At 40.0% G+C, this 144,179-nt stretch overlaps 1 protein-coding gene across 2 annotated transcripts; it reads left to right on the forward strand.

The window, feature by feature from the left end:
• Nucleotides 1-19,013: 19,013 nt before the first annotated feature.
• On the forward strand, nucleotides 19,014-106,619 carry LOC149233378 (uncharacterized). 2 transcript variants are annotated; one of them, XM_089379736.1, is made up of 3 exons: nucleotides 19,014-19,249; nucleotides 44,516-44,736; nucleotides 106,278-106,619. In XM_089379736.1, exon 3 carries the CDS (start codon nucleotides 106,279-106,281, stop codon nucleotides 106,510-106,512), a length of 234 nt encoding a protein of 77 aa, XP_089235862.1. In that variant the 5' UTR covers nucleotides 19,014-19,249; nucleotides 44,516-44,736; nucleotide 106,278; the 3' UTR covers nucleotides 106,513-106,619. The 2 variants fall into 2 exon arrangements, with proteins under 2 accessions (XP_089235862.1, XP_089235861.1); XM_089379735.1 differs by lacking the exon at nucleotides 44,516-44,736 and having other exon boundaries at nucleotides 19,029-19,249.
• The last annotated feature ends 37,560 nt before the right edge of the window (nucleotides 106,620-144,179 follow it).

Below are 144,179 nucleotides of genomic sequence, written 5' to 3' on the forward strand. Positions count from 1 at the left end.
CTTTGGTCACAAAGCAGCTCAATGTGTTGCATATAAAACAATCATGACTAGGGAAGCTCAAAAACAAAGAAGTATGACAGGGATTACAAAGAGGACCTATAACAACTTTTCGGTTCTTGAAAATGAAGTTGAATGTTCTATTTGCAATAATTTTGGTCATAAAGAATCTGAATGCAGGAGCAGGTTTCAGGAGAAAAAGGAACAAGCCACGAGCACCAAAAAATGGAGAATAAAAGAACCTCAGACAGAAAGATGTGGGATAGCGTTTTATGCAGAAGGACAGGAAAATCTATGGTACATTGACAGTGGATGTTCGAAACATATGACAGGTGATAAAGAAAAACTTGAATCTTATTCTACTTTAGAAAAGGGAAAGAAAGTTTCTTTTGGAAATGATACTCCTGCAACTATAAAAGGAAAAGGTATTGCTCCTTTGAAAGAAAAGGTCAAAGCTGGAAATGTTTTGTATGTTGATGGATTGAAGCATAATCTTCTTAGTGTCAGTCAGATGTGTGATCAAAAAACCGAGGTTATTTTCAGATCGAATGGATGTCTTGTTCGTGATCTTGATACAGGTAAAACAGTTCTCAAAGGCAAAAGAACTCCAAATAATCTGTACATATTTGAAGAAGGACAACAACAATGCTATCTTAGCAAGGATGAAGAGCACTGGTTATGGCATCGAAGGTTGGGACATCTAAGCTTCTCACAAATAAGAAAAGCATGCAAATATCAGGCAGTTCGCGATCTTCCAGATATCAAAATTCCAGACAACACTATATGCAAATCTTGTCAGTTTGGAAAGCAAACCAGAACTAACTTTCCAGAAAAGGAAGGATCAGCTAGCTTGCCTCTTGAGCTAGTCCATACAGATGTATGTGGTCCATTTAGGAAAAGGACACCTCGAGGAGAAGAATATCTGATATTATTCATTGATGATTTCTCAAGGTTTGTTTGGTTAGGGCTTATGAAGCACAAAGATGAAGCATTCGAAAAATTCAAATCCTTCAAAGCATTGGCTGAAAATGAATCAGGACACAAAATTAAGTGCCTCAGATCTGACAGAGGTGGGGAGTTCACATCAAATGAATTTTTCGATTTCTGCGATGAACATGGGATAAGAAGAGAATTCTCTACAGCTAGAACTCCTCAGCAAAATGGGGTTGTGGAAAGAATGAACAGAACTATCCAACAAATGGCTCGTGCTATGCTCGATGAATCAGGTACTCCTGCAACCTTCTGGGGTGAAGCTGCACATGCTGCTGTTATCATTCTTAACAAAACAAATGTCCGAGTAAACAGCACTCAAACACCTCATGAGCTTTGGAGTGGTAAAACTCCTTCCGTGAAGCATTTCAAAATCTTTGGGAGCAAATGTTATATTAAGAATACTGATGAGCAACTTGGCAAACTTGAACCTAGAGCAGATGAGGGCATTCTTCTTGGTTATTCTCCACATAGCAAAGCATACAAGTGCTACAATAAAAGACTTGGCAGAATTGTTGACAGTATTGATATAGTGGTTGATGAGAAAGGATATATTCCTAGGCAAGTTCATCATGAAGACATTGAAGAAGATGAAGGTTACTCTCAAAGGCGAAATGATGAAGAAGAAGAACCTCAAGAAGAAGAAGAATCTCAAGAAGAACCAGAGGAGCAGACAAGAATAGAAGAGAAGACTCCATCCAGATATGTCCAAAAGAATCATCCAGAAACTCAGATTGTGGGGCAGAAAGAAGCAGGAGTACAAACAAGAAGGACACTTGCAGAAGCTTCAAGCTACTTGGCTCTACTCTCCTCCATTGAACCACAAAATGTGAAAGAAGCATGCAAAGATGAATGTTGGGTCAAAGCAATGGATGAAGAACTTGAGCAAATCGAAAGGAACAACACTTGGGAATTAGTTCCTAGACCAAAAGATAAGAATGTAATAGGAACAAAATGGGTCTTCAAGAATAAGTTAAATGAAAATGGAGAAGTAATTAGAAACAAGGCCAGACTTGTTTGTAAAGGGTATGCACAGCAAGAAGGAATAGATTTTGAAGAGACCTTTGCTCCTGTGGCAAGACTAGAGGCCATCCGAATGTTCCTTGCTCTCTCAAGCTTTCAAAACTTCAAGGTATTTCAAATGGACGTGAAATCAGCCTTCCTGAATGGAGACTTAGAAGAAGAAGTATATATTGAGCAGCCAGATGGGTTCATTCTTGGTAATGATCCAAACCTTGTATGCAGATTGAAAAAGGCACTCTATGGGCTCAAACAAGCTCCAAGGGCTTGGTACTATCGGTTGGACAAATATCTTCACCAACAAGGCTTTTCAAAAGGATCAGCAGATAGCAATCTCTATATAAAAGTTGAAAATAACAAATTGCTAATTCTTGTTGTTTATGTAGATGATATTATTTTTGGCAGCAATGAAGAGACTATGAGTCAAAATTTTGCCTTGGTTATGCAGAAAGAATTCGAAATGTCACTTCTTGGAGAATTGACATATTTTCTTGGATTGCAAATCCAACAAAATGAAGGAGGTATCTTCTTGTCTCAAACCAAATACCTCAAGCAGATCTTGAAGAAGTATGGCATGGAAGAGTCAAAGCCAGTATGTACACCCATGGTTACAGGATGCAGCCTCAGTGCAAATGATGAATCAGCAGCAGTCCACCAACCCACTTATAGATCCATGATTGGGAGTTTACTTTATTTGACAGGTACTCGACCAGATATTACACATGCAGTAGGAATGGTTGGAAGATTTCAAGCCAACCCAAAGGAAACTCATCTTCAGGCAGTCAAAAGAATCTTCAAATATCTTCAAGGGACCCAAAACTATGGCTTATGGTATCCTAGAAATACAGATCTCACTCTTCATGCTTACACAGATGCAGATTGGGCTGGAAGTGTGGATGATAGGAAAAGCACAAGTGGAGGTGCTTTCTTCATGGGTTCCAGATTAGTATCTTGGTTCAGCAAGAAACAAAGTTCGATTGCCTTATCTACAGCTGAAGCAGAATATGTGGCTGCAGCATCTTGTTGCACACAACTTCTTTGGATGATGCAGACCTTGCAAGACTTTCAAATCACTTGCACTCCACCTGTCTCTATCTTATGTGATAATACAAGTGCAATCAGCATTTCAAAGAATCCAGTCATGCACTCAAAGACCAAGCACATACCAATCAAGTACCATTTTCTTCGGGAACAAGTGCTTGAGCAGAAGGTCAAGATGGAGTATGTTCCTTCTAAGGAGCAAGTTGCCGATATTCTCACAAAGCCACTGCCCAGGGAAACTTTTGAATATCTCAGACAAAAGCTGGGAGTAGTTGATGCTTCATCCTGTTGTTGAAGTTTGTTTGTTCTACAAAAAGTTGGTATACGCAGGTTACGGAAGGGATATACGCGTATATACGCGGATTCATGATGGGAAAGTCGCGTGTATGCTGGACGCTTGTTGCAGAAAGAATATCCGCGTACATACGCTGTTTTATACAGGATAAACCGCGTATATGAAGTTCTGAACAGCAAGGGAAAACTCTGAAGTTCTGAACAGCAATGGGAATGTCAGAATTCTTCAGGCACAGTTTCAGGGAGTGCAACAGGCACAGGTTCAGGGGGAGCAGCTTAAAAGTCTCATAAAGCATTGTTGGCATTCAGATGTTTTGGTTGTTGGTTTCAGGAGAAGGAGCTCAGAAAGAAATTCTGGTTGCTGATCTAACAAGATGTTTATCAGATGCTGCTGGTGCCTTTCCTAAGTCTTGGTCTAGATCTGTTGTTCTCTTTTATGGTATCAAGGTCATGTAACGGCCTTTGTTGGTTTCCCCACTATGCCTGGGATGAATGCTGTAATATAATTGGTTGTTTCTGTTATGTCCCCTCTTGGTAGGGAGTACGGATGTATGTATTGAGTCTTTTGGTGATAGGAAGGTCCCTTATGGTGTATAAGTCTTGGTTCTTGTTGAAGAACATCTTTTGCAGATCTGGCCTTCGGTCAGGGGGAGCACAAGTCAGCACAGCCAAACAGAGATATCAGCATGTCCTCAGGGGGAGCACAGCCCTTTGCCCTTGATGTCAAAGGGGGAGAGTGACTTGGTGTGATGGTTGCCATCAAGTCCAAAGGGGGAGATTGTTGGCATTATGATTCAAGTGTTGTCCTTGATGGCAACTCACTCAGAGGATGGTACAGGTGCTCAGAGGTTGGTACAGGTGATGGCAACTTAATCAGAAGACAGATCTTAGTACAGCATGCCAAGGAAGTTCATATACGCATGTTCGTTAAGCCCAAGTCGCGTGTACACGCAAGTTGGTTTCAGAAAAAGCGCGTGTATGTGGAAAAGTATCTTTGGTCCATGGTGGTTAGTCCTTGGAAGTTGTGCCTATGATTTCGGACCATTGTGTCTCGACGGGCGTGTCGATCCCTAGTTTTGAAGTTGATGGTATTGTGTTACTATGGTTTTGGCTCTTGGTATTGAACTAGGCCTAAGACTATATAAGGAGAAGAAGATCATTAGGCAAGATCATCTTTCGACAAGGCTTGAATATCTAAGAGAGAAAGAGATCTGATATGCAGGTTCTGGGTTGCTTGATCTAAGCCAAGGAGAGATCACATCGGTTGATGGAAGACTAGATCTAAGGATAGATCGGGATCTAATGGTTTGAAATGCACTATCATGATATGGTTGATTATGCGTATTTCTAGATCTGCATATCGTCGCAATGTTACGTTTTGGATCTAACTAATGTCTGGTACAGCTGCAAATTGAGAAAGTTTATTTTTAGATCTGTACGCAGGTTGGCTTCGGTAAAAGCGCGTGTATACGCGGGTTTTGCTCATTAAAGTAGCGTATATCTTTTGAAGCTTGATTTTGGGTTTACAGTGGGGTCTGACTGTTATTGCAGAGTTCTGTAGTCTGCTCTGTGTTCTGGTAACTAGTGATTGACAGGGTTCAGTGGTTCAGTGATTCAAAGTTTGGTTGTTTTATGCTTCAATGATCTGTTGTGGAAATTGAATGATTTGTGGTCTTCAGATTGTAATGTTGTGCTTCAGGAATATCCAAGTCTGAAAATGTATGAAAAGTGATATCTGAAAGAAGGAAGATTGTAGGTCAGCACCTACGTACTAGTATCTTGGCTAGTACAAGAGCAAAGGGGGTTGGAGCTCCCTTCCAAGGAAGTTTGGAGAACGAGAGAAGGTTGTAGCCTTCTGCAGGTTGTAGCCTGCGTACTGGTATAAGGCTGCACCAGTACAAAAGATTGTAAACTGAAGTTTCATATTAAAGAAAGATAGAGACAACTTGCAGCAGGTGGTTTTCACCCACATTGGGTTTCCACCTTATATCTTGGTGTTCATGTGTGTGGCTTTTTATCTGTTCTGTTATACTGCACATGTTTACTGTTAATGTGGTGAATAATGTCCTGATGCACTTAATTGAAGAATAAGCTAACTAAATTGTGAGTTTTCTTCTTATACGCTGTTTTACTTCGTCACAGTAGCGTGTACACGCTGGTTCACTTAACTGAAGTAGCGTATATGTTTCTGAGCATTTAAAAAGGTTGATTAATCTGATAATACTGATTCACCCCCCCTCTCAGTATTATTTCCAACATTTTCTGTGTTTCATGTGCATTGATTCTTCTTCTTATGGTTATATGTGTTCAACTTTGATTCAGCTCGATCTTTAAGCTTCCGCAAGTTTGATAGTAGAATTAGATTATAGTATTTTGCTTTAGTATATTGCATGATTGAGTTAATCTACAGTCATATTTTCTACATAGATCTCAGAGGTAGATTTGTAGAGAATTTGTAGGAATTTCTACAAGGTCCAACTACAGAGAAATTGGTTGAGGAAGTTCGTCAGGCCGCTGCGTATGGAACGACAGATCTTCAAACATTGAAGACAAAGTTCAACGGTCTGCAGGAAAAGATCGAGGCAACACCAGCAGAGTGACTCGAGACGAGTCATGACTTTGTGTTGGGGGCCTGTTGGGACAGGGTCCCCTGGGGTCAATTTTGTAAAAGTTTTGTTATTATTGTAAAGTCTCCACATTTTGAGGAGCGGAGCGCGCAAGTCGATAGGAGTCAAAGGGGCTTTAGGAAGGTCAAAGCCCCTTAGTTTGTTAGGAGATAAGTTGTTTTGTGACCCGCCCATGGTTCGCGGACCATGGTATTGTAATAAAAGAAGATATAAAATGAGTCATAGAGGGTCATAGAAAAGTCAGTCTAGATAGAGAAGAACATAGATAGGAAAGTTTTGGGTCTGTATTGCCTATTATGTACGTGGGCGAAGGGGAAGGCTCCTGTAGTTGTGTGCACATATACCTTGGTAAGTCTGCAACTGAGTGCGCAAGCCCCTGCAGGTGTGTGCACAGGGTAGAAAGAGTCTGTAATTGAAGATCTGAGCATAATAAAGGTTGTTTTGGAGCATTGTCTATGTATCTATGTGTTCTTGTTAACTTCTGAATTTATTGTATATTCGATTTGTTTACTGCAATTTAACATGAAAACTGCCTAATAGATGCGTGAAAAGGGTAGATCTATTTTTTTACATGTCGTTATGAATGTTTAGAACAATCGGCGAAGAGTTTGAATCTGTTATCTGTTAGATACTGTAAATTCTGGATTTTAAGGGTTAGGGATCACGAAGGTCGGAATAAGGCCCTATAAGTAATAGAAACACATCACATAGTCCTTTGGATTCAAAAACCTGGTTCTAGCATCCCCCAATATTGCCATGGGTGAGACTGCAGCCTACACTATGCGGGTTGTTGCCGAAAGGGCCGGTAATGTAGGGTTTTGTTGGCTAGCGCAATTAACTCTGAACCTAGGTCCAAGCCCCCTCAAGCCAACAATTTGGTTGACACTTAGAAGATTATGCTTGATTCCTTCAACATATAATGTATTTTGTGCTTTTTCCCTTACTATTAATGAGACTCACTCTGCCTTTACCAACAATTTTAGCAGATCCATTGTCTCCAAAGGTCACGTTTTCATCCTTTTCCTTAATTATTGAGATTAAATTTTTATGGGCACTAGTGATGTACCTAGAACACCCATTGTCTACAAACCATTGATTTTCCTTTTTTTGGGCACATAAAGCTAGATTGCAATTCTCAGAGGTAGATACTTCATCTTTCTTTCTCCAGGTTTTCTCTCTTTTCTCTATAGGACAATTTTGTGCTATGTGGTCTAGATTATTGCATTTGTAACATTCTTGATTATACTTTGAAAGAGGAGCAAAATAGTTATAATTCTCGATTTGGCCTTGTCTCTTTGGTTGAACAACCTTATTTTGATGATTAACCCCATAAGGCTTGTAATGTTTTGCCTGATGGCCAATTTTTTTTGAAAAGATATAGTGACCAAGGAAAATAGTTTGATACATGTTAGGATAAGCTTTCCTTGATGAGATATTCCTTTTAGGAAGGGTATGCTTCTCATTCCTTGGATGACTTCATGCAAGATTAGATTGATAAGATCCTTTAAGGACATCAACACAACTTCTAGGCTTTTCTTCATGATGAACATTGGTTTCTTCCTTTAAATTAAAAGATTTGCCTATATAGCCAAGTCCAAATTTGTCATGTAATGGCCTTTGAGAGCTAAGAATGGCATCCAAGGTATTGGAACTCTTAAAATTCTTATTGGATTTGTCCAACTCTCTTTTTAGAGGTACAACTATCCTTCCAAATTTTATTTTTTTAGAGGATTAAAGTTGGTTATATATATATATATATATATATATATATATATGTCCTTCAAAAGAAAATTGTACTTTCATTCATATTTGAAAAGAAAATACATTTTGTATATACGCACCAAACATGTGCATTCATCAAGAATTTTCCCAAGTCCATGTGTGGCAAGAAACTACAAAAAAGATGCTAGGTGATTTGTACATACATATATGTGCTACAGATAAAAAACAATGAAAAAATTGAAGTTAAGTGTTATAAAAATCACTTAAATCCTTTTTGCCTTTCTATTTTTGGACCTTTTTTCAACCGCTCAGATTGGGGTCCACATGAACCAAAGCTAATTCTATGGTTGATGTCACTGAAGGAACTTCTTTATCTAAATCTAAACTCTCAGTTTCATGAGCCCTCTTTGCACCCACCACGCCATTTTCTATCAAAGCCTCATTTTCTTGTCGATCTGTTCCCTGAATCTCTTGAATTTTTGTGTCTTCTTGTTTATGGAGCACATCCCCACACTAGGCATGAGCATCCCCTTCTACTTGTCCTAGAGGATCCTCCGTAATTTCCTCCTCCTCTTCTTCTGAAAGGATGGGATTTGAGGTACTCTACAAGTGACCTATTTGAAAACATGTTTGACATCTAAATGTCATATTGTCATAGTCTAGTACTTGTTCCATTGGAAATTTTTGTGCTTCATTTATATGTGGTTAGGAAGACATTTGTTGAGGTCAATCTCTACATAGATTCTAGAAAAAGAAAATAGACCTTTCTCTGATCTCTCAAGGTCCATTTTTTTGTATTTTCCTAGTGTGTTTCCTATTTCCTCTAGAACTTTATGGTGCCAAAATGGGAGAGGTAGATTTGGAAGCCTCACCCAAACCAACATTTTTGAAACCACCATGCTTGTGGCATCAAACTCTATTAACGATAGGGTGATGAAAAGCCCCACATTACCCCAGAACTAGGGTCCATCATTCATAGCAGTCTCCAAATCTTTTTAGTGTACAAATTGAATAATAAAATATCCTTAAGAGCATAAATAAATGTCAAAATTTGGGGTCAAGAGGATAAGGCCCAATGATAAAGAACATCAAATTTAGGCTAAATACCACTGAAACAACAAATAATGGCCTTGGGTTGAAGAACAACAAAGAACGAGTTTACCTTTGGGTTATTCAACTCTAAGGCCAATACTTGTTTCATTTGTTATACTATGTGTGGGCTTGGACCAAAGTGCTGCTAATTTGTTGAATTTGTTGACATCCCTTGCACTACATCCTTGAAATATATAGATCCAATGGGGTTTCTATTGACTGGTGCTCCACTATGTAATCTCAGGGATAAAGAAATGGTAGATTTCCTCATGATGTGATAAACCTTCAGCTGACAAGGGTCCTGTAACACGTTTCCTTCAAATGATAGACATTGGGATTTAGAATGGATCCTCAGTCTAAGTTTAATAAGATGCTTCAGTGAAGCCACCACATTAGAGCCACCAATCCAAAAGAGAATGGATTTCCCATTAATATTTTTAAGAAAAAAATGGAATGCCATTTGAGCTGGCTCTGTATGAAAATGGTCCAAGTCTGAGATTTTAGAGAAAGGAGCAGCTCTTACAGAGGGCATAGCAGAATGAGAACCCATTTGCGACACCATCGTAGGCCTTGAAACTACTAAGACCCAAAACATTGAGCATTTTCGGATATATAAACAACAAAGAAAAAAGTAATTGTTGACAGACATTCCCTCCATTCCCATGCCGAAAATGAAGGAACGTCATTAACACAGTCAACGCTACTCTTTGTGGTATCATTTTAACAAGGATCTGACATGGGGTAAGACCGAATAGAGGAAATTGTCACAAGTTTGTGTCCCCCACTACCTTTTAGCTCCATAAACACATTGTTTTGAGAATGTAAGCACATCATTGCAAGAAAGAACCATAAGCCTCAATGACCATCGCTAGTAACATAGCATAACTCGAGGTCCCCTTTCCCATAAACGTCGAGAGCACCATGATGGAATCCAAATTTGACAACGATTTGATGTTCCTCATTGCAAAACGATAAAACCCTAACACTCCTCTCCATGTTTTTGAGAGCTCCCACTCAACCGATGTTTCAATAATAGTTCAACCTCTTCAATTTCACATATGTATATATACAATTATTCTCTTTTTTATTTTATTAAAACTTTGATTTAATCTCTATGGAATATTCACATAACATTTTTAGTAGTAGTGAGGATAGAGGGTTTCTATATATCTCAAAAGTAATTATAACCTTTTTACATTTAAATGTGCTTAAATTTAATTTAATTAAAATATATATAAAATATTTTGATTGTGAAATGAGTTATGGTTTTTGGGCGCGTGCTATTGATAAGCCATGATATTGACCCATGGTATTGTAACAAAACCTATTTACAAGTTAATAATAACCATGATAAATTAGGAGTGAATATCAATAGTTAAGAATATTTTATATTGTAAATATTAAGTTTTTGTGTCTTTATTAATTAAATTTAAATACCATTACCAAAACATTATTTTAATTTGTATGGTAAAATAAATCTTAATTTATAAGTACTATTTATATGTTATATATTTTAATGTGATATGTATATTATGATTTTCTTTTATCTAAAAAATTGTTCATAATTTTATTACAATATAACAAATTGAATTTCTTTATTTTATTTATTTTAACTTCTTGTTATTAATTGAGCCAAGATTTAAATATTTACATTCATTTATTGACACTACAACATCTCCCACATCTTCTTGTTATTATCTTTTTAATTGATCCTGCATGTAAATGTTTATAAACATTTACACCATTACAACATAACTCCCAAACTCGGCTATAGAGCACCATGTAATTACATTTTACACACACACATATATATTTTTAATTTGAATATTACTTAAAGCATATCACTATTTTTTTTTGGTGTGTGTTTGTGTGAATAAGATAATTTATATTACTGTATGAAAACTATAATTACAAAAGTTTACAAAAGTTGGATTGTGCGAGAAAACCTCTCCAGCACACGAGCCAATGACACAGGCCATGCTCGCTACCAAGAGAACTGATTTACATTGAAGCAAAAAGGAGTTATTAAATGTTTATAAACATTTACACCATTACAAAATAACTCCCAAACTCGGCTATAGAGCACCATGTAATTACATTTTACATTTATATATATTTTAATTTGAATATTAATTAAAGCATATCACTGTTTTTTTTTTGGTATGTGTGTGTGAATAAGATAGATTATATTACTGTATGAAAACTATAATTACAAAAGTTTACAAAAGTTGGATTGTGTGAGAAAACCTCTCCAACACACAAGCCAATGACACAGGCCATGTTGGCTACCAAAAGAACTAATTTACATTGAAGCTTTACAAAAAGGAGTTATGTGTTTTCTAAGAAAAATACAAGAAGCAGTAAGGTGACTGACTCCCTTGAGAATGAAGGGAGGGGTGATGGTGAACAGATAGTGTTTGTTCCAAAAACTTTATTTCCTTTGTCGTGCCTGCCGATACAAGCTCTGCGACGACCGCGAGCCTGAGAGAGTGAAAATTCAAAAAAGGAGTCTACCACAGACTTTATGGATTTGCTTCTTCAAGGTCATCATCTAAGTTGATAGGCAGCTCTTGGGTGTTGCCTTCTTGGGTAGCAGTTGCCATTAGACGACTGGAGGAGGCACCAACAACTTCCTTTTTAATGTTGGGGGAACCTTCGCCCGGCGAGCGATCCCCATGGTAGCTCATTTCTTCAGCATAGTATAATGTGGAGAATCTCTAGTGACGAAGTGACAATGGTGGACCGATTCCACATACACGACAAACTTGTCTGTGAGCTTGCTTATTTTCTCTTCCACCGCCTTGGATAGTTCAGTTTGCTCCTGCATTGCCAAACTGGGGAGCGTTTCCATCTGCCACTAGAGGTCAATAACGTGCATGTATAGGTTTTCCCTGGACCTGGAGAGAGATGGGTCAGGTATCCACACAAATTCCTCTGTTACTCCTTCCGAGGACACCCCTCATCTGAGACCTCTTTCTTAGGCTTCCAAGTTCACAATTCTATCCTGCGTCTTAAGGTTTACAGCTACAGAATAATTCATTGCAACTCTCCTAGCAGAGGACTCGACTCTAGTGATGGGCAGATAGCCCAGGTTGTTCCAATGGGAGGAGTCATGACCGTGACCACGACCTCAACTGGGAGCTAAGCTTGAGCTGGGCTTAGGCGCCATGAAAGGGGGAGGGTAGGTCAACATGCTGACAACAGAAGAGAACCAGGAGAAACGGGGGGCAAGAGAAGGCAAGGTGATGGGGAGGGACGAGTTAGTGGGGGTATATACAGGGGCGGGAGGGTCTCAAGGGGTGGGGAATGAAAGCAAATCATGTGAGGTACCAAAGGTGGGTGAGGGGGCGGTACCGAGCGATGTTGATGGGAATGATGGACGACGGCCCAGAGGGGGTAAAAAGTAGTTAATGGATCCTTTGGCATGGCTATCATTGGGATTGCAGCACGATGTAGGTTTCCCTTAGTACTACTCCTATCCGAACGTCTAATTTCATCATCGATGAGACTGGAGATCTCAAAACTGTTAATGTCTGTTATTCTGGTTGTCCTTTTCATTTATGGCTTCACATTGCTGATGCAACCTGCCGTGCTCTAGGTCATTCCAGTCCCTCGAACGCAGACAGTAGTTGCCCTCCGTGCCTTCATTTGCCACCCTGTCAGTCATACCATTCCCATCACTTCTGACAACTTGGAAGTGAAGCCCAGTCATCCTCTCAATATTGCTTTTTATTCTTTGGAGGATTTTGTTTAGACGTCAGTTGTCTGACACCTTGGAAACTACCAAGCCTTATAGTAATTTTCGGCTAGCCTGAGTTTCCAGGGTCGAATCCCCTTCGATAATCCGGGGTCCCCAATTATGGAGTTTAGCAATGGCCAACCCGTGTTCCAGAGCGTGTGGTTTTGCTGCGTTGTTGGTAGAGTTTCCAAGATTGACCTCATAGATCCAAAGTATTTCCCCATGTGAGTTCTTGAAGACCCCCCCGAAGCTAGCTCTACCCGGATTACCCTTTGTTGCCCCGTCATAGTTGAGTTTGATAGTGCCTGTCTCTGGGGGAGACCAATGGATTGCAATTTCCCGATTTCTCGAAATGTTTGAGGCATTGGAGAAGTAGGTGAGATGAAGATCTAGGAGCGCGAGAATGCATAGTTCTGAATTTCTTGGAGGGTCGTTGGGGCATTGAAGAGTGGAAGAAGCCACCGTTCCAAGATTGTTTGCTTGATAATGGAAAGAATGACTTCTTCCTGATGGTAGATTCCTTTGAAAATTCTAACATTCCTTTCCTTCCACAATGCCCAACAGATGATACCCAGCGTAAGGTTCCAAGCTCCATTCACCAGAGGATTGGGGGAAAGGGAGGGTCTCCAATTTTGAATGGTGATGAGGATTGAGGAGATGTCCCGATCTGAAGCCTTGAAAACTAAATACACCCAATTCCACAACTTGTTCGCGAAGGGGCACTCATTCATCAAATGGTTTGTTGTTTCTTCCTTTTGCTCACAAAGATTGCATTTAGAGGGGCCAATGAATCCTTTTTTCCTTAAATTGTCCCATGTAAGAATTTTTTGTGCATGATGAGCTATAAGAAAAGGGTGATTTTTGGCCATTGTTTCCTTTCCCATAGGGTTTTCCATTTTTTCTCTGTTTGATGTTGGTCATGGAGCACAATGTAGCTATATGCTTCCTTTAAATTAAAGTGCCATGCCAGATTCTTCCCCCATCTGATCTTGTCCTCAGTTGTTTCGAATTGAATTTGTCTTTTATGGAGTTCGCTCAAGAGCCCCTGCCACTCCATAGGGTTATTTGGGGTTCCCAATCTTTTTCATTTAACCATTCCCTCCACTTTTCACTACCATTGTTAGGTTTCCATTATTGATTGACCCTGATTCTGCCCTTGTTCTGCATGCCATTCCTGATCTGTCTGAATTGATCCTCTACAAGTTCCGGCCTTTATTTCTAGGCATATTCCCATAAGAGAGCTTTGTCCCCATTTCCCACCTCCCAAAAACTATGATTATGGATGGCTGCTTTGTTGTCTCAAGCCTGATTCCATATGGCAAAGCCCTTAATGGTCCCATTCAGCCTGATGAGATGTTCATGCAAGTGGGTAGGAAAATATTTTACTTTCCAGAGGATGCCTCAGTAGGAGCTTGGGTTTATAATCTAACGCCACAACGTTTTGGCCCCCAGGGATTTTCCTAAGATCTCAGGGTCCCTTAGACCAAGACCGCCTACTTTTTTTCTGTTTACACAATTTGTCCCAGACCACCAACGCCCACTTCTGCTTCTTTTTCGAGCCTCTCCACATGCAATTTCTCTTGAGATTTATGAGAGTGTTGGAGATGGATTTGGGGGCTGTCAAGGCCAAGTACAAATAATGGGGTATTGCCTGTAACACAGATTTGACTAAAACCAGTCGACCAGCCAGATTTAGAGACCTGAATGTCTAGTTGGCAAGTCTTTTTTCCAATTTGGTGATAAGAACTTCTCATGTAGAGCGAGCCAGGGGCTTGTCAATGAGAGGGACACCAAGGTAATTTGAGGGGAGGTTTCATCTTTGAAATTCCATGATTTTGGCTATATTCCTTTGGATAGTCAGAGGGGTGTTAAAGAAGAACAATTAGGACTTTTCGTGGTTTATTGAGGTGCTAGAGGCAGCATAGAAACACGAGAGAATGGCTTTGAAGGATAAGGTTTCTTTGAGTGTGTAGAGGCCCATTAATAAGGTATCATCCACGAATTGTTGATGAGTGGAGGGAGGAGTAGAGGTATAAAGCTTGAGGCCATAAAGGGCATTGGTGGAAGAGACAATTGTGATGGATATGTTGAGGCCCTCTGCCATTATGACAAAGAGAAAGGGAGAAATATGACCCCCCTAACGGGTGCCTCTAGGTGGGATGAAGGGTTGAGACGGGGATCCATTTAGGAGAATCGAAAAGAAAGCCCCTGAGACCATCGCCATAATCCATTTTATGCAATCTTTGTGAAACCCAAAAGCTGCAAGGACCTCTTTCTTGTACTCCCAACTAATTTTATCGAAAGCTTTAGACATGTCCAATTGCATCATCATTCCAGGCTTCCTTTCAACTTCAAGAGAGTGGATTAATTCATGGGAAAGGATGATGTTATCCATAATTTTCCTCCCTTCCACATAACCAATTTGGTGTTGGGAGATCAAGAGAGGCAGGATGGTTTTTATTCTGTTAGCCAAAACTTTTGAGATGATCTTGTAAATGACGTTGCAGAGGGCTATAGGACGAAACTTGTTCGGGGAGTCAACGCAATCACCCTTGGGGATTAAGGTGAGAAAGGTGGCATTAAGAGCTTTTAGGATTGACTTTTGAATTCTGGACTCCTCCACTAGGGCATGGACCTCATTTTTTAACAAAGGCCAACATGCTGTGTAAAAGTCTATGGTGAACCCATTCAGACTAGGTGCTTTACCAGTGGGCATGGTCATGACAACTTCCTCTACCTATTACATTGAGACTTTTCTCAAAAGCATTTTATTGTGGTCCTCAATGAGGATCTTTGGGATGTTGTTAGTTATATCTTGAATGTCCCTTGCTTGATCTGTCCTAGGCTTTGAGAGGAGAGTGTTGAAGTATTGATTTAGTTCATTTGCCATGTCCTCATGAGATTGGATAAGGTTTCCTTCACTATTTTTTAGGGTCAATACTCTGTTGTGTCTTCTGTGTTGTATCATCGATCTATGGAAGAAAGATGAGTTCCTTTCCCTGCACTTTAGCTAGTTAATTTAGGATTTTTGATGCCAAAGTTTCTCTTCTTGAGAGACCCTTTCCTCCCATCTTTTTTGAAGATTGAGCTCTTCATGTTTCCTTTGTTCTGTGATGCCCTCATTAATGATATGTTGATGGAGGAATTCCATTTTAAGTTCTAGATTCATTTTGTCAGTGAAGATGTTGCCGAAAGTTTCCTTGTTCCATTGCTTGATCTCACTTTTTATGGATTTCAATTTCTGCTGGAATTTATGCATCTTATTTATGGCTTGTGGCATTGGTTTACTCCACCATTCATTCATTTTTTCAGTGAAATCCAGGTGCTCCAGCCAAAAGGATTCGAATATGAATGGTCTATTCTTCGGGCCTGGAGAGATGTGAATATTCAGGGATATCGACCAATGGTTGGATTGTGATTGTGGGAGAATTTTTGCCTCTATTTCCCAAGAGGTGAGATAGATCTCTTATGAGAGGAGGAATCGGTCAAGCCTAGAAGCTATTTGTCTATGTCCCCCTCGTCTGTTATTCCAAGTGAAAGTGCCATTATTCGTAGGGATGTTAATTAGATTGAGGCCTTCGATGGTGGACTGAAAGGCTTCAGAGCCCTTGTTAAGTTTTATTATGCCTCCCTTCTTTTCCCCGAGATTTATCAGCATGTTGAAGTCCCCTGCAACAATTTTAAAAGGCAAGTGGATGTAATCCATGAGTTTAGATGTGCTCTACAACATCTTGATTCGTTCCACCGCTTGGTGGGAAGCATAGATATTGGTAACACAAATGCTTTCGTTGGTACCAATGATTTTCAAAACAATGGTTATGGAGTGTTTTATGGCAGCAGAGGAGGTGAGATCAAACTAAGAGCTTTTCCACATGGTCATTATTCCCCCTGTTGATCCACTGGTTGAGTTTGCTATGTAACTGTATTGCTCGAAACAATTTTTTTGCAGGAAAGTGAGGTGAGCCATATCAAGTTTGGTTTCTTGAATTAAAAGGATATCCGATTTATCAACTAGGAGTTTGTTTTTCAGGATTCTTTTCTTTCCTGGACCATTAAGTCCTCTAATATTCCAAGAGATGCAATTCATTGGTAAAGAATGGGGGTTAGGGCTAGGACCTTTACCTTTCCTTTGTTGATGAGTCTGGCACCAAGTTCATAAAGAAGCTCACTGGTTGTTTTCCTCCCTCTTTTTAGACTTGGGCCTTTTGGGCTGTATTTTCCAGTTGATATATTTACCAAAATGCCTTTGATTGCGCTGTTTTCAGGTGGTGATTGACCTGAGCTTTGCTTCAGTTCTTTTTGAAGGAGGTAGGCTCCTTCGATTTTTTGGATTTTGTATTCTGGAATTGCAGACAATCCATTTTTTTCCATTCCTCTGCTATTGATAAGAGTTTAACTCCTTCCAGTGCCTCTTTTATTGCATTTTCCTCCAGGGTTGAGTCCACCGGTACTTGTTCCATTTCTATATCTTCCTGTGAATTCTCATCTTCCTTGTTATTGTGATCCAAATAGTGATCCTCTTGTCTTTGGTTTGCTGCGATTTGCTTGTCCTCTTTGGCCTCCTCTTTAATTGAGTTATTCGAGAGTGGTTGTCCTTGCAAATTATTCAGAGCTTCAAATTGGTTTACGCTAGCTGCCTGGTCTTTCTTTGTATTAGGTTTCCTGTTGTTTTTGTTCCTTGTGTTTACTCTGGTAAAATCCTGTTCATCCTTTTTCTTGTTGACCTACTCACTGGTTTGAGGCATTTTATTTTGAGGACAATCCCTAAAGAGGTGTCCATGGTCATGGCATTTTCTACACCGGAATGGGATGTGTTCATAGTCAATGCTTTGGAGCGAGACTTCATCCTTGAATATCAATTTTATGGCTTTTGGAAGGGCTCCAAAGACATCAATGTAAATGCATATTCTGGCATAAGAGACATAGTGTCCGCTTCGTGTGCCCTCGAACATTTTTATGTATTCAACTAATTGGTCTCTGATGCCTTTGAGGATAGAAGGGGCCCAATAATCAGTTAGCAGGGAATAGAGGCGAACCCAAACCGAGACTCTAGTGAAGTCCTCTTTCTCAAGAGTGAAGTTTTCTTTCCAGAATCTCATATACAGACCTGCAGAGTTGAAGAAGTAGGGTCCTCCCTCAAATATCCTATCTCTGTCTTCTAAGAGATCGAAAATGACTATAAAGAACCCCTTTGAACCTAGTTGGAGTCTGATTTCTCCCTTTGGTTTCCATTTGGCTTGTATCCACCAGTTTAGTGCTTTCTCTGTGGGCCAGATGCCCATGAATTTGCAGATTACTACATGTTCTTGCATATAGTCTCTATAAATAGCTACCCCCGGGTCTTGGATTTCCAACTCCGAGATTTTTTTGGCTTTTGGGTTGCAGTTGCTTCTTGGTTTTGTTCTTACCTTTTGTAACAGACCTTCTGTGGTGTCTGCTTCCATAGCTGAAGTATTTGCAGAGGTGGTGCCTTTGGCAGTTTGAACTTGAACGTTTTTCCCTCTCTCTTGCCGTTTGGCCCTAGCTTCAGGGCTCGTTCTAGAGGAGTGAAAAGCTGTGCATGAAGCTAGCTTGGTGAATAAAGACTTCTGCTCCATCGGTCAACCTGTGACCATATCGCGAATGGAGAGTGCCACAAGGCCATCACCCGACTCCTCCATGGGCAAAGGAGAGGTGAGGGAGAGCTCGACGGCCGAACACCCCGACTATCCAAGGGCAGCCACAGGGAGAACACCGTGAAGGAGACCTAGGGCTTCAGAGATGTAGTGGCCGAGTTTCGTTATTTAAAATCAAGGTTCAACATATCACTAATGTCATTTATTTATTTTTTAATTTAGTTTTATATTTATGTTAAATATTTACAAATACTTACATCATACAATATCGTCTCCATACTGGGTTATAAAAAGTCTCTTTGTGCAAACCTTAAATACAAACTCTTGGAAAAACAATCCTCTTAAAAAATATGACATGTGAATAAAATTCAAGCCTATTGGGTGTAGCTCATTTGGCCATGACCTTCTTATGAAACAACATGTAAAACATGATATTGAATGTTCAAATTCCTTTAAATTAAACCAAGAAAACAAAAACAAACATAATAAAAATCAAATTAAATGGAATATGAAAAATGATTTTAAAAAACAAAACTTTTTTTTTGACATTTTTTAATAAAAAAAAATTAATAATTAAATGAGTTTAATATTTGTAGGATAGCAGCCAGAGATGGCTGTCCTCACTGTTGGTTTGACAAACTGAGTTTGATAGGTTTTTCCACCTTTTTGAAAAAAAAAAAAAAAAAAACCTAAAATCAAGTTCAACCACTATTACTATAATCTCTACTTTACTCGCAACACAATGTCCATAATTAAGCCAATCACTTATTTATTTGGACAAAGTTAAAATTAAAGAAATTAGCCAATCAATTCTTGGACAAGGTTATATTAAAGAAAGCGGAGCTTTTATTAGAGTAATCCGAAGAAAAGGTTGATTGTAGTAGAAGGTAAATTATTTTGATTCTGGCCACTATATATATATGTATGTAGAGTGACCATAATAGCAGTGTAAAAGAAGAACCAGCGTAAAAGGCCGAGGTGGAGATTAGCTGGAGGCCCTAAGCTTCGAAAGTCACAGAGAAATCAACGGAGACAACATTTCCACCGTTTGGAAGCAGGTAGACAACTGGTGGATCTGTTTCCCATCTGAAAATCCCGTTGATTAAGCTAAGGTACAAACAATTTCACGCCTGTTTATTACTTCATTTTTCTTTTTTCAGGAAAATCTCTGTGAATGTTGCCATCCTGGATGAAGTCGCCAAACGGTGATGCTCTAAATTATAACATAATTCCGTTTCCTGTTCAATTTGCTAAAAAACCCAATCAAAGCTTAACTCAACTTAACTATCAACTTTCTCAGGCAAGCGAAGGGTTTGGAGTCTGTATACTCCCTATTTTCCTCCAGAGATCCTGAAAATATATAGGAAAATAGCTGCCTGTTCTTTTACTTTCTTCGTCTTTTTATTTTTAAATTTCTGGTGAAACGTCCTCCGTTCAGATGGAAAGACATTGAAATTCACTTTAACGTGTACAACGGGAATTAAACAACCTCGTAAACGTAGGTCCTCTGCGCTGCTTTATCGCAGTCCCTTGGGCGAGGCAGGCTTGTCGAGATTTGAACCCAGGTCATGGTTGCCGTAAACGCCCAACTTACCGCCAGAGAACAGCCCGACTGACTAAAAGCTGTTTTTTTGCAAATGCAAATGTAATTTGAACTTATCAAGATCATATTGTCAATCTGTTGCTTCTGGAATTAACTGTAGATGCTTTTGGAATAAACTGTAGAGTGTGGAAATGGACGTCCGATGTTTTGACCCTACCCCATCATCGGGGCAAACACAGCTTTTTTGATAAGACCTTACTGCTGTGTACATCCTTTGCCCCATGAAACGATCGTTTGGCCCACAGAATGCAATGTTAAAGATATTATTACCAGGTACACAAAAAAGCAAAGGAAATAGTTTAAATTGTGTATCTCAATCATTATTGGCTGCTTTGGTCCATTCATCCATCTTGGAATTTCACATCACTTTTCGATCAGTTTCATGCTTGTGTCAAACTTTCTCCCAACGGGGTCTCGGGAGATGTTTTATGCACTCCCTTTATAGCTGTTTTATTCTGGATTCTCATTGACCTATTTTGTTCATTTGTGGTCAGTAACTATATCATTTTCTTAACTTGCACTGAAGTTTTTTCTAATATTTATTTTTCATTTTCTCACAGAAAGCTAAAGGATGCTTACACACATTTGTGTATGGCATCTTTAGTAAACTGTTTGTTAGAAACTAGATCACTACTGAGAGGGGGTGAATCAGTAGTGGAGACACTTAATTTTTTTTCATTAATTAAACCTTTGAACCATGCATAAACTGAAGCACATAAAGAGAGATCAGAGCATCAACCATAGACAAGAAACCATAAAACATTCAACACAAGAGACACAAAGATACTGGTGGGAAACCCCCTCCAGGTCAAAAACTACCCTTGCTGCTACTGTGTTGCTCAATTTTTTTTATTATGTTAAATAAATTCATTACATAGAGATTCAAATAGCTACTATCAGTAGGAAGTCTCTTTCTCCCATGACTTTACAGACACCCATCCATTGGAAGCCACTACGACCAACGAGCCTCGCTCAATTACCACTGAACTATCCAACCACCATTGTATGGAGATATCTGCTCCCTATACTGATTTTGCCCGAGTCACCCAACCCTGCTCCTCTATGTGGTTCATGTTTCAGAATGTTTCAAATTGGAACCGCAGAACTGCTCAACACAAACACCCCAACAACAATCTCTTCAAAGCACACAATCAAAAATTCCAATACAATACCACAAATTGCAACACAACCTCAATTAATACATAAATCACTGCAAATAATAATTTGATAAAAACTTCAGCAAAAACCCTCTCTGCAGTAGATAAATCTGCATACAAACAATTGCTGCACACAACCATTAAACTGGAGAATACCCAAGTTGCTACCAGTCACCAAAAGACCTGCAATGAATCTCTACATCATCTCCTCGCTCTCTGTACGAAATGCTGGTTGAAACACACTCGTGCTATCTGTTGCAACACCTGCAAATTGCTTCAGAAATTCTGCATTACAACCCTCACAACTTGCAAACTATTCTTCTCTCTCACATTCCACTCAACACATAACATATCCAGACATACTGTCATTGAGCTCTCTCCAATATATAGATGAACTGAGATGATTAACTCAATAATTACCAAGCACTACTGAGCTCAACAAAATTCTGTTCATACACTTGATTTGATCCAGATTCAGCTCCTTCACTTTATCTTCCCATTAATTAACTTCATGAAGGATATTTTCAATGTTAATCACATTCTAGAAGTTTTCTAACCTTTACATGGAAGGTTACGAACAAAAAACCATCGGAAAAACACATTAAAACACTTGAGAAGTGCGAGGAATCCAGAGAAAATCACCCAAAAAGGGTAACACAACCTTTACTCTGCAAACCTGAGTTATAACGCTCTTCTCTGAGCCACAACCTGAGTTACCTACGCAGGTTTTCTTCAGGAGACTTGAGTTACCCTGTTTTCAGCTCCATTCTTGCATCTGATCAACTCTAAACTTCTAGGGCTTGTTTATATACTTCTTTAAGCACCTCCTAACCCTGTAGAACCTCTGAAAACCCATGACAAGCTTCTGATAACCATGAAAAAAGCCTCCAAACATGTGCAAGTATCAAGTCACCTCCATCTAGTAAGTCAGCTCTTCCAGAGCATGTTTAACATCTCCAACATCTGTAGGGCCTCCTGCAAGGCTGCACCATCTCCAAAACCTGTCAAATTTCCTCCAACACCTATAGATTCTTTTCCAACTCCTATGCATCATCAAGAACACACAAGACACCTCTGCATCAGGTCATCAACATGAAGACCTAGTCTGCCAAACTCCTCAATAGGATCAACATCTCTAGCACCTGTAACAACATTATCAAACTGTCCAAACACTTCCAGAACCTATAGCAACATCATCGACACATCATCAACATCTGCAACTAACTCTAGGACATCTCTACTCAACCTCTAGTTCCTGCACTAGGTCATAATCATGTTGACATCAATGCCAACCAACTAGCAAGCAGATCACATCACTGCAACAACCAATGAACACTATACCTCTGCACCATGCCAACAACACTCATCACAAACATAGGAAGGACTACCACCATCAGGTTGACCTAAAGCATATGATGTACAATGCTAATACCCTATTGACATCAATGCCAACACCACAATGCCAACAAGCTCCCCCTTTGGCATTGATGTGAACCTCAACTTGATCTCCAATCTTTGAGGCTGATCTCCATACACTCTCCAACTTTGAAGCCGCAACTCTGAAGTTGATCTCCAAATTCTCTCCCCCTTTGACATCAATGGCAAAGGGCCATACCAACATTGAAGAACAATGCCAATAATGTGTTGGATGAGATAAGTACTTCCTGCAAGGTAAGCATGTAAAACAAAGAACCCAACTGCCAACATGTCTCTAGCCAATGCCATGCAATCTCTGAAAACTGAACATGCTTCACCTAAGCATGTAATGGAGTTGCAATCGCACTCTCTTTGTGCTATAGCAACACATCCATTGCGCCACTCTGATATATAGTGATATACAATGAAGTGCCATACAATACCATGCTTCATGGAGCAAATACATGGCTGTGACAAGTACATAAGACTGACATATAATTGCACTATAAACATGCCTATCACCAACCAATGACTCTATGGAACCAAGATTACATCATTCATCCAATGTACTAAGGCTACATCAGTGGTGTACAAAATTAGACATGACTTGGACACCCATTGGCCCATACATAGCTAATGACAATACATGCTAGACACCCCATGAGCAATACATTAGCAAGATAAAACAATAAGGAACGTGGTTTTTACATCTGCACAAAAAGTGTTCTCCTCTATGCATGCCCAAAATAACAATGAGCAAGAATATATGCTCCATATAGTAGCAGTGATGAGAATACAATACATGACATGTGCATTAGATACAAGGCCTTCATGTGCGCGCACACACACACACATATGTATGTCTGTGTGTGTAGAAACAACAATAGGAGTACCATCCAAAGCAAAGGCTAGTGAATGGCCATTCCACACCTTGACCATCAACAACCCAACAATGAACATCTTGCAACAAAACCACTAGCAACCATCATGCTCCACATACACATCTCCAACATAACCATCTGATAGCAACAACATGGCAATATGACATAGAAGCACCAACATGGCAATATGACATAAAAGCAACAACACACACACATATATGATCATCATAATGAACAAATCATTAATGAGGATCATCAATAAGCAACATATTACAATAGCACCAATTCTAGCTTCAGGAAACAAATCAACAAGCAACAAATGTATCACTGGTAGTAGATGAGACAAAATAGCAACAATCTCTCCAACATCATCAATGTAGGGATATGCAATGTATCCAAGAAGCGCTATGCAACAAAAACAACAATATAAAGATTTGATAATAGAACACCATTAGCAGCACAAACTCATCATCTTTTGAGCCTCATGCCATAAAAAACAGATGCTCTCTTCTCATGACTGGAAACCAAGCAGCAAGAGTACATCAATAACTCAATCCATATGAATACACAATATCTCATCAACAACGTGCATCATACCAAAACATCATAAGCAACAACATACTTGTTAAAATTGGCAACTAGGGTCAAACTCCATTTGGGTCATCTTATTTATGGCAGTTGATATTTTTCTTGGATCTCTTTCATCGAGAAGTGTAGGATTGATCTAAAGATTAACCGATTCCGATAAGTATTCATGGAGATATGAATTTATTTGTGTTATAAGACAATTCGTCAAGGTCGGCCAGCAACCAAATAAACCCCACAAGTGCTCAACGTTTTAGTATAAAAGGAGATGACTTGAGAGTCATTTCTCACACACACTTCTATCTTGATTTCTCTCCACTTGTTTTGGGTTTTAGCGGAAGGGAAATCTTGGAGTGGAAGCCCTAGACGTTGGAGGAAAGAAGACTAAGGGAGCTGCCCTAGCCCTAGACGTTGTCAAAGTAGTCAAAAACGCTGTCAAGGAAGCATGCCCTAGCCGTAGTCTTGGAGGAATCTTATCACAGCTAAGAGAGGCCCTAACGTTGTCCAAAAGGCAGCCCTAGACGCAGTCTAAGAGAGGCCCTAACACTGTCCAAAAGGCAGCCCTAGACGCAGTCTAAGGGCAGCCCTAAACGTTGTCCAAAAGGCAGCCCTAGAAGCAGTTTAAGAGCAGCCTTAAATGCAGTCTAAAGGGCAGCCCTAAACGTTGTCTAAAGGCAGCCCTAACACAGTCTGAAGGGAGCCATAATGCTAACCTACGGTGCCTTAGATGCAGGCCTAATACGGTTGAAAAGGTGGGCTATAGGTGACCCTCAAAACAGGGACAACATGAGAATTTGAGGACTCAAACATGCCGAGGACAACAATGCTAATAATTGGGACAACAGCAAGACATGGTGTTGCAATAGCAATTGGGACAGCAACAAGACATGCTGCTGCAATAGCAATTGGGACAACAATGACAGTGATGGGACATCAACATACTATGATAGGACAACAATGCTAACAATTGGGACAACAACAAGACATGTTGTTGCAATAGCAATTGGAACAACAATGACATTGATGGGACAACAACATACTATGATGGGACAACAATGACATTGATGGGACAACAACATAGTATGATGGGACAACAATGACATTGATGGGACAACAACAAAAACAATGGGACAGCAATGACATTGATGGGACAGCAACAAAAACAATGGGACAACAAGCTAACATGGAATGGCTATGTCACTAATAGTGGGACAGCAATATGCCACATAGGACAGTAGTGGCTAGCATGGTGCAGTAATGACACATAATGCAGTACAGTGATGGGAACAATCATGATTAATGAAGCATGATGAGATGCAGCATAGTGATGATGGGTGCAGCATGGTGGAACATGGTGAGGTGTAGCACGATAACGAAATGCAACACAATGATAGGTGAAGGAGTCACCTTGGAGAATCAGTTGAAGCAGCATGTCTTCAATTGATCTCATGTATCATCTTCTTAGAGATGATCTATGCTCTCATCTAGATAAGTCAAAGTTTTGATTTCTGTTGTAAACGTACTATCTCTCTCTCTCTGCTGAACTATTGAAGAACATATAAGAAGAATTGATCAAGGGTTTCCCCACATTGGGGTTTGTCCTTGGCTAGCGCCACATCTTGTGTCCTCTTGTCTTGGCTTGTCTTCTGCGATTTATGTTTATGTTCTATCTGCAGTTTACTTTAACGCTGATGTGATTGCTAATCTGGAAAAGCTATTGAGTTAACTGTGAAAATTGAAATACATAGAACATACCTAAAATTTAACATGGTATCGGAGCTGAGGTGAAGACAAAGCCCAAGCAAGAGTGGAAGAGCAATCACTGAAGATAGTTGGAAAATGACAAAAGGATCAGTGGATTCCTTATCCCTCTTCAAATTCACCTAGGGTGAAATCAAAGCAGAGAATATTATCAGAATAGCGCAACAGAAGCTTCTGATGGCCTACCTAAAGATCACTCCATTGGGAAGTCTGGATCTAAGGGTGGAAGGAAAGGCAGATTCCCTGGTTGCAATAAGTTTGGCCATTATGCGAAGGATTGTCCGAATGGCAGGGACACATCACTTGATGATGATAACAATCATTCGAGGGACATCTTCAATGATCAGAGGAATGACAGGTAGTGCAGGTCATCAAGGAAACGACAGACTCTTCAGAGAAAACAAGGAACCCCAGGTGTGAAGAATCAAATGTTGTTTTTGATAAGATAAAGAAGCGTTATCTTGTATTGGCCCACTCCTTTAGATTCTTTGGGAATCTGGGTTATTGATTGTAGTGCTTCAAGGCACCTCATCGGATAGAAGGGTGCTCTCTCGAATTTCGTAGAGATGGAAACAACCATGGGATTATACTTGGAGTCGATGCCACTTATCCCAGAAAGGGTGTAGGAAATGTTACCACTCAATTGAATGAGGGTAACCTGATTCATTTACAAAATCTCTACCTGATCGCAAGAAGAACATGGTGTCCATTTCAACAATGGAAGTCAAAGGCTACAGAGTGGCATTCATCAATGGAAAGGTATGTGTTTGAAAATGAAATTTTCAAAGATACTTTTTCTCATGGGTTCAGGGTTGGCAATTTGTATCAAGTTGCAGGATGGTCCATTAGGGATCATGTCAATTGACATATCTCATCTATAGCACCGGAGGTCTACTTATTATGGGACCTTACGCGATGTGAGTCAAATGGTGATAGGGATGCTTGAATTCAAGAAGAGCATGAAGGTACATGTCCGAGATGTGCCGAATGAAAATTTTACAAGGGGATCATTCCCCTCATGTAGTAGGTCCATAGATTTGGAACAACCTGAGGGGTTTGAGATTCATGATCAGGAATCTCATGTATGCAGGTGGAAGAAAGCCCTCTATGGCTTGAAGCAAAACACCCTGGGCGTAATATGAGAGGATTGATAGTTGTTTGATGAAGTTGAGATTCACTAGGAGTGAAGTCGATCCAAGCCATTGCTTGAAGGTTGTGGATGATAGACCTCTCATATTGGCACCTTATGAGGACGACCTTTTTCTGACAGACGCAGACCCTCTCATTTGCAGAAGTAAGAGGGAGTTGGATTCCGGATGTGGAATGGTAAACTGCAAACCTGTGACTACCTCGAGGATCTTAACTTTCAGAAGTTATATGGTGATGATGCCGGACCAAATTTGAGAAATGCCTCTGAGTTTCATAAACGCATTTGCATTGATGTTCTTGGTGAACTTTCGTCTGGACATATGTTTTGCAGTTAGCATGGTGAGCTCATATTTGGTTGAGTCTCACTGGATTGGTGCCAAGAATCTTTTGAGATATCTTTGGGGCACAATCTCTCATGGATTGAGATACACTGCCGGAAATATGAAGCTGCATGATTATTCAAATGCTGACTGGGCAGGCAGTGTGGAGGATCATTAGAGCACTTCTCAGTGCTGGTTCTCTTTGGATTTTGCTTCGATATCGTGGATGAGTAGGAAGCAGAAGTTGGTTGCCATAAGCACCGCCGAGACCGAATACATAGCTATGAGTATGATCTCGTATGAAGTTGCCTGGTTGTGGAAGCTCTTTAGTGAGTTGTTTGTACATATGATGAATACCACCGTGATCCTCTGTGACAACCAGGGGGGATTCGATTGTTGAGGAATCCCGTATTCGATGATTGCTCAAGGAGATAGACATTAGATACTACCTTATCTGGAATATGGTAAGTCAATGAGCGAGGAGGCTCCATCGCATTGGGACTGATGTACAGGTCGCAGACACTTTGTCAAAGCCCCGGGGAAAGGTCAAATCTGTGATTTCCCGAACGACTTGGAGTTGTTGAGAGACCTTCGTATAAGGGGCCTACATGTTGCATGCACTAAGCTCTGGAAGCTCGGGGGGCTTGGGGTACTTACTGGAGCGACATATGACCACAGGGCGACTCATATTCCCCTGGTGGTGCGCTATGTACATGGTGACAGGTTCAACCTTTCCCTATGATACCTCGTGGCGACTATGGAATATGATGATTAGTTCTCTTGTGGGTCGGGATGATTAGTTCTCCCGTGGAAACTATGGAACAGGATGATTAGTTCTCCTGTGGGCCAGGCTGATTAGTTCTCCTGTGGCGACCAATGGACAGGATGATTCATTCTCTTGTGGATAGGATGATTAGTTCTCCTGTCGAGGCATCCTACCCATGCAGTTTGGGACTCATGGGAAGTACCTCTCATTTGATCAATGAGCAGGGAAATGGGGTTAGGGACCATAGTAGTACTATCGATGGACGCATCGTTGTATCTACTGTACTCCCTATGCTAGGATGACCTCCATTGATCTGGGATCAATGAAACTGATTTGGGATCAGTATGAGTGGTTTGAGACACTCTCTTGTGATATTGATCTAGGATCAATAAAATTGACTTCGGGTCAGTAAGAGTGGTATGACACACTCTCCTCATATGAAACTGACTTTGGGTCAGTAGAGAATGGTATGAGACATTCTCGATCAATTCTTCTTCTTCATGGTTCAGCAGAGCAGAGCAGTGCAAGGCACTGATGGTAGAGATAGTACAGTCGAACATATGGATCAGCAGATGGAGTTCTCCCTAGTTGAGAGGGAGTGTTAAAATTGGCAACTAGGGCCAAACTCCATGTGGGTCATCTTATTTATGGCAACTGATATTTTTCTTGGATCCCTCTCATCGAGAGGTGTAGGATTGATCTAAAGATCATCCGATTTCGATAAGTATTCATGGAGATATGAATTTATTTGTGTTATAAGACAATTCGTTAAGGTCGGCCAGCAACCAAATAAACCCCACAAGTGCCTAACGTTTTAGTATAAAAGGAGATGACTTGAGAGTCATTTCTCACACACACTTCTATCTTGATTTCTCTCCACTTGTCTTGGGTTTTAGTGGAAGGGAAATCTAGGAGTGGAAGCCCTAGACGTTGGAGGAAAGAAGACTAAGGGAGCTGCCCTAGAGGAGATGCCCTAGCCCTAGACGCTGTCAAAGAAGAAGTCAAAAATGCTGTCAAGGAAGCATGCCCTAGCCGCAGTCTTGGAGGAATCTTATCACAACTAAGAGAGGCCCTAACGCTGTCCAAAAGGCAGCCCTAGATGCAGTCTAAGAGAGGCCCTAATGCTGTCCAAAAGGTAGCCCTAGACGCAATCTAAGAGCAGCCCTAAACGTTGTCCAAAAGGCAGCCCTAGAAGCAGTTTAAGAGCAGCCCTAAATGTAGTCTAAAGGGCAGCCCTAAACACAGTCTAAAGGGAGCCCTAACGCAGTCTAAAGGGAGCCCTAACGCAAACCTACGATGCCCTAGATGCAGGCCTAATACGGCTGAAATGGTGGGCTGTAGGTGACCCTCAAAACGGGGACATCATGAGAGTTTGAGGACTCAAACATGCCCAGGACAACAATGCTAATAACTGGGACAACAACAAGACATGATGTTGCAATAGCAACTGGGACAACAACAAGACATGCTGCTGCAATAGCAATTGGGACAACAATGATAGTGATGGGACAACAACATACTATGATAGGGCAGCAATGCTAATAATTGGGACAGCAGCAAGACATGGTGCTGCAATAACAATTGGGACAACAACATACTATGATGGGACAACAATAACATTGATGGGACAATAACATACTATGATGGGACAACAACATACTATGATGGGACAACAATGACATTGATGGGACAGCAACAAAAACAATGGGACAACAAGCTAACATGGAATGGCTATGTCACTAATAGTGGGACAACAGTATGCCACATAGGATAGCGGTGGCTAGCATGGTGCAACAATGGCACATAATGCAGTACAGTGATGGGTATAGTCCTGATTAATGAAGCATGATGAGATGCAGCATAGTGATGATGGGTGCAGCATGATGACGAAATGCAGCACAACGATATGTGTAGGAGTCACCTTGGAGAATCAGTTGAAGCAACATGTCTTCAACTGATCTCATGTATCATCTTCTTAGAGATGATCTATGCTCTTATCTAGATAAGTCAAAGTGTTGACTTTTGTTGTAAACGTCCTATCTCTCTCTCTGCTGAACTATTGAAGAACATATAAGAAGAATTGATCAAGGGTTTCCCCACATTGGGGTTTGTTCCTAGCTAGCGCCACATCTTGTGTCCTCTTGTCTTGGCTTGTCTTCTGCGATTTATGTTTATGTTCTATTTGCAGTGTACTTTAATGCTGATGTGATTGCTAATCTGGAAAAGATATTGAGCTAATTGTGAAAATTGAAATAAATTGCTCCAAGCATAGAACATACCTAAAATTTAACAAGATGAGACAAAATGGCAACAATCTCTCCAACATCATCAATGTAGGGCCATATATGCAATGTATCCAAGAAGCACTATGCGACAAAAACAACAATATAAAGATTTGATAATAGAACACCATTAGCAGCACAAACTCATCATCTTCTCAGCCTCATGCCATAAAAAACACATGCTCTCTTCTCATGACTGGAAACCAAGCAACAAAAGTACATCAATAACTCAATCCATATGAATACACAATATCTCATCAACAACGTGCATCATACCAAAACATCATAAACAACAACATACTCTCTCTCCATACAATAACATTATCATGACTCAACTATCCAAATACATATTAGCAACAACATATATCATACATCTAGAAATATAAAACATGAGCAATAGAATGCATATTCTAGATGTACTAACTCCAAGACATCATCATCTGATCTCCATGGTAGCTACACATGCATGGAAATACATGACATAAATATGATGAGCACAATCAATATACGATGTCATGCAAGCATATCACCTCATTCTATTAGCAATCTATATGGCAACAACAATAAACCCTAGCTCAACATCTTTCCTGCAACAAACTCATGTCAAGTAAGCACAACAAGCTCTTCCATAGTGAGCACAATGCCAACCATTTGCAAGACCAATAGGAAGCAAAAACGCACCCCCTGAATGTGTGATCCTCTTATCACACCTTGACCATCTGCATAAGACAACCATGTAACTGTCGTATCTTCAAAAACATCAATAGGAACCAAACATGCAACTGCTCCAAAGCTAACAACAAAACATATGTAGCTGATCTGAATGATGACAAGCTGAAAATGAAACTAAATTAGAAATAAAATTAACACTTCAAACTTCATGCACTCCCCTTGAATGCATGCATCTCTTTCATATGTAGATTTGTCATCATGCACTCTTTTCGATATGACTGCGCCTCCAAAGATTTCCATGCGACACAAGATGTGGCCATATGCTTCCCCTGAGACCATGTAGGCCTCAGTTTTTGGTGGGAGTCCCTTGCTACTCCTTTCTCCTCCAAACTTTCATATGCAAATCTTCCTTCTTTTTGTGCGGTTGGCCTTGCATGTTCTTTTCTTGTTGACGGGACCTCTTGTAACACATGGGCAGCTTGCAATCCTTGGCCTTATGGCCAATATTGTCACACTCAAAACATCTTATGTGACCAAAGAATTGAGGAATAGATTGATATCTTCTGCTAAATTGATTACTATTCCTTGCATGTGGCTTGCAATCAATAGCCCTATAGCCAAAATCATTGCATGAGAAATAGTAACCATAAAAAGGACTATTATACCCGACTGATGGTAATCTTTGTGAAAATGAAAATCTTCTTTGCGTGCATGCTTAAGGTTGCTTCTCCTTTGGCTGCTCCTTTTGATGAAAGAATATGATCTCTCCAATATTGGAAATCACTGCTATATGTCCACGTTTTCCACAGTTATAACATTTGGCAATTCTATTTTTCTTTGACTTTCTTCGCTTGTTCTTTTGTTTCTTGCACCACTGATGATTTTGCTGATGATTCTCCTTTTTCATTCTACTACTAGTTGCTCCAACATTTTCTTATTTGCTTGTGGTTGCTTGAGCGCTAGATCTGAACCTCGCTAGTTCCTCTCTTGCAAAAATTACGTCAACTTTCAGTCTTTGACATTCATCTTTTGTTAAATTGGCAACTAGGGCCAAACTCCATGTGGGTCAGCTTATTTATGGTAGCTAATATTTTTATTGGATCCCTCTCGTCGAGAGGTGTAGGATTGATCCAAAGATCATCCGATTCCGATAAATATTTATGGAGATATGAATTTATTTTGTTTATGTAATTATTATCAAGCCGACCAGCACTTATGTAGGCCCTAGAAGCCCAACCGACGTCTCTATTCAACCCCTACAAGTTAGTATAAATAAAAGAGGATTTGATGTCATTTGAGACATACATTATTGTGGTGATCTTTTCCTCTCCACGTCTTGGGTTTTTGGAGCAGGAGAGAGACACCATGAAAATGTACGCTGGCCTATGATGCCCTAGCCACAGTAAATCTATCAGCGGCATTTAAGGGTGCCCTAGCCATAGCATTTGAGGGTACTCTTGACAGCAATAAAGATAATCTAATGCAGCAAAGGGAGGCACTTATTCGCAGTCTAGAAGAGACTTAATTCCACTAAGAAAGGAGTTTCTAAACGCAACCATAAGATGCACTAAGTCACAGCAAAGGGAGGCTCTATATGCAGTCCATGAAGGCACAATAATTAGATTCTTATACGCTGTTCTATATGCAGCAAGAAGAGGGACTTCGCTGTCCCTATAGACACAGTCCTAGGAGACCCTTTAACGCAGGTAAGAAGATGCCCTAGGTACAGTTCAGTGGGTGCTCAATCCGCAGTCATAATGTGCCCTAGCCGCAGGCTTATGAAGAATCATATATGCAATTCTGTTCACGCAAAGGATACATGCAGTCCTGTACACTTGTTATATGCAGTCAAATGGATTAGAAGTATCCTCGGGAGGGTCTAAGGTACAGTATCCTTGAAGCAGACAGCAGTATAACTTGGCATAGGAATATATTACAATGAGAAGACCAGATCTATTATTCTCAGCATTCTTGTAACTTGATGATCTCATAACAGTATACCTCAGCGTCCTTCATTCTTGCTTCAACCACACATATTTGTGATCACTGTCTCAGTCCGGATACTCTCGTGGAAAGATACAGCAGTGAATGATCTTGGTGATACAGCGGTGAAGTTGTAACGACGATGGTTTCAGTATCAAGTAAGATCTTGTTAAAGGCTGTTAGTATTTTTGTGCCCTTACTATCCTCACTGTCTGGGTCTAATGAAGATCATAGTAATGCTGTATCAGTCTCAGCATTGATGTGATCATGTTGGAGAGTATTTAAGTGATGACTGTGTCCACTACGCTCTAAGCATAATCTACAGTGATAGAATGGCATACCTGTAATGAATAGCAGTGATAGAATGTCATCTGTTAAGGCAACAACATGATGTAGATCATGGACAGCATGATGTATGGGCAACATGATGAAGATCATGGGCAGTACAGTGATATATGAGAGCATGAGCAGCATGATGATCATGGGCAGCATGATGGTGCTACACAGTGAGGTGCAGCAAATGGACGAGATGCAGCACGATGATAGGTGAAGGAGTCACCTTGAGAATCAGTTGAAGCAGAAAGTCTTCAACTGATCTCATCATGATATGAAATGATCTATGCTAGATCTAGACAAGTCAAAGTGTTGACTTCTGTTGTAATTGTACTCTCTCTCTCTCTCTTTCTCTGCTGAACTTTGAAGATAAAAGAAGATTTGATCAAAGGGTTTCCCCACACATTGTGGGGTTTGTCCCTGGCTTGCGCCACATCCTGTGTCCTCTTGTCTTGGCTTGTCTTCTGCGTTTTATATCTATGTTCTATCTGCAGTTTATCATAATGCTGATGTGATTGCTAACTGTGAAAATTTAAATAAATTGCTCTAGCATAGAACATACCTAATCTTACCATCTTCTATCTTCTTGTACTGCTTCTTCATTCCTTCTTCGATTTTCCTTCCTTATTCCAGCTGAGTTTTCAGATCTGAAATTTCTTCTTTGTAGGCCCACTTATTTTCATTAAAAAATTGCAATAGCATTCGCTGATCTTTATTCTCAGCTACTCATTTTCATAAAAAATTTGCAATAGCATTCGCTGATCTTTATTCTTAGCTGTGAGCTTTTTAATTTCTGCTTCTAGTACCATTATCTTGGATGCTTTTCATATTTGCTGTTGATCTCTTCTTGTTCTCCTTCTAAATCAATGCTTGAGTCATCATTGCTATCACTGGTGCTTTCATCCTCTTCTTGTTGGAGATTGGTGCTTCCATCTTCTTGCAAGGAGACTTGATTTGCTACTACAATAAGAGTAGAATCCCTTGTATCATTCTCCATCTTTGAAATCTGCAATTTTCTTCCACAATACATATTCTGCAACTTGTCCAACATCTCTTTTATAGTCTCACAATGTTTCACATAAAGTTTATCAGATCTAGAAATCCCATGCAAAATAATATCTTTGGCCATAACATTAAATTCATCCGTTACACCATAATCCATTGATAGCAAAATATTTTCATCAAGAGACAACAAATACATTTCTAATTCAACCTTCCATGTTGTAAATTTACCTCTGTGAAGAATTGGAACTCTTTGTTGATCCATTTTGAAAAAGTTTGCAAAATTTTTGCCAAAAACTCCATAGATCTACTCTCTAGCGAGCAAGCTGCAATCGAATCCCTGCTTTGATACCAAATGTTAGAAACTAGATCACTACTGGGGGGGGTGTCATTTCCCCATTTTTATTTTCCTCTATAGTATAGTTAGGGTGGATTTCCAGGGCCCAAGATGGCCAGGTCATGGGAGCATATTTATGTTTTTTTTTTTCGTAGAAAAAGACGTAATTTTATTCATATGAAAAAATTACATATTGTAGATGCTTAACGCATATGCAGATAGATGTCCATGTAAAGGGGACAAAGTTACAATAAAAAAGAAAAATAAATTCCAGCAGGCCTATGCTTTTTGCCCTTCTTCTTCTCCACCCTTCTCCAACCTTCCGGGTTGGGAGTGGGTGCAATTAAGGCTAGCTGGTTTTCCAGTGTGTTCATTGGAAGTTCTTTGTCAGATTCTGATCCTTCAGATCCATGAGTTCTTTTGATGCCACTTACTTCTAGCTGAGGTTCTTGTTGTTGTTGCATATTGTCTGGCCCCAAATGAGTCTTTGGGGTATTTTCTTCCTGAGTATATTTCTGTCCCATTTGTATGTCAGGTACTGATTGGTTCTTTGTAGGTTCTGTTTGTATATCCTCTTCTTCCATCAGGTCGGTATGCTGCCACCCTTTGGGCTTTTTTTGTTGTTTCTTATTTCCTTTGGTGTCCTTTCTGGCCAATGGGCAGGTGTATTGGAGGTGCCCTGTTTGCATGCAGCTGCGACATTTGAATGCTGTGTTCTCATAGTCAAGCGGTTGAGTCCTCAAAGTATTGTTGTATTCCAATGTAATGTGATCAGGTAGCCCCTGACTCAAGTCCACTTCTACGCATATTCTGGCAAATGTGAAGATTCCCTTGCTAACTCTGTCTTCATCTATTTTTAGGAATTTCCCCAAGGAATTCCCAATGGCTGTTAAAAATTTGTGATGCCAAAAGTGTAGGGGGAGGTTATGTAGCCTCACCCAAACAGGCATTGTTGAGATTTTCATAGTATTTGCATCAAAATCAGCAAACCAGGGGGTGGTGAAAAGGCCAGCATTTCCCAAAAACCAAGGCCCCTGATTGATAATACTGTCTCGTTCTTGTTCTGTGCTGAAACTAACTATGAAAAATCCTTTTGAGCATAGGTGTATTTCACAGTTAGGTGTCCATGTGGAGAAAATCCATTGATGCAGAGCATTGGTTTTTGGCCAGAACCCATTAAATCTACAAATGACAACATTTTTGGATAGTTCAGTGTGTAGATTAGTTACCTCTGACAGAGTTACTTGGAGCATTGGGGATTCCAGTTTTTGTTCCACAATATAGGGGCCTGGTAGCTCTGGTGCTGGTGCTGATTTGTGCTGCATTTTTTCTTTTCCCTTGACTGCGTCTCGAAAGGAGCCTGTATTTTTTGAGCTGGCTCCATTGCATCCGCCATGCAGTCTCAGATTAAGAATGATGGTTGAATCATTGATGATACCATATTCCTGAAGTGTATGGAGATCCTGTAGACTACGTCCTATGTATATTAGGTTTTGGTATTTGGTGGGGGTTCCAAGTTGGATCTGGATTTCCTTCTTTAGCTCTTGAATATTCAGCCCCTTTCTGAGCCGCATGCAATGATGTCTGCCCCCTATCAGTTTGATGAAGATTTGTATCAGATCTTCACCCATGCAGTTTGAAACAATCTTTTTGGGGCCACGATCCGTTGGTTTGGGCATTTTCTCTGTAAACCCCAATATATCATTGATTTTTGTATTTTGTCCACTCCATGGTTCCTCCATATTTGGTTTGTATGGGTCATTTTTTAAGTAACCTGTCAATGCATCCAGATTTATTGGGTCCGTTGTAGTCAGCCTCCATACATTTGTTCGGGACCTCCCCTATTCAGTTGTAATCCTGGACGCAACATGCTCCTCGTCCCTTATCCACACCGGCTTATGGGCGGCGGATCTCTTGCCAGGGTATATCTCTGGCCGGTTTGGTTGTTGTGATGCATCGCTTGGCGTGCCAGGAACCCCAGGCATCTCCTCACTGTCCTGTAGCTGCAAGAGGGACTGTAGCTCACGCCCGAGAAAGGCAGACTGGTCGACATTGCCCCGTCGGAGCAGTCCTGGAGATTGCAGGTGAGGTTGAGACAAGTGAGACCCTTTTTTCCAAAGTATAAACTGCAAGGGAACCCTTTCCGGACGTGATTCCTTCTCCGGGTGAGAGGGGACGCCTGCCGACCTGCGAAAGCCTTCAACTGAACTGTTGCGAGCTTGGGGGAAGTCCCTGCAAGATGAAAAAGAGGGGCCGCCATTGATAGTTGCAGAGCTCTGTTCCCACTCAATCATGGGAGCAGGTTTATGTTATCAGGGGTTCTGGGGGAGTTTTGAGGAAGTTCATGGGAGTAGGTTTATGTCATCAGGGGTTTTGGGGGAGTTTTGAGGAGTTTTTATGGTATTTAATGGCATTCGCTTGGCATATTCCATCATCCACACAATTTGCCTTTCGTTCTGTTGCATTCCGACAACTTTCATAAAACAAGGTTATTATTGGGCATAACTTAATTAATTACACTCAAGGTGGCATTCTGAGAGGAATATTTGACTACCTTAGTGTAATAGCTCGTTGGAACAAGAACATGAAGATCTACAAGATGGGATGTTGAGAAGTGATTTCCAGTGGCTGAAGAGAGTATGGTGGGCAATTTACCATTTTCCTAGCTTAAGAATGACATTAACTAGTCATTTAATTAAAAAGGGGAAAAATAATTAATTGTAGGCAAAAGGCCAAAAATGACTTAAGTGAAATAAAATAAAATTAAAATGTCACTTAAGATAAAGTCAAGAGAGGAGCTTCTAGAATAATAATAAAATAATAAAATAAGATGCTTCTAGAGGCTTGGGGATCTATCTATCAGATTTATAAAAGAGGAGGAAGAGATCATTTGGAGACATTTTCGATTTGAGCATTGTCTTGTGTGAGAGGTTTGAGAACTTGGTTCTCTATTTCAGTAGTCTCAGGATGGAAACCCTCGGGTGATTGAGCCGAGAGGCTCATTCTACAACCCAGTATGAGGGGATGTGTAAGTTTGTCCGTCTATCAGTGCCCCTTTAAAATAAAAATAAAATTAAAAAATATGTTCTAAATAGAAAAATAATGTCGACTATAATTAAAAAAAATGAATATGCTGTAAAGTAATTAGAAGTAAAAAAAATGTGTGAATCAGATATTTAAATCTTATACTTTTCAAAAATATTTCAACAAGAGATTTAAATAAACTATTTGAAGATCTATGTTAACTAATTTGTGTGGATATCAACTTCATATATATCTATATATAGAGAAAAAAATAAGTTTTTTATGGTAATTTTTTCTTTATTTCTTTTGGTCATATATATACTCTATTTAGTATTCAAAAATACAATTTAAACAATGAAAAATAACACTTTGTATTTTGCACTTTAAAAAAGTTTACACGTGAAGAAATTTGATCCCTCTCGGCTCATGTTAGATCCGTACTTAAGATGGATCTATGTTGGTTTTAGTGAGAGTGGGCAAATACCCATTTTTCTCCTTTGTGGATCCATTTAGGATTCACAGGTTGTACTCTTTAGTTGCAGTGATTGTGGGAGGCTGACATCAGTTTGTAGCAGAATATTTGGAGGTCTTCTAAGCTATTGTCTCAGCTATTGAGTTAGCATGTAACTCTGCTCTTATATTATGATAAATAAAGCTGAGATTTGTTGCATGTGTTTATTGCCTATTTTGAGATTGCAGTTTATATATTTACAGTTTGTCGTCCATTTTGTGGATTAATTTGTGAAATCTGCTTATGAAATTTGCAGCATTAATTTTTGAAGCAACATGCTGCTAAATTTATAGTTGGAACATTACAGGGGGTGAATCAGTAGGGGCCCTTATAAATTTTTCTTCAATTAATTAAACCTTTAAACCATGCATAAACTGAAGCACATAAAGAGAGACCAGAGCATCAACCATAGACAAGAAACCATAAAACATTCAACACAAGAGACACAAATATATCTGGTGGAAAACCCACTCTGATTTCAAAACCACCCTTGTTGCTGCTGCATTGCTCAAAATATTTATTATGTTAAGAAAATTCATTACATAGAGATTCAACTGGCTACTATCAATAGGAAGTATTTTTCTCCCATGACTCTATGAACACCCATCCGCTAGAAGCCACCATGACCAATGAGCTTTGCCCAGTTATCACTGAACTATCCAACCACCATTGGATGGAGATATCTGCTCCCAATACTGATTTTGCTGGAGTCACCCAACCCTGCTCCTCTATGTCGTTCATGTTTTAAAATGTTTCAAACTGGAACCGTAGAACTGCTCAACACTAACACCACAACAATAATCTCTTCAAAGCACGCAATCAAAAACTCCAATGCAATACCATAAACTGCAACACAACTTGAATCAATACATCAATCGCTGCAAATAATAATCTAATAAAAACTTCAGCAAAAACCCTCTTTGGAATAGAAAAATCTGCTCACAAACAAAAGCTGCACACAACAAATAAACTGGAGAATACCCAAGCTGCTACTAATCACCAAAAGACCTGCAATGAATCTCTACATCATCTCCTCGCCCTCTGCACAAAATGTTGGCTGAAACACATTCCTGCTACCTGCTGCAAGTTGCAACGCTTGCAAACTGCCTCATAAATTCTGCATTACAACGCTCACAGCTTGCACACTATTCTTCTCTCTCACATTCACTCCACACAACATATCCAACCATACTATCATTGAGCTCTCTTAGTATACATGTGAACTGAGATGATTAACTCAATAATTACCAAGAACTATTGAATTCAACAAAACTCTGTTCAGACACTTGATTTGATCCAGATTCAACTCCTTGACTTGATCTTCCCACTGACTGCACTTCATGAAGGATATTTCCAATGTTAATCACATTCTAGAAGTTCCCTGACCTTTTTCGACCTTTACATGGAAGGTTCCGAACAAAAAACCATCAGTAAAACACATTAAAACACTTGAGATGCACGAGGAATCCGAAGAAAATCAACCAGAAAGGCTAACACTTCCTTTACTCTACAAACCTAAGTTATAACGCTATTCTCTAAGCCACAAGCCGAGTTACCCTTGTAGGTTGTCTTTAGGAGATCGAGTTACCCTGTTTTCTTTTGAAAATTGCAGCATCAGAAGTCATTCTCCAACGAGAGGCCCTAAATGGCCAACCTGAGGCTAGCCAGGGAAGATTTGGAGAATCCATAAATCATGTGAGTCACTGCAAAAGTCAAGGCGAAGGTAGAAGCCTTGTGAGCTTTGACAAGAGCCAGGATGAAGGAGCTACTAGTGGATGCCTGGTGAGTCATGCAAAATCCAAGGCAATGTCTTGTGAGCTCTTTGAGCAACAGTCAAGACTCAGTCTAGCAAGAGTCCAGACGAATGAAGAAGTCCTGTGAGCTAGTACTGGCATGTGTGATGGACTCCTTGGCTTGTTGTGATGTGACTACCTAGGACCTAGCCCCTCCTAGGTTTACTCCAACAAGTGTCCAAGTTGTAGTACTAAATGATCGCATGGAAAAGACCTTCTTGTGTCTAGGGAGAACAACTTAAGTTGTTGGCCCCTCTCTCATGGAGTCTTTTAGAAGAATCATGAAGCTTATCCAATGTCAATCTAAGATTAGATCTGGGTGCTCCATTCTAGCCAAGAGAAATGATAAAAGGACCAAGAGAACAATTTGCTACACAAGTCATTTTTTGCAGTTTTTCATTGGCACATAGGTTTTCTGGGGGCAAGTTAGAAGAGTGAGCATAACTTGAGCTACAGAGGTCTAATCAAGGTGATTCCAGTTGGATTTGGAAGCTAAGACAAGGGTGTTCCTAGATCCATAGAACACAGTTGGATTCAGGCTTTAAGGCAAACATCTACACTGCTAAAGTGACACAACCTGATTCTGTCAAATTTTTGCAGTGCGCTTAAGTAATCTCCAGATCTACTTCAGACAAGCTCAGATCTAGTCCAGGTTGCTTCAGATCCAACAGTGAGAATTTAAAGTACTCACATTCATATCCAACAGTCAGATCTAGCAAATCTGAGTGATAAGCAGACAAATCTAGCAGATGTAAGTGAACAACAACCAGATCTAGTGCAAATCTGAGTTTCTATAAGGCTGAAAACCGCAGTTTTGAAGTGTCCTTATAAGTTTTGATCATTTACAATAAGCTGATTTAAAGAACAGAATTTTATGTGTACTTGAAAAGTTTGTTTGTTTCTGTTGTTTATATTTTCCAGCTATATATGTGACTGCTACAAGTTCAGAATTTTAATTCTGTTATTGAAGTAATTCAAGATTTTGTGTTATTTGATTAAGAAACATAGGACAATAATCATCTTGAGTTAAGAAAATTTTAACATTTTTAGCCCCATTCTTGCATCTGATCAGCTCCAAACTTCCAAGACTTGTTTATCTACTTGTTGAAGCACCTCCTATCCCTATCCCTGTAAAACCTTTGAAAACCCATGACAAGCCTCCAATAACCATGACAAAAGCCTCCAAACATGTGCAAGTATCAGGTCACCTCCATCTAGTAGGTTAGCTCTTACAGAGCTTGTCCGGCATCTTCAACACCTGTAGGGCCTCTTGCACCATCTTCAGAACCTGTCAAATTTCCTCCAACACCTATAGATTCTTTTCCAGCTCCTATGCATCATCAAGAAGTAACACACATGACAATTCCGCATCATGTCATTAACATGAAGACCTAGTCTGCCAAACTCCTCAACATGATCAACATCTTTAACACCTATAGCAGCATTATCAAACTGTCCAAACACTTCCAACACCTATAGCAGCATCATCAACACGTCATCAACATCTGCTACTAACTTTAGGATATCTCTACTCAAACGCAATTGTGATGCTTCTTGGCTGAGAACTTTAGGATATCTCTACTAACTTTAGTACACAAACGCATCGCCAGAGTTAACAGATCCATGAGAGGCAGTTAAGCACTTGCCGCGAAACACACGGGGATCGCTGGTTTATCCAATGTCCAACAGTAACATACGCATTAAAGAATGCATAAGAGGAATCTTTTTATGACATGCTTTTATTAAGTGTAAGAGAGTGTAAGAGAATCTTTTATGACGTGCTTTAATGGGTGTAAGAGAGAGTAAGAACATTAATGGGAGTCTAAGAGGAATATGCCATGCCAATAATGTTAGTGTAGCAGAACATTATTGAGAGCCATGATTGAGTGACTTGAATATCTTTTTAATAATAATGTAATAGTATCATAAGAATAATAATAATATTGATGATTAATTCGAAATAGAACTATTAGGATTGATTGATGATCACAAGGGATTTTCCATCAACAATACTTGATTGTATCATAAGAATAATAATAATATTGATGATTAATTCGAAATAGAACTATTAGGATTGATTGATGATCACAAGGGATTTTCCATAAAAAATACTTGATTACCAATTGACGCAAGCTGATTTACTATCTTGAGGCTTTCTAATTTCAGACTTTTTATTTTTAGAAATTCATACCTGAACTGTCAAATTTTCAACAATAACAACCATTGAACACCTTGTTATTAGCCCCTTCCTTTGCCTAACAAAGTTCCCCTTTAGACCACTGTTGGTTATCCCACTTTAGTAGCCTTCTGTCAACCTTAAATTTGTTCAACCATGGCCTAACATAGGCCTCAGCCTGCGGCCCCTCACACTAGCCCCCGGCTGAGCTTGATCTGCTGTTATATGCCTTCGGCCAACTCTTTCCACACTGCAGCCCTATTCCTAGGGCTAATACACCCTGCGACTGCCCTTATAACCGTATACAGACCTGTAGTTGGTGTTTCTCGGCCTTAAACCAGCCTCAGCCTATCGGAACACGTCAGCCCTGTTCTCCCAGCCTTGGACTATCCTCTAATGCTTGCTGCCAGACTTTCGCTCCTCCTTTAACATAGAATGGTTACCAACAGACCTCCAAACTAGTCACATAAATCTACCTCCACTAGGATAGTCAGTGCGGCCTCTACCAAACAGAGAGGCTGCGACTCTCTAGGGCAGATCTCTTGCTCATTAGGCGCACAGTTTTGGAGCAAGAGCATCTCCCAAAATCCATGCTTGTCGCAGCATTGTTGGGAGCACACCTCTTGAGCAATCAGTTGGGAGCGCAATTGTGGAGCCGGAGTGCTCCCAAAACCCACGTTTGTGGTATCCTTGGTCCAATCCCTATACTAAACATTGTTGGCTTGTCACTTGTAATATTCTATCATGTCCTTGTGATATTGAATATTTTAAATTTTTGCAGGGCTTGAGAAGGGAAAGGGACTACCCCATAAATGTGTAGGTCAGGACTTTGGTATGAGAGGTTGTCAAGAACCTGCTACTGCATCCAAATCCAAAATTTGCCAATTTTTAGAAACTTTGAAGGGGATGTTCAATGTATTCTTGGCAAAGAATTATAATTGGCATGTGGTCTAACTTCAAGCATACTGGTGTTATCTTCATGAGTACAATGGCTCAATATATATTATATGCCTACCTTTGATTATTACAACGATGACCTATCTTGGTATGCACCATTCACGCTTCCTCATAATGATTCATTGGACTTAATCCAAAGCCTCTCTATAGGCCTTCAGAAGTGTTGGTATGCACCATTCACGCTTCCTCAGAATGATTCATTGGACTTAATCCAAAGCCTCTCTATAGGCCTTCAGAAGTGTCATATGTTCTATTCCCATACATCACTATTTCAAGTTTCTTCCTGTTCATTAGAAAATTGAAGAAGCTGGTGTGAGTGTGACTAGATTGCCAATGATCCCAAAACCACTCTATCAGAAAGGGGAGTTAGTTTAGCTCATTGATATGACGCTAGGCAAGAATATGAGCTTGTAGTCACGACACATGCAGGTTGCATGAGGAGGAAATGAGATTTTCAACAAAATATGGTAGGAAACCTAATTTTTTGTTTGTGATGTATATATGTGACTTAATGTTTAAATGGTTTTCTTATCATTTGTATGCAGATTCGTATCATTATAGAGTGGGGGATGTGCCTGACTGACTTTCACAAAGTGATACCTAAATTTCATTTTGTATGTAGATAGATTATTGTCTTGAGTATCCACTCAGGAAAGAGAAACCTGCCCAGCATCTCGAGACTTTAGACACAAACTAATGGGCTATACAAGCTATGCAGACACATCCACAATACCTGGTCACTATGTGCTCTATTGAAAGTTCTGCTTCAACACCAAAACAAAATCAGTTGTAGTCCCCTCTTGGCTTTTGAAGATTGCTGTCTATGGAAAAATTGTTGATTTTTGTGTATCACCAAGGTAGAGCTAAAGATACATCTATCGATCCCTTGGAAATAAGGGTAGTTTAAGAGGGATTCTTGGACCAATTGATGGATTACGTTCTCAGCCAAGAGGCATCCATCAATTGACACAAACCACCTCAATGTGTGAAAAGCACCCCCATGGTTGTGCTGCTAAGTTCTAGGGTCAAGTATTCCTACTTCAGCCTGCACCGCCTGAGATGGGCTGCCACATGCTATTAGTATACTGCTACTTATAGAGATAATTGTGTTGTATTAGTATATAATACTACTTATAGGAATATTTAATATGTGGTTGACTTTGTTGTGCCGAGAGAGGTAGTTTTTGACTTCATTGCACTGAGAGAGGGACTTTCTACAACCTAGGGAAGGTGTGTCACATCTGTCTGTATTGCAGCTTGCTGTTGTCAGCTTAAAATAATAATGATAGAATAAATTAGTTGAAAGATGGCTTGATAAACTAGAATATTTTTCCATGATGATAAACTAAAGACTATGTAAATATAAAAGCGAAAGATATTAAAAAATTAAAACAATAATTTCTACAGATCAAAAAATTATGGTGCTTGGGAGAAGGATTGAAGAGGATTTGGTGAATCATTTTGTGGTGGTTTAGCTTGTGTCATTTTTGCAGTCGCATGGTCTGTTACTTTCTAAACTGTCAACATCAGTGTTGAAAAATTTGGCGATAAATTGGCGTTTTTTAGAAAATTGCGATTTTTTTCAGCAAAACGATAAATTGCCCCTTAAAAATTGCAAATTTTTTTCATAAAAATCACTATTTTTTTTCCAATTTATCGCCACTCAACAGGAAAAATTGCCAAGCCAGCGTGAAGGGCCAATTAAAGAGCTCGATTTGTCTTGTTTCTCACTCATTTTTTCTAAGCTGTTGGAGAAGGGAGGAGAAGGGTTTTTGGGCATCTTTGTTGATTGTGGAGGAATCTAGGTAGCCATCACCAATCCACCATCAGTTTTTTTTTGCAAGGGGGCGAGCTTCATTTACCAAAACTGTGGTGAAGTTTCCATTGACAGGTATGTATCTAAACCCCACTATCTTAATGTTTTTTTTTTCCATGGATTTTTGTTTGCTTACTTGCCTCTTTGTTTGCCTATCTGCTTGCTTACATTTTGCCATGATTTTCATGTCCATAAAACAATGTAAGGGGTTTTTTTTTTTCTTATTCTTTGCTTCTTTAATTGTTTTTTCCTCTCTAATAGAAATGGGATAGCCAGCTTTGAATCAATTTGTTTTCCACCCTCCTATTCTCATTTTAGTTACTAATGCTCTAATATAATTTTGCTAAATATTTGATAGTTGATCTATTAAATCAACAGGCTGTTATTTTTTCGAGTGGGGGTTTAATGACATTTTCTTGTGTTTGTTGTGCCTTAGGTGCTAAATATTTGATAGTTGATCTATTAAATCAACAGGCTGTTATTTTTTCGAGTGGGGGTTTAATGACATTTTCTTGTGTTTGTTGTGCCTTAGGTTTGAATTTTGAGGATGTCCACTTCCATTACAAATATGCCAAAGACTTTGGATCCATTTTGGTAGTATGGGGAACCTGTAGGTGACCACTGACAAAAACTACATTGCAAATTATGTGGCCAATTCATGACAGGAGGGGTTTTCAGGTTGAAATTCCATCTAGCCAAAATCCCTGGCAAAGAAGTTGGGATTTCTAAAGAATCTAGCTGAGATATTATGAGAGCCGTGCATGATGCAATTAATGCAAATGCATAAAGAAAGTAGAGACCACTGCAAATAAGGCATAACAAGCAGTTAGAGCTTTAGGGCTATCTACCATTAAGGGTAGTGTGTCATGTTCCTTTTGATGGTTTCCCTTGTGGCGTGGTTAGGATGGACTTCCAGGGTTGGAGGTAGCTAGGCCACAGGAGTAAGTTTACTCCATCAGCAGGCCCAGGGGCTTTCTGGGGTTTTGAGGAGTTTTTATGGGGGTCTGGTGGTATTCGCTTGGCGTATTCCATCATCCGCACAACTTGCCTTTTGTTCTGTTGCATTTCAACAACTTTCGGGAAATGGGGTTATTATCAAGCGTAACTCAATTAATTACGCTTAAGGTGACATTCCAGGAAAAATACTTGACGGAACACCTTAGTGTAATAGCTCGTTGGAACCAGAATGAGAAGATCTACAGGATGAGATGGTGGGAAGTGACTTTTAGTGGCCTGAGGAGGGATGGTGGACGATTTACCATTTTCCCAAATTAAAAAGGTATTTTAATTAAAATAAAAAGAGGGAAAAAGGTACTAAGTGATTAAAGTAATAATAAAATAAGACTTGTAGAGGGGTCCGTCAGATCTATAAAGAGGAGGAGACCATTTGAGGATATCTTGGATTTGTGCATTGTCTTTGTGTGAGAGGTTTGAGAACATAGTTCTCTACTCCAATAGCCCCAGGATGGAAATCCTAGGGTGATTTAGTGAGAGTTGGGCAATAATCTATCTCTTCCCTTGGTGGATTCATTCAGGTGGATTCATTCAGAATCCACAGGTGTAGTGATTGATTTCCTATTTCAGTTTGGAGGCCGACATCAACATTATAGCATATCTTGGAGGGCCGTTTCCAGTTATTGCATTGGCATATATTTCTATATAATAAAGCCGAATTTTGTTATTGTTGATGTATTTCTCATTGTTCCTCATGTTGTGTTATTTTTAATGAGATTGCCGTATAATTTCTGGGTTCATTGTTTCTATCAAATTTCTGGTGTTTTGGTTATGTTTCTTGGTGAAATTGTGCAGAGTTAAAACCTACATGAAGTTTTAATGAAAATGCCCGTTTGGGACATTACAATGGTATCAGAGCTGTGTGTCTTGCTAGCCTGAGGGTTTCTTATTGCAAGATTGATTTTGAACAAAGATTCGAGCTCGATGATTGCGAGTGATTTTTCAGATTGATTCTCAAAGAATTGGCCGAAGTAATATTTGCATGCAGGTGTGGAATTGCTATGTAGTGTTCAATTCAAGGAGGTTGAATTCCAAATATTGTTGGGGCCAAAATTCCTTTTCCCAAAGGGCCGAGAATATCATTAGACGAGGGACAAGTTCTCTGGTTTAACATAGCCAAAATTATTAATGCATGAACATGATTACGACGAGATTGTTGGGGTTATAGCTTGATGAGTTAGTTCAGTTGACTTAGAGCACAAGGGATCAAATTAAGGTATGACTAAAGTGAGACCATTGTCAAAACTTGTGCAATGATATGCCGTGTACATGTGATCAGTAGCCGAAATATTGTGCGTGGTATACTCTGGTGACATAATTTTATAATCCGAGACACAGTGCGCTCAGGTTCAGGCCTTACACTTGTAACAAAGATTGCATTGATTCATTGAGGAGCCGCTGCATAAAGGAAGCTGAGACTAAATAGAGCCGAGCTGCATTTCTTATTCCAGGGCGAGATCACCTGTGCGCTTGTGATTTGATGTGAGGACAAGTGCTGCGCTTGCTAATTGTTGAGGCTTGTGCAATTGTTCTCTGGAGCAATCAGAGTAAAGTGACAGTGAGGATTCTTGAAAGACCAGCCTGTATTCTCTCACGTAACTAGATTTCCCAGAGGGAGTCGGTTAGTGGTGGATCCGTGGTGTGTGCTATCAAGAGACAACTCTGACGCAGCCACTAGTGGACATGGGAAAGAGCGGGCCGAGTCATGAGACAGTGGACACAGAGATTGCAGTGCGAGTGGTGTGGCAAAGGCTGAGTGTAAATCACTGTGTAAGCAATGACCAAATCACAAATTGATCTATGCACAAAGCATGGTCAACTGGGATCAGATTTATGCTTACATGATAACCGCATTCTAAAAACGCAGATGGAATGCGAAGCATGATGTGCACGAGAAGTTGTGGCAAGCTATCTATGCGTTGAGGAATGTGTTGGTTTGATTGGATGGTTGGGCGTAATGGAATGTAGTAATTTGCCTTGAATGTCCAAATGTGTAAATGCATTAAATTCTGGTCGTGGTGCATTCCGGTCTCAGTGATTTTCAGTGTCAGACTAAGATTGGATCAATGCATGTTGGATCTACCTGAGGAATTGAGCTGTTGCGTGAGCAAGTCTCCCGCCAGAAGGTCGAGATTATTTCATCAATTGAAGACTGATTTTATTGCTACCACGAGCCAAGAAGCGGTTAGCATATAACTTGCAGTGCGTTGAAGTGTAATTGCCAAATTGATGATGGATGTTGGACGAATGTGTAGTCCGAATCAAATTAAATAAGCAATGCGAATTGAAGACCACCTGTGTGCAGAGAATATTGATCCGAGTTAGTATTGGCAGCTGTGTAGACAAATGTGCAAACCAGTAGCAGAGGCAGAGTAATGATATGTGTAAATGATTATACCTGTGCGTTTGACAGAACATTTGTGTGATTACAGGGATCAGAGTTGCTGCAATAGATCACAATTTGGAACCTTTGACTAACTTATATGGGATCGTCTTGGTACAATGTAGAGGGAAAATACTTGTGGCATATTGAATTGCAGGGCAACTATCCTTAGAATTGTGACAGTGGTTGATCCTGGGACACTTGTAGCTGAGTATTGATTGTATTCCAGAGTCCAGAGTCCAGACCAATGTTGCACGAAGCGGGGACGTTTTTTGGAAGCGGGGAGGCGGAAGCGTCATTTTCCAAAAATCTAGAAAGCGAAGCGTCTGCTATATATATATATATATATATTTATTTTTATTTTTTTATTTTTTTGCATTTATACTCAAAACAAACATCCCAAATACCAAATTAGTTGTAGAACACATGAAAACATGCATATTTTTGCATAAATCAAGATGGATATAACATCCATTGTACATTAATGATTAATTATTCGAGCATCAACCATTTAGATGCATCAACCATCTAGAATCTAGATTCTTCTCCTCTTGTCTAGCCTTTGCCTCTACCTCGATTGTCTAGGGATATTAGTCAACATTGCCCAATTTTGATCAAACTACCTAATTCAAGACTTATAATATGGTAGAAAAAGCTTAACATGCTTGATCGATGATTTTGACTTGATTGAAAGATAATTGTTTGCTAAGGGCATGCCGCATGACAAAGGAGTTCAACAATTAACACCACCAACACTAGGGTACATATAGGGCTTGGTGCTCTTGATTAAATGCTAATCACATACCTTCATACTTGATATAATCTAATGAAATGCCACAATCCCATTGATCTTGAATTCCTGAAAACTGTTAAGTCTGCTAAATTTGGAATAGGATATGAAATTCTATTTTCTCCATATGAAGTCCAATGAGGCTGGAACCACTCTCAAACATCCCGAGTCATTTCATGGTAATGTTAAAAATTTAAGTAAAAGGTGTAAAAATTTCTGTTTTCCCACCCCGGTTTTCAGTTTCTCCTTATTTCTCCCATGTAGTTAAATGCCCATTCCCATAACCATACATTTAACAGACTGAAAAAAATAAATATTGCTGAAAACACAAATTCTGGAAATTTTTCAGAATGCTGGAAATTGCAGAATTAAAAATCAGCAATTAAAAAACAGCCATTAAAACACATTAAAACACTGATATTTTTGGTCAACTTGACCCTGGAAAAACCCCCTACAACTCTTGGGGAAAACCAGTTTGAGAGCTCTTCTTTATTTCTGAAAATTGTCTTTTTACAGTGAGAATTATTCAGCAAAAAATCAGCAAGCAAATTTACAACTTATCTCCTTTCCCGTGCCTCACAGCAATCTGGAAATTACAGCAAACAGGACAGCAATAAATGCTGTACGACCTCCGTTTTGTGTGCAGAAAAATCAGCAAACTGCTCCTCGATTTTTGTGCAAAAATCTGCCTTTCACTATGTGCTGAATCAGCTGTACAAATCTGCTCAACTGCTGCCTTGGAATGTGTGCCAAGCTGCTGTCTCCTTCTCCTCCCTGCTCAGAAATCTCTCTTGCTCTCTTGCTCTCCTTCTCCCAATCTGCTCATGAAAGAATGAATGACCTTTTCCTCCTTTAATATAACTCCAAGTGACTTTTGGGTGATCCAAGTGACTTTTGGGTGATCTCTAAATCCAATGGCTGAAATAGATTTAGATCAATGGTTGAGATTAAATGCTCATTTAAATCTCACTTTCTATTTTTTAATTCACCCCACTTTAATAAAGACCCACTTAGTCATTTATTTCCAAAGTCACTTTTCCTTTCTAATTTTTCATTGACTTTATAAAAGTCACTTTAAAATTAGACTTAATAACTTTATCACTTAAAGTCACTTTTAAATTAGATTTAACTTTATAAAATTATAAAGTCACTTTAGGAGAAAAATTAAATTCTTTTGGACACTTTTCCCTAGGCCAAAGATCAAAGCCTAAGGGAACCACCTGTCCTCCGGTACCAAATTTCAACACTCCCTCTTACCGAGGAAGGTGTTCCTCACCACACCCATCTTGTCTCTGAAGTAGACATGCTTGCCCCGTGGTAAGGCTTTGGTAAGGATATCTGCAACCTGCTCATCAGTGGAAATATACTCAAGCTTCACAGCTCCCTTCTGAACATAGTCTCTGATGAAATGATATCTGATCCCGATATGCTTTGACCTGTCATGAAATACTGGATTCTCCGTGAGTTTAATGCAACTCTGATTATCACAGTAAATCACTGAAGGTCTCAACGGCTGACCAAATAAGCCAAACAACATCTTGCGAAGCCAGATGGCCTCACAACTAGTTAGACTGGCTGCCATATACTTTGCTTCCGCTGAACTCAGTGCTACTGACTGCTGCTTCCGGCTGAACCATGACACTACTGCTGAACCCAACCCAAAACAACACCCTGAAGTGCTCTTCCTATCAGAAGCACAACCTGCCCAATCAGAATCAGTGTATCCTGCCAATCTCACTCCATCTCCCTGCCTGTAGTCCAGACCATAATCCACTGTCCCCTGCAAGTACCGCAAAATGTGTTTTGCAGCCACCCAGTGAACCTTCCTAGGCTCACACATAAACTGACTCATCGTGTTGACTGCAAAACAGATATCTGGTCTAGTGTTGACCAAATACATCAAGGAACCAATCAGCTGCCTGTACAATGTGGGATCCACCAACTCGGAATCCGAAGCATGAAGCTTCTTCCAGTTGGTGATCATCGGTGTCGACATGGGTCTACAATCCTCCATGTGGAATCTGCTAAGGATGTCCACAATATACTTCCCCTGCCCCAGGAAGAAATGCCCCTCCTCCTGCCACACCTCCAAACCCAAAAAGTAATGCATCAAGCCGATGTCCTTCATCTCAAACTCCGCCGCAAGATCTCTCTTGCAGTGCTCTATGAGTCTCTCTGCACCTGTAATGATCAAGTCATCCACATACAGCACCAGAATGAGAGGCTCCTCACCAATCACAATAAAGTAAAGGTTCGGATCTGCCTCACTCTTTGTGAAACCCATCCCCTGCAAGTATGCATCTATCCTGGAGTACCAAGCTCTGGGAGCTTGCTTCAGGCCATAAAGGGCCTTCTTCAATCTGCACACATGGGACTCCTTCCCATGCACCTCAAAGCCCTGTGGCTGCTCAATGTACACCTCCTCCTGTATGAAGCCATTGAGAAATGCGGTCTTCACATCCATCTTGTGGATCTTCCAACCCATCTCTGCTGCTATCGATATAATGGAGCGGATCGAAGTATATCGAGCCACGGGAGCGAAGGTCTCCTCATAATCAACTCCCTCTACCTGGGAGAACCCTCTAGCCACAAACCTCGCTTTGAATTTCTCAATGCTGCCATCTGCAGCATGCTTTACCTTGTAAAGCCATCTGGAAGTAACCACGGATTTGCCCTCAGGCCTCGGCACCACCTCCCAAACATCATTCTTCATGATAGAAGAATACTCCTCCTGCATGGCCTCTCTCCAGACCTGCTGGCTAGCTGCCTCCTCATAGCTAGAAGGCTCAGAGTCAAGGATGCTGGTAACCATCGCCATATAGCTACAGAACCTCTCAGGTGGTCTACTCTCTCTGACCGGCCTCTTCGGCTCAGCAACAGATGTGGCATCTCTCAAGGTGTCCTGAAGCCACTTGGGCTTCCTCTTCCCTGAGCATGCTTCTCCCATAGGAGAATGAAACTCCTCCTCCTCATCACCATCAGTAGCCTGAACTCCTGACTGTCTGTCTGCTGTCCTCCTGCCTGCACCTGAACCTGTAGAAGCTGAGGTACCGTGTGAACTGTCCATCAGTGGACTCCCTAGTGAACTGCTCTGTGAACTGCTCTGCATGCTGCCCGGAGCACCACCCCTCTGGCTCGATGAGCCACTGCTCACTGACGGACCTGACATCCTCATAGATGTACCTCCGGATCCTCCTGATCCCTGCCCACTGGATCCTTGCGACTGACTCAACTGCTGCTGAGGGTCTGGCTGATCCAGATACTCTAACTCCCGTGACCTCCTAAAGGCCCTGTCCTCCTCGAACTTCACATCCCGTCTGACAACAACTCTCCTCTGTGCAGGAATGTAAATCCGAAAGGCCTTTGAGGTCTCACTGTAGCCCACAAAGATACCCTTCTCTGCGGTGGGCTCTAGTTTGGTCCTCTCCTCCTTGGGTATATAGGAGTATGTAATGCATCCAAAGATATGAAGATGACCAAGATCAGGCTTCTTCCCAGAGAAAGCCTCCTCCGGAGTCATGTGCCCCAAGGCACGATGCGGACTCCTGTTCTGCAAGTAAACAGCTGTGTTGCAGGCCTCTGCCCACAAGAACAATGGCAACCCCTGATCATGTAACATAGCTTTGGCAGCCTCTATGATGGATCTGTTCTTCCTCTCCGCAACCCCCTTCTGCTGGGGGTTGTAAGGAACAGTGAACTCCCTCCTAATGCCTGCCTCCGCACAATAGTCAACAAACTCTCCAAGGGTGTACTCTCCTCCATTGTCCGACCTCAAGGACTTGATCTTTCGACCTGTCTGAGTCTCCACAAGAGCTCTGAACTCCTGAAACCGCTTGAAGACCTCACTCTTGGTCTTCAAAAAATAAATCCAGGTCCTCCTGGAGTGATCATCAATGAATAAAACATAGTACTCATACCCACTCAAGGAAACATGAGACATCCGACCGCTCACATCGGAATGAATCAAATCAAGTATCCCCGTCGCTCTGCTGTCACTGCTGGGAAAAGGGGATTTGGCAAATTTGCCCATCGCACAACCTCTGCAAGTATCAAAGTGATCAGTACTGAAATCTGGCACACCTGTAGTGATCTCCCGCAATGTCCTCAAGGCTCCATGATACATATGTCCCATCCTGCGGTGCCAAATCTCACACAGCTCAGAACTGCTAGCTCTGCTGTCGGTACTACTGCTCAATGCCAAAAGGGGCTGAAATGCAAACTTGTACACCTTTGCATGGCGTACACCTATCACTCTAGCTGAATCAGCTGGAGTGTCCCTGGGATACATCAACACCTGTCCTCCCCTGAACAGTACCTCATATCCTCTGTCCTCCAAAGCTGAGACGGATATGAGGTTCTTCCTCATCCCTGGCACATAAAGAACCCCTGACACCTTCAAGGGAGGTTTGGACTCCCTCTGAAATGTCACTGTCCCCACCCCGACTGCTCTAACAACTCTGTCATCACCGAGTACTACCTCAATATCAGTGCCACTCTCTGAAAGCTCTGAGAAGTACTCACGGACTCCTGTCATGTGACGTGAAGCCCCACTGTCCACATACCAAATACCTGTAGATGCTCCGCTAATCGAGGGAAAAGCATGCTCCCTCTGAACCTGTGTGGTAGGTGATCCTGCACTAGAGGACTCACATGTAGTGAACGCAAACTCCCGGTCAAAACGACCTGCAAAGTCCTCAATCTCAGCTGAAGCTGCCACGTCCTGGTTCTTTCCCTTCTTCTTCTTCTTCTCCGGACACACAACTGCATAGTGTCCCATCTTTTGACAATTCCAACACTTCACCTTGGAATAGTCCTTCTGTGTGTTCCCCGGTTTACCTTTACCTTTGCCTTTGCCCCCACCACTGCTTGTGGAAGCCTGCTTCTTCCCTTTGCCTTTCTTGCCTCCTGCCACCAGTGCTACATCCTCATCCTGCTCAACTGGCTTGGCTGCCCCAAGCTGTCCTTTCCCGATCTCTGTCTGAATGCAATCATCCCAAAACCTCTCCCATGTGGGAAGGGTCTCACGTGCACAAACCCCATCAGCAAAGTTCAACCATGAACGGGGGAGGCCATTCACTGCAATACGCACCAACTCAGTGGATGGAATGGCCTCTCCAATCGCTGCCAACTCATCTCTCACATTGGTCATCTTTGTGAGATATCCAGCTGCACTATCATTACCCATCTTAATGTTCTTCAGCTTCTCCTTCAGGACCATCTTCCGGTTCTCATTGGTACTCTGGTAGAGATTGGACAATGCTGTCCACATCTCATGGGCATTGCTCTTTCCTCTCACATGAGAAATGCAATGGTCTTTGATTCCGTCTAGAATCAGCCTCTTACCCTTATTGTTCTTCTTTTTATACTCAGCCAACTGAGTAACATCAGTGGGCACAACAACAGGGTTCTGTGCGGTATGCACCATGATATCCCAGACTTCTGCCTCCTCAAAGATACTCTGCATTCTCTCCTTCCAAACACTGTAATTTGTATGCCCATCCAGCCTATCCTCCACCCTCAATCCCAATGACATCCTGCTGTCCTAAAACTGAAAAATAGCACTGCTGTAGTAAAGATAAAACTGCTATTTATGAAAAAATCAGCTTGCTGGAATTTTCTGAGTGAAAAATCAGCAACTGTAATTTTTCCTTTTGCTGTCCAAAACTGCCCTTCAGCACTCAAGCTCTGATACCATGTAAAAATTTCTGTTTTCCCACCCCGGTTTTCAGTTTCTCTTTATTTCTCCCATGTAGTTAAATGCCCATTCCCATAACCATACATTTAACAGACTGAAAAAAATAAATATTGCTGAAAACACAAATTCTGGAAAATTTTCAGAACGCTGGAAATTGCAGAATTAAAAATCAGCAATTAAAAAACAGCCATTAAAACACATTAAAACACTGATATTTTTGGTCAACTTGACCCTGGAAAAACCCCCTACAACTCTTGGGGAAAACCAGTTTGAGAGCTCTTCTTTATTTCTGAAAATTGTCTTTTTACAGTGAGAATTATTCAGCAAAAAATCAGCAAGCAAATTTACAACTTATCTCCTTTCCCGTGCCTCACAGCAATCTGGAAATTACAGCAAACAGGACAGCAATAAATGCTGTACGACCTCCGTTTTGTGTGCAGAAAAATCAGCAAACTGCTCCTCGATTTTTGTGCAAAAATCTGCCTTTCACTATGTGCTGAATCAGCTGTACAAATCTGCTCAACTGCTGCCTTGGAATGTGTGCCAAGCTGCTGTCTCCTTCTCCTCCCTGCTCAGAAATCTCTCTTGCTCTCTTGCTCTCCTTCTCCCAATCTGCTCATGAAAGAATGAATGACCTTTTCCTCCTTTAATATAACTCCAAGTGACTTTTGGGTGATCCAAGTGACTTTTGGGTGATCTCTAAATCCAATGGCTGAAATAGATTTAGATCAATGGTTGAGATTAAATGCTCATTTAAATCTCACTTTCTATTTTTTAATTCACCCCACTTTAATAAAGACCCACTTAGTCATTTATTTCCAAAGTCACTTTTCCTTTCTAATTTTTCATTGACTTTATAAAAGTCACTTTAAAATTAGACTTAATAACTTTATCACTTAAAGTCACTTTTAAATTAGATTTAACTTTATAAAATTATAAAGTCACTTTAGGAGAAAAATTAAATTCTTTTGGACACTTTTCCCTAGGCCAAAGATCAAAGCCTAAGGGAACCACTTGTCCTCCGGTACCAAATTTCAACAAAAGGATGAAAATGAAAAATAAAGGAGAATGTCACTTTTACTTTAAGAATTTAACATTACCATGAGGGAGCATCTGCTATATTTATATTTTTTTTGCCTTCATTCCTCACCCTAACCCAAGGTGGACCCACCCCCAACAAGCAAACTCACCTAAAATTAAAAAAAAAGATTGAAAAAAAACGATTTTCTAAACGCTTTTCTGGAATTGTACGGAAGCGTACGGAAGTGTACGCTTCGCCCTCCGAAGCGCCACGCTTCGTACTGCCGAAGTGCGCTTCGGAGGAAAGCTTTCGAAATTTCCAGGAAGCGTCCAAAATAGGCAGAAGCGCGCTTCCGGGGACACTTCCTGGATGCATCTGCACGGGACACGCTTCGGGCCTTGGAATCGGCAGGGGGGACGCTTCCTGCAACATTGGTCTAGACATTTACATTGCCCAGGTCATATTAGTTTTAGTAGAGGGTCCTTACTGCTGTTTCCAGAGAAACTAATTGCTAAAAGAGTATCAGAGTTATCAGTGCGTTGTTGCTTTATCATTGTACACATTATAGCAAAATGTTGATAGAATTGTCATTTCATTGTTGTAGTATTATACGGAGGCATCATTGTAAGGGTTTATATCAACATTTCTTTAAGGGCTGAAATTTACCCAAGCTTGGAAATTTGCTACAAAAGTATATGAGAGTTGTTGCTAGGGTTATTGTTGAACATAGTACATATATATGTTGTTTGCATGTGTTGTTAGTAAGGGGGTCTGGCGAGGCTTTTGTCAGTGAGTTTATTATTATGGACAGTGGCAGAATCTGTGCATAAGGAGAGTTGAAGAGTGCAGAGCCTGATAACTGTAGCAGAGCATGTAGAACAGACATGGAGTATTTAAAACGCCTCCTAAGTCAACACAACTATGCCGTAGCGGACTGCAAAATAGACTAGAAAACAAAACTGAACAACATACCTTTCTCCTGAGTGGTCCATAATATGCTACAACAGAGGTAGCTGTGGGACTTACAGAAGGAAAGAGAAGTTGGAAATTGGCTTTTTGTGCTTGGATCAAACTTGACGACTATGAAATCAGAAGATGACCTTCACACATTGGAAAAGATGAAATCTTATCTTTCCAAGGTGGATCAATCTAATTGGAGCTTAAATTGGGTTCTGGAGCCAGCTATGCTTGCATTGGTACAAGCCAGATTCTTGGAGCATCCGGGTGAGAGTTAAGCTTATAATTGCCTCCTTTTTTAGCGAAATTCTGAGGATAGTAGCACCCTTTCCTCCCTACATTGATGACATCATGAAGGTCTTTCAATTGATTGCAGAGTGCTATTCAGAGCTACATGACACCCAGAGCTCAAACTTTGATAGAAGGCTCGTAAACCTAGACACCATGGCCAAAATCAGATCCTATGTAGTCATGCTTGATCTAGAGCAAGCAAGATGATCTGATCCTTTAGATGTGCAAAATCTTCTTCAGCAACATCAGAGAGCATCACCCTAAGGAGGTTAAAGCGAACATGCAAGATATCTTATCTTCATTACTAGTTGAAGGTGACGTCATTCGCAAACAATTGCAAACAAAATTGTTAGCCATTTGGAGGAAGACACGGGGGTAGTTGAGCAAAACATGAGATTCTTCAGAAGACAACTAACTCAGGAGGAGCTGCGGAGGATTTGTGGTGACCAACCATGCAGCAAGAATGAGTTGAGGAGGAAGGGTCTTTGCTTCATCTACAAGGAACTTTGGGGACTTGGCCACTCATGCTTGAGTAACACAGAGGAGATGGCATAGGTAGAGCAAGAGGAGGTTCCTTCTAACTTTCAGGATGAGTATTCTTCTTTGGGTGACTCTGTGGGTTCATACAAGGATGCTGAGGAGCATGAGTAGTCATATGGGTTTGTTGATAGCCAACCAAATACATATCCCTGTGTGTATGATGAGCAGTTAGTGGACCCTATGGGAGACATTCAGGGAGATGAGTACCCTGTTGAGAAATCTAGGGCATCAAGGTTAGGTGATTTCTCTATAATGATAACTGCTTGTGAATTCTTCTTTTACTTCTTTAGATTAGGATCTTCTCTTTACTTGATTATTATTATGTTGTTCTTCATCAAATAACTACCAATGTATAAACAATAAAGAGACAAGAGACACCGAATGTAGGCGATCAGCTAGGGCCAAAACCTCTCCAACTTGAGAGGAAAACCCAAACGAATTCTTCTTCTTATAGAGACTTCAATTGACGAATACCAATACCAAGACCTAGACCCTTGACACAACGATCTCTCCAAGACCAAGTCACAAGCCTTCTTGTTTGATTTCTTCCTTGAGTCAATGATGGTCAAACTTCCTTCCCCCCTTCACTATCTTGGCTCTTCTATGAACTTCGGTTTCTTGATTTCGCTATGCAATTCTCGGCCTTACTTTTGAAGTCCTAGCTGTAGCATGAGGGAGATGAACACCTTGATTCTCTTCGCTTTAGATGGAAGTTCTTCCTCCTTTAACTCGGCTAGAGAATCACCTTATTCTTCTCCAAAATTTGTCTTCACAATATGACTGTGGTATCTCGTTCTTTTTGCAGTAGGTAGTAGCAGATTCTCACACTCGTCAAGTATTCTCAACCCAAAAACAGACCCAAAAACAATACCAAAGACTTCGGTCTTCCTTTCCTTCTCTTTGCTGGTTATGAGGCTCCTTTCCTAGTGATTCTCGCACTTCTTATTGCAGACTTCTCCTTGACCGAAAATCTGAGTTCCAAATGGAGGCGAGCTACCTATTTATAGTGGTTTGCCCATGAGAAATAAGCCGACTTGATAGATTCCTAGGCCGACATGTCATTTGGTGTAGCTACATTATTTCATTTAAGGCCGACTTGATGGAGGTGCTTGAGCTTGGTCTTGGAGGATCTTTTTGACTCTTTCAATGACTCACATACATTTGTAACATGCCCAAGAAGGGTCTTCCATACATGACATTGACTCAATAGACTTTTATGACTTGATGACAAAACCTAAAGGCTCACAATGGGAACCTTAACTAAAATAAAATTCCTTGATCATGAACCCATGATTGAAGCATTACAAAAATAATTTTATTTTCTTATTTACATCAATTACATAAAATCACAATGACACGTCATTATGAAGACCAAACCTAGTTACACTTTTCAACATCCCTAGTGACGATTCAGCATGAGCAACTTATGGTGGGACATGAGTAAGATGACAGGGATGTCATGCACAATGTGCGAGATGGGCCATTTTTGGAGGGTCAGCTAGTGGCTCATTTTGAAAGCATGGTATCACCCAATGGTTTGATGGGATCCATATATTGGTTCTCAGTTGCATTGGACCACCGGATTGGATGACAGATATGGATTGCTTGAGGGTAGGCAATATTGGGTTGGGAGGATTTGTCATGTTCCTTTTTTTGGTTTCCCTTATGGCGTGGTCATGATGGACTTCCAGGGTTGGAGGCAACTAGGTCATAGGAGTAGGTTTACTCCATCAAGCGGACGCAGGGGCTTCTGGAGGGGCTTTATGGGGTTTTGAGGAGTTTTTATGGGGGTTCAATGGTATTCGCTTGGAATATTCCATCATCCACACAACTTGCCTTTTGTTTCGTTGCATTTTGACAACTTTCGGAAAACGACGCTATGATCGAGCCTAACTCAATTAATTACGCTTAAGGTGGCATTTTGGGAGGAATACTTGACATAACACCTTTGTGTAATAGCTCGTTGGAACTGGAATGAGAAGATCTACATGATGAGATGGTGGGAAGTGACTTTTAGTGGCCCGAGGAGGGATGGTGGCCGATTTACCATTTTCCCAAATTAAAAAAGGTATTTTAGTTAAAATCAATGTTGTTAAAAGCGCGATTGGGATTAAATCGGCGCCGGGAATAAAGCGGAAAAAATCGGCAAAAGCGGGAAAAAAGCGGAAAAAAGCGGAAAAAAGCGTTTGGCACAAAAATATTCATTTTTTTTTTCATTTTTTTCAATTTTTTTAATATCTAAACCATCTACAACATAAAATAAATACATTGACACATAAATATGATAAAAAAACTAATATATAAGATGTTTAATATCATTTCTAGCGCTAAAATCACACATAACATTGAATCATGTCCTGAATAGTAAGTCCTGAGTCCCAACTCAGCCTCAAAATATCAACAAAAAATATGATAATGTATCTCATCATGTCATAATGTCATATACAATAAAATGAAAGTCTAATCCTATTGATTTCCTCTGCCCCTCTTGCGAGAAAATGGCACAGCTTTCTCTTTCCCTCTAGATGTAGAAGCTGGTGCCTGTGCTGGTGGAAATGGCAGTGGAGTCTGACGTGCTCTAGAAGCTGAAGAACTAGTAGTAGCAGCTACAGGAGGCTGAGGTAGACGGAGACCACGTCCTCTACTGGTGGTAGTGGTAGCCCTAGCCTGGGTAGGCGGTGTCACCTCCTCCTCCTGCTCCTCCTCCTCCACCTGCTCCTGCTCCTCCTCCTCCTCCTCCTCCTCCTCCCCCTCCTCCTCCCCCTCATCCTGCACTAACCAATCATCAGTGGGATCCATGAGAGGCCTCTCGGTCTCAACCCTCCATTCAGCAGTGGTGTCAATCCCATCCAATGAGATGGCTTCCGTAGCAGGTGTCCTCTCTAGTTGTCTCACCCACAATCGAAGATTGTAGTAGACATAGACCATGTCATTAAGTCTATGGGACTCCAACCTGTACAAAGTTCATGAAATAATAATTAATAATTAATATTATAAAAAAAATATTGTTTAAAACTTTAATGAATTCAAAAATTTATTTGGAAATTTGCAATATTTTAAATGTTTAAGTGTTAACCTATTGCGCTTCTTGTTGTGTATTTTTTCAAATACACTCCAATTGCGCTCACATCCCGAGGAGCTGCATGTTTGGCTGAGGATGCGTACGGCAAGCTTTTGCAAAAGGGGTACTCTGCCACCATACATCTTCCACCATGCGTCTACAACAAAATTACAAATAAAATTTTAAATAAACATAAGAAAAAAATGGAATTTGAAGAGACAATGAAATTTGAAACAAAGTTACAAAGTACAAACTAAAAAATACCTGGCATTTTAATCGTCCTATCAATGACAGCCATCTCAAAGCCAAATGTGCCACCTGACATCTTATATGTCTCAATTTGTCTAGAGATCTCTATATGTTGTTCTGGAGATCTCACCATCTTCTGGACACAGGCTAATAATCCTTCCACGACCTCAACATCAAAATCAAACCCACATGCATAAGAAAATGCAGGGTTCAGGAAAAGCCTAGCAGCATGAATGGGACGATGGAGTGTGTTGTTCCATCGCTCATCAATGACTTCCCATAGAAGGAGTTGTCTCTGAAACCCATCATCTCCCTTATCATCATAGTAGGACCGAATGGCTTCTTTGGCCCTGTCCATGGCTTCATACAAATAGCCCATTGCGGGCTTCTCACCATCAACCAACCGAAGAACCTTTACCAAAGGTTCAGTAACAGCGCACACCTCCTGCACTCCCGCCCAGAAGTCTTCCTGGTATGAAACTAGTCTGCACACGACCTCTCCTTCTGGTTTGCGGCTCATTGACGAAGCACGCCACTCCTCTGAAAGAAACATTCTCTTCAAATCCCACATAGAATTCAAGAGGGATTGAAGAGATATGAAACTCGTCGCAAACCGTGTAATGGCGGGGCGCACCAACTCTTTGTTGTTGGTGCATTTTCTCATCAAGCTAAGCACAGATGTGTGATTGTAAATAAATTTTGTGATGCTTTTTGATGAGTCAACAATCTCTTTGACAAAGGGAATTTTCCCTATGTCCTCTAACATCAAATCAATACAATGGGCAGCACAAGGTGTCCAAAATAAAGTAGGATGCCTGTCCATAAGCATTCTACCAGCAGCAACATAATTTGCAGCATTGTCCGTTATGACTTGGACAACATTTTCTGCACCCACCTCCAAAATAAACACATCCAGCAAATCACATAAAGTTCTTGCATCTTTGATTTGATGAGTTGCATCAATAGATTTGATAAACATAGTCCCCTTGGGACAACTAACCAAGAAGTTTATAAGGGTTCTCCCCTTTTGGTCAGTCCAACCATCTGACATAACAGTGCATCCTGTTTGTGCCCATGATGCCCTAAAATCCTCCAATCTTTGGGTGCAGTCACGCTTTTCCTCTTGAAGAATCCGGCCTCTGAAATCATGAAGAGAAGGGATTTTGTACCCCGGGCCAACACTGGCAATAGCATCAACAACAGGTTGGAAAAATGGATTATTCCTTACAATGCTGAAAGGAATATCACTCCAGAGGAGAAATTTTGCCATCAACCTATCAGCTTGTTCTTTTTCAGTTCTTTTTAGCATTGAACCGATAGTTGGTTGTGAACCAGGTGTGGTTCGAGGAACAAAAAATGATGATGCAGCTACCGGATTGACTGACGCTGCAGTAGAACCAGTGCCACTTGGCCCACTTCCTTCAGCTGACCTTTTTAGTTGCCTTTTGAGTTCTTCTTTGGCCTCTCTAGTGTGCTCTAATTCTCCCAATGCTCTCATGGCTCTTTGGATAATTTCAGGATTTGTATTTATACAGGGCCCCACATCACGTCCAGGGATTTGTGCAAGGTGGAACTTCAACCTGTACACCCCCCCGGATATCTCCTTTCCACACAACTTGCAATTCAAGTTTTGTCTATATTCGGAGCTTTAGGTTCACCATAGTCCCAGAAAGGATCCAATTTCCTTGGCATGTTTGTTTTTGAATTTTGAATTTGCAAACCTATGGAAAAATAAGGATTAGGAAATAGGAATTTAGGATTACAAATTACAATTTAGCATTTACAAAATTACAAGTTAATTATTTCCAAAATCCCAATTTCCAAACCCAAGTTACCCAACCAAATGCCAATGGCAAATGCCAAAAAACAATGAAAATTCAAAAAACATAAACAATGTTTAAAAAAAATGAGAAAATAAAAATAAAAAATTGGTTCTCATAGTCATAACAAATTACCCATCCCAAATCAATGAAAAATTACAAAAAATTCTTTAAAAACAATGAAAAATAAAGTTTTTAAAGAAGCAAAACAAAAAAAAATTAATCTACATACCGTTTTTATGGACAAATTGGTGATCTTGTCTTGGATTTCTCCTAAAAACACTTGGATTCGCTCTCAAACTCGACGGAAACCCTTCAGCTCCTCTCCCTCAGCTCTTCTCCTCCTCCGCGCGGCGACAGCATAATGACATAAAAAAAATTCGTTTTTGCCTATTAAAAGCCCGCTGCCCGCGCATCTGACGATTTTTTCAAAAAATCGCGATTTTTTCGGAAAAAATCGCTATTAAAAAAATGCCGCGATTTTTTGGGATAAAAATCGCGATTTAAGCGGATTGGTGATAAAATCGCGATTTTTTGAAAAAATCGTGATTTTAACAACACTGGTTAAAATAAAAGGAGAGAAAAAGGCACTAAGTGATTAAAATAATAATAAAATAAGACGTCTAGAGGGGTCCATTAGATCTATAAAAGAGGAGGAGACCATTTGAGGATATCTTGGATTTGTGCATTGTCTTTGTGTGATAGGTTTGTGAACATAGTTCTCTACTCCACTAGCCCTGGGACAGAAACCCTCGGGTGATTTAGTGAGAGTTGGGCGAGAATCCATCTCTCCCCTTGGTGGATTCATTTAGAATCCATAGGTGTAGTGATTGATTTCAGTTTGGAGGCTTACATCAACATTATAGCATATCTTGGAGGGTCATTTCCAACTATTGTATTGGCATATATTTCTATATAATAAAGATGGATTTTGTTATTGTTGCCACATTTCTCATTGTTCCTTGTGTTGTGTTATTTTTAATGAGATTGCTGTATAATTTCTGGGTTCATTGTTTCTATCAAATTTCTGGTGTTTTGGTTACGTTTCTTGGTGAAATTGTGTAGAGGTAAAACCCACATGAAATTTTAATGAAAATGCCCATTTGGGACATTACATAGTGGGAGGGCTGTGTGAGTTGTTGGATAGGTTCCTTTAGGAGATCAATTTGCTCAATATGGTGCAAATCATAACTAATAATGCAACTAATTATGTGGTTGCTAGTAGGATGCTTATGGACAAGCATTGTTCAATGTTTTGGACTCCATGCATTGCACATTGTATTGATTTGATGCGTGAGGATATGGCGAAACTTTCTTTCATGGAGGGGATTGATCAGGTTAAGAGCATCCCCAAGTTCTTATATAACCATGCACCAAAAATAGGGAGTGCGATGCCTTTCAATCACACACTTTGCAACCAACTTCCTTACTCTTCAGTCTTTGCTTCAATGTCAGTTTGAGTTGAAGCAAATGTTTGTTTGTGATGAGTGGCATGCATGTACATATAGCAGGAGACATGATGGCAGATCCATTGCTAAATTGGTGCACACTGATCACTTTTGGGAAGGAGTGGAAGAAGTGTGCTTGGTTAGTGAACCTTTAGTAAAGGTTCTGAGATTTGTTGATGGTGACAAGCCTGCAATGGGCTATCTGTATGAGGCCATGGATAGGGCCAAAGAAACTATCAGATCTTATTATGTGGGCAAGGGTACCCCTGGGTTTAATAGATAGATGATTTTGTGGGATTTAATTGATCATCGGTCGACTGGGATGCTCCATTGAACCATTCATGTAGCAACACTTCTACTCAACCCCACATTTTCCTACAAATGCAACTTTGATTTTGATGGCAAGGTGATGGAAGGCTGCATACTTGTCTTTATGGGATGGTACCTGATGTCGAGGTTTGCAATACAATCATTTGAAAGATAGAAAGGTATTGGGAGGGTATTGGACTATTTGGCTTTGATGATGCTATTAATGGAAGGACCACTTTGATGCCATGTAAGTCATTAAAATTTAGAACTTCAAATTTTTTAAATTCACTTATGTTTTATTTGAAAGTTTAATTATGTTTTCTTTATTTTCTATTTTCCATTTTAATGAAATGTAATTTAGTTTTCTTTCTTTCTTATTTGTTGTAGATGTTTGGTGGTGAAACTATGGTGCAAGGGCACCAAATTTATAGAAATTTGCCATCAGAATCCTCAGTCAAACCTGTAGCGCTTCGGGATGTGAGTGCAATTGGAGTGTATTTGAAAAAATACACTCAAAGAAACACAATAAGTTAGAACTTTGAACTTGAACAAGCAATTACATTTATTGTAATTTATGACCCTCTAATATACTATGACCCTCAAGACTCATTATATTTTTTATGACCCTCTTATAGGTTGGAGTTCTCATGTCTCAATGACTTGGTGTATGTCCATTACAACCTCCGACTATGGATGAGGCAAATCGACAAATCACTAGATGTAGATGCCATTTCCTTAGACAATATTGCTGTGTTGTCTAAGTGGAGGGTGGAGTTTGAGCAACCTATAATGGAGGAGACACTTGGATGGTTAGAGGAGGAACAAGTTGAATAATAGGAGCAAGAGGAGGAGGGGGAGGAGTAGGATGTGGTAGTATCAACTCCACATTTTAGAGAGACTGATGAGTCTAGTTCTACACCCACCAATCACCATCAAACACTTGTTGCAGTGCCAGGGCTTTCTACTGTTACGGGCAGGTCTAGCAAATAACATCTTTTCCCGTAAAAGGGAGAGAGAGCATTAGCTAGCTGCTAGTTTTGCTTTTGTTGTCATTGCACATCTACCTCATTATGATGAGATACATTTATGTATGTCATGTCATTTTGTTTTGGTTCTCTATTTTTGAGTCCTTGATTGGACAACTAACTTCAAGATTTAGTATCGATTATTGACTTGTGGAAATAATTTTTTATTGTGATCATTAAGCAATAAATTTCTTTGTTTTTATTCGTGATAACTTCGTTATTCGTTGTGCGCCTTTAATTTTGACTTTTGACTTTCTTAACTAATCACCTTTGATATATCTTTTAGATCTTTGGATGAAGGTACTATCGAATCTAACTTCTCTGTAATGTCTGTAAGTATCACCTTCTTCTTCTTATCGAGAAGAAGAAGGGTTGAGTTACAAGGCATTTTCAATATGAAGCCATACCGTTGAACAACAAACAGATCTTAGATGGACGTTGTTTTCAAAGGTTCACTTCTACACAGACACGAGCATTAGGATGAAAGGTGTAGGAATCTTGGTTATCTCCTACATTCAATCAACCAAAACGCTGCACTATCTTCTTCATGCATGCTTAGAAATGCAAAGGTATACAAGGAAACTCCATCCATTGTGGATATTTATGCTAGGACGTGTGGTATGGGTTGATGGTTTCATATGAAGGTTGCACATAAGCCGAGGCACCAATTATCATCCATACTTTGTTTAGAATCTCCGATTGAGTTTCTTCCACTATGGTACATTATGTAGACAAACCCCTTGTCAATCTCCCATGAGGATTCCACCTTCTAGCCTTAGGGACACTAGTTGTTAGCGTATCATTTATTGAGGTCTTGCTCCAAGGGCATCCATCTTAAAAAAGTGGAGTATGACTGTTTTTTTAATCGATCAACATTAAGTTTGACAACTTCCTTAGATGAAAATTCAATATGAAACACCTCCAATTGTGTAGGAGGGTTTGACTATAATAAAAGGGGTTGTTTTAAATTGTCAGTGATGAAATTGTCCTTGGATTGGGCTTTTGAAGGACAAGAACATTCATCCACCTCTTGTTCTGTTTACAACTATATTTTATAAGTGATATTATCTGTCTTGGGACTTGTCGAGATAGGTTTAGAAGAGGACTCACTAGGAATACCATTAAGTTTGATGCTCTGTTGCTTAAAATGGGAGAATTTCCTTTGTTGGGCCACTTGTTACTGTTGCTGCCACCCCACTAATCGTTTTATCACTTGTTCTGAACACACTTGAACCCTTGTGGCCTGTCAAACTTTGAACTTTAACCACTACTCCTAATTTTGCATTGGATGAAGGGTTATTTGCAACAATTTGCATGTCCCTTGTGGAGAGATTGTTAAAACCATATTTCTTTGGTTCAATGCTAGCCGACAATACTTTATCTTCTGGTTGTTGAATGGTGTTGTCATTGATGCCAACGTTGGTTTTGGAACGTTCTTAATATATATCATAAATTACATCAATGGAAACTTTCAATGGACAAGTAGCCCTGGAAGGATGGTATGAAACCCTAGTAACCTTGGACTTGTTGATTTTTTTGAGTTGAAAGACCAGTGCATTTTCCTTGAAGACCTTCATCACTTGATGCTCCTCGTCATATTCCAACGGTATATAACATGCCATGAGATTCCTCACAATTTGGGAAATATGTGCAATCAAAGAGGATGCCTCCATCTTATGATCAAAGTCCCCAAAGGGAGATGGTGTGGCAACATGTTATTCGCTATACTATGACACAAGGATGCTTTGTTGAAACTAAAATATAATTTTTGAAGACAAAAGAAAATTTATTTATTCCACTTTACCTTTGTCCAAATCATGGAGGGAAAATCAAATTCAAATTTATTATGGTCGAAAATGAGAGGGAAAAATTTGGCTCCATATTCAAATTTGCCTCCTTGATTGATTAAGTTGGCCCTCTAAGAGCCCTATCCTCTATTATATATACATGAGCATTCTCTCTCAAATGATTATGAAGCAACTGGCATTCTCCTCTAAAATAACTCGGTTCTATGGAGATAGGCAATACCTTTTTACCTTTTTAACAAGGTCGGGTAGTTGATATATTATCAAAAGCTTTGTTGGAGCAAGCTCCTATTACAAATGACTGTAAAATGATAAACATCTAAGCCATGAGATAGGAACATAGTCTCTTTTCCTAGGCTGGTGTTCAAGACTTCATGTATTTTTATGAGTATTCTAGTGTACTGCCTAACAAACTGACCTACTTGAAAGAGAAATTTACATGTCATGGATTCTCTGACAATTTTTCATGGCCTGTAGACTATTTGCTCCTGAGTTGGCTAGTTCTTCTTTTCATATTTGACCGAGTTCTCTCCTTCATTGCTTGTGCTATTTTTTTTGTAATATGCCACTGTGATTCCATTTGATTTGTTTTCTTGTTCTTCCTTTGGCTTTGCGTTCTGCCCTTGTTTTGCTGTGCTTCCTTGAATTTGTATTGCCCAAGGTGCTTCTTCTTTTGCTGATGTTGACTGCTTTCCTTTTGTTGAACACGAGAACCATTGGAATCAACGAACAAGGTTATCAGATTAATAACGGCCAAGATTAAGTCGCATAGTTCGGAATCATGGGATGGACGGTGGAGATTAACCAGAGGCGTTGGTGGAAGATGAGTCTAGTGGAACCGTCGCAGCGGTCGATGAATAAAATCTACGGTCATTGGGCATGAACAAATCTGAACGATAACCAAGGAGAGAGGTAGGTTTATAAATAGAGATGCTATTTTGGGCGGAGAAAAAAAAGTTAGTGGTAAAAAGGGGGGTCGCTCGATTCCATTGACCGGGCGACACGTAGCAGCGGAGGAGAGAGAGAAAACCACTTTTCGGGTGGGTAATCTCTGGGCTTAATGTCGGCCCGATATCGATGTGAACCATCTGATCCATTGAGGACGGATCGACAATGGAGGAGAGTCGCACAAGTTTGGATGGACGAGCTGATCGACAACCGTCGGATTGAGCTCCAAATCAACAATCCAGATTTGATCGGAGATCGGAGAGAGGAGAGAATAGCACTCCGGAAAAGGCTTGGGAGAGCAGACCGGTGATAGATGGTGATGCGATTGAAAGCTTTTTTGAAGTCTGGTTTAAGCGCTTGGTCATGTTTTTCCTTTGTATTTCGATAGAAATGAGGTCCCAGAGAACGACAAAATTGAAGGAGGACTGCAATCTAAACATAACAGTCAGGGAGGGGGGCTGAGATAAAGGGAGGGGCAGATGGGAGGCGTGGATGCTCAGAGGGGCTTTACGCTGCAATGGGTCGCTGAGTGGTGGGAGTGAAGGGAATGGAGGGATATGGGGTGAGCGAGCTGGGTAAGAAGATGGGAGGGGGCTTAAAATGAAGTCTGCATGTTTAGCAGAGATAACACTGCAGGTTATTATAGAAGGTAGGGAGGGGCTATGAAACCAAAGTAGCACTATACTAACATGGAAGGTGAAGATTTCTTCACTGAGGTTGCTTCTGCGATTTTTGTGAATGCACCCTCTGTTATAATGCTTTAACGCCACCTGAAACCTGCCTTTGATGAAATAGTTTGCAACGTGGTTCTTGTGACCATGATTGCGATCTTCCTTCCTGCTATTTCTCATACTAGAGTCTAAAGTTTCATGGATTTTCCTTTGCATTCCCGTGATTTCCTGGCTGTTACTGCAATGATGTGTCCTTTGTTGCTTTTTGACTATTGTTTTTTGAGTTATTGCTTTTATCCTTGTGATTTTTCCTTGATTTTAGTGAGCTTTATACTTATGCTTTGTGCTGCTCATTAAGGAACGGAGTTGTGATATTCTTCCTGGTTTTCACGAACATGCCCTTCATTTTTTTCCACTGCTTGGTTTGCAAAATAATCCGCTTGTTGATTGTGAGTTCTCAAGACATGTCTGAAGATTACATTGCTAGAGCCTTCCAAGTTCCTCCTGATTCTTTTAAGAATTCTGTTCATGAACTCATTGCTTGGATTTTTGTTTCTTGCCATTGCCTCTATTATTATGGCTGAGTCTTCTATTATGATAGGATTTTGAATTTCTTTTTTTTGATTATTCTTGTTCCCATCAGCGAGCTGTATGCTTCTGCCTTATTATTTGAGATTTGTCCCAATCCCCATTCATATGTGACATTTTCTTTCCCATTAGGATCTAGGATTATTCCCCCTGCCCCTGCCTTTCCTGGGTTATGCTTTGAAGCCCCATCAAAGTATAGACAGTATCTATTCTGATTTTACCTCCAATTTGTCAGTTCCTCTTCACTCATTCTTATTTTCCATATATTTCCTGAGTTTATCTTCCTGTGTCCTTTTTGTCCATTATTATTTATTATGGCTTTGCTGAGCCAATCTCGCTCTTCATGTTGAAGAGTGTTATAATCTGCTGGTGCTGTTCCTTTGACATTGAGGATTTGAGAAGTTAATCCCCACGTTTTTGAGAGGGTTTTCCCTATCCTTGGGATTTGATTTTTGAAAATGCACTTATTTCGTGTCAACCAAATTTTCCAACATAGAACTATTGGAATGCACTTCCATATTCTCTGAATTGTGACTTTCTTCTTTGTTGTGTATGGATAGGCCTTCTCAAGGGTCTGAAGAATATCCGACAAGGGCTTTTCAAAATTTATTGTTATTTCCAATGGACTTATCAGCTAGTGCCAACATTCTTTGGCAAAGGTGCATGCTTGGAATAAGTGCCGAATATTTTCTTCAGCTTGCATGCATAATGGGCATCGTGTTGGGCCTTGAAAGCCTTTTTTTTTAAAGTTGTCATTGGTTAATATTCTCCCTTTTAAAAGAGTCCAGATGAACATTTTGATCTTAGACAGACTTTCTGATCTCCATGCTATTTTCCAAGAGTCCTAGTCTTGCTGATTTAGTTGTTCTTGAAGGATATTATATCCAGTTCTAACTGTGTAATGTCCACCGCTCGGGTCCCAGAGATAAACATCTTCCTCATTAAAGTGGATTGGCGTTGCCCCTTTTAGGAGCTGTGTTAGGCCCCTATACTACTAGTGTAACCCCTTATTGTTATTAGTACAACCCACTTATTATATTGATGTACCCATGTAGTGCCCATATTGTTACTATTGTGTCACATAGAAGCGCACTATTGTTATTATTGTGCCCTTACATTATTATTGTTATGTCGGCTTTGATTATGTTATGACCCCTTAGACTCCTATATATGGAAATGAGGTCTTTTCATTTGTATCATCCAAGAATTGTTCATTTGTGTAATGTAAAGGAGGTTGCCCCCTCGAAGAGGCTGAATTCTAAGGCGTTGATCTATCTTTTCTATCTTTTCTTGAGCTGATTTCATAACATTTGGAATTAGAGCTTTGGATTCTAGGGTTTTGCTGCTCCAAACAGGTCATCGTGGCATTTTCGCTATAACTTTTTTTCTGCGATGTTTCAGAAGCTAAAAAAAACCCATTTGAGAAAACATCGCGCTGAATCTCGGGTCCAAAGTTCAGAGCTTTTCGCGCTATATTTGCGGATATATGATTTTTGAGGAAGTTGGTCTTTTTGCAGACTCCTGAATTACATTCCAAACAGGTGACCTGGGGAAAATCGTCATAACTTTCTCTCTGAGCATCAGATTGAAATTTTGTCAAAAGGTATATAAAGAGGACAGACTGTAGTTTCTTGTAGATATTTTTCAGAGTTAAAGGTCGAAACAGTGACATGTGGCACTTCATACAAGTTCGCTCTTCTGGAAAGGTCTATAATCAGGTCATCTTGGGAGATTGTGCATAACTCTTTCTTGGAGAATCCAATTTGGATCAGACTGATGGCATTGGAAAGAGGACACAGAGGGCTACCACAGGTCACAATTTTAGAACTCAAAAATCCGAAAGTACAGAGTTACAGTCGTTTCAAGATCGAGCTCCTAAAATCAAGAAAAAACAAGATGAGGAAGTTTGATGGCAAGGATCCGGTAAATTGGATACTTCAGATGGAGCAATATTTTGATCTACATGGTGTACCACTGTTACAAAAGGTATGTATTGCATCTTCATATTTAGAACGAGATCAATTTTTATGGTATGAAGGGCTTTGTTCTCGTAAACAACTTGTTACATGGTCAATTTTCACGGAGGAAATGATAGCACATTATGAGGATACAAAGAGCAACACCTTCTTTAGAGCAACACCACAACAATTGGAAAGAGTAAAAGGGCTTGTGACATAACAGAAAGAAAAATTATGGAAACTAGGAAGCATACCCCTCACAAATATAAAGATGGAAGTGTTGTTTCTCCTAGCCTTTCACAACCTACAAGGGTTACACCACAACAATTGGAGGAAAAAAGAGAAAGGGCTTTGTTACAATTGTGATAGCAAATGCACTAAAGGTCATAAGTGTGCCGAGAAGAAATTATTTTACATAGAATATGAAGAGGAGGAAGAAAATGATCAATAAACATCAAAAGAAGAGGATATACGCCAGGACCCTACCCCAGAGAAAGAAGAAATGAATCAGACCATATCTTGTAAAGCATTGGCAAGAATTACTACTCCTCAAACTCTCAAGATAGAAGGACATATCAAGAAGAAAAATGTTCAAGAAGTGAGTGATCACATCGAGCATCAAGAAATGAATCCGACCATATCTTGTAAAGGATTGGAAGAAATTACCACTCCTCAAACTCTAGAGATAGGACATATCAAGAAGAAAAAGGTTCAAGCAGAGAAAGTTCACATCGAGCATCAACAACAAGTTCTGCAACTTTTAAAGGATAACGCCACTTCGGCGCAAAATCAAACGAAACAACAGGTAGATCAACATTGTAGTGAAAAATGTTTTGATGTAGGTGATTGGGTATTTTTACTGCTACATCTCAAGCAAGCTATTTATGAGAAGGAAATGCTGGCAATACTACATGCACTTAAAAAATGGCGACCTTACCGAATGGGAAGATTCTTCAAGGATGAGGATGTGGAAGCATTGTTTTGTGCTATTTCTATTATCCAACCAGATTGGATAAACGAAGCAAGGGATGAATGGAAGAAGGACGAAGAAGTATGACCACTTGTTCAAAAGTTGCAAAAGATCCCAATTCAAACAATATTGCTAGAAATTGAAGAGGAAGGAAAAATCATATTTGAACCTGGAGCAGTCACAGAAACAAGAACTCGACAGCTACGAAATCAATCAATTTCAGAGTATCTCATCAAGTGGAAGAACTTACCTGCTGAAGATTCCACATGGGAGGACAAGAATTTTATACAAAAGCATCAATAACTACTCAAGCGTTGAGGACAAAACTTTTTGAAGGAGAGGGGCATGTTAGGCCCCTATACTACTAGTGTAACCCCTTATTGTTATTAGTACAACCCACTTATTATATTGATGTACCCATGTAGTGCCCATATTGTTACTATTGTGCCACATAGAAGCGCACTATTGTTATTATTGTGCCCTTACATTATTATTGTTATGTCGGCTTTGATTATGTTATGACCCCTTAGACTCCTATATATGGAAATGAGGTCTTTTCATTTGTATCATCCAAGAATTGTTCATTTGTGTAATGTAAAGGAGGTTGCCCCCTCGAAGAGGCTGAATTCTAAGGCGTTGATCTATCTTTTGTATCTTTTCTTGAGCTGATTTCATAACAAGCTGCCTGATTTTGCTCCATTGCCCTTCCAGATCTATCGGAATTGCTAAGCTTTTCCAATCTTGCCACTCCTTTTGATTCCATAGAGATATAGAGTGTAAAGTATTGAAACCTTTATCTTTCATCCACTCTTGTATGTCTTCAATTTCTGGATGAGTCTGTAGTGGTTCTTTCCCATGATTCTGTCCTTCCAAATTGAAATTGTTTTTCCATTGCCTGGGATTTTAGAAATATATCTATTCATTAATGGAATTGTTTTATTAACCAGCTTCCATACTTGGGTACATTGTCTTATTGGGATATTTCCATTAAGCTATCTTTTCCTGGTGCCATCCATATATTTTGATATAAGAGTCTTTTTCCACCAGCTCTCTTTCCTGTAATTAATCTCCATACTATTTTCATTCCCAGTGCTACATTCATAAGCCCAGGTATCCGTATTGATAGGCCTCCTTGTTCATAAGGTAGTACTACTTGCTCCCACTTGACCAGGCTAAATTTTTTGTTTTCTTGCTTCCCCTCCTGCCACAAAAGCTTCTTAAGATTAGCTCCATTTGTTTGTGGGCACTTGCTGGGGCCATGATTATGGCATATTGGTAGATAGGTAGTGTTGCAAGGAGTGCTTTGATTAGAATAACCCTTCCTGCCATATTCAACCACATCATACCCCAGCTTTGTATTTTGTTTTTCATTTTTTCAATTTATTTAGTCCATATTTCTGTCTTCATGTTCTCTTTTGAAATTGGGAGTCCTAGATAAAAGAAGTGTGTCCATTTTTCCTGTACAGGGATGTCTAAGATTTGTGAGATCCTTTACATAGTTCTGGGAGTGGTATTCCATCCATATATCCTGCATTTTGTATTATTTAATAGCCCACCTGAAACCTATAAAAAGTCATCCAGAACTTTTTTGAACCTCCTTGCTATTATTGTTGATGCCCCTCCCAGCAGCAATGTGTCATCAACAAAGAGTGAGTGGTTTATTGTTTTTACTCCTTTTGCTATTCTGATCCCTGTGATATTTCTTTCCTTTATTTGATTTTCCAGAGCCTTGCTTAGTGTTTCCGCCATTATAATATATAGCAAGGGGGAGAGAGGACAACCTTGTCTAAGGCCTCTTGTGCTTTGAAAGAAATCACTGGGCCTTCCATTTATGAGGGGGGCAATCCATGGAGTAGAAATGCATGCCTGTATGACTTCCACTATTTCTCTTGAGAAACCAAGTTTCTGGAGGACAACCATTAGATATGGGTGACTGACCCTGTCAAATGCATTTGCCATATCTAGTTTGATTATGAGGCCTTTTTCTTGCCTTAGCATACTGGAGTGTACTGCTTCTTGTACAATAATTACATTATCTATGATTTGCCTGCTGGGCACGAATCCTCCTTGATTTTCAGATATGATTATTGGAAGTACTTCCTTGATTCTATTTGCAATTATTTTTGTTATTATCTTATACAATGAATTGCAGAGAGACATAGGGCGAAACCTGTTGAAAGTTGAGGGGTTTGCTTCCTTTGGGATTAGAGCAAGATAGGAGGATTTTGTGTTGCCTCCTATTTTTTTTTTGAAAACATTCTTCACCATTTTTAAGAAATCCTTTCTGATGGTGTACCAATGAAATCTGTAGAATGCTATTGCGAAACCATCTGGCTCTGGGGCTTTGTCCGGATGTAGGCTCCATATGGCCGCCACTACCTCTTCTTCTGTGGGTTCCTTGCACGTTGCTGCATTTTGATCTTAATTTTTTTTGTGTGCTTTAAGAAATCTTCACTTTCAGCGATTTATAAGTTGGCTGAAAGTAAGTTTTTAAAGTGCTGATAGGCTGTTTTTTTTAGTTCCTCCGCTCCTTTGACCTCTCGACTTTCGACTTGAATTTTTTCTATTTGGTTTCTTGCTCTTCTTATCTTCATTGTGTTATGGAAAAATGATGTGTTTTTGTCCCCTGCCTTGAGCCACAAACTTCTGGATTTCAATCTTGCCTCTTCTTCTTATTTCCTATTTTCCCTATATATTTCCCAAAAGATTTCCTTCTCTCTTAGATAATCTTGTTTGCTTTCTTCCTTGTTTTCTTTTTCAATTTGCATGCTGTCCATTTTCTGCTGTAACTCTTTTTTTATTTTTTTATTTCATTTACTCTTGCCCATTCCTTTAATTTGATTCTTGCAGTTTTTAATATTGTTTCCCAGATATACTGTGGTGATCCTATTACTCTTGTCTCCCATGCTTCCTTGACTAATTCACTGATTTCTCAGTTGTTGTCCCAAATTGAGTTGTATCTAAATGGGAGCGGACCCTGGTTTTCCATTTTGCCCATGACTATTATCACCGGTTTATGGTCGGATGCTGTGGTATGTAAAATTTTTGATTTTATGGAGCTGTGCATTGCTGCTATGTTTTCTTGTATCAGAATTCTATCCAGCCTTTCTTTTATGTTACTTTTGCCCACTCTTTTATTGCTCCTAGTGTATTTCCCATTGTTTGGCGGGATATCTATCAAGTTGTGCTGTTTCATTATATCTTCTAGAATATCCCTGGATGGGTCTGTGTGATATGTTCCTCCAAACTTTTCTTCTATGCTTCTTACCAAATTTAAATCTCCTCCTAGTATTACTTTCCCATCTTGCACTTCTTTTATGCTTCTTTTAAGGTGTTCCAGCATTGCTCTTTTTGCTTGTAGTGATTTGGGGCGTATATATTTATGACACTGTACTTCCCTTTTGTACTGATTGGCATTAGATCCGTTTGGATCCAGCGCTGATCTCTTTTGTATTTTATAATTCCCAAGTTCCTTTTTTCCATATTGTGCATATACCTCCTGACGCTCCTGTTGCCTGTAGTGCTTCCCCTTCATAATTTCTGATTTTTTTATTGTTGTTGATATTTTCAATTTCTTGGTTGTTTGTTTTTGTCTCATGAATCATAAGGATGTCTGGGTTTTCTTTTGCCAAAATGTCTCTTGTGGCATTTTCTTTGATGGACGATCCCATTCCTCTGCAATTCCAGGAGACCACTATCATTATTTGCTTGTTGGGTGTTGCATGGCTCCTTTCCCTTTTTGCTGGCTTTTTTCGTTGTTTCTTGTACTCCTTCCTAAGAAGGTTTCCATAGGTTGCTATGTTCCTAATGCCATTTCCTTTGCTGCTGCTTCATCCTTGATTTCTTTGTTTGTCTTTCTTCCTGATTTTTTTTGGTATTCTACATTTGGGGGTACTTCCTTTGACTGCTTTCTGGTTAAGATTCTATCTACTAGGGGGGGCGGGGAGGTATGAGTGTTTGATACCAGAGGGGATGAGGGGGGATTGGGGCTATGTTGTGGGGATCTGGATCTTGGTTCAGGGGATGGGGGGCTGAAGGATCCAAAGGCTCAAAAGGGTTAGGGCTAGCAAGAAGGTTATTAACTTTTGGTGAAGGAGGATGGAGATCAGAGGATGTGGAGGGCTGCGAGGAAGATAGATTTGGTTGTTTGTGCAGTGTCTTCTTTCTTTTAACCTGTTCCCATTTGTTTTCCGGTTCTTCACTGTTTTCATTTTCATTTTCTTTTTTTTTTGTACATCTGTTTGCAAAATAACTGTATTCGTGACATACCTTGCATTTGAAGGGGATTTGTTCATAATCCAACTGTTGTATGTGCATCCACTGGTCCACTTTGATTTTGATGGCTTCTGGTAGCCCTTTCCCAAGATCCACTTCTACACATATTCTGGCGCATGCATGCATATTTTCCTTTGGCTCACACCTGCCTATATATTTCCCAACTGCATTTCCTATGGCTTTCACTGAATCATCCCCCCAATAATGAAGGGGAAGGTGTGGCAGTCTGACCCAAACGGGGACGGCATTGGGAACATCCATTTCTGGGTCGAAATCCGGCGTCCATTTGTTTAGATACAAACCCCTAGTATCCATAAAATAAGGTCCATTCCTAAATATCAGATCTCGATCCTCCTTGGTTTCAAAGTGGAAGGTGTAGTAACCTCTTCCACAAAACTTGATTGAGATTTTCCCATCTATTGACGCAGTCCAATTCCTTTCTACTCATTTTTTGCACAGTTTTGGGTGATGGCCATAACCCAGTGAACTACCCCACTAATCCACGCTCCACCAGAGAAAGTGCTGCTCTATGAGGAAGGGCAGGAGGGAGTGAGATTTCAGGGATATCTTCCAATCTTTTAACAAACTTAGTGATTGATGGTCTGTTCTTTGCTGGGCCCATTGCAGAAATGAGAGAGGCAAAAGCTTTTGCTGTTCCTTCATTTTCTTGCTGTTGATCTGAAAGAGGCTCTCCGTCCTCTGATGCGTCCATGGTGCTTAGGCCCAAGCAGCAGGAGGCCGCTGAGGGGCAGCTGCGTGCTTCTTGCTGCATTTGCTGGCTAGGGTTGTGCAGCTCCTTCAACAAGCATTTTTTTTTCACCGATAGCTTTAGGCAATGCCTTAAGGAGGTCCAAAATTCTCTATATAGCTAGGCATCTGATCTCGCTGGAAGAGTCTTACTTCAGAGTCTTGTTTTGGGATAAGGAATTTGTTTGGGTTTATCTTGAAGGGTAGAACGAAAGCACATTTGTTCACATTTATCTGCAGTCTCGGCCCGACATTAGGGCAAGACATGAAGCATTTTTGAACTATCATACATCTGTAAAAGCTGAGGTTTGTGGACAAGTCTTGAAGGTCCCATCGCTGGATAGTTCGAGCCCTAATCAGAGGAATTGTATGCGGATCTGATACCTGTGATTAACTTAATCATCCGAAGTTCTGAAGCTTCTCATTATGTGGGCAACAATAGTGTGAATGGAACTTGCATTCTTGTAATCTAGGTGTCAATGCAAGGCACAATTCGGCCAAATTACAGGAGTTAACTTGGCATCTTGAGCAGAGATCTGTGCACTAATTGAAGTCTGAACCTTCAAGCTTTATCCTAAACAATTTGATCAGTTTGAGAAGCAATTTGGCACCAGATCTGAAGACGTCCTAAGAATTGTTGCAGATGTGAGGAATTGAATGTTGTTCCAAGATGTGTTTTGAGGCTTAAATTGCTGGTGTATCAGTCCCTTATTAATTGCTGAAGATGGTACCCTAGTCTTTGGAGTCATTTGACAATTTCCCGAGGCTCGAGATCTCTGTGGCATTGATTTGAAGGCAGTCCTTTGTAATCAACTGTGCAATTGATTGGAAGACTGTTATGTAATTTCGACCTTTGTTTCAGAAGCATATAACTCTTAATTTGCCCCTCAAATGACATGTCACATAGAATTTAAGGCAAGCTGATATTGCAAATAGATGTATGCTTTCATGTATTGTATTCGGATTTGAAGTGGCTATGTTAGACTTTGTGCTGGTAAAGATTTTGAGATCTAGGGTTTGTATGTTAACACCATAAATCCATGTATTGTTGTGTAAGTCTGTGCTCTATAGGTATAACTGAAGCAAGTAAATGTTGACTGAAATAATGAGAATGGATCTGCTGACATGTATTGACCTTTTGTGTGTATCACTGAGTGGTGTTATCAGTATGAATATATTGTATTGTCAGAGTATTATATTGGGGTATCGTTGTATTATTGCCTTGGTGAGTTTATGAGCAGAGGCATTAGCATCTTCAGGTAGTGATAAAAGACTTGAGCACCCATAAGCAGAAAGGCACATACATCTTGAGCAGAGCTGTTGAATATAGAGATTTGAAGTGATCCAGTGTCTACAGGCATCCAAGGACCGTGGCAAGAGCATAACACTCTCATCATTGTCAGTCATAAAGAAGGGGTCTCATCTTAAACAGTTGATAAGGGGTCAGTGCGTGTGTAGCAGAACAAGGGTTTGACAAAGGCAAAAAAGACACAGGCTATTGGTATATTACTAGTGAAAGGTATTATGAGATTCAGACTTTGTGACATATGCTGATAGTACATTGAGAAGATTTGACTGTTGAACAGACCTGTATTGAGAGCTGAGTTATTGTTGAGTTAGGATTTTGACCTATATGCATAGATGACATACAATGATTGTTGAAATAGGGTGATATGGCTAAATGTTTTATGACAGGATGATAACAAACTTTTATGAAGATAAGGTTTGATGTTCTAAGCAGGAGTAAATCAGATTTGATTGAGCAAGAATTACATTGCAGATTGTTCTTGTATTGATTTTGAGCACAAGGGGATCCAGTCTGAAAATGTATGAAACATGGTCCACTTGTTGAAAGGGTGGCAGGGTTGTGCAAATCATGAGAGTGGAGTCTCCTTCAGGTTGGAGCTTGAGAACACTTTAGGGTTGTAGGGTGGTGTTCAGGGAGGGGTGATCCTGCACAAGGCATTGGAGCGTCCCTCCAGTAGGAGCCAGTAAAGCCAGGGCGTTGGAGCATCCTTCAAGTTGGAGCTGAAAATCTTGATGTAAATTGTGAAGACAAATATAAAAAGTGTTTGGTGGTTTTTCTCTAGGAAAGGTTTCCACCTAAAAATTTTGGTGTACTCTCTTGATTTCATGCATTGTTGAATGGTGTTGTCTACTAGTGTGATTTATGTTTGAACCAATGCTAATGTTAATTCAAATGTTTTGAAGATTAAAATTAACTAATCGAAGAGAAATATTGATTCACCCCCCTCCCAATATTTCCATCACTAGTGTCACAACATTAATCACCATCATATGTGGAGACCTTGATTGGCATTTTGTTAAAAATAGGTAGCTTCGAGATGATTTTCCCTAAAGGAAACCCTCAAGCAAACCCTTGTGTCCCATGAAAATTATATTAATTGGATAAGTATTTATTAGGAGGAATATATTTGGAACAAAATTTGAAATTCAAATTTTTGTATTTCCCTCCAATCCTTCAAAGTCAGCATCAATGGTAGTCAACTATAAATATATCGTTGGGTCAATCTCCTAGAGGTAATTCGATGTTCCAAGGTTCGATTGATCTGAAGTTTCGCATTCTTCCTTGTGATCAAAGGTTCGAACTTCGTATGGCAAGGGTTTTGAGGTTTGATTGATCTAAAGTTTCACATTCTTCCTTGTGATCAAAAGTCTCACATTCTTCTCTCGCAAATGCTTCAAGACTTACTCCCGCACAAGACAATGACATTGATTTGTAGCTATGGCATTATGTTATACAATGGCATCTCTCCGTGGCTGTAGCATGCCTCTCTCTTTCTTTTCACTTGCTCTGTGGTAAGATATAATACAGTGGCTCAATTATGATTGTGACATTGCTCCTTTGTCCTATAGCTTTAGTCCTGTACAATGGCATCGTCTATATATTACCTATGGCATCAGAGATATATATATGTGTGTGTGTGTGTATTGGTAGTATCTTTGTTTATGTATTGGCAGGGGCATCATATATATATATATATATATATATAGTGCAAGAGCATCACTTACAATGGCATCGCTTGATTCGTTCATGTCATCATGTATGATGTGACTATGCCTTTATGTCAGGTGGGACGAGATATCACAGTATGTCAGATCAGTTTATGACTTTGTTGTTGGTCGTGATTCACTATCTAAGTATACAAGGCTAGGCAAGAATCTTCATATAGCAATGCATTATGTATAACACTCTTTGCGTATTATGTTTGGATCTTTGATGGCATGGTTCCTTGGCATAAGGTGTCTTTGCTCAATATTAGTATGGCATCATAAATTAGGGTAATAGTATGGCATCATAAATCAAGATATTAGTATGGCAACATCATGTTGTGGTTAGTATGGCCACAGTGGCATCATGAGGGCAATAATAATGTGACAGTGATTTCATTATGGCAGTCTCTCTCATTAACATATACTCTGATTCATAATATTACTTGGATATAGATGATAGTGATGTCCTAGATGCATATGACATAGATTGCTTTGCAGTGAACTTGACATACATGACAATGCTCTGGAAGATGACTTTTGCTTATGTTGGCAACCCTCTTCGATGTGTCTCGTATTGTTCATAAACATAGTTGTGAACCCCTTTAATTGGCCCTAAATGCTCTAATACGGTTTACGATGTCCCATGATGATGTACTTTGTATCTCAGCTGAACAATTGATGAAATCTAATAGAAGAAGAAGAATTGAATTCCGGGTTTTCCCCCTTGTGGGATTTTCCCCTTGTTTTTGACCAATCGTGGTGTCTTTATGTGTGAATGCTTTTCTTCTGATGTTCCTTTTTATTTTCGTTGCATTATTGATGATGTTGTTCTTTATACATAATTTCATATGATATGATGATGTTATGGGGTGAATGAATATGTAAATAATGAATATATATAAATGCAATTATCAAATCAAAGAATAATATAGCCCTAAGAGAAAATTTAACATGGTATTAGAGCTGGGCTGGAGGAAAAATCATTGAGATCACCTCTGTGAAGGCACTGATGATGGATGCAGGTAAAGATGGTAGAGAGCTAAAAGAATACTAGGGTTTTGAAGGAAACCCTAAGAAACCTAGTTTCAGTAAGAGGAGCTAGGGTTTGGAAAATATCATGAGGTAGTATACTAAAATCTCCATGATATGATATGATCAATGAAAAGCCTATGTTCTTATAAGTCAAAGCTAGGGTTTGGAAGAAAAAGCCTTGGTATGGTCTTGATATGAAAGGAGGAGCTTGGGTTTGATTAATAACATAAGATTAGGGGCTTGGATGTGATCATCAAGCATCTTCCTCACTCTTCTCTTGATTGTGCACAAGTGTAAAGCTGGTTCTCAAATTGATTCATGGAAGTTTGAATTTATTACTCATGCAAAGAAAAAATTCTTGTTTGTGGTCGCAGGGATGGAACACAGAATTCCCAGCCACAACCGCATGCATGAAGGGTGCTTCGTGTGCTCAGAGAACTACAACCGCGCACATGGTCACTAGCTCCATGCGGCTATGACCTAGGGTTTTGTTGACAATTGACCACTGACTTTGACCATTGATTGTAGGATTAGAAACTATGTTTTGGATCAGATCTATTCATTGGGTTAATTTCTTAGATATTGCTTGGTTGATTCTACTGGATAGTCTCTTGAAGATTCAGTGTAACCCTAGGTGGGTTAGTCTCAGTTGGCCTAGCTGCTAATGAAGACAGTTGAAGATATTGAAGGCAACATTGACATATGGATGATGGACAATAATGGTCTGTGTCAAATGGGTTCTAACCCTCAAGACACTTTACATCATGACTTTTACAACTTTACATCTCAAGGGGGAGAACCCATTTGACACAGACCCTCATAAACCACCCAGTTCTGCGACACAACTATAACCTAGCAGATTAACACACTAGGATTCTCCTAAGATTCTAGTGACAAAATCCATTCCGGCTTTGGGGTTAGGCTGAAGGAAAACTCTGCCGATCATGGATTGGTGAGACGAAAAACCTTCCGCAACGTAGATTATCACTCAGAAAATTAGGTCCACCTAGGCAATTTACATACATGACTCATATCTGCTAAGATTATTTACAATTTATACATGCAGACTGGGTTTACAACATAAATTGATCAAGCTGTCGATGACTGTAGAATGACACGGACATGTCGATCAAGCGCTACCCTTTTTGCAAAGAAAAGGGGGTGTACTGCGGGGAAGTTGACACGTAGTGGTCAACATCTGGCTCCACTTGGGGACACGTTGCTGCATTGTAGGAACGTGAGAATCCAAAATCTGCACCCATGCAACACACAACAAAACATAAGTAGCGTCCATCCAAAAATCATCATATAACATTAAGCACAGGAAAGATATAAGCTCTTCATTTATTAACTAATATAGAAAAGCAAATCTAATCCTAAAACAGAAATGAAAGTGCTGAAATGACAAGGAGTAGGGTTAGAAATACAATACAAAGGATGCCCCATGGCATCAGATGTGTTCAATATAGTGTATACTGAGCATTTGCCTGCTTTCAGACAAATCTGTCGGCTGCTTGTCGGATGTGCCATGTCCAATTCTACATATGGTAGGACTTTTTCCTATCCGAAAATCAAGCTGCTCGCGGTCGTCTGATGCATCAAATCTTCTTCTCATTTTCTTTCTTTTGCACTTTTTCTTCCTGGCAGGCTGCATCACTGATAATATGGAACTTTCAGCTTCAAAGTTATCAGATGAAGTATGTAAGATATGTGTGACATGTCTTTCTTTATCCTGCATCTGATCTTTATCATTTTTAATTCTATTTGGATCACCTTCAATTAACCACCTTTCAATCGAACCAATGACCTCCTCATAGTAAGATGGAGCTTGTTGCAACAGATGAGAAGGCTCTTGATCTATTGATTCTTCCTGGTTTCCTTCATCTTCCGACTGCTGTTGAAATTTCTGAAACTGTATTTTAATGGCGTCTATCTGACTAGAGTGTTCAGCCCTTATAGCATTGGTTTCTCTGGCATGGTCTTCTTCCATGGTCATCAAGCAATGCTGCATAGAGTTTATCTCTTCCTTATGATTTGCTTGCATGGTCGTCATATTTTCCTCTAAGCCTGACATCTTGTTTTGCATAAAACTAATTTCTGTATCATGATTAATCTTCATGGCTTCAATTTCCTTACTATGTTGATTTTGCATGATCTCCATCTCCCTATTACGCTTTTCCAGGTGAGTGCATAAAGTTCTCACATCATTGGCGTAATTAGTTTGATTTATCTGCATATTTCTTACCAGTAGCAATAGATCTTGTATAATTTGCTTATGATCTTCCTTTTCATTGTCAACACTACTATGATTTGCAATGGTACAAGTGGATGGCACATTCTGATATGAAGAATTGTCTTGAACAGCTGGACCTTTTACAAGATTACTTTCATTTTGTTGCACAATTTTAGGGGCACAAGGCGAGCTATATGGATCACCATATCTATCTTTAAAAGCATCGACAATGTCTTGCAAAGAAGTGAAGGAATCTTCAGGACAACTATTAAACCAGTTCGAAGCATCACCCTTTAAGGAATGGACAAATAGACGCATCTTGACATCTTCATGATTATATTGAGGAAGTCTACAATATATGATCACTACACAAGTAAACCTGTTTAAATGCTGTCTAACAGCAACCGAATCACCACCTGAGAACTTAAATAATTTAGAAATGGCCTCTTTCGGAAAATCATGGAGATTATCAGTAAAATGACATGGTTTAAATGAATAATCCATGATGAATAATAAGGGATCAAATGGATGATAGAAAGAGATTTCTGCTCAAGAAAATTAAGAGATGAAAGAAGTGGAGTCACCACTTGAACAATGAATCTAATTCTAAGATCCAAAAAGCAACCAACAAGTAGATATGAGGGAGGTTTCTTGTCTGGGAAAAATAAGAAAATGGAGTCGCCACCCAAACAAGAAACAAATCGAAGAGGGAAAAAATCTAAGTGAGAGAGGGAGACGGAGCTCTGGAAAAATGGTACAGACACAAGTCCAGCCCCAAAACCCTGGAGTTTCGCAGCAGCAGCTGGTTGATGGGAATGGCAGCAACAATCCGCCCAATCCATTCGTAACGGCGTCTCTGTATGTAGGCGATCTGAAGCCCAGGTTTACGGACGGCCAGATTCATGAGCCATTTCAGCAGATGGGTCCCGTTCTCACTGTTGGCATCTGCAGAGATGTAAGCACCAGGAGCTCTCTTGGATATGCTTACGTCAAATACGGCAATAAAGAAAATGGAGTTATTGTGAGGCGGTCGAAGAAAACCCCAAAGATCAAAGCGTTTTTGGTCTGCGGCTACAGCGAGAACCCTCCGAAAGCAGAGGTGAATCCGAACGCTTACCCTTCCAGCGGGGGTGCCGTCAGGGCAACCGATGTGTAGAGGGTTTGGAGATGCCGTTTCGTATCTGTCATTTTCAAGAAACAGCAGGGTATGATAGCGCATGTAGGGGCTATAATTCACGCCGATCTTCCGCCTCTGCAACCACTTGTACAAATCAGCCTAGATCTGATCGATCCCCCTGTTTGCCATGCTCTAACAAGTATGGGTTACACCCAAATGATGATGATTGTCGATAACCCTAGGATCGGCCCAAGCGTTTTGAGCGACCATTCGTCAGGCCGCCACCAGGACATTGTTGACATCGAGAACAAACCTGGCGGGGGAGCGGTCTTCAGTAAAAATGGAGCCCTCAGGATGGAAAAACGCAGATTATATTTAAGGTATGAAGGAAAAACCCATTTCATAGAATATCAGAATGCTGTTCTGTTTATATATGATGCAGATCTGATTACCTACATACCATGGGGCTCTGCCTGGGAGCCACTGCCAGGGGACCTGTATAAACCAGATCTGGAAACCCCATGGGATGGACAAAATAAAAATAACAGGGGAGCGAGTTTTTTTTTTCAGAAAACATCCAAACTACCGAAGCTCAGCCACAAAGAGGTCGAAACATTCTGCCAGGGTAAAGATTGGATCCAAATCTTCATCAAACAAACAGGGGGCAGCCGCCGCTGCATGTGACTTAGCAAGAGTTTAAACATACAAGAGCTAAAAAACAAAATACAAAACCAATTTGGAATACCCACAAGACACTAGAACCTGATATGTGCAGGTCGTAGCTTACAGGACCATCTTACGCTACAGGAATATGGGATCTGTCAGGATACAACCATATATCTTAACCTAAGACTGCGTGGAGGCTGCAACGGATCTGGCTCAAAGACTCCAGGCTCCTTTCGTGATGCAGTAAAGGGGAAAGAAAAAATGCAGGACAAACCAATGTTACCACCAGAGCAACCTGGGCCACATATAGTAGAACAAAAACTGGAACATTCAATGCTCCAAGTTACTATACCAGAGGTAACTGCACTACACTCTGACTTCTCAAAACATGCTGTAATATGTAGATTTAATGGTTTCTGGCCAAAATCCGATGCTTTACATCAATGGATATATTCCCGCTGGACACCAGAATGTAATATATACCTATGTTCAAAAGGTTTTTTTATTGTAAACTTCCACACAGAGGAAGAAAGGGATAGTATCATCAATGAGGGGCCTTGGTTTTGGGGTAATGCAGGTCTCTTTGTTACCCCTTGGTTTGCCGAATTCGACCCAAACACTATGAAAATCTCAACAACGCCTGTTTGGGTGAGGCTTCACAACCTCCCATTACATCTCTGGCATCCCATAGTATTATATGCCATTGGGAATTCCTTGGGGAAATTCCTAAAAGTTGATGAAGATAGATATAGCAAAGGGATTTTCACATTTGCCAGAATTTGCGTTGAAGTGGACTTGAGTCAGGGGCTGCCTGATCAAATTTCATTAAACTACAACAACACTGAGTGGATACAACCCCTAGACTATGAAAACACAGCATTCAGATGCCGCAACTGCCGGCAAACAGGACACCTTCAAAATTCTTGCCCACTGGCCAGAAAGAATACAAAAGGAAACAAGAAACAGCAAAAAAAGCCAAATGGGTGGCAGAATACAGAACCACTGGAAGAAGAGGACTTTCAGCCAGAGCATAAAGTGAATCAAGAGGAACCTGATATAAATATGGAACAGAATGGCACACATGAAGAAAAAGCACCAGACCCACAAATGGAGGACCATGTTCGGCAGCAGGAAATGCCACAGCCGAAAGTTAGTGGCAACAAAAGAACCCATGGATTAGAAGGATCAGAATCCGACAAAGAACCTCCAGTGAACATGCAGGAACACTCACAGGCCATCATTTCTCCCCCCTTCCGACTCACAGGGTTGGCGTAGGGTGGAGAAGAAAAAGGGCAGAAAAGTTTAGGCTTTGATGTAATTGTAAACTTTTTTATATATTTTTTTATTAGTGTACTTGTCCTATTCATGGACAGCTATCTGCATATGCTCTAAGCATCTACAAAATGTAATTTATTTCAATATGAATATAAATTACGACTTTTTCTATGGGAAAAAAAAGAAACAAATCGAAGAGAAGTTGCTGATATGACGAAAGATAAGGTGATGAAAAGGTCAAAACACGCCAAAGAATGTTGGCCGTTTGATAGGCTAATGAATGGCATAAAAGATGAGATGACGCCAAAAAATGCTGAATCTGCCAGCTCAAACGTGAGATGAGAAAGATGAGAGAATGATGAGAAATGAGAAGATGAATGTCGAATAAACCAAGGACAGAAAAAACTCTGTCCCCGGCAATGGCGCCAAAAAATGTTGGCGTTGCCGGCTCAACAAATGATAGAAAGATGAACGATGAATGATAAAAAGTCGTTGAAACACCGAGAATAAAGTATCCCCGGCAACGACGCCAAAAAATGTTGTCGCACAGATTGTCACGACAACGCTCAGACCGGGTGCTGTCACCCTGATCCCCGATCTCTCTGTTTAACCCTGTCTCCCGCGGCTGAGGGGGGTAGACTCGATGAGATGATGAAAACCAACTGTGAACCAGTTGGGTTGGGAGACACAAAGCACAACCAACACTAAAATGATTTTATTAAAATAATAGACCAGTGCCTTATGGAGTTAATGATTAAACAATTGTTTATCGAAAGCTGCAGGAATATGAACTTTATAATTCCATGATTAACAATCATTTATAAGCAAAAAACCCAAGCGATGTAAGATTTTCCACAAATGCACAACGCCTTGACGATGATCCAGCGATTAAACTTCAAGAAAAATTAAATGCTTTAAAAGATCATAAACTTTAAATGCTGGCCGCCACCACTTTCACATAGCCAACTTATAAATAATCATTAAATGCACTTAGCTATAGAAAAATATCACAAAAAGACAACAAAATGATTTTTCAAATTTTTTATTTTTATTATTTTTTTTTATTTTTCTTCAAAACAAATAAAATGAAAAAGAAAATCCAAATTTAATTTCTTTTTATTTTTTAACTTTTTCTAGGTTTTTATTTTTTATTTATTTAAATGAAAAACAAAAAAAACTGAAAACCTAAATCTAAATTTAAAATAAGGATTAAATCTAAAACTATCAAAATTATGATCATTTTTTTTTTAATTTTTTTTTTTAATTTTATTTTTTTTAAAATTTTTGTGATTTTTAAAAAATTCAAATTTTTTTATGAAAACAGTATAATTTTTATGAATTTTAATTGTTATATATATATATATATATATATTTTTAAAACAAAACTTAAAAGTTAAAACTAAAATAAACGAAAAATGAAATAATTAAAATCTAATCTAAAACACTAAAATCAAAAGTAAAAAAAACTAAGGACTAAAATTTTTTTTTATACTTTTATGATTTTAAAATTTAAAATTTAAAATTTAAACAAAACTAAAAGAAAAATAAAGATGAAACTAAACTAAACTAAAAGATAAACCAAAATTAAAGCTTAACTCTAATTCTAACTTCATGAAATTTAAAACTAAAAAAAAAGGAAATTTTTATTTGTTTTTTATTTTTTATGGCTTTTATATATATATAGATTTTCTTTTGCATTTGATCCCTTTTAAATACTATTAAAATCATAAAAGAAATCTAACTCTACGTAAACTAAAACAATGGTGAATAAAATCTAAATGAAAAAAAAAAACACTAAATGAAATCTAAACATAAATAAAACAAAGATCGAACCTAAAACCTAAGCTTTCAAACGATTAAACTTACCATGCGTGTAAAAAAAAATAGAGTTTCTTTTGATGTTTTGTTGGGCAGGTGCAGGTTCTGGACGACGGCGAAGGCAGTGACGGAATAACAATGGCAACCGCTAGCAGGGATCGATGCACAAGATATTATCACCCACGCACGCAGCTTTTCTGTGCGGTTGCTAGCCCGACGGCAACAAGAGAGGCAAGCGAATGTGACTGCGCAGGGGAGTTTGAAAGAAATCCTTGATATTTCCTTTGTCTGAAGCTTTTTACAGGTTCATGTTGGTCGACAAACGGAGAACATAACGTAGGTAGCATGAGTGTTTGCAGGATTTTGCAGCAAATGGGATGGACGTGAGTCAGGGAGAAGAAGACTGTTGGCGGAGCGAAGACTGCGTGCAGCAAAAACGCGGATTTGATATGCTTTGCAGGTATGCGTGAGGCAGTTGGCAGCCTAGATGAGAGGTTCAGCTGCGTTGGGTTGAGTTTGCTGCAGGATGCGGATTATCATAGGGAAAGCATGAAGCAGTGATGGTGAATGGCAGCGTACAGGAGTTGGAATTTGATGGGGAGCACATAAAAGTAAACTTCCTGCAAATAATGAAATCCCAGATCTCAAAACAACTGATATCTGAAACCCTTGGACAACAAAATCGCTTAGACAAACCCTGCAACCTGGAATGAAAAAATACCCAAAAAAAATGATATGTGCATAAAACAAAATTAAAACCCTAGATCAGCTAAAAAAAATTTACAGTATTTACAAACTGAAAGCTCTTAGGAAGCTAGATTTATCAATAATCACAGTAATATTATCAGAATTTAATTTAAATGTAAAATGCTTCAGAAAACCCTGCATGCATCATAAAAAAATATTTCGAATGATAAGCCCGGGACCAAGAACTGGCTGGGCTCTTTCAGAAAACACAACCCGGGAGTTGGCTGGTTCAGCCGAGAACTTCCCCTAACGCCCGGTAATCTAAAAAAAAAGGATTTCCTGCACAGCTTAAAATCAACCATCAACATAGAAGGAGAAAACAATAGTGAAACCCCGATCAAATGGAGATACCTGCCACTATATTTCAGAATCTAAACTATCATTTAAACCCCAAAGATCAGACAAGATACCTGTGCCTAGATCAATCTTCATTAAGCTATCATTAATGGCTGAAAATAAAATTATGCAGAAAAAATAGAACAATCTTACAGCATTTTCAGAAGAGTAACACCAGCAAGATTTTTAACCCCAAAGTCTTTTTTATTGCACAAAAAATGACTACAAGAGAGCTTTCTTTAGCACCAGACTCTTAGATCCAATCTGATCTCAAATGACCCCTAGCACCCTATTTAAAGGAAAAATTCCCAACAGCTAGTTCGAGTGATCCATGTCAAAATGATCTTGACCGTCGATGAGGATCAAGACATCTCTTAATCTCATCCGTCGAATTTTTTTATGCATTAAAAATTGAAATTATGCATTTATTTACTCAAAAATATTATTATTTTATTATTTTTAGGTTTTTTCTGTATTTTATTATTTTTATTTATTATTTATTATTTTATTTATTTATATTTTATTTTTTTAATTTTTTAATTTTTTTAATTTTTTTTTAATTTATTTTTAAATGGATCCTCGAACTTAGCCTTTGGAAAAATCACCTAGGACCTAGGACTAAGGACTCATGAGGGGATTAAAAACATTTTCTAACCCTCAAGACACTTTACATCATGACTTTTACAACTTTACATCTCAAGGGGGAGAACCCATTTGACACAGACCCTCATAAACCACCCAGTTCTGCGACACAACTATAACCTAGCAGATTAACACACTAGGATTCTCCTAAGATTCTAGTGACAAAATCCATTTCGGCTTTGGGGTTAGGCTGAAGGAAAACTCTGCCGATCATGGATCGGTGAGATGAAAAACCTTCCGGAACGTAGATTATCACTTAGAAAATTAGGTCCACCTAGGCAATTTACATACATGACTCATATCTGCTAAGATTATTTACAATTTATACATGTAGACTGGGTTTACAACATAAATTGATCAAGCTGTCGATGACTGTAGAATGGCACGGACATGTCGATCAAGCGCTACCCTTTTTGCAAAGAAAAGGGGGTGTAGTGCTGGGAAGTTGACACGTAGTGGTCAACAGTGCTCTTGATGATGACTTTTGTTATGTTGGCAGCCCTCTTGGATGTGTCTCGTATTGTTCACAAACGTAATTGTGAACCCCTTTGATTGGTCCTAGATGCCTTGATATGGTTTATGATGTTTCATGATGATGTACTTTGTATCTCGGCTGAACAATTGATGAAATCTAATAGAAGAAGAATAATTGAATTCTGGGTTTTCCCCCTTGTGGGGTTTTTCCCTGGTCTCTGACCAATCTTGGTGTCTTTATGTATGAATGCTTTTCTTCTGATGTTCCTTTTTATTTCCATTGCATGGTTGATGATTTTGTTCTTTATACAAAATTGGATATGATATGATGTTGTTATGGGGTGAATGAATATGTAAATGATGAATATATATAAATGCAATTATCAAATCAAAGAACAATATAGCCCTAAGAGAAAATTTAACACATTTGTGTCCTTGCTAGAATTCAGCCTCTGAAAGCAATCACACCCACCATCCAAAGCATAGATCCACACCATGGAGAATATACCCTTGAAAGATGTTGGGAAGACAGCAATAAATGACCCACAGATGCTGCTAATTGCTAGGGCATGTAGGGCCTTGATTGCTCCACAGGCATAAATGCACCCTCTTAGCGCATAGTCCTCATTAGGGGAAATCATGTCAAAGGTAAGAGGGCCCGAATCCAGCTTGAATCCACTCCAAATAATGACCTTGAAGTTCAGCCTGGGGGGAGGACCACAATGCACTGGAGAGAAATATTTCATGGGTAAAGATGCCCTTTTTTAATTCACTTACATGTTACTTTTGTTAAGTTTAACAATAGACATGACAAGTTTTAAACAATTCCAAGTGACTTTCAGGCCCAAAATAGGCTTGAAACACATGGCTACAGGTGTGAAATATGCCCAGAATGTCTTGAAGTGTTTCAGCCTGTATTTCCAAATTGTGAAATGTGGTCTGAACTGTTTTAAGATGTTCAGGCATGTTTTGTATCCATAACAAGGAGGATGTTTTGGGAATGTTTTGTACACATATCAGTACCATGATTTTTCTGTGCCCAAATACTGGGGGGATAGGGTGTTTCCTGCATCTTAGATTTAACTATTAGGTTTGCCCATGCAATGCAGGTTAGGGATGTTGACTGCATCGCTAGGAACTTTCTCCATCTTCCTACACTCAGCGAGTAGGCAGCCATGGCACCCCTGGTGACTTTAAATACAACTAAGGCATACTATACTATTGTACTTGTGTTTTGTTTAGTATCACTCATTAGTTGACATATCTGATGCAACTGTGATTAATAGAAGTAATAACAGAACTAGAGAACTGAGTCCTCTTGCTGCATGAGTTTTGGCCAGAGTTGCTGGCATTTCAAATAATAAACTAAACATTCAACATCACAGGTTGATGTCTTCTTCCCAGAGGTGAGTGAAGTTGGAGCTCTCTCCAAATTGTTGATTGATATGATTTATCAATTCCATGCTTAATTAGATAACCCAAAAAAGGAAAGAGGATTATAAATGGGCACTTATGTCTGGCATGCCTTTTTATAGGGGAGATTCTTTTCTCTAGGCACCTATTTTAAATGCCTTTAAATGCTAGAGTCAAAAGAAAAATGTATTTGAGTCAAAGTCCCATTGCGACTTTAAAAGAAGAAAATTAAAATTTTGAAATTGAAATTTTTGGCCCCAAAGTTGTCAAATCGGCTTCCTCTAAGTCAAGCCAACCCAAGGCAAAGGGGACACCCATTCGACCCAGCAGGTCACTATTTATAAAGACAGCTCAAGCTCATTCTCTTGGCACCAATTCACACTTCCACAAGAAGACATTTTCTAGGCATCTCAACAAAGAACAAGAAGGACGAGGAGGATGAAAAAGAAGACTAGCTGGCTCTCTCTCTCTCTCTCTCAAGCTCGCATGTGTGGATCGATTCTCTCTCTTGTGGTTCACGCTTTTTCTAGGATATTCTGTTGTAGGGGGCCAAAATTCTGGGGCAACTGGCAGCTGCAGGAGGGCCAAAGTTCTGGATCAGATCAGGGAGAGCAAAATTTTAGATTAGACTGAGAGGCTTGACTTGGAGGGGTTGACCAGGTTTGACCATAGGTCTAGGTGTGTCTCTTGTTGAACAACATAATTTCTCTATTGAAAATGTTGCTGAGTTTTTCCCCTTTGTGGGTTTTCCCAGGGTAAATCTTGTCCTCTCTTTGTGCATTGTGATCTCTATTGTTCCACTGTTCTTGTATGGTTGAATTTCTAAAGTATAATTGTTGAATGATATATTGGAATACTTTAAAAGAAGATCAACATCCAAAGTAATTATCAGTATTTCAGAAATATTGTACTAGCCTCTGTTGCACTTAGAAAATCAACATGGTATCAGAGCTTTGGTGAAGAAAGGAGCACGGTGATCACCTTTGAAGAAACCCTAATTGGAGACTCTATTGTTGAAGTCCTTGTTGATTCGCATCCATGGTTGCCTCTATGAAATTTGAGAACAAGTTATAAGGAGCCTCAAACTCTAGAGCTTGGAAGCTTAGATTGATATCGTTCTTGCAGAGAACAAGGTTTTGGACATTGTGACAAGGAAAGTTGTGGAACCAGCAGATACTGTAGGAAAGGAGAAGTTCGAGGAAGATGATCTAAATGCCATGAACATTATTGTGGACTCTATTAGAGATCATCTAATTCCTTACATTGCAAAGCTTGATACTTCCGAAAAGATGTATGATGACCTAACAAATCTATTCACTATCAAGAATGTTGGTCATGCCATGAGTTTAAAGATGATCTTCGTGATGTGACAATGATGAATGATGACCCTGTAGCTTCATATTTTGCAAGGATTTCTCAAATAAAAGACCAAATTTCAGCTATTGAAGAAACTATTCCTGAGAATGAACTTGTGACTACAACACTCAATGGTTTACCTAGATCATGGGATGCATTTGCAACAAGTATAAGTAGCAGGAAGGGAACTCCCTCATTTGAAGAATTGTGGGCCTCTTGTGCTCAAGAAGAATCAAGGCTTATATCAAGAGAGAGGAAGAAAGAAGCTACTCAGGGATTTGCAGCTTGCTTCAAGAGAAGTAGAGGAAAGGAGGTGCTCAAAACAAAAGATCAGGAAAGAAGGATATGTCAAAAATTCAATGCTATGGTTCTAAGAAATATGGAAATTTCAAAATGGATTGTCCTGAATTAGCTAACAACAAACAAAAAAGGAAAACAACATGCTTCCGCAACTGATGTTGAATATGAACACCCAAAGAAGCCCAAAGGTGACAAAGACTTCTGTTACTTTTCTGCTCTAACAGGTTCTATTGCAGATGATGATGATATGTGGCTGGTAAATGATGGTGCATCAAGACATGACCGAAGATCGTGAAAATATTACTAGCATGATGGAAAAGAGGTTGTCCCAAAGGGTAGAGCTTGGAGACAATCTCAACTATGCGGTCAAAGGAGTTGGAAAGGCATCCATTGAAATGGAATTTGGTAACAACGTACATCTCAACAATGTTTTATATGTACCAGGTTTGAAAAAGATATTTGTCTGTATTTCATGTTTAGAAGATAAAGGAGATAGAGTAGCTTTTGTGGATGGCAAAGTATTTGTATGGTCCAAGGGCTCAGGTATAGAAGACGCTAGGGTTATTGGGATTCATGAAAGAAGATTGTATATGTTCCTGTGTCAACTAGCTCAAGCCCTAGTACATGATGGAATGAATCCAAGTGAGCTATGGCATAGAAGATATGATCACCTTCATTATAGAGCATTACTTGAACTAAGTCAAATAGTTTCTAGTGTCCTTGAATTGCAAATAGATCATGAAGGTGTTTGTAAAGGTTGTGCACTTGGAAAGAATATCAAGAAACCATTTCCAAGTAGTGACAATAGATCTAAAGAAGTCTTAGATTTGATTCACTCTGATGTGTGTGGTCCAATGCCTGTGAGATTGCTTGGAGGTTCATTGTACTATTTATTGATGACTTCTCTCATAAGACATGGATTTATCTCATGAAGACCAAAGATGAGGTCTTCACAAAGTTTCAAAAATTCAAAGTTGAAGTAGAGAAATTGATAGGTAAGAAGATGAAGATTTTGAGATTTGATAATGGAGGAGAGTACATCTCGAAAGAACTTGTGGTATTCTATTAAGAAAGTTGGGATTAAGAGGAAGATGATTGTTCCCTATAATCCAAAACATAATGGTGTAATAGAATGAAAGAACAAGTCCATTAAAGAATTTGTTAATGCCATGATGCATGATCAAAATTTGCCGATGTTCTTGTGGGGGGAAGCATCATTGACAACTGTATATATTCAAAATAGAAGTCCTCATTGAATTCTGGAAGATAAGACTCCTGAAGAAGCGTTCTCTAGGAGAAAGGCAGAGGTTGGACACACATGAGAATCTTTGGTTGGCCTGTCTACATCCATGTACCTAAGGATAAGAGGAACAAGCTTGAACCTTCAAGAAAGAAAGGCATATTTGTTGGTTATAGTGAATCATCAAAGGCCTATAGAGTCTACATTCTAGGGCAACAAAGAATTGAGGTCAGCCGGGATGTCACTTTCGATGAGAAAGTTTCATATTGGATGTCCATGGAAGTTTCCATGGATTCCTATGATGGAGTAAAGCATGAAGCTTCGAGAGAAGAGCATTCGAGTCCTATAGAGCTAGAAGGGCTTCGTGAACCCATGGAACCGATGGTTGTCCTAGAAATTAGAAAAAGACTAGCACGGCTTAGATCTACATTGGCAGAAGCATAAGGACATGCAACTCCTGATGGCGCATCCAGAGAAATCAAGAAACCTAAAAGGTTTTCTAGTTATGTAGCTCTCATGAGTAACCTGATTGATTTAGAGCCTTCCACCTATGAAAAAGAAACTAGCTAGCAAGTGTGGAAGGAGGCAATGAATGAAGAATATCAATCTATCATGAAGAATGATGTCTGGGAAATTGTGCCAAGGCTGGAAGGGAAGTTAGTGGTGACTTCCAAGTGGATATACAAGATCAAACATGTTGTAGATGGAAGTATTGAAAAATACAAGGCGTGATTCGTGGCTAGAGGGTTCTCCCAGAAAGAGGGAGAAGATTATGATGAGACCTTTGCTCCAGTTTCCAGGTACACCTCCATTAGATCCATTATTTCTCTTGTTGCTTCGTTGGGATGGAACTTACATTAGATGGATGTGAAGACTGCTTTCCTCAATGGTGTGATTGAGGAAGAGGTGTACATAGAGCAACCTCAAGGTTTTGAGGTGCATGGAAAGGAATCTCATGTTTGCAGGTTAAAGAAGGCCTTGTATGGACTCAAGCAAGCTCCAAGAGCTTGGTATGCTCGTATTGATAGCTATTTGACGAGATTGGGATTTACCAAGAGTAATGCTAATCCAAACCTTTATTTTAAGGTTGTGAAGAATGCACTTATGATCCTATTACTTTATGTTGATGATTTGTTTCTGACAAGTGCTGAGCCTCTTATTATTCAATGTAAGAAGCAGTTGGATTTTGAATTTGATATGAAGGATCTTGGGTTGATGCATTATTACTTGGGACTGGAAGTATGGTAGAAACCTGGTGAAGTCTTCCTTGGTCAAGGAAAGTATGTTATTGAGATCCTTCAAAAGTTTGGTATGATAGATTGTAAATCCATGGCTACTCCCATGGTGACTCGTTAATGTATTTGGTTGACACCAGGATGGACATCTGCTTTGCTGTGAACACCTTGAGCCAGTTTCGGGTTGAATAGAGGCATGAGCATTGGATTGCAACAAAGCACATTCTGAGATATCTACATGGTAGTTTAAACTATGGTTTGAGATATGTTGCAACAAAGATGTACAGCTTCAAGGATACACAAATGCTAACTGGGTAGGAAGTGTCGATGATAGGAAGAGCACTTCAGGGGTATGCTTCAGCTTGGGCTCCGCTATGATATGTTGGATAAGTAGGAAGCAAAGATCAGTTGCACTTAACACTGCAGAAGTAGAATATATTGCAGCAAATGAAGCGTGTACAAAAGCAGTGTGGCTTCAAAAGTTGAATGTAGGATTGTTCGACCAAGAGCTAGATTTGACTGTGATACATTGTGACAATCAAAGTTGTGTGAAGCTTTCAGAAAATCTCATGTTCCATAACAGGTCGAAGCATATTGAGATCAAGTACCACTACATTTGTGACATTGTGTAGAGGAGAGCAATAAGACCTGAGTATGTCTCCACTGATGAGTAGACAACTGATGTTCTGACGAAGCCGTTACCCAAGGCGAAGTTTGTGTACTTCAGAGACAAGATGGGGCTTGTGGAGATTACCCTTCTTGTTGAGAGGGAGTGCTAATATAACACCAACATGGATGGAATCAGGAGAATGGTTTGAGAGTGCTCCCCATATAGGGTTGAGTGAGTGCCTTATTACCGCTCAAACTAGCAGGGGTCCTAGAAAGGGATCCTAGGGGGGCAATTGCTAGGTCAAGGGGAACAATAGAGCAATAGCCCATTGTCACCTCAGCGAAGGCTCCCTACTTTTTATGGACTTTCACCGATGGGAGGAGACCCGATATGAAGGGAATCACTAGATAAATGAGTCAATAAAGGGAGAAAGGGTGATTCCTAAAGGCCTATTCACAAGAGAAACTCAAATTATGGTTTGCTTGCTTGAGAAGCAAGGTGTAAGGTTCTCGAAGAAGGGCCAAGGGGATTTCAAGGGCTAGGGTTTGCACATAAGACTTGTAATAGAAGGGCCTAGTCCAAGAAATCTGTGGAAACTTGATTTCCAGGTGGTCTTTGTGAAGTTGTCTTTAAAAGGTTGTGGACCACATGGAACCAAGTGGACCCACAATTAGGCCAAAGGAGGGGGGGAGATCAATCAAGGGTAGGCTTGACCTAATTGATGAGGAGAAGGAGATCAAAGGAGGAAATTTCAACGATTTTAATGCAATGATCTAAATGAGGTCACTAGCCAAGGGAAACCTAGGGCAAGAAATAGTCCTTGAGCTAGGGCTTGCAATTTCTCGAGATCCAGCTAACGGATTTGCTTCAAATTTGGAGGGCCTCTAGAGAAAACTCCAGCACAGTTGTGGACCAAAAATTGAAGTGTTTGGATGGCTAGATTGTGAGTTAATTGATGCTTTAGGTGACCTATGCAAGCTAGACCTAGAAAGAAAGAGAGAAAGGTGAGAAAAATATGATTTGTGGTGATCACCTATGGAAGACCAGTGCCTAATCCTTTGGGAAAAATGGAGTCAAGATGATTTCCAATGTTTGGGATGGTTTCACTTCATCAAGGAGGCCTTTAGAACAATTTCGCTTGGCAATTAGGGCATGGGACAATTGCTTCAAAGTTTTTATACTTAAATGGACAATATGCGATGACTTATCAAGATAAAATTTCAACAAAATATCTCTAGGAACATTCACTTATTCAAAGATGGCCCATGACATGATGCAACGCTAATAAAAGACAAATTTCCACTTCTCACACAAGAAAAGCAACAAATTTCGGCCTAGTATAGCGAAATTCCCCAGCAACATGCATATGACATAAGAAAATGATAAAGTAGCATTAAAAGAGCACTTACATGTGAGAACAATTATATCCAATCATCATCATATGCTAATATAGAAGCTCTAAGACAAAAATGAAGAGATCCAAACATCAAAATTCATTCATCCATCCAATTTCGTCCTCCAAAAAGAATAGCAAAAATCTCTTAAGAGAGAATGATCAATCCAAGTGATGATGAGAGAATGAATCAAATCATCATCTATTTATACAATGTCTAATGAATTCGATTTTGCTTATTTTGGCCTAATTTAGCCCCTAGAATAAAATAATGTGCATAATAACACTAACTTTTGGTGACAAGCCCACCAAATAGCTTAATAATACATGAATAAGCCTCTTAAGAGGGTTGAATGATCAATTGAGTGAGTCATTGGGCCTTTGAGGAGGCCTAATGAAGTCCAAAGGGTGCCATGATGTAGAAATGGACTCCCAACATAGTGGACCAAGGGTTGGCCCCTTGTTTTCCAAGCAAAAACCTGTGGTTTTCCCAAGTGGGTGTGGGGTCACAATGTCATCCGCACGGGTCTCCAAATGGATAGGAAGTGCCTGTAGACCATTTGTAAGGGCTGGAATGATGATATAAGCCTTGCCTCTATAGCGAGGAACAATCCTTTGGACCTTGGAACATCTGCCAAGTTGTACACTGTATGGTGCATCTGTCGAGCCAATTGGGCGCATCATCCTTGTCCAAAAGGTGGAATAGGAGCAATCAACGAACGCTACTAGGGATCCATGAAGTAATCTTGGCTATGGTGGAGGCCCATGGCTCTCAACGCTCACCCTACAAGTGCCAATGTGGCTCTCTGGAGGGCTAGGACCCCGTATAGGGACCAAGCCCCAAATGGCAATCCACTTGCAATCCTGCATAAGATCGAATGTGGCCCCTTCTCCTCCAATACAACAAATCATTAGAATAATCAAGTAAAAGAGCTTACAAGTCATGGAACTAGTGGAGCACTTCATGGTGGCATGCCCTTCCATAGTGGGTTTTGGCATGTATAAGTGTCTCCAAGCTAAATAGGGGGTTAGCCAATGACCCTATTAGGTGGTTTCAACTAATGTTTTAAAACTCCGAATCGGACTTCGACTCCGACTCGGCCGATGGTTGACTCTGATTCCGACTCCGACTCGGCCGAGGGTCTACTTTGATTCCAACTCCAACTCGGTATCGACTTGGCCGGCTCGATTTCAATGACTTGGTTGTTGTAAAAAATACATTAATTTTTTGTTTGTTCGTTTGTTTAAAAAACATAATTTTAAAGATTTCCATTCATGTTTCCAAACACATAGCATTAGAATATAGATAGAAGACAACATATGATCAAAGTAGGCTCATGAATATATCCATTATATCAAAATGGCACCCAATGCACTGTCCAATATATACATGATGATGATATAGAGATCAAAACAAAAACACATAACCAAGGAGGCTAGAAATGGCCTCTACAACAAAAGTAAATTGTGACTAGTACTATTGGCTACTGCTAGAGGAGCCAAGGTCTTTTGGATCGACCTCCGGATCAGATTTAGACAGGGGGCCCCATGGCTTCTCTTCCTCATCATCTCCAACTGCAACTGTAGAAGTGGTAGCACTAGCAGGCTGTGCAAAAGCTGCAAGTTGAGATAGACGAGATATGCGCTTCTGTCGTGGTTGAGCAGAGGAAGTGCCTGCAACTGGAGGACTTGCTGACCCTAAGGCTAGTAAAAGTGGATCAGGATCTGCATTCAACTGAACATTATGTTCGAGTGATGCTATCATCTCATAATCATAATCAATATCCTCATCAGAATGAAACTCTGCTGGATGATTCTCCACGACTGAATATGATGTTGGATCAATGTCTTCCAACACAATGGGATCTGAATCAGGTCTTTTGTTCAGCAATTGGTTGCATCTGAGCCGGAGGTTGTATTGGACATAGACTAGATCATTTAACCGTTTTTGATCCAAACGGTTTCTCTTCTTCGTGTGAATCCTCTAAAAGACAGACCAATTGCGCTCACACCCAGTGACACTGCAAGTTTGACACAATATACGAATTGCAAACTTCTGCAATTCAGGACAATTGCTACCAAAAGCCTCCCACCATTGTGCTGCAAAAAACATAGGAGTGTAATGAGTTAGCTCAACAAATTACAAATTATATCCAACTTTCAAATTATAAACGATTTAACAAAATAAGTATTAAGAATTTGAAAATTGAAATTTTTGTTTACCTGGTTGATCTGGTTCCCTTGTAATCTTTGCTAGGTTCTTCCCAAAGGTACCTGAGGCATTGCTGAAGGTTGTGGCCTGTCGGTGTATCTCTAACTGATCACACTCCAATGGGATCATGCGATCAATGCAGTCAATCAATCCATCTCTAACCCCCCCTTCAAAGCTCCCGTTGTCTTAGCAACTTTACAATGATACCGTGGGTTCAAAAAATACCCCGCTGCATGTATAGGGCGAAGGAGTTGATTGTTCCATCTTTCATCAATGCTTGCCCAAATGGGCCCATACTTAGCCACTTTATCCTTGTATGCCTGCCCTCTTTATTTGCTCCTTTGCTTGATCCATAGCCTCGTAAATGAAGCCCATAGCCAATATTTCCCCATCCACCAACCACAACACCTTAACCAGTGGCTCAGCAAGCTTCACAATCTCTGCTGCCTTTCTCCAAAATATTTCTTCATTAACTTTCTTTTTCAATTCTTTGCCTTCCTGTTTGTGAGACCACTAGCTTTGATTCCATTCTTCACTGGAAAATATCTTTTGCAAGTTTCTATGTTGTGAAAGTATAGATTGCAATGTCAAAAAATGAGTAGCAAATCTAGTGATGGCAGGCCTAATAATATCCATGCCCCCTATGTGTTTCCTCATCAAGCTCAAAATCGATGAATGGTTGTAGATAAATTTTGTTATGCTTTTGGCATGATCTATAGTGTTTTTGACCCAATCTAATTTGCCAATATCCTCAAGCATGAGGTCTATGCAATGTGTAGCACATGGGGTCCAAAAGATGGTTCTGTGTTTTTCCTCTAACAATTTACCAACAAGAACATAGCTAGAGGCATTATCTGTGATGACTTGAACAACATTAGCTACCCTCACCTCCTCAACAACCTCATCCAATAGTTGAAACAACAATTGTCCATCTTTAACCTTATCAGATGCATCAACTGATTTTAAAAACATAGTTGCCTATGGGCAAAAGATAAGAAAGTTTATGATGGTACAGTTTCTTTGATTAGTCCATCCATTTGACATAATGGTACATCCTGTTCTTGCCCATGAGTCCTTGAAATCTTTCAAATACTCATTAATGGAGGCAATTTCCTTCTGCAAACAATACCCCCTTATCTCATGCATAGTAGGGCCTTTGAGGCCTTTTCTAGCAGCGTGTATGGCATCAAACATAGGCTCATAATATGGTGAACGGGAAGCATTGAAGGGGATATCAGCGTCATACTACATATGTAATCACAGGCAGTCTCCCTCAATTATTTCTTCCAATGGTCATTTAAAGTGGACTGCAAAGTCTACTAGCTTGAGGACTATGTGCATCTGATGGAGAGGAGGGTGTGATAGTGAAATAACTTTTGATATTCATATCACCCTTCTTTTTCATTTTACCCTTACCCTTTTCTTGAATAGACTCCAAAGAGGGAGGAACATATCAGAAGGGGTTGGATGCATCAGTACAAGGGATAGAGGAAGAACCCTCAAAATCAAAATGGGGGTTGGTAGCCAGCATTTTTTGTATATTCCTCTTCCTCCCAATTTCTTCTTTAAACTTCTCAAAGTTGGCTAACAATTCCTTCCTAATCTCCCCAATTTCATCTGATTCACATGGAGTAATTTGGCCTCTAATCCCCGCTAAGTGTTGTTTCAGCCTATTAATGCCTCCAGGACCTTAATTTTTCTATGGCAAAATTTGTGGTGCATTTGACTATCAACCATTTCAACATATGCCCTAGCAACATCTTTCACTATGGGTGCCATTTTTTGACTTGGAAATGAAAGCAAAAAAAATCTAAAAATGAAAACAAAAAAAATAACATTGCTTCAATGTTCATTTCTTTCACAAAAAACACTCTTTTCAATTTCCAGATTTGCACATAAAAATTAATAAGCAAAAACAATTTTTTACAAGTCAAAAAAAATACCTCCAGGCACAAACTGCCTCCTCAAGGTTGCTCCAACAAACCAACTCCTCAATGCTGCTCCAAATGGCTGCCCAAGAAGCTCCTCACTCCTGCTACAATGCTTGCTCAAGACTCCTCACTGCTGCTTCAAAAACAAACTCCACAACTCCTCACAAACTCTCACTCAAATTCTCACTCAAATGCAATGAGATGGCTGTGAGGAAATGAGAGGGGTTGGGTGGGTTTTATAGGGTTTAGGAGAGGGGAATGGACCCCAAATAACCTATAGGCAAATTAGAAATCTGTTTGGGGTCCCCAAAAAGCAAGTAAAAAAGAAAGTCCCTGTTTTTTTCAGTTTTCGGGTTGCTGTCACCGAGCCAACCGATTATTAAAACATTGGTTTCAACCTCTAAAGGGGGTGACATGTCCATGGTGCATCCTTCAAGTGGTAGGTGGAAGATGATATAATAATGGAATGGAGTGAGGATCAGGGGAAACATCCAGGTCATATGTCAAGTTGCAAGGGTAGCTATAACAGGGGAAGCCCATACTTGGGTATATAAGTGTAGGAGGGAGCAGATTGTGGTACATGAGTTACTTCAACCTTTGTTTTTCCACCTTTCTTCATATGCTTTTTCTTCATAACTGCTCGAGGCTCCAGGAGATGGAGAGCATGATGTGTGAGATGTAGCAGTGAATACCCCCTTAAGGTGGGGCGATTCATTTCCCACCAGGGGTTGGGACAATCATGGGTTCCTTAATGATAGAGGGGGCTCATCTAGGGCCCATAGGAACCAGGGTGATGGCCATGGGTAAGGGGTAGAGCTCATGTTTGGCTTTTGCCCACGTGTTAAATTTGTATGTCCCGACCATCTTTTGCATTTTGTGGTACATTTCCTGTTGAGAGTGGCCAAATTATGCTTTTACTTTTCTTTTTAGCTGCATCAACCTCTGGGGCATCATTTTAGGCTCGACCTAAGGTGTGGACAAGGGGAGGCGGAGGGGGAGGCTAAACCTATGTGGACTTGGATGGGAAAATAGATGAATGGGGGTAAAATGAGTGGAAGGGGAGTGATGTAGGCGGTATTGAGAAGTGGGACCACGCAACCAAAATCGAGATTTCCCGTGTAGTGTCAACCCAAAAGCCAAATGGTCAGTAAAGGAGATTCCACAAGACTAGGATACAAGGGTAACTATGAAATCAGGCAATGGAGACAAGAATATAAGTCTAAACCACTCTTTCCGCTCAATCCCCCCACCAATCTATGTCCAAAAGTGCCCATGATAAGTAAGGAAAATTACTCAACTATACCAGTGAAAAACCATACCTTTGGGGTTGGAAGGCCCACCTTCAAACATACATTCATGACAAGTGGTTCAGGAACCACATGACCGGCTCAGGTGGCGGAGAAAATGGCACATCGAGCTATTTGGTGGCTACAAGGAGCTGCTAGCTGGGGACCATCTAGGAGAAAAAATTTCTCCCATACACACTACCCCCAGGTGGTGGGTAACATGCCTCTCGGAGAGGAGACTTGATCACTCCCAGGAGAGGGTTGAGTGAGGTTTGCATTGAGACCCGACAACTTCCTAGGAAGGGTTAAGTGAGGTCTTTCAGCATCAGGGCCCAAAGTGCTCCCTAGGAGAGCTGAGGAGTACTCCTAGGATGGTTGAGCGAGTACTCCCCAAGAGCGGTGAGAAAGTGCTCCCCAAAGGGTTGAGTGAGTACTTCCCAGGAGGGTTGAGCAAGTATTCCCCAAGAGGTGTGAGAAAGTGCTCCCCAAAGGGTTGAGTGAGTACTCCCTAGGAGGGTTGAGTGAGTGCCTACTAGTACTCCCCAGTAGGGTTGAGTTTCAACATTTTGGCCTAGTAAGAGGACTTGAGATTTGAGGACCGATCACTCTAGAGGAGTGAGTCTTGATATGCTGATGATAAGCCATGGGTTAGGTACCACCCCAGATATGGCTATTAACGGATGTTGATGTTAGATGATGATGCTAATAATGATGATGTGATATAACCTTTTCTTAGAGAAATTTGTCAACTTGAGAACACCTATGACAGTCATTATGAATACCTCCCTAGTTAAGAGGGAGTGTTGAATTTGTAACTATGGTCGGTCTTCATAATGTATATTTGGCCACTTGATGTATTTGTATTGATTATTTTAAAGCATATTTTAAATACTAGAGTCAAAAGAAAAATGTATTGAGTCAAAAGTCCCATTGCGACTTTTAAAAGAAGAAAATTTGAATTTTAAAATTGGAATTTTTGGCTCTAAAGTTGTCAAGTCGGCCTCCCTCCAAGTCTAGTCGGCCCAGGGCAAATGACCCACCCATTCGACCCAACTGATCGCTATATAAAGGCAGCTTGAGCTCATTCTCTTGGCACCAATTCACACTTCCACAAGAAGACATTTTCTGGGCATCTCAGCAAAGACAAGAAGGACAAGGAGGGTGAAAAAGAAGACAGACTAACTCTCTTTCTCTCTCTTTCAAGCTCGCACGTGTGGATAGATTCTCTCTTTTGGTTCGCAGCTTTTCTGGGCAGTTATGTTGCAGGGGGCTGAAATTCTGGGGCAAATGGAAGCTGCAGTAGGGCCAAATTTTGGGTCAAATCAAGTAGAGCGAAATTTTGGATCAGACTGGGAGGCTCGACTTGGAGGGTTTGACCATGTTTGACCATAGGTCTAGGTGTGTTTCTTGTTGAACAAACGAATTTTTCTATTGAAAAGGTTGTTGGATTTTCCCATGGTAAATCTTGTCTTCTCATTGTGCATTGTGATCTCTACAGTTCTACAGTTCTTGTATGGTTGAATTTCTGAAGTATAATCGCTGAATGATATATTGGAATAATTAAAGAAGATCAACATCAAAAGTAATCATCAATATTTCAGAAATATTGTGCTGGTCTCTATTGCACTTAGAAACTCAACATAACCAAAGTATGCTATACTGAATTTCCTACTGACATTATAAGTTAGCGCTTACAGTTGTTAGGTTCTATCTTATCAAACATATATTTTTGGTTGAAAAGCTCAACTGTGAGAGAATTGATTAGGCAAGATTCAAATTGAGAGAAATCTGTGTTTAACATTGGGAATATTTGTTCCCATCCCGTGTTTCTTATTTGACAGTCTCGATTCTTTGAAAATGAAGTTAATTATGTATCTTATGCTTTGGAAATGAAGTTAACTATGTATCTTGTTCCTTTGGTGAGAGAAGATCTACATTATACTGGAGTCGAAAAACATGACCAAGGTTTGCTGGGTTGACATACATAAGCTTCTTACAAACTAGAAATGTTGAATAGTCCAGGAAGGAGTTGTACGGAAGACTCGCTACTAATTTGGTAGATTATTGATGGTGAACAATGAGAGAACTTTATTACATTGGGGTATTGATAGATTTGGCTAGTAAACAGGCTTGTCATTAACCTCAAGGTGGACTGAGTTTGACACATTTCCTTGTGAATATGGTTTAATCGTTACAATCAGATTGTTTGTTTGAAGTTGGTTCCTGTAAACTGTATTATCCATGTTTCCCTTACAAACTCAGACATCCTAATTTCAGAGAGATCATGGAAAAATATCCCTATCATTTATGTTAGATTTTTCTCCAAGGTGAGAGAAGACCTGGCCCATAGAGTGCATAAGCCCAAACCATTTTCATGTTTTGTAGGCAATAACAATCAAATTTGAACAAGATGCAGGACTTTTTTGGATTGCTTGTTTTGACCCTCTGGGTATATGTACTTGTGCTTTCTCTGTACAAGCTGGTATTAAATTTGTGTTCCCACCCTACATGATTTTGGAGTCGTACAGACTTTACTTAGTTGCCATGGATTTTCAGTTATGCTTCCATCCCTGAATGTATGTAAGAGGGATCTCACATTCCATGCTTGAATTATTTTCTAATCGTTATGCCTGGTCTTAATGCGAAATGTAATTGAATATATTTAACAGGAATCTATCCTTCAAGCTGTTTTCTAATTGTCGTGCTTGGTTTTGATGCAGAATGGGCCTTTGGACATTTTTGGAAGGTTGTTTACTTCTAGCTAATGCCCTAGCCATACTGAATGAAGATCGTTTTTTAGCTCCACGGGGCTGGAGCCTTTCAGAAGTTTCTGAAAGAAGAGGAAAGTCTTTAAAAGTTCAGGCCATTGGGCTAATTTATGCCACCCAGTACCTCAGGGTGCCATTGATAGCTCTTAATGTCATCACAATTGTGATCATGCTTGTTTCAGGCTAAGCTAGATGACTAATTCTGTGCCAATGCTGGATACATTTTTTATATTTTGATGTAAAATTAACGACTTGAAGTTTTGTTTGTGCAATGACAAGGGTTAATTTTGTTTATGTGAGATGCATAATGCTGTATAATACTTTATGTCTGGTACATTATCTTTGCATGTTGATGACATGTGACTGTCTTGTCATTCTGATAACATGTGATTAGTGCAGCTTGTGTACGTAACTACTTCTGACATGTCCTATTGCTGTTTGCATGGCCTTGCCTATTTACCCTGGAAACAAAATATAACACCGAGTTTTCAGCTCTGTTTTAATGTATTATTTTTGGGAGCCTCAATAGAGTGACATTTGGAAAGAATTATGCACAGTAGCTTTTTGAAACTACACAAAATCGCACCATGAGAAAAGCTTTTCTTTATACCGAGAGATGATATATCAAAGGGATAACTCTTCAATCTTCCTCTAGTGGCCATGCATTAACTGCATGACCACTAGATTATTGCATGCTGCGAGTGTCATTCCTTATATAGCAGCAAATGGTTAAGGTCTGTGGTATATAGGATTTGCATGATTATAATTTCCATTTGTCTCCAAATTGCAAAGAGCATGAAAACAGGGTACTGGCTTACGTTTTTCATTTTTTTAACAGCAGCTGATTTATTTTACCATCTGGAATTGGTGGTTACAAATATATTCCGAGGATCAATTGCTGTGGCCTTTTTCAGCATGAAGGTTTACTGGTCTTTCTCTTGGATCTAGGCTACAACGGGACACCAAAAGCAGAAACTATATGATGTTAAGACAGACGTATACCCCTACGAAACTTCCCTATTTTGGTCTGGTATTTTCTCAGCCATTGAAAACACTGAGGTTGCAATTTCATGTCGCTGCCAAACCAGAGAAGACTGATTATTTTCAGTTTTAAGTTTGCTAAAAGATAGGGGTTCTTTGTTACTCCACTTCGCTTGAGCATTGATTTCACTCTTAATGCTTTGGGATTTATAATTCTAAAAGCTGCACACTGGGTGTTGTCACTGTTAGGGGCTGTCATCTTATCACTAACAAATGGGTGCTGTTCACTGTTAGGGGCTGTCATCTTATCACTAACAAATGGGTGCTTTTCATAGTTTTAAAAACCGGAACCGGTGACCAGACCTGTCCACCTAATAAACTGGGTTTCAAACCGGGACTGGTTGGATCTCAATGAACCGGTTTTAAAAAAACACATGAAATAATTATTTTTAATGAAAAAAACCATTTTTAAGATTTAAAACCATGATTCGAAACCAATAAACACCAAATATGCAAAGTTTTTTCATATATATACAATGTAAAGGTGAATATATCAAAATAGCACCAAGTGCAATACATATCAGCAACAAAATATATAATCAATGAGGCTCTAAATGGCCTCTAGAGTCCAAAAGCAAAGCTTACAAACTATGTGGCCACTGACCTACTACAAGTCTACATATATGATATTAGTGATTAGCATTATCACTTGAAACTTCTCATCACGATCAAACTCAGTTGGCTCAATCTTGACTCCCAAACTTTGCAACTGCTTGAGTCACGAACTTTTTCGCTGGTTTAGCAACTCCAATCTCAAACTTTTGAAGGTATTCTTACCTATTATGTCCTATTACATCATTTAGTGCTCTACATGGCTTTACATGGCCTCTTATCTCGACCAAGTGTTGCTTGAACCTGTTAATACCCCCTCCAATAGATTTTTGGCAATATTTGCAGATCATGCTGCCATCAATCATATCACGATGAACCTATGCAGCATCCTTGACTTTTGGAGCTCAAACTCTTTGCTGTTCCACTACTCCAGCGAAAACTCAACACTCTCCAAACTCACAACTCCAAATGAGATGTGTGAGGCAAATGATAGGGGAGACTTTTTATTGGCTTGGAGACACTGTTTTTGGAGGGAAACAACTCTTATTTTTCCTCCAAACCACCTCACAAGCCTCCAAGAATGCTTTTGGTGGGTCCATGGCCAGCTTGGCAATGAACTGGCCAGTTTATGACTGAACCAACAAGTTTATGGAAAGACCGGCTGGTTTCGACAAAAACAGGTCAGTTTATGCTTGGTTTGTCTAAAAAAGGGTGAATCAGGCGTTTGATTGGGTTTTTTTTTGTGGTTCGGTTGGTTTAGCCAATGTACCGCCCGGTTTGACCGATTTCCAGTTCAGATTGACTGATTTTTAATACTATGGTGCTGTTTAGAGGGTGTAGTTTAAGGGCTAGGTTTGCAAGGATGCCTTCATGGCCTCTTCTAGAAATATGGAGCATTGCAGCATGCAAAGTATGACATATTTGGCATGTAAAAATGTCAATCATGAAAGATGAACACCATTTGCAACAGGAGGCTAACAGAAGCTGAGGTGGTTTATCATTATGTGGCCAACTACTATGAATTCTTGACGAGAAACCCTAATTCTAACCAGCAATTACCCTTCTTCAATAGGTTCAATCTAATATGTAGATATTTTGACAAACACATCCCATGAAACCCTAGGCTAAATTAATCTTGTGTTAATTAGTAGCTTTATAGAGCCATAATGGTACAAACTTATCTCAAGGGTTCTACCTATTTGAACAATAACATATATTTTAGTAAGACCTTTCCAAAGAAAATAGAGTAAATTAATGAAATCATGGTTCTTTAAAGGCATGAGCAATCAAAAATGATAGTGAAACAACAGACTATACCACCCTTCACAAGTTAGATATTTTTGGATATAAAATGCAACTTCTTTCCAAGTGAAAAGAAAGAATTTGTGTAGTACTCCCCTCTTATAGTCGTTTATCATAGCATCTATGAATGAATTTCTACCATGAATTGTTGTCCATTTCCTTGCTTTTAAACCATCGTTCCCCCAACTGACAAAGTCTTATGGCCTAAGCAATAGACTCTTCTAAGATAAGCATAGTCAACCCCCATATGTGAGCAATTTTCCCATCAAATGTTTGGGTGAACTCTACTGGCACTTATCAAACAAACCCCTTTGAGACATTCAAAATACACAAGCCACCCTACATTGGGAAAAAATAACATGACTACAATTTTTGATTCAGTAAATCATGTACCAATTGATTCATATCGATTTTTGTCGTCTCCCATGGTTTCAAAATTTGCATAGAAGCAACTAGAGAGTATTAACAAAGTATTGCTAACCAACAATGCTCTTTTGTCTATGAAATTCGGAGAGAAAATAAGTTCAATGGGAACACATATGGGATTAGAAGAAACAACATTAGGTATGGGATCAAATTGAGTGGAGATGATAATCAATAATGGAGATAGTGACAAGCATATAATATCGTAAAGGTAATTATGACCAAGATCTTCAATGTAGAATTGCATATAAAGGACAACGTTGCACTACCAATCATTGTAATCTAGCAATTCCAAGGACATTGGCTAGAGGTGTGAAAAATAGTGGCATTTAAGGTTAGTTATTGATCTTGTAGCACTTGTACTTTCCAATGGGAAACTGGGTGGTCACTCTAATATTGAGAAGGAATTCATAGAGCATGTATGTCAAGATATAATGGATATAGGTTCAAAACCTATTATGGAATCAGTGATTGATTCCAATCTTGTTGATGATGGGAGTGTTGAAGAGTAATAGGACAAATTTAGTTGATTCTTTCAAAGAGAGGAAGTTGACATTGACAATCATTATTACACCAATTACCAAATAATTATCTCGAAAAGAGGGGTTTGACCTTATCAAGGGTTTTTATTTAGTGATCAAAGGTTTTGATGTGCATGGGAAAGATGCTATGTTTACAACTTTACAGTTTGTTGGAAACCTTATGTTGGTTGTTCCTATGAGCTTGGTGTTTAAGGATGGATGAGATTTGTGCATATATTTATCTATGATTTTGGAAAATCTGATCCACTTGTACTAGTCATGTTTGGAAATGTGATCATCTTTGTAGGGAGTTTTGAATAGCTCATGATGTGAGAATTTGAAAATTTTCACCTGTGGACGTTGATATGAAAGATCTTAGAGTCTGGTAGGTCATTGATAGTACATGGTTATGTTCTTTCAAATTAGTTTGTGCTCAATCCCCTAGCAAAGGGCAAGTTCAAGATGTTGTGATAGTATCTTGTAATTTTCAATGTAGTAATACTTCTATTACAAGATTTACATTCCAATGTATAAGAAGACTATGGTGAGCAAAGAAAATGTTTAATGAGAAGGTCTAGTCCCCTACATCATAGTGACCTTCTTCAATAATTGAATGAAATGAGAACATTGTTGTTCCAAAGTCTTGTTATAAAATTATATATTACAGAGCAATGGAACACATAAAATATATTGTAGAAAGATAAACACATAAAACGCAAAAAACAAGAGAGACACAGATATACGTGGTTCACTCAATTTGGGCTACGTCCATAGAGAAACAGCCAGTCCTTCCTTTGATATTATCCAGCAAAATGAAGAGATACAACCTACAGTAGATCCGTTGTGATTTCCTCTTTGTTCTCAATCTCCTCTCTCTTCTCCACTCAGAATACACCCATCTGCATAGACGCAATACAATTCCCTCATATATAGCGAGGGGTTGCTTTCTAAGGAAAAAAACCCTAAATTAAACATAACTTATATCGTCAAACTTTCACCTAATGAACAACCCAGATTGACTACGACATTACAACATTTTACAAGGAAATTTTACATCTATTTTTAGCTTCGGGGGCGCTGCCCACAGAGCCCCGCTAACTTTATCATCAAAAGTTACCCCTACAGAACTTAACTCACTGGTAACTGTATTAAATTCATTTAAATGATCAACAACAAATCCACCTTCTGACATCTTCATATTAAATAAACACTTCATAATAAATATCTTATTTGAGGCTGAGGGTTTTTCATATAATTTGGCCAATGTGTAGAAATTCCCACTGTAGATCAACAGATTATGCAATAGGCTAAAGCAAAATACAAGATATACTTCTACAACAAACTTTGCGGAAGTTTAATCGAATATGAGCAAGATCAATAGAACACATATAACTGGTAAGGAGAAATCAATCACACATAACACAGAAGAAATAACCCGAGGAAAGCCTCAACCTAAAACTCCAACTTTGTATTATCATACAAGTGGAAATATAGTCTGGATTACAAAAAGAATCAGCTCACAAGCTATCTTGCTCTCTTTACAATCCCTCTGCTGCTCATAGACAATCAAATGCCTCTCTCAAACCTTCTCCTCTGCCCTCCAAGCCTCCTATTTCTTTGCACAATTTTCCTTGGGGTCCAGTGCAACCACTTGTGTGAATTGGCCTCTTCACACACTCACTAACCTCTGATCTAACTGCGCAATCCTGAAGGAGATAAATCCTTCTCCATGGATGAGTTTCCTTTATAGGAAAAATCCATCCAACTGATAGTACATTGTCCCTCCTCTGATCTCAATTGGGTCTCTGTCTGAACTGACATGCATGAGTTATTCATGAGAAAATATTCAGTTATCTGAAGTGCAACAGTTATATGCAAGTATGCATTAACTAACTGAACTCACATTAATTTAAACAAACTGTTTAAATCAATCTAGCTCGACTTGACTCAGTTAACTGAGCAAACTAATTACAACTCAAATAGAATTCATCATTATCTCTTTAACTGATGGATAAATTCCTCAATTAATGGAGAAATTGTTGCATGTCCTCACATACACTTCATGTTTGATTTTTCACAACTAATTAACTCATGGTGAATTAATGAATTTATTTTCAAACAGCTGTTAAGTTCATATTCGAATTTTACTTCCTATTTTTAGTTAAGGGACTGACTAAAATAGGAATCCATCCCAAAATGCTAAAAATAGCAATGTTATTTTTAGCACTTCCATTTTTCATTCCCTGTTGCTCAATCCAGCACTAGTACCCAAACTGCGATTTATAGTAGTTCTATTTTTAGCACTTCTATTTTTAGCATTTCTTGTTGCCATTTTCAACACTCCCTCTCAACAAGAAAGACATTCAACTTGAACCCGATCCTGTACCTTTGGAATGTTCTGCATGCAACACTTCTCCCAAGTGTGGTTGCTTCAACGACTCTAGAAACAAAAAAACTCCCCACTGACCTCATTGTCGAGCTAGAAACATACTCTAATGTTGAAGCTCTACCATACTCTAATGTTGAAGCTCTACCTGCTGCTGACAAGTGCTCCCTCTCTGAACTCTGAGCTGCGGCAACACTCCATGCATCTCTCACCGTTTCACACCTCTTTGTGCCATCCTGCACTAGTGCAACACTCATGTGCCTCTCGCATTGTTGCAACCTGCTAGCTCTACACAGTCCTGGGACTCCTGCACTGTAGCTCTCTCTGCTGCTCCATCTGCATTTGTCTCTACCCACTCATCCAGTCCTACTACTCCTTGTCGGGGCACCTTTAGCAAAGTCGAATCAAAGAGGTTGGGTACCTCAAAGATCTTGCCCCTATTCCAACCTTCTTGGGACGATCACTCCACATCGCCCCACCTCCTACCTAGAGGTATGGATGCATGTGATCCCTCTGCCCACTTGGCTCAAAATTTCCCCCTACTGGAGGTATCTACATGAGTAGATGTCTCTACTCGATCTCCTTTCAACTTCTCTAGTTGTGGTTGCTCCACAACCTCCTGAAGCTGCTTCACCAATCGTGGCTCCTCCACAATCGTCTGAAACTTCTTCTGGCACTGCATGTTGAGAGGTAATGTACTCTCCCTTTCAACCACCAAGTCTCCATCAGTTGCCTCGCTCCTCAAGTGTTAAATTTAGGTATGTTCTATGCTAGAGCAATTTATTTAAATTTTCACAATTAGCAATCACATCAGCATTAAAATAAACTGCAGATAGAACACAATTATAAATCGCAGAAGACAAGCCAAGACAAGAGGACACAAGATGTGGCGTGAGCCAGGGACAAACCCCACAATGTGTGGGGAAACCCTTTGATAAAATCTTCTTTTATCTTCAAAGTTCAACAGAGAAAGGGAGAGAGAGATAGTACAATTACAACAGAAGTCAACACTTTGACTTGTCTAGATCTAAGCATAGATCATCTCCTATAACAATGAGATCAGTTGAAGACATTCTACTTCAACTGATACCTATCATCATGCTGCATATGGTCCTCTAGTTGCACCACTGCATACTGCACCATGTTGCTCTAATCATGATTATCATCATGCTGCCCATGTCCATGATCTTATCCATCATAATTCTGCTCAAACTAATGTGCATCATCATCATGTTGTAGCCCCTGCTAATGTATCATTACACTGCCCAGGCACATGATCTCATAGTGCTGCCCACCATGCTGCTGCCACTGCCTTCTTGTTGCTTCATCATGTTGCTACAATGCATCATCATGCTGCTCATGATCACATACATCATGTTGTCATCACAGTTGCATCATTGCTGCACTTCTACCTTTGTCACTGCTGCATCTTCCAATGATGAGATCCATTGAGATCTTCATTGTGCTCTTTTCTTCTTTCATATAATCATGGTTTCATCATATAAACACTAGGATCAGCTAGTAGGAGCACAGATCAACACACACATATATATACTGATATATATGTTAATACACATACCTTTTTCATTCATCCATCACTGCTTCATTGAGATCTTGACCTTGCTAATATATAATGAGGCTGCTAGAAGTCAAGTCTGGATATTTTCACTAGGATAACCATTATGCCGTGTCACTTCATTCCCAGATATGCCGAGACTGCGTCCTCTTATCATGCGTATGTCTAACCTTTATAATCTGTAGTCAGACTAACCCACGTTGTAATATATTTTGCTGCGTTAATTTCCAGCGTATATGATGATATGCCATGACCTGTGTCTAAGATCATTAAGTACAACGTGTCTGATCTGTTATTATGACCTGCGGCTAGGGTTGAGTGTCACCATAGATTGCGTATGACTGTCCCATGATTGAGTCTCCATGCCTGCGTATTAATCTCTATGCCCAGCGTATTCATTTGCCAGCGTATATAAGTCATTAGAGTGTTGCTGCCATGACTGCGTTATATTAACAGTGAACTATATATACAGCGTATTACTGTTTCATATACCTTGCTGCGTAGGTTATCTCAATGATCAGCGTATATATATTTACTGTGGCTAGCAATGCATATATATACAACGAGCAGCGTATATGTATTTACTGTGGCAAGGTCTTCCAACGAGCAGCGTATATATATTTCATTTCAGCGTGCATCTCAACGTATGGTTGTGTGGATAAGGTCACCATTACAGCGTGGATGGCTTTTATTATAGCGTATGGACCGCTGCTCTTTCTACTGCAGCTAGGGCATCCAACGTATTCTCTTTTGTGTCTTCTCCTTCTCCAAAAACCCAAGACGTGGAGAGGAGGAGTTCACATGGAGAATGTGTTGCGCTAATGACTCCAAATTCTCATCTATTTATACCACAACGAGGATGATGAATAGACACGTCGGTTGGGCTTCTAGACCCTACATAAGAGCTGGTCGGCTTGATAATAATTACATAAACAAAATAAATTCATATCTCCATAAATACTTATCGGAATCGGATGATATTTGGATCAATCCTACACCTCTCGACGAGAGGTATCCAATAAAAATATCAGCTGCCATAAATAAGCCGACCCACATGGAGTTTGGCCCTAGTTGCCAATTTAACATCAAGGCTTTGCATGCATCTTGAACCTCAAGAGCATACAAGTTCTTGACCCGTGAAACGATCTGCTTCACCTGTCTAGTGGTGATATGTCGAAGGAAAACCTTTCCCTTACTAAATACTACATCATAGCTTTTGTCTTCCAGCATCACGATCGACACCAAATTTCTCTTCAGTCCTGGTACATACTTGACATCGGTCAAGGTAATGCGAGCTCCATGCTCCCTCTGAAAAACAATCGTGCCTACACCTGAGACACTATACTTTTCATCGTTACCCATCACTATGAGTATCTGGAGATCTTTCTCCTCCAAAGTATTGAACAAACTCTTATCGTTGGTCATGTGGAAAGAAGCTCCACTGTCAAGAAACCAACCACTTCCCACCATGGATGAAACCATGCATGTGAACAGTGTGAAATCCAACTCGAACTGTGAGGCCAGTGCCTCACCTTCTGATCCTTCCATGGATCCCTTATTGGATTTCCTCAGTAGACAATTCGTAGCAAAACGGCCCACCTCATGACAATGAAATCATCGCACTTTCGATTTGTCAAACTTCTTCCCACCTTGGGAAGAACTGGATTGGGAAAGAGAATCCTTCTCCTTCCCCTTCTTCGCCTTACTCGCTAAGGCGTAGTTTTCTTCATCCTACATGCATGAAGAACCATCTCTCATGCTTCTTCTTATCTCCTCCTGCATCAGATCCAACCAAATTCATTCCCAATCTGGCAGTTTCTCTCTTCCATTAACTGAGTCCTGGTAGCTATGCCAGCTCTTAGCAAGACCGAGGAGTGCAAGACTCACCATGTCATCATCAGCTGAGCGATCCCTACACTTCCAAGCTCATCTCTACATGTGGTGAGCTTGTTCAGATACATAGAGATCGTGTCGCCCTTTTCACACTTGATCTTCTGAAGCTTGTCCTTCAACGCCAACTTCCTCTGATCGTTGTTATTCTAATATAGATCTTTCAATTTTTTCCACATTGAAAACGGTGTCTCCTTCCCATGGAGACTCAAGACTATGTGGTCTCGAACTCCCTCCAGAAGAATCCTCCTTTCTCTAGCCACACATTTCCTCCATTCCGCCAATTCAGTAGCATCAGTCGGCTTGGGGACTTCTTGATCAATGAAGTCCTTTAGACTATTATCCTCCAATACTGCTTCCATGCAATCCTTCCAGGCTATATAATTCGAACTGCCATTAAGGGCATATTCGAGTCTTAAACCATTGAACGCCATAGGTGAAATAGAGATGTGATAAGAACTCGATTTCTATATTCAGGAATCACAAACTTTGAACTTTTCCCTTCTTGTCTAATGTTCTTCCTTGATCACCTTTGCTCCGATACCATGTAGAAATTCCCATTGTAGATCAACAGATTATGCAATAGACTAAAGCAAAATACAAGATCTACAACAAAGTTTCTGGAAGCTTAATCGAATATGAGCAAGATCAATAGAACACATATAACTGACAAGGAGAAATCAATCACACATAACACAAAAGAAATAACCCGGGGAAAGCCTCAGCCTAAAACCCCAACTCTGTATTATCATACAAGTGGAAATATAGTCTGGATTACAAAAAGAATCAGCTCACAAGCTATCCTGCTCTCTCTGCAATCCCTCTGCTGCTCATAGACAGTCAAAGGCCTCTCTCAAACCTTCTCCTCTGCCCTCCAAGCCTCCTATTTCTTTGCGCAATTTTCCTTGGGGTCCAGTGTAGCCACTTGTGTGAATTGGCCTCTTCACACACTCACTAACCTCCGATCTAACTACGCAATCCTAAAGGAGATAAATCTTTCTCCATGGATGAGTTTCCTTTATAGGAAAAATCCATCCAACTGATAGTACATTGTCCCTCCTCTGATCTCAACTGAGTCTCTGTCTGAACTAACATGCATGAGTTATTCATGAGAGAATATTCAGTTATCTGAAGTGCAACAGTGATATGCAAGCATGCATTGACTAACTGAACTCACATTAATTTAAACAAACTGTTTAAATCAATCTAACTGGACTTGACTCAGTTAACTAAGCCAACTAATTACAACTCAAATTATAACTCATCCTTATCTCTTTAACTGATGGATAAATTCCTCAATTAATGGAGAAACTGTTGCATGTCCTCACATACACTTCATGTTTGATTTTTCACATCTAATTAACTCATGGTGAATTAATTTATTTATTTTCAAATAGCAGTTAAGTTCAAATTCGAATTTTACTCTCTATTTTTAGTCAAGGGACTGACTAAAATAGGAATCCATCTCGAACTGCTAAAAATAGCAATGCTATTTTTAGCACTTACATTTTTCATTCCCTATTGCTCAATCCAGCACTAGTACCCAAACCACTGTTTATAGTAGTGTTATTTTTAGCACTTCTATTTTTAGCATTTCTTGTTGCCATTTTCAACACAATGCCGACATTAAACCCTTTGTTGTCATTTCCTTTGAAATATTAAAGGCTACCGAGGTCGCTAGGCACAGCCGTGTTATTCCAAGTGCCTTTCTATCGAGAATATCCCATTATGTGTCTGTCACACTCATCGGCTTCTTTGTCTTTCCACCCAACAGATCTTTTTGATACAGATAATCTTCCATCTGCATCTTCCACGGCTGGTAGTTTTGGCCGTTAAATTTTTCAACCCTAAACCTACCATCTTCCGCCATTGTTCCCACTCGAACCAGGAACCCTTCTCTCCTACGAGTTCATCAACCAAATAGACCTTCGGCTCTGTTACCAGTGGTTAGAAAATTATATATTACAGAGAAATGGAACACAAAATATATTGGAGAAATATAAACACAGAAAACGTATAAAACAAGAGAGACAGATATATGTGGTTCACCCAATTTGGGCTACGTCCACGGAGAAATAGTCAGTCATTCTTTTTATATTATCCAGAAAAATGAAGAGATACAACCTACCGCAGATCCGCTATAATTTCCTCTTCGCTCTCAATCTCCTCTCTCTTCTCTGCTCAGAATACACCCATCTGCATAGACGCAATACAATTCCTTCATATATAGCGATGGGTCACCTTTTAGGGAAAAAAACCCTAAATTAAGCATAACTTCTACGATTATATTTCCACCTAATGAATGACCTATATTGACTATGAAATTACAACATTTTACAAAGCAATTTTACATCTATTTTTAGCTTCGGGGGCGCTTCCCCCAATCCCCCGCTAGGGGGGTGCTCTACCCCCCTTCCCCCCCTTCCCCCCTTGGACCCCCCTGGTGGTGCACATTTACAGGCGGCGATGTTGCCACATTACGAACTGAGGTCCAACGTAGCGATACCTCTGAATAAATAAGATAATTAGGCTACCCAACAAGTCTAATTTTGATATTAGAGAAGAATCAAATTGGAGGGTAGATAGCTTGAGAAAAAAATATGTCCTCACATTTTATCCCAACACACACAAGTCAAAATGGTTTATTGAAACATTGCATGATACACAAATGCATGTAAGAATTCCCAAACCTTTGATGAGGGAAAATATTCCTCCTAGGAGATATGCTAACCCATATTACATTTGCTACTTCCATTTGCGAGCCTTCCAATTTTTAAAGTGAGGTGTGATGTCTTCATAGACAAGAATGATAGTTGGGTGACAATTCCTTTTAAAGGGCCCGTAATTGATTTCAACATAGCAACTAGCTCAAATTTGTTATCACAAGCTTGGTTGAGATGCTAGGGAAAACATTGGTGTTTGTTAAAACATTTTCGTCGTAAAGAGGGAAATTTAGCTTTCAAGGTGACTCAAAGTGTTACACCATGCTTGAGGATTTCATGTGATGTGGATTGCATCGTGTGTTTGATAACCCCTTGGATGATAATGAAGGACATACACATTAAATTTAACTTCCTCCTTTAGTGTCGAACCTCCTCTTGATGCTTATGTGGCAATTTTCGTTGAAGCACAAAAGGCCTATGTGGCTAGTGGCTTTCTTCATAGGGTGCAAACATTGAGGGCGGTTACTTGATTGGGAGGTCAATTTTCTTTGGAGTGTTGAGGATCTTAGAGGAGGGCATTGAATCCTAAATGGCATGAAACAAAAAAAGATCTATTGACGTCAACTTTAAATGAACTAATGGGATTCAATGTGATGATGTCAACCATAAGGATAAGCAATTTTAAAATAAAAGGAAGAAAACTACTTTTTTAAATCATATTTTCAACTTATTTCTTTGTAGGTTTCCTCAAATTTCACAATCGTTGGATGTGATATGAAATTTTGCATCCAACAAGTAATCGCATTACAAACACAGTTATCGATCAAACGAGAAAATTACCGATTACTTGTTTTTCTCAAGTATCAAAAAAATCACCAGATTTTGAAAAGTGGTTATTGATAATACAATTTTTTTGGAGCATATTTTTTATACTTTAAGTATCAAGCATGAACATTTTTCTTAAATGTTAATGATTTCCATGCTGATTTTGAAAACTGTTGATGCAGCATCAACCCATTTTGTTTGGGGCTTATTTTTTATACTTCAATTTTTTTTATGTATCAAGAATGAACATTTTTTTAAATTGTTAGTGATTTTCAAGCTGATTTTGAAAAGTGTTGATGAAGCATCAACCATTTTTGTTTAGAGGGCTTATTTTTTACACTTCAAATTTTCTAATGTATTAATTGTGGATATTTTTTTTAAATGTTGATGATTTTCATGTTGGTACTAAAACATAAAAGAAACTAAAAAACATGATCAATATATATATATATATAAAATAAAACAAAAATAAAAATATTTCAAAAAACAGATAATTTAAGAAAATTAAAAATAAAATTAAGCAAAAAAATAGGAACATCAAAAACCATTTTTTTAAGTGCAAAAAAAAACCACAACTAAAAAAAATAAACGAAAAAATAATAATAATAAATTAAAATTAAAATATATACTGTGGTTATTGTAGAGTGTTGATTTTTTTAGCTTGGGAGGTGCTCCAAGCCTTGAGGATTGAGGGTTTGAAGGAAGCAACTCCACAAATGGCCTTATGGGCTTGAAACCAAAGCTTGGGGTTTTTGACCCATCAATGTTTGGGCCAAAACCGTGATGAGATTGCGACATGTGATGGATGAGGATGATAGTAGATGTTGATATGAATCCAACGCATCGAGAATCGTTCGATTCCGAGTTGTTGTTGTTGAGTTATGAATTTTTGAAGATAAGTTTGGGTGAAGATATGGGCTTGTTCAAGTTGGCCTAATGTTAGTAGGTTGTTTAACAAGTTGGCAACCCTTTTATGGTTTTTCATGGAGCCCCGTGGAAACCTATAAAAGAAGGCCTTATGTGAGGCATTAGTAGACATCCTTGGGCAGACGCTAGAGCTTGTTTTAAGTGAGGGAGATCTCTGAATTAGTCGCAGGCCTAGGAAGACTCCAAGCAAAGGGAAAGGAGGTTATGTTTAGTGTCCTTCATGACTATTTTGGAGGTCGAGTGTATTTAAATTTAGGCTGAGTAGGAAAGAGTGGTTTCTGGATTGTTTTGGCAGTGGTTAGGGACTTGTCTACCTCAAATTGGAGGGCCGCAGAGGATCTGAAGTAGTTGTAGGTGGTCTGAGCTTGAGATAGGGAATCTTCAAGAGGTTCGAGACCCTTGTTTTGGGCACAAAACACTTAGATATGTTGTGGAGACAAGGTCACAGTCCAAAGGTAAGGTTTGGGGTAATTTGTGCATGTTTTGACTTTGTTTAGGGCCGCAGAAAAGTGTTATAGGTACAACATTGTTGGAGGACGTGTAGAAGGATCGAGAGCGCTAGTTTAGTCCCTCTCTCCTTGCTACAGTTATCAGGGATAGGTCGCAGACCAAACAAAGGTATTTTCCTATCCAAATAAGCCGAGACCCTCGTTGTAGCTACCTGTGGAGTTGTAGGAGTTCTAAGGTGGAGCCTTGAGGCCTACAACATTGTTGAAGACGGCATTAGGGGAGTTTTGAGGTCTAAAATGGGCCTCCTAAGGAAATTGTAAAATAAGAGTGAAAATAATAAAATAAGATTAGATTACATCATTAAATTTTAGAAAGAAAAAATGAAAATATATTTTTTCAACTCGTATTTTCAACTTATCTCCCTATGGGTTTACTCAAATTTTGAGCGATAACACTCATTGGATGTAGAATTTGATTTGTCATCCAAGGAGTACCTATGTTGCATACTCTCGATGGACCCTGCTACACGAAAAATGAGAAAAACATGAAAATCGTGATTGCAATCACATTTTTCATGTATTTCTCATTTTTCGTGTAGCAGGGTCCATCGAAAGTATGAAACATGGGTACTCCTTGGATGAGGAATTCAATTTTGCATCCAACAAGTACTCCCACTAGAAATTGAGTAAAACCTTAGGGAGATAGGTTGAAAAGTAGTTTTATTATTTTTTAATTTTTTTTACTTTTTTACTCCAAAAATGGTGAATCATCCCCCATGGTTGACACCATCATCTTTAATCCTGTTGGTTCTTATAAAGTTTATTTTGGTTGTACTTTTTCCTTAGGAGGCCCATTTTAGACCTAAAAATTCCCCTAATGGTAGAAGGTAGCAAAGAAGGGTAGCCTAGTGGGACAGGAAGGTACGGTGACTTGGAGTTGAATTAGGGTTGTCGTTGGGTGCCCTAACTAGTCCTATGAGTGCAAAAATCACAAGGTAAGGAGGCAGCAGTAGTTTGAGGTTGCAGATGAATCCTTGGTGATAGTTGTATGTTAAGTGGATGGCAGTCCTAGATTAGGACAGTTGAAGGACATGTAGAGGAGAAGATCATCATCAACATTGTACAATGTCAAGAGGAGCAGTAGAACGTTGCAGGGCACTTTGGTCATCCTCTTTAGTTGATGATTTGCAGGTAGATGTGTTGTGGGGAAAAATGCCTATGCAGGACGATCCTATCCACCTAAGGTGTGACAGTGCCTTAGAAACAAACAGAGACAACTATTCTAGTATTCTTCCTTTATGAATTAAGAATGAAGAGAGATAGATGGACTAACCGATGTCTTCCGTTTGTCCCTCGATCCAGTTCCTCTCCTCTTTGGGTGTTCACAGCTACTTTCCTTCTCGCTCGCCCAGCTTCAACAGGGTTCCTACAAGATCACAAGAGAACAGCTACTTGCGACAAGAGAAGAACACTACACAAAGACAGATATTCACATTCATAACTGATTCAGGATTAGAAATAAACCAAATACACTAATGCAATCATACATCAAAGATACATCAGCATATAGGAGAAACCAAGATAGCTTTATTGATGAATAACAAGGTTCAGGAAGAGATACAACCCAGAGGGCTCCAATCCAGCATCTCCTTCCCAGCAAAATGGAATTCCTATCTTCACCTCCCTTCAAAGCATTAAGCACCCAATGATTCCAGTCTCAAACCAACAGCAATTCTTTGCAGTAACAAAATTCCAGCCTCTAGATCTCATGGAGGAGAGATCCATTTATAGATGTTTGGAGAGATGATGAGTCAGCTTGAGATCTGACTAGTGTCCTCTCCCTCTGTCAGTTCTTGATTCCACTTGGAGGTTCTTGCTTCCACTTGGAGATTTGGAACCTCTTACTCATCACCAGTCGAATTCCCTGAGGCAAGTGTCATTTTGGAAGCTTCCTGGGTTTTGACACCTTGAGGAATGAACTTGCCACATGTCCAATCTCGCTCAGCGCAGGTAGCTAGTGTTGGCTTTGACATTCAGCACAGGTAGCCAGTGTTGCCATTGACATTTAGCGCAGACAGTTAGTGGAGCCATTGACATGATCCTGAATTGACTTGTTTTTGAGCAGTTTTTGGTGGAGAACTTCTGTGAATTGCTGTGGTTTGTTAGCCTTGTTCCTCTAGGGGTAGGAACAACATGTTTAGGGACTTTGGATCCCTTAGATTATGGACATTTCATGCTCAGTGCTGTAAGGCACAAAAATGTCTATAACAGTTGCCCCCTAAAGTATGAGGCCGTTTATCGGGTGAAATGCTTTATCCAGGAGGGTCCGAAGTTCATCCAATGCTGGGAGGAGACCTGTAATAAGATACAATACAATACATTATTTTTCATACTGCTTTCATGATCTAGCTGAGGCGGGCATTCCCATGCTCAGCTTTATAAATTCATTTTCCGTACATAGAACAGACAACCGTCTGATGGTAGACTGATAATTTTGATGAAATTATCATCCTTTGAGTAGGATGATCATCTGCTGCAATGATGTACATGTCAAATGTCTTTATCTTTCCTGAATAGATATCGCAGCCCGGATGGATGGAACTAGATCCGGGGTCTTCAAACTCGTTCGATCTTCACTCTTAAGTACAAGTCGATCCATGTGAGAATTGTTCTGAAGTCGAACATGGAAAGACATCGCTTGATTACCGGTCAATGAGGTAAACCGTTAACAAGCGCGAGAGGAATCACCGATAATGATAATGACCCTCAAGGTACTGCAGTACAATTCACGTGGTGTGAATAAATGACTTGGCGTCGAACACCACGCAAAATCTTCTGGTCGAAGGTCATTGATGTATACCTGTTGCCGGAAGTGAGAAACTTGCCATTGAGGCATGCAAGCTTCAAAGTACTGAAGGGGTTGTTCCTAGATCAACTTCTTGGATAATGAGCTGATGTCGACAAGAAGCGATCCGTCAAAGGAGGGCCTTAATGAATCCCACATCAGTGACACGGAACGGAGCTAATGATTTTAATGGAGGTGAAAACGATCTGTGACATATGATTCAGGGTGGCGGTCATGAACGGATGAAGGATAATGTATGGCAGTGGATGGAACATGGTTGACTCTTTCTGAACGACTTCTCTTGAACATATGGCGACACTGATGCGATGGATCGGTAGCATTACCCCAAATATGGATGGTATGGCGAGACCATGGTGATGTGACCGGCGAATGAAACAACCCAACCCGATTGTGGTACGGAGGAAAAGTGTCATGTTCAAGAGCGACTTGCTACCATCAAAGTTTTCTTTAGTTTCTCCCGATTTTTCCCTAGTCATTGCTGACCAGTACCTCTTTATTTTTGTCAAGCTTGAGGAGGATAACATATGCTTGTTCTATAACCTGCCCTTCGGGCAAGCCCATCGCTATGTTTTAACGAGCCTAGCGATAGTGAAACTCGTTCTCGTCTAAAGACAAGTTTGTCGCTATTTAGTGATTTTAACGAGTCTAACGACAAAGAAAACTCGGTCCCTTTTCATTTTTAGAGAGTCTGAAAAGGTACGTAAAGTTAACTCCAAAATTCCTTTTTCGTCATCTAATCCCTTGAGTCCGAAAAATTATAAAACAATATAGAAGGGATGATTTTTCGATAGTTTTAACGAGCCGAATCAAAACAAGTGCTCGATCTTTTTGTGCAATAATCCCTCAGGTCCGAAAAGATTAAAATCTAGAGGAGGGATAGCACTTCCGGTCGCTTTAACGAGCTGGAAGGCCAAAACTCAGCAATCTTTTCATATTTTACGAGTCAGTTGAAAAGAGCTTAAAGAAGACTCGTCTTTTGAGGAACGAGTGATAAACAGGGTTAGCAGCTGATTCCAGGTACAGGTTGGAATTTTCCAATCACGGTAGTGTCACAAGGATGGCTAGGTGAAATCACTCTTCGCAGCTATTCCTCAAAATGGGTAAACAATCATATGGAGGTGAATGATCGGCCAAATGAAAAGTGGAGGTGACGGTGCAAACACGACCAAGGCTTTAATGGCTGATATGGTTACATTCACAGTGGTTATTTACCGGGTAGAGGTTCATTTTTTATTTTAAAATGAGCTTAAACGCTGGTGGAAACACTTGCTCATTGCTTATGTTTATTTTTTAACGAGCATGAAGTCCGCGTTAAAACTGCTCGGATCTTGCGTTTATTTTTTAACGAGCATGAACTTTGTGCTAAAATTGCTCGATGCTTATGTTTATTTTTTAACGAGCATGAACTTTGTGCTAAAATTGCTCGATGCTTATGTTTATTTTTTAACGAGCATGAAGTCCGCGTTAAAACTGCTCGAATCTTGCGTTTACTTTTTAACGAGCATGAACTTTGTGCTAAAACTGCTCGTTTAACCCAGTCATATGATAAGAGTGTCTCATCAAGATTCTATTTTTTATGGAGCTTCATCTCATTAAGCTTTGCTCCGGATCCTTTCGTTATGCAAGTTCGGAAACGACTAATCCTACGAGTTTAGAGGGTTAGAGGTCCTAAAAATTTAAAAAATAAATAGCCGCCCTTTGCTAGCACTCCAAAAGGTTTGCATGCCCCCAGGCATAAAGTACGATTGCAAGGTTATCTCTACTTCATTTCCGTCAAAACATTCGTTTCAGCGAGAGAGGCCTACCTCTTTCAGGTTACCCAAAGATTGTCTCGTTAATCTTTCAAACAAAACACTTCCTCGGCAATGTCTACCGAAATAGACAAAGGTGAGCGACGTAGCCCGCCAACTCACATAACTTTGAGAAAAGAATCTTATTCTAGAACAACCCCTCTTCCTAGACGGACGGGGTACGGACTAGTCATATTCTCCCGCGGAAACCTACCCTATGCCCAAAGTTTTCCTGCCGAAGCAGACCAGGACGCATGCCCCCTGGGTTCTAGTCATATCCTCCTGGATTACTCGCGCTCATCAGGAGGACGAACCGTGGGTTGAGACACTTCTTGCGTGAATAGACCATTTAGGGATGGTATATGACTATTTGCGATGCGTGATCCGGGGAATGAAAGTTGGTCCACGAGCTTGACCATTCTTCCTTCATGCGGAAAACACATTACTCTAAAGAGTGATGAGACGATGGCTCCCATGCAATATATATAGTCTCGTCCAAGGAGTAGGTTATAATCCAAGGGTCCTTGAACGACCATCACGTTCATTTGAACGGTATTCCCTTTCAATGTTATGGGCACATTGGGGAGGATCCCTAAAGGTCGACTGGTTCCTTTATCAAAGCCTGATAGATTTCTCATTTCAAGCAAAAGCGCTGGCAAACCAAGCGCTTTCCAAGCAGTAGAGGAAAGGATACTCACAGATGCCCCTTCATCAATAACTGTGCCAGCCATTACCATTTTGTATATTTGGACGATAATTCTGAATGGTATGCTAGCTGGCAAGCGGGGTCTGCCTAGTTGGTTCCAGTCGAACGAGACAACTAGGTTGCTTGGTGGTGGGACCGAATAGACGGCCGGATATCGCTCTGACGAACTTCCTTCCTGCGATAAAGGAATGGTGGCATTGCCCCCTTGTTTATCAGAGTCAGTGTTGATGAAGAGAATTTGGACGGTGTCGTCTTTATCCTCCTCTGTGATGGGATCATTCGAAGATAGAGCCTCTGAAGGCAAAACTGGGTCAACTGCCGTTTCAACCTTTAGACTTTCGTCAGGTATGGATTCAGACGGTTCATCTTCAATGACAGGTGCTTCGACTGACCATCTGAGCGGGCCAGCTGGATTCTCAACTAGCGAAGAACTTGGGAGGAGTTTTTGATATCCAGGAGGAAGTTGCGCTCGTAAAATCGGGCGATCTTCCAAAACTCTTTTTGCCTCGTCTAAGAAGGGACAACAGTGGATGGCGTGATTGCCTTCACACAGTCTGCAGGGAAATTTAGCTTTCCCTCTCTGTTCTGTGGCTTCACTTCCACTAGTTGACGGTGAGCAGTCAACATGGCTATCAGAGGTCGACGCTACCGAATTGTGCAAACGGGGAGACCAGTCCCTTAGTATCCGAGGGATACAGGGACAATCTCTGTGGAAGTGGTCTCCCTTGCATATGACGCATGGCGATTTAGGCCTTGCCAGTGCTGTGTGTGGATTTTTGTCAGACGACACCTGTTTGCCCCCAGTCGCCTTTGGCTCCTTCTTCTTCTTCTCTTTCTTCTTCTTCTCCTTCTTCTCCTTAGGAACTCGGTTTTTTGTTTTACCAGTTCCGTCAAGCGAAGAGGAAGGAGGAGAGGAAGATGAAGTAGAAGGCTGGTGGGAAATTCTGGTCTGGTCTAACTGTTGACTCGACTGTTCAGGAATGGTGGTGTTCTGAACGACATTGGTTGAAAAGAGCCAGACTGGTAGGCCAATTGTCAGCCCTGGAAGCGACAATGTGGCCATGTGGGGTGCACCAACATCTCCCCAAGAGGAGAAGGGACTAGGATTTCCACCAAGGGGAATTCCTTGGTTGGTGGGCTCCATCTTTTCAACCTAAAGATCAACGCGGGAATAAAGGGTGATTGTTCCGTTTAAAATAAATTGTTAACGACGCTTTAGACACAACTTGCTTTTTCACTTTTAAAGAGTTGAGAAAAAACTAAAGATGACTCTAGTCTCCTTCGATGTTTTAACGAGCCCGAAGTGACAAATGCTCGGATGGACTTTTTCTATTATAGAGTCTGAAAAAGGCCAAAAGAAACTGCTCTGGAGTTCTAGGCAGAGGGTGTGCCAAACTTTTCGCAAAACCGCAGAATACTTTTTAGGGTACGGGCGGTCGATCTTCCTGAATGCTGTGTTCAGTGCATTGCGATCAGTAGGGCGGCCGACACGGCTTCCTAAGGATAAAGGTTGTATTCCTATAGGGGTCTCCCAATATATACACGACGGTATGTGGGAGCACAATCCGTACTGGTGCTATCGTCCCTCAGGAGGAATCACCCACCTTCCACGAGATCGACAGTCACCAGGCTTAACGACGCCGGAACACGTCTCTAGCCTAGACCTCTATGTTGTGCATTATGTTGCAAAGCGTTGTTAAGTTCATTCAGTTTATTTTAAGTTGATCTTTTTAGAAGTTTGCCTTTCTGGATCACCACGAGATGTATGATACAATTCCTAAATGCAGTCTAAAGATGATAAGCAAGCTTTATATCTTTTCAACTTTGAAAATCCTAGCTACTAAGGGAAAAGAAAGACACCATCTTTTCTCAAAGAGCAATCAGCACACTCTAATGCACTGTTCCTAAATCAAGCATGCAAACTTATCAAAATGCAAATGCACAATGCAGGTGTTTGTTTTTCGCTTTCTTAGTATTGATGCCTACAAAGAAAGCTTTTTGTACAACTTTGAATTTGCTTTTAAATGACAAGTACAAACAAGTTTACTTTTTCGAAATCAACAAGGGTAGAAGAGATTACAACACTTTGCGACTTTCGAAATGAACACTTGTTTCGACACTTAAAAGAGACAAAATCAAACCAATAAGCAGAAGCAAATGTATAATCAACTGTAAACAACCAATGAACTCTCTCCTAAGATCACAATCAACAGATCTGAATCAAGGGCTACAGGATGATTATTTCACTCATGCAAAGGAAAACTGTAAATGATGCCACAAACACATAAAAACACTCACAGTCTTTTTGTACAAAAGGAGGCGGAATTTAAGCAGAGAAAAGGAGTTATCAGACTGGTACCTATGTTGGTTACAGGCTGCAAAAAACAGAGATCAAAACAGGGCAACAAAGAGCAGAGAACCCTAGCTGCACAAGGCCAAACTGGTTCAGCGCAACCTCACCAATGTGGTTTTGACATTCAGCGCAGGTAGCCTTCACGGGACCTGCGTTGAAATGCAGAATGCCTTCACAGTGGTCGCGTTGAAGGAGAAACTCTCGTTTCTCACTGGGTTCTGGGTCACAGATTGCTAATTAATCAACGGTTTCAGGCCAAATCAAAAACACAAGCAAGGTACAATCAAAGGGATGCTTTGAGGGGGTACTAAGATCTATCACAAAGGATCATAAAATCATTTGTGAGTCCATTGTTCAGATCATAGACAAATCCAGTGATTGGATCAAGGCAGCAACTGTCTACTTTGCAACTGAGAAGAGCAGAAGCAGTTCGATTGTTGCTGTTGAGTCTATGAAACAAACAATGATAGAGACACAAATAAAATGACTAAAACAAATCTCCCCAGCGGAGTCGCCAATTTGTTGTGGGGAAAAATGCCTATGCAGGACGATCCTATCCACCTAAGGTGTGACAGTGCCTTAGCAACAAACAGAGACAACCATTCTAGTATTCTTCCTTTATGAATTAAGAATGAAGAGAGATAGATGGACTAACCGATGTCTTCCGTTTGTCCCTCGATCCAGTTCCTCTCCTCTTTGGGTGTTCACAGCTACTTGCCTTCTCGCTCGCCCAGCTTCAACAGGGTTCCTACAAGATCACAAGAGAACAGCTATTTGCGACAAGAGAAGAACACTACACAAAGACAGATATTCACATTCATAACTGATTCAGGATTAGAAATAAACCAAATACACTAATGCAATCATACATCAAAGATACATCAGCATATAGGAGAAACCAAGATAGCTTTATTGATGAATAACAAGGTTCAGGAAGAGATACAACCCAGAGGGCTCCAATCCAGGAGCTCCTTCCCAGCAAAATGGAATTCCTATCTTCACCTCCCTTCAAAGCATTAAGCACCCAATGATTCTAGTCTCAAACCAACAACAATTCTTTGCAGTAACAAAATTCCAGCCTCTAGATCTCATGGAGGAGAGATCCATATATAGATGTTTGGAGAGAGGATGAGTCAGCTTGAGATCTGACTAGTGTCCTCTCCCTCTGTCAGTTCTTGATTCCACTTGGAGGTTCTTGCTTCCACTTGGAGATTTGGAACCTCTTACTCATCACCAGTCGAATTCCCTGAGGCAAGTGTCATTTTGGAAGCTTCCTGGGTTTTGACACCTTGAGGAATGAACTTGCCACATGTCCAATCTCGCTCAGCGCAGGTAGCTAGTGTTGGCTTTGACATTCAGCGCAGGTAGCCAGTGTTGCCATTGACATTCAGCGCAGACAGTCAGTGGAGCCATTGACATGATCATGAATTGACTTGTTTTTGAGCAGTTTTTGGTGGAGAACTTCTGTGAATTGCTGTGGTTTGTTAGCCTTGTTCCTTTAGGGGTAGGAACAACATGTTTAGGGACTTTGGATCCCTTAGATTATGGACATTTCATGCTCAGTACTGTAAGGCACAAAAATGTCTATAACAAGATGGGTGTCCTAGAAGAGGATTGTTGGTGAAGTATGTTAGCATCCAAGAGGAGGGATTTCCTAGATGATTGGATTCCCTACCTAGGAGCAGATGCTACAGCAAGGATTGGTCACTTGTGGTCTATTGGAGGGCAGTGTGAGAGTGGACCAAGTGTGGAAAGTGGATTGGGAATTTATGGTTTAGTGGAGGATAGTGTGATAGTGCCCAAGTTGGAACTTGGTATGCGCCATCTTCATGGACCTAAGTGGTTGCTAGAGTGGCAGTTGTTGAGCTCAAGGGTTGACGAGCCAGAGGAGTAGTTAAGAAGCCCTAAACTTGTGGGTGGAGAAGGACTTCTACAACAGATGATGGGCATTCCTCCTAGCCCCATGTTCATTGTGGATATGGAGATCTTGCATTAATAGGTGGCAACCCTTCGTGCCCTATGTTGGTCTTCATTGGAGCAGCGCAAGAAGACCATAGTGGGATGAAGGACTGATCCAATGGAGATCATGTAGGCTTAGAGGGAGTCTAGCTTCAGAGGGAGTAGCCCTATGCAGGTTTGGTATCTTCAAGTTCAGATATGATGAGGCAGAGACACTACCGAGATTGTCGGGTTCATTCTACAAAGTATGATGTAGTGATGGACGCCAGATGGGCTAGTGTAGTTGGATGATGATGGTTGCTTCCTAGTTTTGGAAGTACCTCCCCTGCTAAGATGTAGTGTTGATTTTTGTAGCTTGGGAGGTACTCCAAGCCTTGAGGATCGAGGGTTTGGAGGAAGGAGCTCCATAAATGGCCTTGTGGGCTTGAAACCCAAGCCTGGGGTTTTTCACCCATCGATGTTTGGGCCAAAACCATGACGAGATTGCAACATGTGATTGATGAGGATTATAGTAGATGTTGAGACAAATCCAACACATCAAGAATTGTCTAATTCCGAGTTGTCGTTATTGAGTTATGAATTTTTTAAGATAAGTGTGGGTGAAGATGTGGGCTTGTTCAACTTGGCCTAATGTTAGTAGGTTGTTTGATAGGTTGGCAGCCCTTTTAGGGCTATTCGTTGGAGCCCCATGGAAACCTATAAAAGGCCTTGTATGAGGAATTAGGAGACATCCTTGGGCAGAAGATAGGGCTTGTTTTAAGTGAGGGAGATCTTTGAATTAGCCGCAGGCCTGGGCAGACACCAAGCAAAGGGAAAGGAGGCTATGTTTAGCGTCCTTCATTACTGATTTGGAGGCTGAGTGTATTGAAGGTCAGGCCGAGTAGGAAAGGGTGGTTTATGGATTGTTTTGGCAGTGATTTGGGGCTTGTCTACCTCAGATTGGAGGGCCGCAAAGGATCTAAATTAGTTGCAGGTGGTCCGAGCTTGAGATAGGGCATCTTCAAGAGGGTTGAGACCCTTGTTTTGGGAGAAAAACACTCAGATCTATTGAGGAGACAAGGTCACAATCCAGTGGTAAGGTTTGGGTTAATTTGTGCATGCTTTGATGAGTATTTTCCTCTATTTAGGGCCGTAGAAAATTGCTATAGGTACAACACCGTTGGAGGACTTGTAGAAGGGACGAAAGGGCTAGTTTAGTACCTCTCTCCTAGTCACTGTGATCAGGGATAGGTCACAGCACAAATAGAGGTATTTTCTTATCCAAGTAAGTTGAGACCCATATTGTAGTTATATGTGGAGTTGCAGGAATTATGAGGTGGACCTTGAGGCCTACAACAGTGTTGAATAAGGGTAGAAGGCAGCAAAGAAGGGCAGCCTAGTGGGACAGGAAGGTACAGTAACATGGAGCTGAATTAGGGTTTTTGTTGGGTGCCCTAACCAGTTTTATGAATGCACAAATCACAAGGTAAGGAGGCAACATAAAGTTAAGGTTGCATATGACTCATTGGTGATAGTTGGATGTTAGGTGGATGTCAGTCCTAGATTAGGATAGTTGAAGGACATCTAGAGGAGCATATCATCAGCGACATTGTACAATGTCAAGAGGAGCAACAGAATGTTGCAGGGCAATTTGGTCATCCTCTTCACTTGATGATTTGTAGGTAGATGGGTTTTCTAGAAGAGGACTATTGGTGAAGTTTATTGGCAGCCAAGAGGAGGGGTTTCCTAAATGAATGGATGTCCTAACTAGGAGCAGATGTTACAACAAGGATTGGTCACTTGTGGTTTGTTGGAGGGTAGCGTGAGAGTGGACCAAGTGTGGACAGTGGATTGGGCATTTATGGTCTGGTGGAGGATAGCGTGATAGTGCCCAAGTTGGAGCCTAGTGTTCACCATCTTCATGAACCTAGGTGGTTGCTAGAGTGGCAATTGTTGAGCTTGTTAGGGTCCTATACTGTAGGTAATCAAAGTATGTCTATCCAGTTATTTATTTTGGGAATCTATTGGTAAAGTTTAGCCTATAAATTCACCAGGTGTTAGAGCCTAAATTATTTTTGTATTAAGGTCTCAAATTGTTCAAGCCATTGAAAATATGTCTATCAAAAGAGGTCCATTAGTCTTGATTTGAATTGTAAGGTCCATAAGGGATCATCAGTGAGTTGGCATGAGTGTCTTGTTATGAGTTAATGTTGGACAAATTGATGGTGGTTGTGCTAGTATTGTGCATGAGTATTGGCATTGATGTCAACTAGACTGGAAAGTATGTGTGCTGCAGTGCATGGCTCAGGAGGATTCCTATGGTAGCTGCAGGCTTCATGTAGAGGATCATCATGGCAGGTGTGTTTTTAGTTGTCCAAAGAACAAATGAGCAGAGAGGTTTGCAATCATTTTCCAAGCAGAAAAAGGACTCAAAGCCTATATCGGACCCTCTCCATTGGAAAGTTTTCTAACAAGCTTTCAACGATATGTGGAAGTTCAAAAATGGATTTTTGGATCAAAATATAGAGCAAGTTGAAGTTTTGCTCCTCAAAACCAGGACCAAAAAAAAAGAATAAAAAAGAATATCTATATATATATATATATTCTAAGTTTTGGGTATTTTCCTTCTGCCACATGTCATCTCGATGTGACATCGGAAAATTTCCGATGTTTTCATATCAGAAGGATACATAAGAGGCACATTGGAGCAAACATATGATATCAACAATCGAAGGTCCAACACACATCGCAACATTAAGCATATCGGCGATCGCAACAACGAAGGACTGGTGAATCGGTGATCGACGCATCAATAAGGTCCAGGGCATATCGCATATTGACAATCGGCAAATTAGAGGAGTGACAACTTTAAAAAGTTGCAATATTGCGAAGTTGCGACATGAAAATATGTCAAGTGTTAAGTTGTCGGGGAAGCGCCGAAACAAGTTAACAAAGAAAAACATCACAAAACCAAAGCAAGACGGGCCCTTTTCTCTCTCCTCCAGTGGGACACTTGGTAGAATACAATTAGTTACGATAAAGCTACATGGCATCTGACGTCAACATGATGTGGCGATACGATAAACACGTGGCAGGGAGTTTTGGCGTTTTTAATAGTCCTAAGGGCGGAAATCAGGGTGACACGTGTCACTACTCACGAGGTCCCACGTGGCAGTGATGATGTCATAGTCGAAGGTCGCGAATCGAAGGTTGAGGGATACGGTGCTTTGTAACATTTTCCACTTGAAAAAGTTCCGATCAGAGGAAGCTCCGATATTGGGACTAGCACACGGTCGTTAAGACTTAAAAAATCAAGGGATGAAGCACTTAACAAAGGAAATTCACCCTCGACAAGACTATAAATGCCTTAGCGCCTTAAGGCTAAGCACCAGGTCACAGTCCTCAGTCATATGGCGAAGAAATGCAGGAAGGAGCTAAAAGCAAAAGGGGCCAAGGGAACATCGGAACTCATTGTTTTGTAATGTCTTTTAGTTAAAAGTCTCGATGAAGTAAAAGCTCTGAAGTGGCATCATGGAAATATTATAGGGCATAAAGAACTCTGGTAGTGTAATACAAGGAAGGTAAGAAGATGAATGGGTCAACAGCTACAAGGAGAAAAGCACAAGAGGTCGAGGAATATTGGTGAAACAATAAAGCGGAAAATTCTCTGATAAGACCATGCAAAAGTGTCAACAGATGTATGAGTTGGCAACTATTGAATCACAGGAAAAGAGGGATTTTAGTTCGAAATGGATAGTCAACAAACTGGCGTGAAAACAACTACAACCACTATAGATTTAAAGGCAGAGGATTAACATTAATAAAACAAGTTCCAGTTTTAAAGGCTAAAGATTCTCCAACAGAATTGAAGAAGAACAAATGAGCAGTTGCAGAGGGCCCTGTTATGATAGCAGAAATGCTAAAACTACAGTTACAGACCTATTCTATTTTCAAGGGAAACAATTGACCAGATATTTATTTTGCCTAAATGCAAGCATATTTTCCTATAGTTATTCTAGGACATACAGAATATTTTCTAAGTTTATATTTTGCATACATGAACTTGAGAGATATTTAAAATATCTTTGTTTCTGTAATTATGTGATGACTATTATTTTGTAAAATTGTTATGTAAAGCACCATATAAACAGTTGTACATTGATGTAAGTCGTGGATTGTATTCAAAGTTATCAATTTACAAAAATTCAGAGAAAGTTTGTTCCAGGATTCCCGTGTCAAGCAATTGGTGATGTGTTCTTTCATGTAAGATTGTTTTTTTCCCTCAATTTCCATATGTTTTTCCCTCTTTATTGTTGCAAGAAGATTAAGGGCCCAATTTTCTAAAGTGTATTATGCTCTGGCTTGTTAACAATATCAATGTTTTCTTCTGAGATTTCAGTATAGAATTCATCTGTGTATGCTCTATATTTAAATTGATCCTAAAATCTGATTCATCTCATTCACACCACAAATATCTTAAAGAATCCAATAGTTTGTCTGCCCTGCTTTGTTATAGTTCCTCTCTCATTTTTGCAATTGATTAGTCAAAATTTTATGACTCCATGCCCAATGGACTTTTCCAGCATCTTTCAGCCAAACTTTCTAAAACCCAACTCGAACTTAAATAACTAGCCTAAAATTTGAAGCAGAAATCTAAATCATACAAAGAGATCTCTCTCTGACGCTGGAAGGGATAGATCTCAACTTTAAAAGTGGTTTTGTAGTTACCTTCATAGTTTTCTTCCTCATCCTAGGAAAATTACAGAGTGTTAATAGAGCTCAAGGGTTGACGAGCCAAAGGAGAAGTTGAGCAACCCTCGACTTGTGTGTGGAGATAGCCCGTGTTCATTGTGGGAGATGGACCTCTTACAGTGATAAGCGACAACCCTCTATGCCCTACGTTGGTCTTCATTGGAGTAGCGCAGGAAGACCATAGTGGGTTGAAGTCCTTGAATAGTTAAGGAGTAGCAGTGCGCAGATGAGAGTTGTTCACAAGTGGAGTTGTGAACAACTCGACAATAGTCTCAATGTGTCGTGCCCTTGATGGACTAAGGGACAACTACTGAGCAGATTAATAGTCAAAGTTCAGTGCCAAATGGACTTGGAGCACTGATAGACGTAGGTGTTGCATATCGAGAACTGTAGGACCAGGTAGGTACAGGGTACAATTGAGAGGAGTTGAGAGAGCACGCTACGTCAGTGAGATGATCAATGTATATTGTATGGGAAAATTGGCTGTCGATGCATTGACGCCAAGCCCTAGTTTTGTGTCTTGTATCAGTGGATGTATGAGGGTCATTATCCCTCGTACGGGAGCCCTAGATTGTTGTATTATATGTTGATTATTATAACGAAGTTGGGTTGAAAATTGTAAAAAGTTGTCCATATTTTGTGAACTAATAGATTTATTGTTTTTTATATTTCGTTGTGCAAAGTAAGTATTATTGTGATTCTTGATTTGGTAGCGTCAAAGATTCTACGATTCTATCCTAGACGCAAGATCGTGGAAAAACAACATAGAGAAGAGAGGAAAATGGCAATCTTTACACTTATGGGGTGCAAGGGTAAGTGTTATGGAGGACCTCCTTTTGGTGTTGATGCTCTCTTGTTGAGGATACTTAGTGGAGGAAATAGTTTTCATTAGAAGTGATTCCTAGTAAGGGGAGTTGGTTGTCAATGTTTTCTTGTGATTTCCCTAACTAGGGTTTAAAGAGCTTGACTTGTACCAGTTTGTGATAAAGTTGTGGGTATGTACATATTAGTGTTGCAAGTATTTCGTTTTTTTCAATATTTCTAATCTTTCCCAAGTTTTTCAAATTATCAAATTGTTTGATTCATTATGAGCTACTTAATTTATTTATTCTTGCCTATATTTTCCAATATTTTTATTTTTTATTTTTCCCAATATTTCCAATAAAGTTCTTTAAAGATCCTCAACAATATATTCGTGATATATATATACTCGCATATTTGTTCTTCAAGATAAGTTTACATAATGACTTGAATAGTTTCTAACATTCATTATACATTTTGATTTGAATAAGAAGATTTTGTTAAGTAATCTAACAAATATATAGAAGCTATATGGACAGACTTATGGTTGTCATAAATCTGTTGTATAAGTCATCTTCATCTTTGTTTGTGTTGGAAGTATGCCCTAAGGGTCGAAAAATATCCCTTGAATTAGAATTGTTTGGTGTTTATTTCGTAGCATTGCCTTGTGCATTTGGTTGGACAAGTAAATTTTACTGTTGTAATTTATACTTCAAATTCAACCCTAAGGTTGAAAGTTCACAGAAAATAGATGCTAGAAGTTGAAATTCTGAATTTGCATCAAAAGTCGTTATGAAAAATTCTAACAATCAACACAATGTGGGAAAAGATTTTTCAGTTTTAAAAGGTTTCAACTACGAGAAGAAATATGCATAGGTGATTCAAGGGTAGTGACAGAATCCACGAGAAAGGTGCAATTTCCAAAGTCTCAGGGTTGGCAGAGTTGTTTGAAGGCACCAACAAAGAAAATGGGAACTTCTCACAAGAATATCATTCGTGTCCTTGAAAATTATAACAATGAGGTTGATTGAATGACAAATGAAGTTCACCATAGGTGGAGGAATGTTGAGGATCTGCCAAAACAACTTCATGAATGACATGATCTAACATTTCTTCACCATGCAAAAATAAGAACTCTACATCACGGGTTGAATAATTTTTTGTCCTTGCGTAAAGATTCCTCAGAAAAGCATAAAAAGAGCCTACTCCAGGGAGAAGTCTCTGGAGTCTAGAACATCACAATGACATGCAGTATAATTATAGCACCCTGGGCTCCACTTTTCTCTTAGCCTTTCAAATCCATTGACACAAAAATGAGGGCTGAGAAGTGGGCAGCCTAAATGCCATTACTCTATTCCAAATTTTGATGAGTTAAACCATTTTTGAAGAATTTTCTGTTAAGGGAAGTCCAAACAGCTTAATCTTGGCTTCCCTAGGTTTCAATTTCTTGTTTTAGAATATGGAGAATCATTATCTGTCCAAACAGTTTAATCTTGACAGATTTGTAGATAGGTAGAGAAACAAAGGAGCCCAACTGCTTAATCTGGGCCCTTGGAAGAAATAAGTGTACATTTAGATAGGAGGACATCAAAAAGAAAAAAGGATAATCAGGGTCTGCAAGTCCAAGTGCACCCATGCAAAAAAGAAGAAAAAATGCTAGGTAAGTAGGCTGGGTATGTAGTTTTGTGGTTGCAGAATCAAGCTGTATGATCCATTTCATGTTTTCAAATGTTATATTTACTCAGATCACAAGTGCAAGGCATTTCCCCTTTGGAGGAGCTCATGCTGGACATGTCTAACTCCCCCTTCTTCTTATTCCCCACACCACTCACTAAAATCCCATTAAGGACCTTAGGATCTGCCCAACCAGTCCTGTTATCACTTCATTTTTATAGAGCACCAAGTCAAGCTTTGACTTTCTTCACTAAAAAGAAGCCACATTTCTTGTGTAAAAATCATGTCTCCACAATTCATTCACTCCCTATGTCTAAGTTTCAGCTCACAAACTTAGCCTCCCCCCTACACTTCACCTCACAAATTCATATTAAATCCTAACTCTACTATCTAGCTCCCTAGATCATTTCCCCATCCCCTATTATACAAAAAAGCTATAAAAAATTCCCCAAAAATATTAAATAGCCCCCCCCTTTGGCACTATAGCCATATGTTTCAAGTCTGGGAAATAGTAGTCCATCTGGGGCTCCTACTAACCCTTCCGTGTCCTAACCTGGAGTTAGTCTGACATCTGGTCACACTAATAACCATTTCCCCTAAGTCCTAACCCTACAATACTCATTTCCCACCCTTATCCTAAGGTCATGCTTGTAAATATTTAACCCCGCTTGTATACAACTGTTATAGACATTTTTGGGTCCTACAACCCCAAGCATGAAATGTCCATAAAACAAGGGCTCCTAAGTCCCTAAAAGTGTTGTTCTAACCCCTAAAGGAACAAGGTCAACAAATTATAGCTTCTCCCAGAAGTTCTCCATGAGAAACTGCTCAGAATTGGTCAAAACAGGATCATTGCAGCTGCTCCACTGGCTAAGTGCGTTGCATCTCACCCAAATACACTGTGAGGGTGCGTTGCATTTCAAAAGTCCCTTCTGTGGGGTGCGATGGGCGAGAAATGACAAATGGCAGTGTCATTCCGCGAGGTGGAGAGGCAATGGAAGCTTCCAGAATCTTCTCCTGTGACACTTGCCTCACTGAATTCGACCAAGGATGAGTAAGAGGCCATCAGTATCCAAGTGGAAGCAAGAACTATCAGAGAGAAGACACTAATCAAATCACAAGCTGACTCATCCCCCTTACAAATATCTATATATGGATCCCTCATCCCAGAGATCCAGAGGCTGGAATTTTGCATATTGTAAGGAATTGCTGTTGGTTTCTTGAGACAAACATCAGATTGTTGGGTGATCTAAGCTTTGTTTGAGGTGAAGAGGGGCTTCTTTGCTGGGAGGTTGATGCTGGGTCAGAACAACTGGTTGTAACTCCTCTTGGCTCTTTTCTTGTTTATCAATAAAAGCTATTTGAGTTTTCCTCCATGCTTTTGTGTCATTGATGCTTGTTACATTTGTATGGTCAATTTACATCTGATCCTAGATTGTTTATGATTATAGATCCATGTCTTTGTATAGTTCTATGCTTCTGTGATCTTACAGGCACTTTGTGAAGCTGGGCGTGCAAGGGAGCAGGTAGCTGAGGACTATCAAAGAAGAGAGGGATCAAATCAGGAGATTAGCACAAGACAGAGGTTGGTCTTTCTGTTACTCTCTATCTATAATTCATAAAGGAAAAACAAAAGTAGCTTTTCTCTGTTTGTTTCTAAGGCAGCTGTCACACCTTAGTGGGATAGAGCAGTTCTATATAGACACCTTTCCCTGTAACAAAATGGCGACTCCACTGGGGAACTAATTAGTTTGTTTGTTTATCATTCTTTGTTGTTTGTTTCATAAACTTACAAGTAGTATTCGAACTGCATTTTCCATAACAAATGCAAAGTAGACAACTGCTACTTTAATCCATCTACTGGATCTGTTTATGATTTAAACAACTGATTCACAAACTATCTAATTGCCCTTGTGATAGCTCTTAGATCCTCCTTAGATCTACCCCTGATTGTTGCATTACTGATTGCTTTTTGCTCGGCCAAAACCCAAGAACTGAACTGCAAACTGTGACCCGAAACCCGAACAGAGTCTCGTTTCTGGCCCAACGCAGGTACTGTTCAGAGATTCTGAATTTCAGCGCACTTCCCGAGTGGACAACCTGCGCTGCATTTCAGATTCTCTGTGTTACAGGTGCACTGATCAGACTAGCTCTGTGCAGTTGTGGCTTCTGTGGTTCATTCTTTCCAGTTCTATTCTTGAATTTTGCTGCCTGTAATCAGTATATGTCTGTTTGAAACCCCTTTTCCTTACTGATATTCCGCCTCCTTTGTACAAAAGAACTGTAGATGTTTTTGTGTGTTTGTTGAGTCATTTACAGTTCTCCTTTGCAAAAGTAGCGTAATCGTACTGTCGTCCTTTGATTTGAAATTGTCGCAAGTGTCGATTTCAATCGTAGGAAATAGTTTAATTGCTATTGATGGTCGATTATCCTGTTACTATTGCTTTTGGTCTGAATTTGTAATTTTCTAGTGTCGAGAACAAGTATTCATTTCAAAATCGTAAGGTGTTGTGATCGTCTCCATTTTTTGATTTCGAAAAGAAACTTGTTGATATTTGTCGCTTGAAAAGAAATTCAGATTTGTGCATCAACTTTCTTTTTAGCATTCATATACTAAGAAAGTCGAAAAACAAATACATGCATGTGCATTTGCATATAGACAGTCTGATTGGCTTGATTTAGGAAAGTGCATTTAGAGTGTGCTCTTTGCTCTTTGTGAAAAGATTCTGTCTTTCTTTTCCCTAGTAGCTAGGATTTTCATTGCATAAAGGAGATAAAAAGTTTGTTTATCATCTTAGATTGTATTTTAGGAATTACATCTACATCTCGTGGTGAACCTAAAAGGAAAACTTCATAAACAAGATCAACTTAAAATAAATTCAATGAATCTAACAACGCTTTGGAACTTAACGCACAACATTTAGAAGTCTAGGCTAGAGACGTATTCCGGCGTCGTAAAGCCTGGTAACTGTTGTTCTCACTGATGGTTGGGTGATTCCTCCACTTTGAGACGATAAGTGCCAGTACGGACTTGTGCTCCCATGTACCATTGAGTATATTTTTGGAGACCCCAATAGGCTTAATCCTTTATCCATAGGAAGCAGTGTCTGCCGCCCTATCGATCGCAATGCACTGAACACAACATTCGGGAAGATTGACTGCCGTACCGTAAAAAGTATTCTGTAGTTTTGCGATTGGTTTGGTAATCCCTCTACCTAGATTTCCAGAGCAGTCCCTTTCGTTCCTTTTCAGACTCCTTAACGGAAAAGGTCCATCTGAGCACTTGTCACTTCAGGCTCATTAAAAATCGAAGGAGACTAGAGTCATCTTTTGTTTTTTCTCGACTCTTAAAAATTGAAAAAGCAAGTTGTGTCAAAGCGTCTAAAATTCATTTAATTCGGAAACATACTTCCCCTTTATTTTAGTTGATCAAGTAATCCGCAATCGTGGAAGAAAGTCAATTGAAACCCCGTCGTTCGCGGAGGCTTACGAGTCAACCGTCTTTGTCTCCGGAATCGAAGCCAGTACGGACAAAGCGAACTCGTTTAACCGGTTCCAAATCTCCTGTTAAAGTTAGAACAAGTGTTCCAACAACATCAGAGACTCCGGTTACTCCAAACATTTCTGGAAACCCTGCCTCTACAGAAGAAGTTCAGCAGCCACGGAAGGACAGTGATACTGATCCTAGTCTGAGAGTAAACACTTGTGTTACCGAACCAGTTCCATTTTCAACCGGTTCGGAGAGTCTTGCTCTTCAAACATCTGTCGCTGCTGGTTCCATACCTTCTTCAGCACCAGAAATATTCTACGGACCTGACGATCTTCCCCTTCCACCTGGTCTGATTGCCATAGAATAAATTGTGGAAGATCCTCCAACGAGTACTCCATCGCAATTTGGAGACGGGATCACTCTATATCCTTCTTCATTAGAAGTTAGTCTGCCACCAGCGGAAGTTCCTATAGAATCGCTAGGTAATCTTTTGGATAGACTGCAAATGTCTGAACAACCGTCAACATCTAGGACTGTGTCGTCTGACACAGCGACAACAGAACTCCCTGCTATCACTCCGACAATGTTCGCCGGTATACCATCTGTCCCGACTAGCTCTCAACCGCTAGAAGGAGCCCACTCAGGGGCCAGTTCGACAGTATGGTTTGTTACTGTTTGTTCATCCGGAATAATATCCGGAAACTCTTATGTTGAGTCTCAATAAATTGATCCATTTGGAAGTCAATTTGGGCAGTCCGGCCCCCAAGGGCAAACAATTCCCTTGAGTTCTGGATTACCACCGTATGGGGGGAAATATACCCTTTAATTATCCCCTCCGGGAGGATATCCATACGGGAGTTCACAACAACATTCGGGTTATACTGGAATTACCTCAAGCGGTTGGGTACCAATACTATCTCAACAACCAAGAGTTGTATACTCGATGCAACAATGCTTACCTACGTCAAATATACCAACTACGCCAGCTATTGTGACGGTGTCGCAAGTTCAAGCGCTGCCTGTTGTATGCCAACCTCAGGTTTCTCAGGTTGTAATGCAACAGCCCCTTGACCCTGCGACTCAACCACAATCGCCGATTGGTGGAATGACACAGGTTCAGATGGGTACAATTACCCCTCATCTTGGTCAAACTGTTAGTATCGGGCAACAGCACATGGCTTCACAACCATGGCTAGTGCAATACCAACAACCGCAATTCCAACAAGTATACCAAGGTTCTGAGCAACAAATCTTTGCTAATAGTGGATAGCCGTACATTCAAAACGGTCAAAATCAACCATTTTACAATGGTCATGCCCACCAACCTTACCAGCATCAAATACATTATGCCGGTATGCAAAGACCAACTGCTTAGGCAATCCCATCTTATCCTGGGTATGCTTCACCTAACCTGAATCGGCAGTTACCCTTTGTGGCAACTTTAGAGTTACCTGATTTAAATAGGTTAAAAAACGATCCAATCGCTTACGCCCCTTGGTGGCCAGCGATTCCGCATAAACTTCCATAAGATATTCCTAAATTTAATGGAAATCTGGGTGAAGATCCATCGAATCACGTGATGACCTTTCATCTATGGTGTTCATCAAACACCCTAAATGATGATTCGATAAGACTTCGCCTCTTTCAGAGGACGTTAAGGGTTCGGCGGAAAAATGGTACATCGAATTGCCTAGAGCTTCGTTCGACAACTTCAGTACCTTAGCCACAACCTTTTTAACCCATTTTTAGTTACCAATAAGGTACGAAACGGGAACAGAACTTCTTACCAATTTCAAACAGACAACGACCACTCACATATCTGATCATATACATGAGTGGCGACGTCGTTGTAGAATGGTAAAAACGTATGTCCCCGATCAGCTCTTAGCTGAATGGTTTATCAAGTCATTACTACCTTCCATCACGGAAGATGTGGCAAAGGGGGAGTCGTAACAGAAGAGCAAGTTATCGCTCGTGCGCAATATCTGGACTTGATTTACACTTAGTCCGGCACGCTCTACGATAAAATACCTGACGCCCCTAGACCAAAATTCTCAATTCCTCCTCCTCCTAAATCAAACAATGACTCTCATGCCGACGATGGCGTGATTGGCACAACAGACACGAAATTGACAAAGGCTACATCCAAAAAGGCCCGTAAGATTTCAGGTCAAAATTCAAAAGATGAACTTCTTGCTTCGGAAGTAAATGCTGTATCAACAGATAAAGGCAAAGAAACCAAACAACCAGGGAGCAAGAAGAAAGGCAAAGGGAAGAAGAAGAAACAGGAGGAATCATCACCTGAAAAATCTTCTTCAAACCCTCCTGGAGATAGGAAACCAAAAAATCCATGCCTTATATGTGATGAGGATCATTGGACCGCAAGTTGTCCACACAGAGCTAAGCTTAAGAAATTCTTCAAGAATTCAAAAACCTCCGCAGTGTTAACTGATCCGTTTCCAAATCCAGGAACAAATCTGGTTGAAAGTGGAAATGCTTCCCCGTCTCAAGTGCTAATGTTGTCAGTTTCAAAACAGCAAAATGATGCTTTGATATCGACTAGGAACAAAGATTATGGGAATCCACAGCTGTCGAACAATAAGGATAAAGATCAACCTAGTAGTTCGACAACGACTTCGATAGAAGTTGCGCCGCCCATCATTCCTGAATTGACAATAAAACCACGAAAGGGAGTAGTACACAAGTCGACGTTTAATCCCCACGCTAGAGCGGCATAACATTATAATATAGTGGAAGATTTGGCCCAATCGCCATCCGCTATGTCGACTCTTGAAGTACTAAGAATTGCCCATCCCAAAGGCAGGCTTTATTATCAGCCATTGGTGGGATAGACCCAAAGGATTCCAATCTTGCATCCTTTGACGATAAAGGATACGATCATCAATTACCAGCTCAACTAGCTTTCCTT

This window comes from Pinus tabuliformis, chromosome J, assembly GCF_031772625.1.
Source record: "Pinus tabuliformis cultivar Carrire ecotype Pingquan chromosome J, CPIR1, whole genome shotgun sequence".
Taxonomy (NCBI): Eukaryota; Viridiplantae; Streptophyta; class Pinopsida; order Pinales; family Pinaceae; genus Pinus; species Pinus tabuliformis.

Coding starts and splice junctions, on each gene's coding strand:
- LOC149233378 (XM_089379736.1), top strand. CDS start 106,279: ATGGGCCTTTGGACATTTTTGGAAGGTTGTTTACTTCTAGCTAATGCC.